Raw genomic sequence first — 144179 nt, 5'->3', positions numbered from 1 at the left:
GATTGGCACCTCAACTCTACTTTTTCTTTTTTTTTATTCCTTGCTCCTTGTTATTACTGCTGACTATAAATATCCGCCTTGATTTTGAAAGCTTCAATTATTCTTCGAGGGAAGAACATTCCAAATCTCTACCATCCTTCCTGTTTCTGCTCCTGAATAGCCTTTTCAGAATTTTAAAACTAGGTCTTTTTCTGCCTCACCAGAAATAATAGAATTACCAAAGCTATGCTAACAAATTGTTTTGACATTAAGAAACCACCATCAGTAGTCCCAGTTCTCAATCACCTGTATTTAAAGGAATATCTGCCAGGTTTGTGATTGTCCCACCATAACTAAACCCTGGCAGATTTTACCTGATGAGATACAGAACGATTGAAGACCAGGTCTTTGATTCAAACCCTCTTTATGTGTTGAGTTGGATTAACTTAAATTGTGGAGCATTTGTGGAAGTACAATTGGTTTTAGCGCAAACTAAGGAGAAAATGTCATCCAAAAGGCCTGCTACTGTTTACTAACTAGCAACTGGTAGAAGATGTGAATGTTAAATGGGCATCTTTAGGAGATTGGAAGATTTAAGAGATTAAAGTGAGAGTTAGGAAAAAATGAGGAACATGTTTTAAGATTTAGTTTGAAGGTTGTTAGTAATAAAAACTTATTACTATTGATTACATGTCATAATAAGGAGTTAGACTCTATTTAGAGCAATTTGATATGGATTGAATTTTAATCTCAATAACAGATAACAGACTACATCATGAACATGTGAATCCTTTTACTTAGAAGCTAGATTTATTGAAGACTATCCTTCTGGGCTATTGATAAACGTCAGCTTGTGCTTTATCAGTCATGTGGCACTAGTCATTTGCACTCAAGATATGACCTCAGGCTTCTTAATCAACTGGTGTCCTGTAATAGCCTGAACATTTCAGAACAAGTGAGGTTTTGTTTTGTACCTCCTGTCATATTAATCAATGTCAAAGAATTATGTGCAAAAGAGATACTCTTTGTTGGACTAACAATTGCTGCTTTTAATCAGGGTTGAAACCAGAGTCTCATGTTTAAACTCCGGCCACATGGAAAAGTGTGAAATTATTTCAAAACATATTCTTAAATCTCATTGAGCCCCCATATTATTTTATTCAAAACTTCCAACTTGTAGCAAATCCTCAATCCAATAGCTATACAAGTCATTGAGCTTACTGCAGCTGAAAGGGGATTTTATCTTTTGCTCAATTCACCCCACCCCCTTCCCTGAACCCTACCTTTGATCAGAAATACCAGACCTAAACTTAAATCTATCATTTATGGCATGGTGTACATGCAAAGAGCCCAAGTTAATTGAAACCTGCTCTCCACCACATTTTACACAGTACTGTCTCCATTTTAAAATTTCATTGACTTGGTGTATTCTTTAGATTTATGGGTTGGAACTGTTTTTCTTCAATGAAACTGAATAAAGCGAATGAGCCAGAAATTAATACTAAATATTAATGCCACATAAAGAAAATGTAATGTGAAGGTCAAGAAAAACTTGCATTTGTGTGGCGCCATTCACAGCCTCAGGAAGACCTGAAATGAAAGAGGAGGGAGGCTTTGGTGTAGAATTGTGTGCTCTCGTGGCCACAATATTATTTATAATTTGCTTATGGCTGTTTTGGAGTAATGGAAGGATTGGTAACCTGATTGTAGGGATTTATTGGGTCTAGGAAAGAAAGTGGATGTCCATACATTTGGCGGTAAGGAAGTCAATTGAACAGGAGGCTGGTATTATCAATGAAACAAGCATATTCATTACCGTCATAAGGGGATAATGGGAATTGAGAGATAAATCGGGATTTAACATTAAGGTTGGACAACTAGGAAAGGTTTGACTCAGTGGTGAAGTAGGAGGGATGAGCAGAAAATAAGCGGCTTGAAATTCCATTGAGTGCTGTGAATTATGTATGTCAAAAGCTCGTAGGTCTCACATAGACAGAGGCAACACTGTATTCAGCTAGCCTGATTCACAAAGATCAGCGAGGTTATTTTTGGATTGTCATTGGCTATGTGACTGGGCCCTAACATTCCATTAAATGCAACATAAAGGCAGGTTTTTTGGCATGCCGAAGTGAACTGGTGCTGGACTTAAATAATTAAAATGCACATCTTTTGAAAGAAGAGAAAATAACTTTATTTATATGGCAGCTTATCTGAAATTTCTCAAAATGCTTCACATGAAATAATTTATGTTGAAATACATTAATTATTGTGACAGAATAATACTAAACATTGCAATATTTTATGTACAACTGAATACATAAGCTCTGATAGAATGAACGTCCAGTTAATTATTTTTCGAGTAATTTGGATAAAGAGTTTTGAGCACAACGATTCCCTATTCTTCTTCAAACAGTGCCTTAAGATCTATGAAAGTTGGCAGATAAGGTCTCTGTGTAAGGTACCATCTGAGGAATAGCATCTAAAATGATGCAACACTGTCTCGGTATGGCAGTGACTGCTAATCTCGTTAATGTGCTCTGGAGTCGGGTGTAACCCATAACCTACTGATTAGGAGGGGAAAGTGCTACCAATTCAGACAAGGTGACATTTTAAATGTGACATGTATTTAACTATTTTGTCAAATCATCATCCTACCCCTCCTTTACTCTGGGTGTGATCAACAGTTCAGCTGTTCCTGGTATTAACATGTCACAGTGTGATAATTTTGTCATAGCACAACTTGAATTGCTGTTCAGAAGCTGAGACTGAGAGCTGATTCTTCTCTGCAGGAAACTGACTTTGTGGAGAAGTTTTGATGCTGTCAATGGTTGAGAGCTTTGGAAATAAGGCCTTACTCTTGACATCCATTTTTGACTGATGCATATTTTGAGGAGCACAAATACACATTAGTTTAAAAAAATCCAGCTGTTGTGCCCTCACAGAATAAACAGGTATCATAAGTTTTCGGATGTTTCTGGTGCTTTTTAATACTTGAGACTCTGTAACTTCAATAACGCTAACTTAAGTAAATCATGGAATACTCTCCTGACTCACCAAGCCTGTCCACAATCTACAAGGCACAGGTCAGGGTTGCAATAGAACACTCTCCACTTGTCTAGATGAGTACAGTTCCAATACTACTCAAGAATTTGACCTAATCCAAGACAGAGCAGCCCACTTGATTGGTACCACATCCACAAGCCTCCATTCCCTCCACCAGTAGCAGAAGTGTGTACTATCTCCAAGATGCATAGCAGCAATTTACCATATACAGTTAATGGCAGGACTCTGCAGAGCATTGATGTACAGAAGGATCTCGGGGTTCTGCATTTTGGAAAATCAAATTAGACCAGGACTTATACACTTAATGGGAAGGTCCTGAGGAGTGTTGCTGAACAAAGAGACCTTGGAGTGCAGGTTCATAGTTCATTGAAAGTAGAGTCACAGGTAAATAGAATAATGAAGGTGTTTGGTAGGCTTTCCTTTATTGGTCAGAGCATTGAGTGTAGGAGTTGGGAGGTCATGTTGCAGCTGTACAGGACATTGGTTAGGCCACATTTGGAATATTGCATGCAATTCTGGTCTCCTTCCTATTGGAAGGATGTTGTGAAACTTGAAAGGGTTCACAAAAGATTTACAAGGATGTTGCCAAGGTTGGAGGATTTATAGGGAGAGGATGAATAGGCTGGGACTGTTGTCCCTAGAGTATCAGAGGCTGAGGGATGACCACATGGAGAATTATAAATCATGAGGGGCATGGATAGGATAAATAGACAATGTATTTTCCCTGGGGTGGGTAAGTCCAGAACTACAGGGTATAGGTTTAAGGTGAGAGGGGAGAGATATAAAAGGTGTCTAAGGGGCAGCTTTTTCACACAGAGGGTGGTGCGTGGATGGAATGAGCTGCCAGAAGAAGTAGTGAAAGCTGGTACAATTACAGCATTTAAAAGGTATCTGGATGGGTATATGAATAGGAAGGTTTTGGAGGGATGTGGGCCAAGTGCTGGCAAATGGGACTAGATTAGTTTAGGATATTTGCTCGGCATGGGTGAGTTGGACCAAAGGTTCTGTTTCCGTACTGTACATCTCTATGACTCTATGACTAAGTCTGTAGCTCCCTGAATGTGGCCATGCAACTAGATAGGGTGGTAAAGAAAGCGTATGGCATGCTTGCCTTTATTGGTCAGGGAATTGAGTACAAGAGTCAGCATGCCATGTTGCAACTTTACAAGACTTTGATTAGACTACACTTAGAATATTGCATTCAATTCTGATCACCATGTTACAGGAAGGATGTGGAGGCTTCTGGAGTGGGTTCAGAAGAGGTTTATCAGGATCCTGCCCGGATTAGAGGGTTTGAGCTATAAGGAGATGCTAGAAAAACTCAGGTTGTTTTCTCTTGAGTGGCAAAGGCTGAGGGAAGTCTTAATAGAAGTATATAAAATTATGTGATGCACAGACAGCATTAATGGTCAGAATCTTTTTCCCAGATTTAAAATGTCTAATACTAGGGACATGCATTTAAGGTGAGGGGGCAAGTTCAAAGAAGACATGAAGGGCAAGTTTTTTACACAGAGAGTGGAAGGGGTCTGGAACATACTGCCAGGGGTGGTGATGGATGCAGATATGATAAGGTCATTTACGGGACTTTTAGAGGGATATGAACCAAGGGCAGACAGAAAGGAATAGTTTCATTTGGCGTCATGTTAGGCACAACATTGTTGGCTGAAAGGCTCATTAATGTGCTATACTTTTCTATGTTCTATCTTAAAATAGCCCCTTCCAAACCGAAGATCGCTACTATCTAGAAGGACAATGGCAGGAGACACATGAGAACACTACTGCCTGCAAGTTACCATCCAAACCACTCAGCATCCTGATGTAGAAATTTCTGACTGTTCCTTCAGTGTCGCTGGGTCAAAATCCTGGAGCTGTCTTCAAATTGCATTGTGTGTGCCCACACCAAATGGACTGCAGTGGTTCAAAACGTAGCTCACCGAGAGCTTCTTGAGGGCAAAAAGGGATGGGCAATACGCATTGGCTGTGCCAGCCAACACCCACAGCTTCTGAGTGAATAAATTAAAAGCTATACTTTTTACACTTGTGCATGCTGGTGCCTTATTTAACAAACAAGACACTTTGCGGCAAATGGGGTTCATTTATGATAATAACCCTGTGTGTAAGTTATAAATTCCTACAGACTTGTTTGTTTTATATCCTCAAGTGGAACTTTTCTCCCTTTGGGATCAGTGGGCAGGTGTTAGCAGGCTGATTATCATCCAGTTGAATTGTGCTCTGGGTGTTCCCCCTGTGACATGAGTCCTGGAGTGGGGCTTTAGCCCAGATATTTCACTTCAGAGGGAGGAGCAATATCCATTGAGTCACATAATCTCCCATCCCCTGCAACCTTACATGCTTGCTCTACTTTTGAAGCATGCAGGATTTGAATTCAGAAGTTGAGCCCGAAAAATGCCGATGCTGAAATATCATTCAGGATATAAAGAAGCTCAGTTTGAGTTTATATTTTGTTTGTGTAAGAGGTTGGTGAAGGCGACCAGCTCTCCTGGTGGCGATTGCCAGTGTTGAGTGTCACAGTTGGGTGGGTACTGCTCATGGAAATGAAAGAATGCAGTGAACACAGAGGTTACACAGAACACAAGATAAAATAGGAATAGCCACAAAAGGCACCAGACCAGATGGAACATAAACTGTCAGCAGGATACTGTTCGGTCTCAGACTGCTGATCCTAGGAATGCAGGGTGTGATTCGATGTGAGATATTGGTTTGTGTGATTAAGCTGACCATAAGATGTCAGTTGGGGAGGGGCGGTTTCTGACTGGCTATGAGTAGGCAGTTAGGCCGATGTATTGTGAAACTGGATGTGAATTGTCAGTTATGGCCACAGTATGAAACAGGGAGTGGATGCAAGTTAGGGGATGCAATGAAATTCTGAGACTGGGTGTACACTGTCAGCTAGGCACGCAATGTGAGATTGGCCTGGGTGTGAGCTGTCAGTTAAGGAAATGCTATTCAAATAGAGACATATGTTGTCAGAGGATACAAAAAGTGATGTTTTTTTTCTTTTTTTCATTCACAGGATGAGGGCGTCGCTGGCTAAGCCAGCAATCATTGCCCATCCCAAATTAAGAGTCAACCACATTGCACAGTATTGATGTATAGAAGGATCTTGGGGTTCAAGTCCGTAGCTCCCTGAAAGTGGCCACGCAAGTAAATAGGGTGGTAAAGAAGGTGTATGGCATGCTTGCCTTTATTGGTTAGGGAATCATATGTAGGCCAGACCAGGTGACGTTGGCAGTTCCTTCCCTAAAGGTCATTAATGAATCAGATGGGTTTTTTCCTGACAATTGACAAATGGATTAATGGCTTTTATTAAACTCTTAATTCCAGTTTTCTTTTTATTGAATTCAAATTCCACCATTTGTTGTGGAAGGATTTGAGCCCAGGTCCTGAGTACATTATCTGGGTCTCTGGAGAAGTAATTCAGTGATAATATCACTAGGCCACGACCTCCCTCAAATATTAACTCAGTTTAGATTAAACCATTATTGTTCCTCACTATCCTTATTAGAGTATAAACACCAGTAAGTTGTTCTAAAACTATACAAAGTATCCATTCTGTCCCAATTGCAGCATTGTTTCCAATACTAAGACACATTAGGAAGGACATCAAGGTTTTTGGGAAAGTATAAAAAGAGATTGACTAGAATAGTTCCAGGGATTTGTGTTATGTGGATAGATTGGAGAAGCTGGGTTGTTCTCCTTCGATAAGACCAAAAAGCAATTTCATATAAGTGCTTAAAATCATAAAGGGGTTAGAATCACAGAAGGGTTGGGGTGCATTTGGCCCATCATGCTTACACCAGTTCATCAAATGACCTAGTGGTAATCTTCTATTTTAACCCCATATCCTTGCGCATTATCTTTATCTGAATAGTGATCCAATGTTCTTGAATGCCTCAATTGAACCTGTCTCCACCACAATTCCAAGCAGTTCATTCCACAACCCAACTACTTGCTGAGTGAAGAAGTTTTTCTGAACTTCACCCGTGCTTCTTTAGCAATTCACTTTAAATCTATGCCCTCTTGGTTTCTTCCTTTCACAAGGGAGAACATTTCACCCAATCTATTCTAAAAGCCGAGTCATAGATTTGAACACTTTGAATGGGTCTCCTTTTAGCCTTCTTCTCTCTAAGAAGAACAATCCCAACTTTTTCAATCTATCGTCATAACTGAAACTCTTCATCCTTGGAATCATTCTTGTAAACCGCTTCTGCACCCTCTCCAAGAATAAATAAAAGGATAAATAAAAAGGAACTAAAGAAAAATAGACTGGAGGAAATATTAATGAGTGAGTAGGATTTGGAATGCACTGCCTGAGAGAGTGGTGGACAAAGTTTTAACAGGCAACTTCAAAGCAAATTTGACAAATACTTTGAAGTAGAAAAAAGTACAGGGATATGGAGAAACGGCAAAGATTGGGACTAACTTGACTGATCTTTGAAAGAATCTGTGCAGGTTAGATGAACTCCTTTTGTACTGTGAAATAATACATTATAAAACTGAATACGTATCAGTTTACCATTTATGGAAATGTTCATACTGCTTTCAAAACTCTTAGGAAGTAGATGATGGCAATGCTTTTGCCCGTGTCTAGTTACTTTCTGAGGGAAGCAATGGTTGGTCTTTTTCTGGAACCACTGTAGTCTTGGCAGTGATGGTTCTCCCACAATGGTGTTTGCCACTGAATTTTAGGCTATTGATCCAGTGATGGCAATGATGAAAAGAACAAAACTTATATTTATACAGCGTTTTTTATATAGTACAATTCCCCAAGGAATATTGGTACACAACGAGGTAAAACAATGACTGCAGATGCTGGAAACCAGATTCTGGATTAGTGGTGCTGGAAGAGCACAGCAGTTCAGGCAGCATCCGAGGAGCAGTAAAATTGACGTTTCGGGCAAAAGCCCTTCATCAGGAATAGAGGCAGAGAGCCTGAAGCGTGGAGAGATAAGCTAGGGGAGGGTGGGGGTGGGGAGAGAGTAGCATAGAGTACAATAGGTCAGTGGGGGAGGAGATGAAGGTGATAGGTCAGGGAGGAGAGGGTGGAGTGGATAGGTGGAAAAGGAGCTAGGCAGGTCGGACAAGTCCGGACAAGTCATGGGGACAGTGCTGAGCTGGAAGTTTGAAACTAGGAGGAGGTGGGGGAAGGGGAAATGAGGAAGCTGTTGAAGTCCACATTGATGCCCTGGGGTTGAAGTGTTCCGAGGCGGAAGATGAGGCGTTCTTCCTCCAGGCGTCTGGTGGTGAGGGAGCGGCGGTGAAGGAGGCCCAGGACCTCCATATCCTCGGCAGAGTCGGAGGGGGAGTTGAAATGTTGGGCCACGGGGCAGTGTGGTTGATTGGTGCGGGTGTCTCGGAGATGTTCCCTAAAGCGCTCTGCTAGGAGGCGCCCAGTCTCCCCAATGTAGAGGAGACCGCATCGGGAGCAACGGATACAATAAATGATATTAGTGGATGTGCAGGTAAAACTTTGATGGATGTGGAAGGCTCCTTTAGGGCCTTGGATAGAGGTGAGGGAGGAGGTGTGGGCACAGGTTTTACAGTTCCTGCGGTGGCAGGGGAAAGTGCCAGGATGGGAGGGTGGGTCGTAGGGGGGCGTGGAGCTGACCAGGTAGTCACGGAGGGAACGGTCTTTGCGGAAGGCGGAAAGGGGTGGGGAGGGAAATATATCCCTGGTGGTGGGGTCTTTTTGGAGGTGGCGGAAATGTCGGCGGATGATTTGATTTATGCGAAGGTTTGTAGGGTGGAAGGTGAGCACCAGGGGCGTTCTGTCCTTGTTACGGTTGGAGGGGTGGGGTCTGAGGGCGGAGGTGCGGGATGTGGACGAGATGCGTTGGAGGGCATCTTTAACCACGTGGGAAGGGAACTTGCGGTCTCTAAAGAAGGAGGCCATCTGGTGTGTTCTATGGTGGAACTGGTCCTCCTGGGAGCAGATACGGCGGAGGCGGAGGAATTGGGAATACGGGATGGCATTTTTGCAAGAGATAGGGTGGGAAGAGGTGTAATCCAGGTAGCTGTGGGAGTCGGTGGGTTTGTAAAAAATGTCAGTGTCAAGTCGGTCGTTACTAATGGAGATGGAGAGATCCAGGAAGGGGAGGGAGGTGTCAGAGATGGTCCAGGTAAATTTAAGGTCAGGGTGGAATGTGTTGGTGAAGTTGATGAATTGCTCAATCTCCTTGCGGGAGCATGAGGTGGCACCAATGCAGTCATCAATGTAGCGGAGGAAGAGGTGAGGAGTGGTGCCGGTGTAACTACGGAAGATCAACTGTTCTACGTAGCCAACAAAGAGACAAGCATAGCTGGGGCCCATACGTGTGCCCATGGCTATCCCTTTGGTCTGGAGGACTGAACTCATCTCTACCTACCTCGACACTGTCCTATCCCCCCTAGTCCAGAAACTCCCCACATACGTTCGAGACACCACCCACGCCCTCCACCTCCTCCAAGGCTTCCATTTCCCCGGCCCCCAACGCCTCATCTTCACCATGGATATCCAATCCCTCTACACCTCCATCCGCCATGACCAGAGCCTCCAAGCCCTCCATTTTTTCCTCTCCAGACATCCCCAACAGTACCCTTCCACCGACACTCTCATTCGTTTGGCCGAACTGGTCCTCACCCTTAACAATTTCTCCTTTGAATCCTCCCACTTCCTCCAGACCAAAGGGGTAGCCATGGGCACACGTATGGACCCCAGCAATGCCTGTCTCTTTGTTGGCTATGTAGAACAGTTGATCTTCCGTAATTACACCGGCACCACTCCTCACCTCTTCCTCCGCTACATTGATGACTGCATTGGCGCCACCTCATGCTCCCGCAAAGAGATTGAGCAATTCATCAACTTCACCAACACATTCCACCCTGACCTTAAATTTACCTGGACCATCTCTGACACCTCCCTCCCCTTCCTGGATCTCTCCATCTTCATTAGTGACGACCGACTTGACACTGACATTTTTTACAAACCCACCGACTCCCACAGCTACCTGGATTACACCTCTTCCCACCCTATCTCTTGCAAAAATGCCATCCCGTATTCCCAATTCCTCCGCCTCCGCCGTATCTGCTCCCAGGAGGACCAGTTCCACCATAGAACACACCAGATGGCCTCCTTCTTTAGAGACCGCAAGTTCCCTTCCCACGTGGTTAAAGATGCCCTCCAACGCATCTCGTCCACATCCCGCACCTCCGCCCTCAGACCCCACCCCTCCAACCGTAACAAGGACAGAACGCCCCTGGTGCTCACCTTCCACCCTACAAACCTTCGCATAAATCAAATCATCCGCCGACATTTCCGCCACCTCCAAAAAGACCCCACCACCAGGGATATATTTCCCTCCCCACCCCTTTCCGCCTTCCGCAAAGACCGTTCCCTCCGTGACTACCTGGTCAGGTCCATGCCCTCCCACAACCTACCCTTCCATCCTGGAACCTCCCCCTGCCACCGCAGGAACTGTAAAACCTGTGCCCACACCTCCTCCCTCACCTCTATCCAACGCCCTAAAGGAGCCTTTCAAAGTTTTACCTGCACATCCACTAATATCATTTATTGTATCCGTTGCTCCCGATGCGGTCTCCTCTACATTGGGGAGACTGGGCGCCTCCTAGCAGAGCGCTTTAGGGAACATCTCCGAGACACCCGCACCAATCAACCACACTGCCCCGTGGCCCAACATTTCAACTCCCCCTCCCACTCTGCCGAGGACATGGAGGTCCTGGGCCTCCTTCACCGCCGCTCCCTCACCACCAGACGCCTGGAGGAAGAACGCCTCATCTTCCGCCTCGGAACACTTCAACCCCAGGGCATCAATGTGGACTTCAACAGCTTCCTCATTTCCCCTTCCCCCACCTCATCCTAGTTTCAAACTTCCAACTCAGCACTGTCCCCATGACTTGTCCGGACTTGTCCGACCTGCCTAGCTCCTTTTTCACCTATTCATTCCACCCTCTCCTCCCTGACCTATCACCTTCATCTCCTTCCACTCGCCCATTATATTCTATGCTACTCTCTCCCCATCCCCACCTCCCCTAGCTTAGCTCTCCACGCTTCAGGCTCACTGCCTTTATTCCTGATGAAGGGCTTTTGCCCGAAACATCGATTTCAAAGCTCCTTGGATGCTGCCTGAACTGCTGTGCTCTTCCAGCACCACTGATCCAGTATTGGTACACAAGCCTTGACATCAAGCTGCATAAGGAGATAATAGGGCATATTTCCAACTACTTAGTTTAAAAAGCTTACGTTTTAAGGGACACCTCTTCAAGTAGGAGAAAGGCAGCAAGGTTTAGCTATGAAATTCCAGCACCTAAACAGACTGCTGCCAACAGTGGAGCACTCAAAATTAGGGATGCTGAAAATACAGAGGAACAGTTGGAAGAGTGCAGATATCTTCCAAAGTTTTGGGAATGGAGGAGGTTACAAATGGAAAGAGACAGACAAGGGTGGGGGAAGACCCCAAAGGTTTTGAAAACAAGGATGAGAATTCTAACATCGATACACTGCTTTAAAGGAGCCAGTGTATATCAGCGAACATAGGGGTGACAGATAAATGGAACTGGTTGTGAATTAGGACAAATAGCTCATTGTTCTCAAGTTTATGGAAGGTCGACTGTGGAAAGCCACCCACTTCCAAAGATCTTTTCTTACAAACTTATAATAAACCAAAACGAGATATTTTTAGTACCTCTGCAATTGTTCTCTTTGGTTATTGGCAGTACTTAGAGACACAAAGATAACTCTGTGAATGTTGCATTCCTAATCAGCAGGCAGTTTATGTCCATGCAACTGTGCATTATCAGGAGATGGCACATTCAGGAAAGAGGGACAAACTGTTGAAGCATGGGATTTGTTTTTTGATGACCCAAAATCTTATTTCAGTATTTCTGTCTGGTACTGATTTACAATGGTCATTGTTTGGGACTATCAGTATTCTGCTGGTCTTAAATACTGACAACATTTGAGATCTGTGACCTTTACCTTTTGCAGAATGTGGTGCAGAATGTGGCACTTATTAGTAACAGATATCCTGCAAGAGTTTGAAGTGAAAATTTATTAGCGCACTTTGAACCTTTTGTTCCTTCAATAACTTGGTTCTCTTGTTGGTGGAATTTGGCCCCTATTAATAACTCATCTGTCGGCATATGCAGAGATTCAATCTTTTGTCATTAAATCAAATGTTCGTGTTCTGCAATTGAATCAAATATGACTTAGGACAAGTATATGTTTATGATTTAACAATAAGCTATTTTGTGTGAATCAATCTCTGTAATTTATGAGGGAGTATTCTCTCAGATCTTTGCAGTGATAGCATAAAGCATTCATAAAGAATGCAATCACTGCTTGATTGCAAACAGCAAGCAGTAGAAACGCTTCAACCGCTGTTCCAACATGTCTGTCTTTCTGCTAGGATTTGCCATTTTTCGACCTATAGCGTCTTGCTTAAATGTACAGGCATAAATGATGACACCGTTATTGGGCAATAATCAGGGTTTGTATGGAACATAAACACTGGTATAAACATGTTGGATTGAATGGCTAGTTTTAAGCATTGACATTTTATGTGGCATTATCTCATATGTTTGTTCTAAGATGTATGGAGTTCCACCTTTGAAGAAGAAGGAAAAGTTATCAGTCAATCACCTGAAGCCTGAATAGGACCTCAATAAGTATTGATTACTATTGAAGCTTAACAAGTGTGAGTCATCTCAGTTCTATTTAAGCAAGGGCCTGTTGAAAGTGCACAATCAATAAGCTACGCACAGTCAGGAGGGAGCGATCACATCCAGAGTGAGACACAACCCGAGTGAGTAGATAGTTTGGGGAGTTTGGAGGAGGCAATTTGGGAATTCAGTGGAATGGAAGAGGTGCTTTTCGCTTGCTTTGTTTGATTCATAGTTTGTAAGGTCTTTTTATAGGATAAATTGAAGCCCAGGATTGGGGGCCCCAGCACAAAAAGGAGAATGACGTTACAGGAAAACAGTAAGTTCATTGTTTGATAATAACTACGAATTTGACTATCAATTATAGACTACTTTCAGATTTAGGTAGAGAAAATACTTACAGGTTACAAACTAAAATAAACTTTTTAAAAAACAAATTAAAAACAAAGAAAATAGAGATGCAGGGCCAGGCAATGTGTTGTACCTGCATAAAATGGGAATTGGTGGACCCCATTCTGATTCCTATCAAGTTTTGCTTGCTTGAAGAACTCTGGCTCAGAGTTGATGAGCACATAAGGGGAGCAAAGGTCAGGGACAGGAGGGTGGGACTATGAGCGAGGCAGATAGAGGGATCCATGAGGTAGTGCTGAAGGGGCCTCAGTCCTTGAGCTTGTACAACAGGTTTGAGATTCATGCTCCCTGTGTGGATGAGAGTGGGGGCTTAAAGGAGGATGAGCAAACTGACCATAGCACCATGATGCAGGGAGTCATTCAAGAGGGGGAGAAAAGAGAAATGTAGTTGTAATTGGCAATGGTACAGTCAGTGGAATAGAATTGTGCTGTCCGGCGCGAAGGCAGTATTGCCTGCCTGGTGCCTGGGTTCAGGATATCTCATCTGAGCTGCACACTCACGTGGAGTGGGAGGGGAAAGATCCAGTGGCCCATGTCCACATAAATAGCAGCATGTACGTAGAAAGAGGAAAGAGATTCTGCTAAGGGAATATGAGCAACTAGGGCCTAGATTAAAAAGCAGAACCAAAAAGATAATAATCTCCAGATTACTATCTGAGTCATGAGCTAATTGGCACAGGATCAACAAGATTAAAGAAATAAAAATGTAGTTCAAAGATTAGTTTGGAAGAAATGGGTTTGACTTCATGGGATATTGGCATCAGTACTGGGGAAGGAGGGAGCTGTTCCAATAAGGCAGGCTCCACCTGAGTCATGCTGGGACCAGAGTCCTGGTGAATGCTAGAACTAGGACTGTAGATAGGATTTTAAACTAAATGCTGGGGGTGGGGGTGGGTTTGAGTAATATTGAGGAACCAACAAGGTAAAAAGAGTTAAGTACAGGCCTCCTAGCCATAGTCAGCATGTGGATAATACAGGAGATTAAAAAAGCACTATTACAATCATCAAGGGGGACCTCATTATGCAGTTGGGCTGGGAAAAATCAGGCTGGTAGTATATCCCAGGAAAAGGAATTTGTGGAATATCTACAAGATGGTTTTTTGAAGTGTTTGTGGCACAGCCCACTAGGGAGCAGGCAATTCTGGATTTGGTGATGTGTAATGAGGCAGACTTGACTAAGGAACTGAAGGTGAAGGAAACCCTAGCGGGCAGTGACCATAACATGATAGAATTAATCCTGCAGTTTGAGAGGGAGAAGCTGAAATCAGACGTAATGGCACAGAAGTTTGCTAAATAAGATAAAGGTCCATGGTGTTAGGAGCAAGGTACTGGCATGGATAGAGAATTGACTGAGAATAGGGATAAAGGCATCTTTTTTAGGATAGTAGGTGATGACTAGTGGAGTTCCGCAGGGGCTAGTATTGGGACTACAATTATTCACCATATATATTAACAATCTGGTTGAAGGAACTGAGGGAATTGTTGCTAAGTTTGCAGATGACACAAAGATATGTGAAGGGGTAGGTAGTGTTGAGGAAATGGGGAGGTTGCAGAAATACTTGGACAGGCTCACAGAGTGGACAAAGAAGTTGCAGATGGAATACAATGTGAGAAAGTGTGAGATTATGCACTTAGGTTGACTATTTTCGAAATGGGGAAAGAGTTTGGAAATCTGAAACACAATATAGCATGTAGGAGTCCTAGTTCAGGACTCTTTTAAGGTTAGCATGTAGGTTCAGTCAGCAGCTAAGAAGGCAAATGCAATTTGAGAGGGCTATAATACAAGAACAGGGATTTACTTCTAAGGCTGTATAAAAAAAGTCAGCTTGGTCAGAGTGCATTTAGATTATTGCGAGCTGGTTTGGGCCCCCTAAGTAAGCATATACTGCCATTGGAGGGAGTCCAGAAGAGGTTTACAAGAATGATCCTGGGGATGAAGGGCTTATCACATCTCTATGACTCTATGACTGAGTAGCAGTTACGGACTCTGGGTCTGTACTCGATGGAGTTTCGAAGGATTAAGGAAGATCTGATTGGAACTTACAGAATACTGAGAGACATGGACAGAGTGAATGTGGAGAAGATATTTCCACTCGTAGGAGAGACTAGGACCCAAGGGCACTGCTAGAGGGTGAAGGGGCAACCTTTTAAAACTGAGATGATGAGGAGTTTCTTCAGCCAGACAGTGGTGAATTTGTGGAATTCATTGGTGCAGAAGGCTGTGGAAATGAAGTCCTTGAGTGCATTTAACACAGAGATAGATAGGTTCTTGATTAGAAAGAGGATAAAGACTTGCAGGGAGAAGGCAGGAAAATGTGGCAGAGAAACATGTCAGCAGATTCAATGGGCCAAATGGCCTAATTCTGCCCCTGGGTCTTATGATCTTATATAACATGTTTGTCAACTCCCAATCACCATCTCTCCCATGTGTCATTGAGTAGTGATGGTGACCAACACATCACCTGGCTATCCAAATCCTATCCACCATCCAGAAAGCACAAGACAAGAATGTGATGGAATATTCTCCACTTGCCTGGAGAACTACAGTTTCAACAACACTTAAGCACCTCAACATCATTCAGGACACCGTAGCCTGTTTGGTTTTGCATCCTAACCATCCCTTTGAATATTCCCTCCTTGCACCACTGGTGAAAATGGGAGCCACGAATGCAGGGTCCATTATCTGCCAAAGTTTGACAACCGCTTCCAAACCTGTGACTTCTACTACCAAGAACAATGACAGCTAGCAAATGGGACTGCTGCCACCCACTTGCTGCCGTAGTTGTGGGTATGTTCGCTGAGCTGGAAAGTTGATTTACAGACATTTTGTCCCCTGACACCTTCAGTGCTTTGGAGCCTCCTGTGAAGTGCTGCTGAATTGTCTCTTCTGGAATTTATTTGGTTCTGTTTCTGCTGATGCTAATTGCCGGTTCCGGTTGTTCATTGTTGTGACCGGTATATTGGCTCCAGGTCAATGTGCTTGTTGATGGAGTCGGTGGATGAGTGCCACGCTTCTAGAAATTCTGTGGCTGTTCTCTGTTCAGTTTATCCTATGATCCTTGTGTGGTTCCAGTTGAATTTGTGGTCCTTGTCATGTGTGAGTGGTTACTAGGGACAACTGATTGTGACATTTAGTGGCTAGTTGGTGTTGGTGAATGCGAACTGCTTTCCCTAGTAACCATACACACAGACGACAAGGACCACAAATTTGACTGGGACAATACAACAATCATAAGACAAGCTGCATAATTTGGATTGAAGGCTCTGTACAATCATCCTCTGTGTCTGAATTCCTCATGTGTGCTCCTCACAACCAAAGCTTCAACTAAAGAATATGCATTTGTGAACTTTACTTTAAAAACTCTAGTCAAGGTTACTTTTCACCTTTCCCTGCCTCGGCTCAGCTAATGATTGAAAAGACAAAGTTACTGACAGTTTCTCTCATCGTGAAACAAACCACAGTGCTAAAACTGTAATATTATCCCCAAGCCCACCCATTGCCTTTGCTGTGTCCTGTGTTGCTCTTGACAAAAGGTGGTAACCACAGAAACCAACTGTATCATCATATAAATAGCGATCCATGCATTCTATTTACCCTTGTTATTGTGTGCTGTATTCCGCACCACCAACCCAGATTGAGGAAGACTGCAGCACTTCACTGTGCATGCCAAAAGGGAGCATATTCGTTAACTGTTGTTTCCTTATCACACTTCATTACTACCATCACCATTTCCTCCCAGCCTCACAAATAAGAAACTTACCCCCTTTCCAAAATACTCCAATCTACCAGAGGACAAAGGAGCTCAGGCACAGACACACGCCCCTGGGTGTGAACTGGCAAAAGGAGTAAGATTCTCATGGTCACCTAGTAACCAGCCTTGTGAGATGCTTTATCAGCTTTGTAAACATAGGTGTGAGAAAAGGTGCTTTCAAACCACTAATTACACCCTGTAGAAGAACAAAGTTCAAATGCAAAACTGACAAACTCCCCAGAAATAAACAGAACTTGTGCCGCAGCATGCTGACTCCTGCTGAGAAATTCAACCCATATCTGACAGGATGCTGTTACAGTGACCAAATGGGCTTAGCAGAATCATAAACAGGATGCATCCATATGTGCAAAATCCTTTGTATCTTGTTCGTCTCTCACCTCAATGTAAATTAAGGCCTCAAAACTCATCCATATGGGTTTTCTCTCTCTCTCTTCCTTCACTGTCCACCGCAGATAGAGAAGGTTCCACCTTGTTTATTTGGCCTTCTATAAGTTAACTACTACTGTTGATCCACTGTATTATTAGACCATGCATTGAGCACAAGGCTGACATTTCAAACTGTTACCAAGCAGCTGCTCTTTGCAATTTTGCTTTGTATTGCCACTGTGTTTAGTCAAGGTGGAGGGGGTGTGAGCTGTTAACCTTTCCATAGCATCAGCCTTTTTTAGCAACTGAGGCTAAGGATCACAATTCATTTGAATTGGAAATTGAGTAATGACAGAGTAGGTCATTATGCTTTTGCAACAACAGAGAAGATACAGCCAAGTCCTATCACAAACATTAAGAGGACAGTGGAATGAGTTTTGGATACCTCCAACTCTGCTGTAAACCAGTTTGGTTTATTGCTATTAACAACAATTGGCTGGATTGCAATTAGGAATAAAAGCCTTGGCTGAATCTCTGCCTGAGAACTGTGCAGTCAATTGCCACATCTCTAGTGCTCCTCTGGCTGAGATTTTACTCATTGACTTGGAACTGAGGATTTGGCTGGTCCCTTATGGCTTAAGAATTCCTTTTAACTGCTTTGACATCAATGTGCCTGCTTTAATTTATTTTAATTTCCTAAAGGTAACATTATTGAAGATGTGTTGAATTTCAAGCTCGGGATTTCTGTGTTCAAATTTTCCAGAACAATGATAACTCCCCTTTAACCTGGCAACCTCTGAGTAGGATTACTGTCATTAGATGTGAGAAAAAGTGAAAGCTGACACTGGTTCCGCTGGTCTCAGCCTCCTGCGTGCTCTGTGATATGGCAGATCAATTTGGCTTGTTTAATTGAAAAATGAATTGCAATGTAACCAGATTAACAGCAATGATGTCTTTTCATACATTAATGCACCCCCATATATAGAAGAATGTCAACTTCATTCAGCTAATATTCCATCTTCAAGCCAAGAAAACACTGCAGGCAGATCTAGTATTACAGACTCAGCACCACAATCACTCCTAATCTTGTTTGCCACATGCGCCATCTGGTACTGTGCGTCACAACATAATGAATTAGAAGCGGATTTCACCAATAGCATCTCACACAAAGAAGACGTTGATGCACGCAATGTTACATGCTATATTCTGAGCATGCATCTTGCACAAAAAAAACTACATTCCTCTCAGTGCTTCACCTCTTTTTGTCCCAGCAGCGAACCTTGTTTAATTCAGAAGGGACATTTAATACAATGCACAAGTGAGTGTTCGGAGCAGATTGCCACATGCAATCCAAGCAGAGCATGTTTTTAAATAATTCATTCTCTGCTTTCGGTTCCATTTTTTAAAATAAAAACGCTGTTGCATTAGGCTGAAGCTTTCTGCACCTGCACTGTGTCAACCTTCACCAGACTGATGTATTTTTACCCAAACAAGAAAGTAACATGACTTATGTTTGTTTCTGTTCATTCAGATACAAACCCCTGTCTGAACTAGTTTAATCTATGTTTGCATAGCACCTGCAAACCGACACGGCAAACTGAATTTACCAGTCGCGAGCATGAGGTTTACTACTTTTTGTCACCGCCTATCGTGAAGGTGCTGACTCAGCAGCCCACGAGTATCTCAACCTCAGTGTGGGTGGGAGCTATTCTTTGTGCATGAGCCAACTTTGTGAGTGGTGGCAAGTTGATCAAAAATAAGGGCACACTTGCTGCAGTCAGACACACATGCATTTTGCAAGAGGGCAGGTAATATGATCAGGTGTAAGAACTCTCCCTGTTGTTTTTCTCTCCAGTCAACTGCAGAGTTGTTCAAGCTGCAAGAAATAATAATACGCACTGTGACTGAGATCAGCAACTGGGACCACCTTTCTTGATGTGAATCAGGTCCACACCAGGCAGTACAGATGGCAAAGGAGCTATCAGGAGCTCCCAGTCTTGTGCTTCCTGTATGAAATTAGCATTCACATAGAGTCATAGAGATGTACAACATGGAAACAGACCCTTCGGTTCAATCCGTCCATGCCGACCAGATATCCCAACTCAATCTATATTCCAACAGTGGCCTAACCAATGTCCTGAACAGCCATGTCATGATTTCAACAATTTGAATATTTGAAAAACTTTTTTTTTGTCCAGAATAAATCTGCACGTTTACTGATGAACAATTACAACTGAGTTCTGAAAATTATGAAGGGGCAGTATGCGTCAATGTTTCAAAATGCTGAGAGTTGAGAGGGAAGATGAAAGACGGTTGCATTTCCATAGCATCTCAAAATATCCCAAAGTGCTACACAATCAATTCATTATTTTTGACATGTTGCCGCTGTTACAATGTAAAAAAAATGCAGGAGCCATTTTGCACGGAGTTTGGTCCCATAAATTGCAATGTGATGATCTGTTTTTAGGGGTATTGGTCGTGGGATAATTATTGTCCAAGCTCTGGGGAAAACGCGCATGCTGTCGTGTGATGAGGTACCTTACATCTAACTGAGCAAGGGTTTAAATGTCTCACCTCCAATAGAGCAGCACTCCCTCAGTACTACACCGTAATATCAGCTGGGCACTCTGCTCCAGACTCTGACAGGAGGTATTGAACTCGTGATGTGCTTGGTTCAATGCTTTTATCATTGACACTGTGAATTTCCAAACTCATTCATCTGAATAGAATAGAATCATTCGGCCCATCAAGTTCACACAGACCCTCTGAAGAGCATCCCACCCAGATCCAACGCCTTACTCTATTCCTGTAACATTTTCCCATGGTTAACCAACCTAACCTACACATCCCTGGACACTATGAGCAATTTGGAACAGCCAATCCACATAATCTGCACATCTTTGGGTGCAAAGATGGCAGAATTGAGCTTGCGCGCGATACTCCACAGGACCTTGCAGGAAGTAACCTGCATTCCTGTCGAAAAACTGGTATAAGGTACATGAAGAACTGGGTAAGGAAAATATATTTTTAAAACTGCAATAAAATAAATGATTTCAGAGCATAGTGTGAACCATGACTGCTCTGGATGCTTTCTGAAATGTCATGAAAAACTGCCAGGGGAACGGTAAAAATGTTCAAAAGCAACAGTGAAAGCTTTTGTTTCAGCTACTGACAAGATGACATATTCATGAATGCACAAATGATGTTACTGCACCTAAAGTTACCATAGATTTTCCACTTGGACATTTCAGTTGCTGGGAGCACTTTAGAGGGAAATAGTGCAGCCGCAATTCTGCATCCATCAGATTTAACGGATGGAAAATCACAGCTTGGAGATTCCCAATTTCCCAAAGTTGAAGAGCCACCGAGCAGAGCAATTTTCGCCCGCAGTTCTCTGTGCAGTATTGTACGGGGTTTAATAAGACATGTAATTTTGATTTTGCTTCCCGCTGGGCAAGTGCATTTTCTGAACCTGCTGCTTTCCGGAACGGGCAGTGTGTGTCACTTCAGTCTATTTGCATTCGTTTCACTCAAACTATTTGCTGAGATTGGAAGGTTAGATTTGCTGCTGTGCTTTGAGCTGATGACTTTCACCTGACAGGTCATACCGTCAAGGTTTATTTACAAAGAAAAGGCAGTTTAAGCAAAGCACTGACCGTCCTTTAACAGTGATCTGCAGAAGGATGAAAATAACAATCAGCTGACAAGTTTCAGTGGGGCGTCCTGCTTGAGTTAATACGGCTCTGCTGCATGAACCATCTCCCTTACTGTGAGCACTAACACATTGTGCACTTCCAATGACCCGACCGACACAAAAGGAGTCAGATTGAAACTGGTCAATCGTTCCCTATTCTGATGTTTAAGCTACTGTATTTGCAATGTAACAGCATGGTTAGATTTATACTCAGTTAGAAATGATCTTTGCATACTGTTAAGATTATCAATAGGATTCATGGACAAAGAATTTTATTTCTCACAAGCTGTTATTAAGGTGAAACTGGTAGTCTTCGAGATGACAATGTCCCCTCAGAATCTATTCACTTTCTGTTGTGTTTCCTGAGAATGGGCAATTCCAAAAAAAAATTCCGAAGCTCGACACTCATCACAGTCAAGATTAGAGTGGTGCTGGCAAAGCATAACAGGTCAGGCAGCATTCGAGGAGCAGGAGAATCGACGTTTCGGGCAGGAACCCGTCATCAGGAATCAATGTCAGTTATCCTTTTTAAAAAATTAAATTGATCAACAGATAAAAGAATTAAATAACACATCTAATTGATGATTAAAACTACAAATGCTTTTGCTCCTAGACCTCCATCACACTGACAATTGATAGCCCCTACAATTAACACTAAATATGCTCTTGATTCCCCAAGACGTTCATGAATTTCTGCACCAAGTCACTTTTCTTGAATCTATATCACTATTCCTTCAATGTCGCTAGGTTTAAAATCCTAAATCCCCCTTCCTAATAGCACTGTGGATGTATCTGGAATCCATACGGTGTGGAAGCGGGCCATTCGGCCCATGGAGTCCACACCAACCTACGCTATCTCTGCATTTCCCATGGCTAATTCACCTCGCCTGCACATGAAGGGCAATTTAAGGTGGTCAATCCACCTAGCCTCTATATCTGTGTGCAGACGTGGGGAAGATGTACAAACTCCACACAGACCATGGCCCCAGGTTGGAATTGAACCCAGGATCCCTGGCACTGTGTGGCAGCTGTACAAACTGTTGAGCTACCATGCCACCCTTGCCAGTGGTACAAGAAGGTGACTCACTGTCAACTTCTCAAGGGGGAACTAATGCCAGTCTTGCTAGGGATGCCAACATCCGCTGAATGAATATTTTAAAATAAAATCCAAAAGCAGAGTTAAGACTTATTTCCAGTTGATGATATTGACACGTGTGAGTGCCTTCCGTGAAGAAAAGCAGTGGCAGAGCCTGCTGCTGGTTCACTGTCTTTCAGTAAACAAAGTGCCTGGTCCTCCCCAAGAGCCCTGAGACTACGAAAGCATTGAGTGCTGAGCCGTGTTCTCAAATGTACAACTTTCCATAAAGGGAGCCAATTTGCGTCAGACTGATTGAGAGGGAGGACTGACAGGAAAGAATAAACTGATATAAAACTGCAATCACTTCAAAAGAAACTTAATTACAGTGAAGTGCAGCAATTAAAGATTCAAGTAAGCAGTCGTGAACATTAAACCTATCCAACGCCCGCCACTTTTTCTCATTATTCCAGGAGTTCTAATTAAAATAATGAGCTCCTGGAAAAGCGTGTCATTTTGCTTTGAAGATGCAAGCTTTTGAAAACAGGAAAGTGTGATCATGTTTATTCAGGTGGAAACTGATCATGCTTGTCCTGGCAGCACCCAAGAAACAATCTTGTTTTAAATCATGACTCGTGAGTCAGGTGGGTGGAAAACTAAGCAAGGAAGAAAGTGTTTGTGTGTCAGCACAGAAGGTGCAAGAACTTGATCTCCACATTGGTCTTCGATCCCCTCAATCATGAGTTACATTCACTTCACTGATGTTCAGTCGTGATCAATAGAAAATTAAAAAGCAATTTAAATTTTAAAAACACATGTATTTATACAAGTTTTGCTTTTCATTTGGTTGTCCATGCAGATTTTGTCACCTTAGATTTTAATATATGCCTATGTACCATCCAGCTTTTAGATTAGATTCCCTACAGTGTGGAAACAGGCCCTTCGGCCCAACCAGTCCACACCGACCCTCCGGAGAGTAACCCGCCCAGACCCATTTCCCTCTGACTAGAGCACCTAACACTACAGGCAATTTAGCATGTCCAATTCACCTAGCCTGCACACCTTTGAACTGTGGGAGGAAACCAGAGCAACCGGAGGAGACCCACGTAGACGCGGGGAGAAAGTGCAAAGTGCACACAGCCAATCGCCCGAGGCCGGAATTGAACCTGGAACCTTGGTGCTGTGAGGCAGCAGTGCTAACCACTGAGTCACCGTGCCACCCCTTTATGGAAGGTACAACTTTATGGAAAGTTGTATATTTGAGTACACGGCTCAGCACTCAATGCTTTCGTAGTCTCAGGGCTCTAGGGGAGGACCAGGCACTTTGTTTACTGAAAGACAGTGAACCAGCAGCAGGCTCTGCCACTGCTTTTCTTTTACTGTCTCATTCTATCTGATCATGTATTCTTACTGACATTTGGGCTGGCCTGCCAAAGCCTTGAAACCTTAATACAGGCTAATGTAAAGACCTAGGGAAAAAGGGATATTGCAGCTTAGTGCCCTTGCTCTCTGTCATTTGCAATTCTTACTGACAGTCTGGGCAGTCCAGAAGAAACCTCATTAGCATATAGATTTGCCAACTTAATTATCTGTGATTATGTACAATTTCTTTCCCCTTAAATCCAGCCTGGCATAGTCCCTCTGCAACAATCTCTTCCAAGGCATACAAGTTAGCTGGGTTTATGGTTTTCTTGCTCACTAATTGCAAACTCATTAACTGGAGTACAGCACTATTAGGGCATTAGAAGGGTTTTTCTTTAAATACACGGATGCATAAGTTTCATTTAAAACGTTTCCAAATTTAATGGGCCTGTAGTGACAGATGTCTGAAACAAATAGACACATGGCTTTCCTCCACATTTATAACAGTTATTGTCCTTCAAATTGTTTGGGTATGACTTTGATAGCCGTGCATTTACTCGCGAGGCATGATTAGATCAGGGTGGAGGGGAGGAGTGTGTTTTGTGTGTGTGTGTGTGTCGACAGCTCTTTTGACAAACACTGTACAGTGCAGATTTGCTTTTAACACGTAATTGCCTGACTAGGGTTTTGATCAACATAATTCATACAAGTTGAATCATCTAGGCTTTTCAAACATAGCTAGGATATTTTCCACCAGCCTCCCATCTCCTTTCCTGAATTTACTTGAGGTAATCTTAATTCCCTTTCCCACTCCCTTTCCAACATGACCATCCTTGACCTCCTCCATTGTTACACCGAACCAAACTGCAATTTGGTGGAACAACATCTCATCTTCCACCTGGGCAGAATAATCTCCTTTCCTATCCCCCGATTACCTTCCCAGCCCCTCCTCCTCCCTTCCATTCTTCCCAGCCATCGACTGGATTCATTCCTCCCATTGACCAACCCTCTGCCTGTCTTCACCTATCCCCACTTCACCACCCTGCCCTCGCCACCCCCTTTGTCTGCAGCTCCCCTTACACCCAATCCCAGTTCTGAAGAAGGGTTACATCTGAAATGTTGACTTCTCCACCTCCTGATGCTGCCTGACTTGCTGTGTTCTTCCAGCCTCCTGCTTGTCTATCAGAGATGTGAAACAAGCTGCTGACCCACTTTGCACTTGCCACAGAAGTTCTTGCTTGAATGAAATTCCACAAATTTGTATGTACTTTGTTAGAACACCCAAGGCCACCATTATTCATGTATGTGTGAGAGAGCATTCTCGATGGACTCAATCCTGATTCCATCTAAATCGACAAACACATGCATATCCAGCAACCTGCCTGCTCTACCCAGCCTAGAGATATTAAAGCTACATTATTCCCTTGTTTCTGTTTCAAACCCTTGGCTTTGCTGGTCTCGAAGACATGGTTAGAGACAAAAAAACTGCAGATGCTGGAATCCAAGGTGGAGAAGCAGGGGGACAGCAAGCCAGGCAGCAGTGGGAGGTGGAGAAGTCAATGTTTCAGGTGTAACCCTTCTTCAGGACTGGGCCTCTAGACATAGCTGCCCAAACAGCTAAACCTGCTGATTTCCAAGCATGTCATTGGGATAAGTGCAATCTTAAAAAAAAATAAGAAGAGAAAAGATTTTGAAATCTCTATCAGATTGCTTTTGGACCTTTGCCTCAGAACTACCTTGGGGCTGAAAAGTTTTGGAGTCATGAATCTTGTGAACAGGATAAGCACAAGAAATGAAGGAATTAAATTGATTGCATCAAAGAAAAACGGCAGAAAAAGAAAGAAAATATATTCAGTGCATGAGACAGCAGAAATTCATGGAATGGGAACACCCTTTCTGTCCACTCAGACAATGGAAACAATCTCAGGGTACAGTTCAAAGAAGAGTTTTGTCAGCGTACAGTGCAAGATTTATCCCTCAACTAATGTCACTAAAACAGATTATCAGGTCATTTATCTCATTCCTACTCATTGGCTATTGTTGTGCACAACATTGGTGGTGGTATTTCCGATATTACAGCAGTAGGAAACACTAATTGACTGAAAAGTGCTTTTGGCAACTGGAGGTCATGAAAGCCTCATTATTTCTCTTGTCAATCCAGCTACGCTGGTACATTTATATCTACTAATGTATCATCATAACTCAGTTCCTCAACCTTACCCCCTTCTTTTCTCCAAATTCTCGCTTGAACCTGAGCTCTTTATTTTAATGAAGCCCTTAGGATCTTTCACTATGTTATTAGATTAGATTACATTACATTACAGTGTGGAAACAGGCCCTTCGGCCCAACAAGTCCACACCGACCCGCCGAAGCGCAACCCACCCATACCCCTACATTTACCCCTTACCTAACACTACGGGCAATTTAGCATGGCCAATTCACCTTACCTGCACATCTTTGGATTGTGGGAGGAAACTGGAGCACCCGGAGGAAACCCACGCAGACACGGGGAGACGTTATGTCAAAGCAAATTACTTCATTTTTGAAACAATTGAAAAGAAGCAATTGTTTATACATTTTCATGTTCGTTAGTTGTGAACCAATCAAGTGTTTGCTGTGTCCTTTCAGTTTTGGGGAAATACATAGACCAGAGTTGTTTAATATATTGATTTCCATGAAGAACTAATGTTTCATGATGATACACATTTTGCTTTATCCTTTCCACTAACATATAATCAGTCAGCCAGATTGAAAGAGTCTCTGTGTTATTGTTAACAATACGCAGGTATCCAGTTTACCATCAAAACAGGACTGACATAGTGTTGGATTTGAACAGAAGACACAATTTAGGAATCCGTACAGTGATCAAGCAGGCAGTTTGGCCCATTAAGTCCATACTGACCCTTCAAAGAGTAGCCCACCCAGATCCACCCCCTTCACCTCTGTATTTCCCATGGTTAAACCACCTAGTCTGCACATTTCTTTACACTACAGACAATTTAGCATGACTAATCCAGCTAACTTGCACATTTTTAGACTGTGGGAGGGAACTGGAGTGTCCGGGAGAAATCCATGCAGACATGGAAACAATCTACAAACTCCACACAGTCACCCGACCCAGGTCCCTGGTGCTGTGAGGCAGCAATGCTAACCACTGAGCCACCATGTAGCTAAGGATCTTTCAATGATAGAGTTAATTTGCATTGGACTACATTTTCCTGTGTTAATTTTATGAAGAAGTAACTATCAACTAAAGGTGGCACAGCATTTGGTAAAGGCATTCTATGTCTCTCATGGATTGACAAACATTAATGAACATTGCAGAATATATTTACTTGTTAAGGTCACGAATGATTAGGTCATTCATCATTCCTCAACAGCTCAGCTAAATTGAAAAGTAAAAACATGATTCCAAACTATGAATTAGTGGGGGAATTCTTTAGCGTTTAAGCACTGATGATGCAAGGAGTTAGGTGGGTAGTGCAACTTAGGGGTTGGATTTGTGCCTGGGAGTATGACGTTATTGTGATCACAGAGACTTGGTTGAAGGAAGGACATGATTAACAACTAAATGTTCTAGGATATAGATGCTTCAGACAGGACAGGGAGAGAAGTAAAAGGCAAGGGAGGAGTTGCATTGCTGGTCAGGGATGATATCATGGCTGGGCTAAAGGAGTTAAAAATCACACAACACCAGGTTATAGTCCAACAGGTTTAATCTGTTAGAATACAGTGATAGTTTCACATGAAAGAAGTGAAACTATCACTGTATTCTAACAGATGAAAGGCTTAACAGACAATCAATTCTTCAATGTATAATTTCAGTTACATCACACTGCAAATTTTTGCTATAAATTCTGTGTTACGATCGAGCCCTCCACAATCACCTGATGAAGGAGTGTCGCTCCGAAAGCTAGTGTGCTTCCAATTAAACCTGTTGGACTATAACCTGGTGTTGTGTGATTTTTAACTTTGTACACCCCAGTCCAACACCGGCATCTCCGAATCAGTGCTAAAGGAGGACACTATGGAGGGCTTGGGTAGTGAGACATCATGGCTAGAGCTGAGAAATAAGAACAGTGCAGTTACATTGTTGGGGCCGCACTACAGGCCACCCAACAGTGAATGTGAGGTAGAAGAACAAATAGGTAAACAGATTATGGAAAGATGTAGAGGCAACAGGGTGGTGGTGATTGGAGATTTTAATTTTCCCAACATTGACTGGGATACACTTAGTGTTAGAGGTCTGGATGAGGCAGAATTTGTAAGGAGCATCCAGGAATGTTTTCCAGAGCAGTATGTCAATAGTCCGGCGAGGGAAGGGGCCATATTTGACCTGGTGTTGGGGAACGAGCCAGGACAGGTGGTAGAAGTTGCAGTGGGGGATTTCTTTGGGAATAGTGACCACAATTCTGTAAGTTTTAGAATACTCGTAGACAAAGATGAGGGTGGTCCTAAGGGAAGAGTACTAAACCGGGCCAAGGCCAATTATATCAAAATTCAGCAGGATCTGGGAAATGTGGATTGGGAGCAGTTATTTGAAGGGAAGTCCACATTTGATGTGTAGAAGGCTTTCAAAGATAGGTTGAAGATAGTGCAGGATAGGCATGTCCTTTGAAAGCAAAGGCTAGGAAAGGCAAGATGTGTGAATTGTGGATGACAGGAGAAATTGTGCAACTAGCCAAGAGGAAAAGGGAAGCGTACATAAGGTCCAGGCAGCTAAGAACAGAATGGGCCCTGGAGGAATATCGGGAATGTAGGACCAATCTTAAACGAGGAATCAAACGGGCTAAGAGGGGTCATGAAATAACTTTAGCAAGCAGAATTAAGGAGAATCCCAAGGTCTTTTATTCATATATAAGAAGCAAGAGGGTAACTAGAGAAAGTCTTGGTCCACTAAAGGGTAAGGAAGGAAGGTTGTGTGTCGAACCTGAGAAAATGGGTGAGATACTCAATAATTTCTTAGATTAGATTACTTACAGTGTGGAAACAGGCCCTTCGGCTCAACAAGTTCAAACCGACCCTCCAAAGAGTAACCCACCCAGACCCATTCCCCTACATTTTACCCCTTCACCTGACACTAACGGGCAATTTAGCATCGCCAATTCACCTAACCTGTGCATCTTTGGACTGTGGGAGGAAACCAGAGCACCTGGAGGAAACCCACACAGACATGGGAAGAATGTACAAACTCCACACAGCCCGAGGCAGGAATTGAATCCAGGTCTCTGGCACTGTGAGGCAGCAGTGCTAACCACTGTGCCACCGTGCTGCCGGTTGCATTGGTGTTCACTGAGGAGAGGGACATAATGAACGTTAAGATTAGATCACATTGACATAAGGAGGGAGGATGTGTTGGGTAGGCTAAAGGATGCTAAGGTGAACAAATCTCCAGGACTGGATGGGATCTATCCCAGGTGGCTGAAGGAGGTGAGAGAGGAAATAGCTGAGGCCCGGTGGCCCAGTGGTTAGCACTGCTGCCTCACAGCGCCTGTAGACCCGGGTTCAATTCCCGACTCAGGCGACTGACTGTGTGGAGTTTGCACATTCTCCCCGTGTCTGCGTGGGTTTCCTCCGGGTGCTCCGGTTTCCTCCCACAGTCCAAAGATGTGCGGGTCAGGTGAATTGGCCATGCTAAATTGCCCGTAGTGTTAGGTTAAAGGGGTAAATGTAGGGGTATGGGTGGGTTGCGCTTCGGCGGGTCGGTGTGGACTTGTTGGGCCGAAGGGCCTGTTTCCACACTGTAAGTAATCTAATCTAATCTAATCTAATATCTTTGTAGCACCCTTAAACACAGGTGAAGTGCCGGAGGACAGGAGGGTTGCTAATGTTGGCCTCCTGTACTAGACATTCCAAGTAACTACAGACCTGTGAGCCTGACGTCACTGGTGGGAAAGTTGCTGGAGAAGATACTGAAGGATAAAATCTATTTTTATTTGGAAATGAATGGGCTTATCAGTGATAGGCAACATGGTTTTCAGCAGGGTAGGTCATGCCTTACCAATTTAATAGATATCTTTGGGGAAGTGACCAAGTTGATAGATGAAGGAAGGGTTGTAGATGTCATATACATGGACTTTAGTAAGGCATTTGATAAGGTTCCCCATGATAAACTAATGGAGAAAGTGAGGTCACATGGTGTGCAGGGTGTTCTAGCTAGGTGGATAAAGAACTGGTTGAGCAACAGGAAAGAGAGAGTAATAGTTGAAGGGAGTTTCTTGAAATGGAGAAAGGTGATGAGTAGTGTTCCACAGGGATCAGTGCGAAAGCCACTGTTGTTTGTGATCTAGAAGAGGGCATTGTTGGTCTGATCAGTAAGTTTGCAGATGAGACGAAGATTGGTGGAGTGGCAGAAAGCATTGGGGACTGTCAGAGAATACAGGAGAATATAGATAGACTGGAGAGCTGGGCGGACAAGTGGCAGACAGAGTTCAATCTAGGCAAATGTGAGGTGATGCTTTTTTGGCAGTCTAATTCTAGAGCGAATTATTCTGTAAATGGAAGAGCCTTGGGAAAAGTTGATGAGCAGAGAAATCTGGGAGTTCAGGTCCATTGTACCCTGAAGGGGCTGCACAGGTGGATAGAGTGGTCAAGAAGACATATGGTATGCTTGCCTTCATCGAACAGGGTATTGAGTATAAGAGCTGGCAGGTCATGTTAAAATTGTACAAGACTTTGGTTCGGCTGCGTTTAGGATACTGTGTACAGTTCTGGTCACCACATTACCAAAAGGATGTGGATGCTTTGGAGAGGGTGCAGAGAAGGTTTACGAGCATGTTGCCTGGTATGGAAGGTGCTAGCTATGAAGAGAGGTTGAGTAGGTTAGGAGTGTTTTCATTAGAAAAAAGGAGATTGAGGGGGGACCTGATTGAGGTCTACAAAACCATGAAGGAGATAAGCTTTTTCCCAGGGTGAAGGATTCAATAAGGAGAGGTCACGTGTTCAAGGTGAGAGGTGAAAAGTTTAAGAGGGATACACGCGGAAAGTACTTTACACAGAGCGTTATAGGAACCTGGAATGCGTTGCCAGCAGACGTAGTAAATGCAGGCATGGTAGATTCATTTAAGGTGCATCTGGGCAGGTGCATGATTAGTTGGGGTGCAGAGGGATACAGATCCTTAGGAATTGGGTGATAAGTTTAGACAGTGGATTTGGATCGGCTGAGTGTTGGAGGGCCGAAGGGCCTGTTCCTGGGCTGTAAATTTTCTTTGTTCTTTGTTCTTATCTTTGATGCAGACCTGGATTGTGGACTTTGAACTGATTTTTTTTTGGGCTTGGACTTTTCAATGTTCAGCCTTGTCCTGAGGGTCATCTGAAAGGAGTTGGGTCTTTTGAACCAAAGGAGTGTGGAAAGTTAACCATTGGCTTTTTCTCAGCTGAAGGCAATTAATGTCTGGTTTCCTTCACCTACAATCTCACATAGGTCATGCAGAAAGCTACGGTTAACTCTTAATGTTAGTTCTGTATATCATTAGAGCCAGTATTCTAATACTGCCCCTTTTCTTCGACACAAGCTAGTTGAGGTAATAGCGTACTGAGTTCTTTTTTTTATAATATATTTTTATTAAGAAAAAATAGATTTTTAAATATGACAACAAATACAAAATAATGCAATTCAAAACAGTATAAAAATAGTACAAAACTAAACCCAAATAATAAAAAAAATTCCCCAACCCACCCACCTATACGAATGTATAAACATATATAGAAAAGTATAAAATTAAAAAAAAACTAAACTAGCTATTTAACTAACTAAATAAATACCTAACAACAAACAAATAAATAGTAATAACGCAGCCCAGCCAAACAAAACACTCATACATTCACAGTTCCTCCTCCCTGGATATTGGACTCATGAAACACAATCGTTACAGCTATATAAAAGCCCTTGTTAGTGTGGCAGATAAACCTGTGTCTAGGTATTTCAAAAAGGGTTGCCATGTCTTGTAAAAATTCTCAGTTTTGTGGTGTACCATATTTGTGAGAAAATCCAGGGGAATATGCTCCATAACAATCTTCTGCCAACCCGACAGGCCTGGGGGGCTTTCTGATATCCAACCTAGCAAGATATTCTTCCTTGCACAGAACGTGAGAATATTGAAAAGTTTTGCCTTATGCGAGTCTGCAGGAAATACAATGGGTAGGCCCAAAAGGAGCGAAATAGGGTCCTTCTCCACCCCTATACCTAAAATCCTCTCCATTGCACCCACCACAGCACTCCAATATGTTTGAAGCCTGTCACAAGACCAAAGACAATAGGTAAGAGTACCCGTACAGACCTTGCACTTGGGACATGCTGAAGATACCCCTGGTTTAAATTTTGACAAACGGTCTGGGGCTAAGTGGACCCTGTGGAGAATCTTCAACTGTAAAGCATGGGTCCTATTGCAAATTGATATCTTCCTTGCATTCTCCCAAATATCCTCCCATGCCTCTGAAGAAACTTCAACACTCAGCTCTCTTTCCCACATCTTGCAGAGTCGATCAGACTCATCTGAGGTGACACCCCCCAATTGGTGATATAGAGTACTGACAGAGAGTGTACTCTTAGCCCTTAATACCCCTCTTTCCATGTCAGATTTGTAGGAATCAGTCAAAAGTGTAGTCCTTTTTGAATAAAATCCCTAATTTGAAAAAAAAAGAAAGAGGTCTCTATTAGGTAACTCGTACTTCCGTACTAACTGATCGAAGGACATCATTACATCTCCCTCAAATAAATCACTCATGCAAGATATACCCCTAGCTGCCCAACGTTTAAATCCTGAATCTATCATACCTGGTTGAAAACTCGGCATACCCACTAAAGGTGTAAACAAAGATGTTTTGCCAATATTACCTTCCCTCTGCTGAATTGCCCTCCATGCTTTAACAGTATTGATGACTATTGGGTTATGGCAATATTCCCTAACTGTCCTCACCTTGTCCAAAAACAGCAAACTGGTAAGGAGACACCTTGCCTGGGAGACTTTGATATCTAGCCATAATGAAAGAGGGTCCCCACAAACCCAATCACTTATGTAGGTCAAAAGCGAGCTTAATTGCTAATTTTTAATGTCCCCCCAATCTGTGAGGTACCTGCAGTTTGGCTAATTTAATGAGGGGCCGTTTACGGTGCCAGATAAAGGAGCTGAACCAACTGTTCAGTCTCCTGAGTGTTTGTTTATTGAAAATCAGGGGGAGCATCCGTATAGGGTATAGCAAACGAGGGAGAATATTCATTTTAATAAGCGCTATTCGACCCAACCATGAGACTGGAAATGCCTCCCATCTTTCAAATAATTGAGTAAAATTGGTTTTGAACAGCCAATCCAGAACTGGAGTAATGAATATGCCCAAATACACAAAAACCTCCTGTGACCACCTAAATGGGAATCTATAGTCACTCTCAAGAGCCAACTCTTTCGTAAGACCACCCATAGGTATAGCCTCTGATTTAGCAAAATTAATCTTATACCCTGAAAAAGCGCCAAATGCGTGAATGCACTGTATCAGGCAAGGCACTGAGACTGCTGGATTTGTCAAGAAAATTAGAACATCATCTGCATACAGTGAGATCTTATGTAATTTTGACCCCACTTCTGGAGTTGATATATTGAGATCCCCACGAATGGCCTCTGCCAACGGTTCAATCACCCACGTAAAAAGTAATGGTGAAAGGGGACAGCCCTGCTGGCTGCCCCTAGAAACATTAAAATCCTTCTGCCGCTTCCTACTTGTGGAATATGAAATAACTAACCCTTTGGCATAAGCTTTAGCAGTTTCCCAGAGAACAGATGAGCTATCAACCGAGTTTTTGTTGATGTCTAGGAATGCCCGAAATTCTTAATGCAACATCCTTAATTTTAACCATGAGGTACACTGGAGCATGATCAGAGATGGCAATATTACCAATCGTACAGGATGCCACCAGATCCAGGGTTACCACAGGGGTCAGAAAAAAATCAATCCTCGTGTGACATCTGTGCGGATTGGAGAAAAACGTGAAATCCCTACCTGTAGGGTGGAGACACCTCCAGACATCCACCAATCCTAATTCCCCACACAAACCCAATAACTGTTTAGTTTGTGCAGAGGGTATCGAGGGACCTTTAGGCAACCTGTCTACTGTGGGGTCCATGAGGCAGTTAAAATCTCCCCCTACAACGATGTGCCGAGACTTGAGACTTATCAGTTTAGAAAAAGCATCGATCAAGAATTTAAGAGGATGAGCTGGGGGACAATAAACATTTAAAATGCCATATTCTTCCCCATTTATCAAGGCTTTAAGAATTACAAACCTCCCGTATGTGTCTTTAACACATTCCAGCAATTTAAATGAGAGATTTTTCCTTACCAATATAGCCACTCCCCTACTGGTATTAAATGATGAAAAATAAACTCAGTCAAAGCCATTCTGCTGTAATTTCAGATGCTCCTTGTCATCCAAATGTGTCTCCTGTAACAAAGCAATGTCCACCTTCTCCTTTCTAAGACTCAAGAGTACCTTCTTCCTCTTAATTGGTGAGTGACTTCCCTTGATATTCCAGGTACACCATTTAATCAAATCATTAGCCATAATCTTCTGCAATTACATTTAAATTCCAGAGAGGAGGAACCCAAACCAAAAATTGCAGAGCCTTAGTGTTGCATGGTCCACCAAATATAAAACTACATAAACTAAAACCACTACATTTAATAAACATACAAAATTATTAAAAATAAAAAACAACAAAAACTAGAAAACAAACCAACATATAAAGCACCAATAGCGCTGAGTAGGGGAACTCACCCCCTGCCCGGAGGGGGCAACTACCCATCCCGAACTGCCCATAAATAGGCATCTAACCATCTCAACCACCTTCACTTCTCCCAGCTGGAACTACATCGCAAGCACAAGCTAAAAAGAATAAACACCCCATAGAATATCAATATGAATAAAACAACATTATTTTATTTAAAAAAAGGAAATAAATACCCCACCCATCTTTTGGTATGTCCTAACTTAGAAATTTAAAATGTACATCTTAACCACCGCCAGACATAGTTTGAACCAAATTATTATCAATAGAGGAAAAAAAAAGGGGAAAAACAAAGCTCCAACTGGATTTCCTCCATTTCTTTTACAGAATGATAAACACATACCCAAGCAACAATATTTATACATACTACAATTGTTTAAATTAGGTTAGTTTGTCCACAAAGTCTCTTGCCTTCTCCGATGTGTCAAAGAGATGCATGGATCCATCTAAGGTGACCTGAAGCACTGCCGGATATCTCAGGGAGTACTGAATCCCAAGCTCCTTCAATCTTCTCTTGACACCATCATACGATTTCTGTTTCTGGATCACCGCCGCTGAAAAGTCCTGAAAAAACATGATCTTAGACCCCTCGTACATTAGGGCCTTTGGATCCTTCCCTTGGAGTCTGGAAGCCTCCATGACTCTCTCCTTATACCGGTAATGATGGAACCGCACCAGGAAAGGACGAGGGCGTTGACCCAGACCCAACCTCCATCCTGCGACCCGGTGAGCCCTCTCTATCTTCAATCCTCTCATGCCAGTCTCCAAGTCAAAGACTTTTGGAAGCCAATCTTCAACAAATTCCGCAGACCGCTCACCTTCCTTACCCTCAGGCAGACTGATGATCCGAATGTTTTTTCTCCAGCCCCTGTTTTCAAGATCATCCACTTGGTCATGCAAATTACGAACCTGCGTCTTCAGGGCTTGGATCTCTTCCTTGAATGAACTGGCATCAGCTTCCACCACTGTGACCCTGTGCTCCACCTCATCCGTCCTCTTCTCCAGGTCTCCCAGCTGCTGCTCATGCTTCTGCAGCATGAGAGAGACTGGAGCCAGCTTCTCTTCAATCTGTTTCCCCAACATCTCGCAAGATTTTGAGAGATGGTTCACCAGGTCCTGGAGAGTAATCTGCTCTGAGGCTGCTGCAGGCTGAGCTGCAGGCCCGGCCTCAGATGTTCCTCCTCCCTTTTTAAGCATTTCTGGACAGCTGAAAATACAGGTAAGTCAATTTTTAAATGTTTCTTGGGGCTCCACAATCTTTCCAACACCCCAAGAAATCCTGATGACTTGGGTTGGGTGGGTTAAAGGACTGTCCTGCTCCTGCTACGATGCAAAGCTCTGCAGTGTGATCTTCTCAGATCGCCGCCATCTTAGATCCCCCTGAGTTCTTTTTTTACAAACATTTGCAAGTATCAATGCAACTACTTGAGTACATATTCTGTGAGTTTCAGGATATTCAATTGCAGAACACCTCTTGGGACAGAACAAGAGGTGACAAGAGAGGAGGAGCAGGATCCTGACATCTAATGTGGTGGCCAGTAGTGATTGTGTTGTGATTAAATCATGTATCTCGGGTACTTCCTAGCACTATCTGATGAGGTAATTGAGTCACCTAAATGAAGGGCTTCCCAGTTCAGCATTCTGTATTGCCTGAGTTAGTTTTTCTTTGTGAGCTAGGAAACAGGAGAAATAGTAAGGATATTTCTCCATAGGCGAGTGGTGCATGGCCTCATTATCAATGCTCATACATCACAGCTAGCATGTACAAATCCTAACTCCAACAAGTATTAGCAGAGACAAGGGTAGAAGAAATGTAAAGGAACTCTTTATGTAAAGCATATAAATCCATAGTAAGTAATAAAAACATGATTTTATTTACTGACTGAAAGTTTAGCATTTTTCATGTTTGGTTTTCAGCGGGTGTAACCTATAACAATAATAGATGCCAGAGAATGATTTAAACTTGGGGCTCATTTGCCAGGCTTATGAGGTTAGCTCAAAACCAGAGAAAAATTCCCATGTTACTTCTCACTGCAAAACACCTATTGCGCTCACTATAATTTGCACTCGTTTTCACAGACCCAGATGAGCTGACTGCAATATCCCACACTGGCAGCGACGTTCAGCTGGATGTACATACTTCCTGTGCTGATCGAAGACAATTCAGCACAGCCAGAGCCATAATCAGAGCGGAGCTGTCCTTTAATTTGGCATATTTATGTGTTGGTGGTTGGGTCTGTGTGTGGGGGTGACCATCAGGAGTGGAGGAGGCAGGGAGGCATTCCACGTGCAAACACATTCACATGCACACATGTGAATCATGACTAACCACACACAAAAACATTTCAAAAATGAGAGAGCGGAGATGAAGAGAGCAAGTCAATTCATGGTTTAAAAACAACCTTGTGAAAGAGGAAGGTAGTTTCTTTAGCCTTGCTACTTGTGATTGTACACAATCACAGCATTTGACCTGAATCTTACAGTTGGCAATGCGGAGGAACCTGGGCAACCACAGAAGATTTGATAGCTATCTCTTGCTGGGAAGTGCAGGGAATACACCTCTACTATTGCCAGGACTAACTTTTTTAAAAATCACAGAGATAAAGTACATTGATGTTTCACCACAAACACAGCAGCAATGTACTGCTTTGCGTTCAGATAGATGCTGAAATAACAGCTGTTGCTTTGGAGCATAGGTGCAACTCATAGCAGCTCAGTGGCAAAGGTGACCAGAAGATGTGAGAATGTTGGCCACATGGGATTTAATTCAACTTAACTTGATAGGAATGTAAGGACTGTGAGAATGGGTTAGGAAGTAGGGAGGAGAACCTTTTAAATCATAGGGGAAATGTGTAGGTGGCAGGGGGTGGGGTGGGAGAGAACGTGGCAGGGTTAGTGGTGAAATACTTGTCATCCTACTCCCACTATTCCATCTTACCAGCAGCAGAGAATGTGGATGCCCCTCCCACATAAAGGACAATGAAAAGCCTCTTTTACACCACTGTCATTTTAAAAGCAGTGGGTAAGACTTCTGACCCACTGGTGATCCCCAAGTGAAAACCTACTGATCAAGTAGGGTGGAGGGGGGTATCTTCCAATCAGGCAGTATATGGTCCACCCACCAACAATGCCTACTTCTGCAGCTGGAGCACTTCTTAGCCTCAGCAACCCCTTTCTCCCTGTCCTTGCCTGATCTGCTGGCCATAGACTTCACTTACTTGGTCAGGGCAGCTCTTCCTTCCGTGGCACCCTCCTTTTCCAGGTGCTGGACCAACAATGGCCACACTCTGAGTAGAAGCTATCCTCTGACTACCTGGCAGCTTCTGGGAGGCGGGGCACCCTGGCAGCAACCCGTTCATTGGCTGCCATTGACAAGGTGAGTGCCTGAGTGCCACAGACTGTGGATGTAGGTGTGTATACTGCAGAGGGACCTCTGCCACGAGGACAAAATTCAGTGAGTTTACTGGGGCGGTGCGGTGGCTCAGTGGTTAGCACTGCTGCCTCACAGCGCCAGGGATCTGGGTTCAATTCCCACCTCAGGCAACTGTCTGTGTGGAGTTTGCACATTTCTCCCTGTATCTGCATGGGTTACCTCCGGGTGTTCCGGTTTCCTCCCACGGTCCAAAGATGCGCAGGTTAGATGAATTGGCCATGCTAAGTTTCCTGTGATGATAGGTGGATTAGTCAGGGGTAAATGTAGGGGAATGGGTCCGGGTGGGTTGCTCTTTGGAGGGTCGGTGTGGACTTGTTGGGCCGAAGGGCCTGTTTCCCCACTGTAGGGAATCCAGTCATCCAATCTTCCCTCATGGTTCAGCAGGTAAATTATGTAATGTGTGTGCAGGCCTCCAGTAGATGCTGTTGGGTACCAATCAAGAGAGGGAACCTTAGCTTATTTCCTCCCTTCCACCACCAACCCCCACATCTGCTCCTACCCCGTGCCCATCTTGACATTGCTTGCAGGATTATTAGGAGTTTCCATTACTGAGATTCCTGGTATATATTCCATATGAGGTGGCATAGTTATATCCAGTAACCATTTGCTGGCAGGGGGCTACTTTAGTTAATCATGTTTCTTACAGGAGGTTTCAGGGGTTTCTGAGAAAATCAGAATCTGAAACAGTCTGAGTGCAATCAAAATTATCTGTGCTATCCTCGGAGTCAGTGAGGTGAAATTCCCCTTGCTTAAAAAAATGTGGAAATGGCTTCTGTTTTTCTTCTTTTTCCAAGTCCCACTACTAAATTGGTAAACATGTAAATAAGGGATAAAAACAGGCATTCATGATGTCTTGTTTCAGCACACAATTGAGTCTTATTCTTGTATCACATGAAGCATAAGTAGGGACATCCCTATAAATATACAGCTGCTCATTACGATAGTGGTTGGTGTGGTGAGTTAGATACAGGCTTTCTCTGTTGAGAATTGAGATCAAGTCTAGCCTGCACTAATAAGACAATACTTGTCTTTATTTGCCAGTAGTACTTATCACCTGTGAAATAGTTACTCAGTTGCAGTCCAGAGGATGACTCACTGGAGAAGTGGGATAAGAGTCACACAGTAATGCAATGTCTGCTCCCCTTAAGGCTGGTTTAGGGCAAGGTAGAGGGAGCAATGCATTCTGGGTTTGTTTATACTATTCCTGGCCCTGGAGCACTCAATACTGGCACCGGGTGTCTCAGAAGTCAAACACATCCTGTAGCCCATCCCTCCATTAAATAGATACTGCTTAATGTTTGAAGAATGAATTGTTGCCCAAGGAAGTAATGTTCATTTTAAATAAACCTCTAATGAGCAGAACTCCCTCTTTACAATCCATTTATTATCTTAGATTTATAAAAGCCCAACTCACTTCCTACTCAGTTCAATATATAACTTCTCACTTTTATACCAAGGACAGCATTGCCCAGCCCATGAGATAATTCCTACAAAGTGCAGTTATGAAACCTTGAGGGTTAAAATTGCACTGTGCAGTACTGGTAGCAAACACAGCGATGAAATGTTTCTGTCTACAATTTAATCAGAGGTGTTAACCTGTTCTAAATAGGCAGGTTGAGCAGGGGACAGTAAATTCTCATACAAATACAATTATCCACTTGTGACTAAATTGAACAAAGGAATTTTAAGTAATTATTGACTGTGCATCCCCAATATTTGTCAAAAATCACTCCAACGGGTCTTTTTTTTTAAATGCTTAATTTACATTTTTACTCAACACAATAGTTTTTATAAAACACAAAAGACAATATCATCTGAATTTTAAAGATGAAGCTTTCAAATATAATAGATGAATAACAACTTTGCACACAGGTGGAGTAGACTCTACACACAATAGTAGCACAGCTGAAGGGTTATTAGAACATTTTAATATTGTCTGCAGCTGAACAATAACAGACTTTAACAGAGTCCTTTAATCAGGCACGATAAACATTCCATGATGCTTTTACAAGTTAATACTTTACTAACTTGTTTGCATTTTATTATATTTTGTGGAGGAGTCTGAAAAATAATGCAACTTGATATTTCTAAAATAATCATTAATAATATTAACCCCAACCCCAATAATAACCTGTTATGTGTCTGTTTTAAAAACATGCCAATTCGTTACGTGTGCATGGAATACTGTTTATCAGTAAAGACTTGATTTTATATAGTATTCAGAACAAAATAGTTCAATGGACATGGTAATCTATGGCAGATTAGGAGAAGTGATCAAAATAGAATCAGAAAGCTAGTTTTCAAATAGATTTTGCACCTGTTTGGCTTTCCACAAGACAAGCCCCCTGATAGGAGAATACAAGTTTGAGGCCCTTAAGTAATCACCAATTCCCCGCTTATGGTCCTCATTTGGCATTGGGGTTGGAAAGCTGCCCGCAAGCCTTCGACACTGGGCTTAATTTGGGATGGAAGTGGAAATGTGAGCGATTGGATGGTTATTTCCCACTCCCTTCTCATGATTTAAATCCCCCACCCCACACTCCCACTAAACTTGCTTCAAGAGAACATTCAATTCCTCCAAATGACAGCAATGAAGAATACAACTTTCAGACAACGAAGACGCAAATAATCACAGATTGTGAGAACTCGTGAGCAAGGGCAGGGAGGCGACATTGTGAAAGAAAGTAGGTAAACTTGGTGCTGAACAGGATGTAAGGTTTGAAACTCAACTCAGGGTCTTTATGTCTCTATTTCCTCATTTTTATGCCTTTATACTCTATGTTTTGGTTTATTTTTCTGTGTTTGAAGATGGCTTAGGAGAGTGGCGACACTATACAACACTTTCACTGTATATTGTAACAAAATACACATGACAATAAATAAATCAAATCAAGGTTGAATTGAATTCTAAATATACTAATTGATACTAAGAGTATGGTAGGGAAGGTTAGTCGTCACAACTGATTTGATAGAAAAGATTTTAATCAGTGCTGATTTGTGGCAGTAATAATTGCAGCACACAAATCAATGTTGCCCTATTATGCAATCCCCATTTCAAGTGTCTCTCTACTGACACAGCAACTTGACATAATAATTTTGTTGGCCAAGGTAGCACTTCAGTTCTGCATTTTCATGTTCTTTTCAGCTCCCATTTGATTAATAACAATGCAGTGAAGTCCCATTATTATAACATCACTCTCAACAACCACATGAGAGACTAAAAAGTTTGTGTAATCTTGCCTGACAAAATTCAATGGGACAAGTTCAGGTAGTAATTGTCATGGGGTTAATTGTAAAGTTCGTAACATTTTCAAATTGGTTCGAAGATGTATCCCTGATCACATTTCAATGATTTGATTGTCGAGATCATAATTGAAATAATTTCTTTGATCTTTTCTTCTTTCTCGGCTTGACACCAAGTAGGAGATAATGGGACATGCCTATACCAACCACTCCACGCTGATCTCTTTTGCACTAGCCTGCTTCCTGCATGCCTCTCACCTGAGGGAAGTTCCTCCTTTCATTGATAATCCTTCAATATCGTGCCTATTTCATCATTCTTCATATGGATGTGTGTTGGCAGCATTTCCAACTATGGGGAATATCACAGCTAAACTTAATCCCCTTGTGACCCAATGTCCACAAGTATACCCTCCTCATGGGGCAGCACGGTGGCTCAGTGGTTAGCACTGCTGCCTCACATCGCCAGAGACCTGGGTTCAGTTCCTGCCTCAGGCAACTGTCTGTGTGGAGTTTGCACATTCTCCCCATGTTTGCGTGGGTTTCCTCCACATGCTCTAGTTCCCTCCCACAGTCCTAAGATGTGCAGGTCAGGTGAATTGGCCATGCTAAATTGCCAATACTCTTAGTTACATTAGTCAGTGGTAATTACATGCGGGGGAATGGGTCTGGGTGGGTTGCTCTTCAGTGGGTTGTTGTGGACTTGCTGGGCCAAAGGGCCTGTTTCCATACTGTTGAGAATCTAATCTAATCATGCTGGAAACTGGCAAATGATCAAGAACAGGATACAAAAAACATTGTTTCTTTCCTTACCCAGGAGCACTGAGGCCAGTTGACCACTCCTGATGCGGTGCCAGCTGAAATGAGTTACAAGAATATATTTTGAACTCATATAGCATCTAAATATGATCAAATATTCCGAGACACTTTGCAGGTGCTGAGTATAACAAGCTATGACTTGCGACGGATCAAAAAAGATGTTAGAGCAAATAACTAAAAGCTTAGTCAAAGAGATGGAATTGAAAGAGCATCTTGAAGGAGGAAAGTGAGCTTGAGAGATGGAGGGCTGTGGAAAGTTGAAGAGAAGGAATTCCAAAGCTTAATGCCAAGGTGGAGGCATTAAGGGGGAGTGATTAGAATTGAGTTGCTCAAAATTCCAGCAATAGAAGAGTGCAGATCTCTCAGGAGATTGTAGGATAGTATGAAGATCATTCTCAATCAAAACATGTAGTTTTAATTACACCCAGACCCCAGGTGAGATTTGCCAATCTGTTACCGTTCCAGATGAGATACTCTAAATCACACAGGAGAGCATCTGCCCCACCTTGGTTAACAAAGTTAATTTGAAAGTTAATTTAAAACTAGATCCTTTTCCCTGTAAACACCTTTTAGCTACATCCAAATGAACCCCTATTGTAAAAGGAGCCAAATTAACCAGTCTTTTCTGAGTTAGTAAAGAGTGAATTTATTATTTACCATATGTGCGAGCACTTAATAATTCAACACAACCAAACACAGATTAGAAATATCAAATGAGTCTAAAATGACAAAACTTTAAAAAGAAAATATGCAGATAAGTCTCTGAATTGTTCATTAGAAGCAGATAGTAGCATTTCACAACTGTTACAAGGAAGTTATTAGTGGTATTGACATTAGTAATTGAACAGTGGATTTTAAGATTGTGAGCTTTTCAGGTTGGTTGAGATGCTGTGGTGGTTATTCCTTTTGACTATGACTGAGTTCCAGCATTCAGGATGAGACAAAGTCCATTTGTTTGTCCTCTTTTCTTTTACCTGACTTACTGGCTTGCTGGCTGCTTGTACTCAGAGTGCAATAATCCCTTTACCCGCAAGACAGGGATGTCTAGGGGATAGTTATAGAATCATAGAGATGTACAGCACAAAACAGACCCTTCGGTCCAACTGACCAGACTAAATCCGGTCCCATTTGCCAACATTTGGCCCATATCCCTCAAAACCCTTCCTCGTCGTATACCCATCCTGACACCTTTTAAATGTTGTAATTGTACCACCTCCACCACTTCCTCTGGCAGCTCATTGCATACATGCACCACCCTCTGTGTGAAAAAAGTTGCCCCTTAGATCCCTTTGAAATCTTTGCCCGCTCATCTTATGCCTATGCCCTCTAGTTTTGGATTCCCCCAACCTGGGAAATAGACCTTGTCTGTTTGCCCTATCCATGTCCCTCCTGATTGAGTAAACCTCGATAAGATCATTCCTCGATAAGATCATCCCTCAGTTTCCGATGCTCCACGGAGAATAGCCCCAGCCTATTCAGCCTGTCCCAATTGCTGGAACCCTCCAACCCTGGCAACATCCTTGTAAATCTTTTCTGAATCCTTTCAAGCTTCATAACACCCTAAAGCAGAATTGCACACAGTATTCCAAAACGTTATTTGACTGTGATTTTCACAGCACGCTGATGCTCGAACCCAGGCTAATACACATGAGTACCTTAGCCAGCTGGCACACACAAGAATGTTCAGTCACAGCAAAGACAAGTTGAATTAAAACTGGCTTTAAAGAAGAGAAAAATACAAAATGTATCTGCACTCTGGGACCATAAATGGCAGGGGATGGTCTGATGTTGTGAAGGCAGTGGTCAGCCCTTTGAGATCTTTATTATCCCAAGAAATCTCGTCTGCTTTGCCCAGGACGTTGGTTAGGCCAATGCATTCAATTCTGGTCTCTCTGCTATAGGAAAGATGTTGTTAAACTTGAAAGGGTACATAAAAGATTTACAAGGTTGTTGCCAGTGTTGGAAGTTGAGCTGTAGGGAGAGGCTGAATAGGCTGAGGCTATTTTCCCTGCACCATTGGAAGCTGACCAGATAGAAGTTTATAAAATCATGAGGGTACAGACACTGTGAATAGCCCAAGGTCTTTTCACGAGGGTAGGGGAGTCCAAAACTAAAGGGCATAGGTTTAAGGAAAGATATAAAAAGGGATGTAAGGGGCATTTTTTCTCGCAGAGGATGATGCATGTATGGAACAAGCTGCCAGAGGAAATGGTGGAGGCTGGTACAATTACAAAACTTAAAAGGCATTTGGATGGGTACCTGAAAGGAAAGGTATAGAGGGATATGGGCAAAATGCTGGCAATGAAACTGGATTAATTTAGGATATTTGGTCGGCATGGACTAGTTGGACCAAAGGCAAAAGTGAGGACTGCAGATGCTGGAGATTAGAGTTGGGAGTGTGGTGCTGGAAAAGCACAGCAGGTCAGACAGACCGAAGGGTCTGCTTCCGTGTTGTACAGCTCTATGAATGAATGACTCATCCCTCTTTGAAGGATTGCTGTTTAAAGCCCCCTTTTGTATCCTGAAATGTGACATGCTCTTTCCAGACAGCAATTTAGTTTAAATCTGCAGCCTCTTTTGAAAAGCATATTTTGGGGTTCTGAGTTGTGATCATAACATTCTTCACTCTTTACGTGCAGTTTTGTAGACTCTGATTTATTAGTTGTTGAATATTAGAGAGGAATAGAAAGGTGTATAGAATTCTGTAAAAGACATATATCACTAGAGTAGGGGATAGTAAATCATTAGGCGAATTCAGGCTAAAGGAGAAAGTAATAAGTAATTGTGTTTGCATGTGCATGTACAGAATGTGATAAATAAGATTGGCAAAACTACAGACACAGATTTCCACATGGAAATATGTTGTAGCTATAACAGCCACCTAGTTCAAAGAAGGGCATGACATAAATATTCTGACATACAACGTGTTCAGAGAAGATAGGAAAGGAAGGAAGGCAGAGTGGCATTGTTGGAAACATTGCAGTGCTGGACACCCAGGATCTCATGGAGGGGTCAAGAGCAGAATCTATTTGGCTAATGCTAAGGAACAAAAAAATAGTGCAATTACATTGGTCAACCATCATGTCAGGCATCACCTCATGGGAAAGAAATAAAGAAACAGATTTCCAAGGTAATTCCAACAAGTGCAAATATTATTGGATAGTAATAAAGAGGGACAGAATAAAGACTGCAATGGTGCTCGTGCAAAAGGCAGAGATAGATAAGAGTTTCTAGAGTGACTTGAGAAAGACTTTCTTCAGCAATATGATTCCAGTTCAATGAGACAGGCACCATCACTGGTCCTTATTCTTGGGAACAAGGTCGGCCAAATGAATGAAGCATTTTTAGGAGAACATTAAAAAAGACAGTGTTCATTGTATCATAACATAATTTTAATCATGGAAATCAATAAATAACAATTCAGGATATGAATGATTAATTAGGGTTAATCAATGTATTAAGATTTGGCTCAGATACATTTGAATCAGAGATTAGCAAGCAAAACTGTAAATGACCAATAGACCTTTAAGAAGACAGAGTTCAGAAATAGTCTAAGTATATTCGCACAAAGAGGAAAAGTAGATCAAAACTAACAATTAAGATGAAGAATAAATACAAAACTTATACAGTAGAGGACCAGACTGAAAATAGTTTCAGAGAGAAATTGGAAAAGTGAATATGAGATTAAATAGAGAATATGAAATGAGACCAGCGGCTAACAGAAAATGGATTATTCAGACACACTGAGACACCAGGACAAATTACTGCTGCTTGGACACTGTGATAGGAACTGTTCCTGCATTTGGACGGTGATCTGAAGTTGGAATGAAGTCCTGGGAAAAATGGTTGACATTGACTCATTTGACTCACTTAATAGGGTGGTGGATTGAGAGATTTTAATCCCAGTCTTATTCTGGAATAAATGTTTGACCGTAAGGAGCAAATTCTGTGCTCCAACAAATGTAATCCAATCTATTTAAAAGAGTTTTCACCTTCTCTTTGCACATGGGCACTGTGAAGAGTAGTGACCATCAGCAATAAAAACGAGATAACATAGAAGTTAAATATCACTAGTCTCTAGTACAGTTCAAAGGGAGTATGTGACAATTAAGTTATTTTAAATTCATAGGTTGGTGCTAACAGACTAGTTTGAAATTCAGCAAGATTTTAAGAATCAATATTCATTTAAAAGGTTGCCAACCTACTGAATAAATTTCTGAAGGAGAAATGGAAGCTAAATTATAATCCTTTTTTTTCTCATTGGAAGATCAGCAATTAAGTTGAACAAGACCAATTAAATAGATGTCATCACACAGAAGAAATTAGACTAAAATCACTTAATACACTATTACTGTCACATAATGAGCACATGATGCAAAAACTAATTTGCTATGAGTCTAAAGTGATAGGTGATGGGGCAGAATGCCATCAGTAGCACACCTGAACTGAAATGGGCCTCATGATGGTAGTCACCAATTCACATAGGACAGCAAAAAACTAGCAAACAGAAGCTTCCCCACTTCAGTGTTGGACTATAAAGAGGAACTAACCACAACATGAGATCTTAAGGAAATGGGAAGTGAATTTGATACAAGCAAAGCTGTTAAACAAGTAAAATAATACTGAAAAAGCTTTCTTTCTGCGAGAGGTTCACTAATTACTTTCAATATTAAACTTTGATACTCTTCAGCTGTTCATCTCATTGAACTAATCTAATTTTTAGAGGCCTTGTGCCTTTAGAGAGTAATTTCCTGTTCTTGTAAAGTGTTCAATTAATTTCCACCCACTTTCATTTTGAAATAAAGATGAATGGGCAGGGTGGGGGTTTCAGGTAACCTTAGACCAAATTGTCTTGAGTACTCCTTTCTGTGAAACACATCATGAATTTCCTAAACTGAGTCAAGTCCTCCCTCAATTAACTGAAGTTTGAAAGCATAATACAAGATTGACATTGCAGCTCTACAAAATGTAAAGGAGGCAACATTTGTACCTCTTAATTCCAAACATTTGCATTTCTTGTGTATTTTACCTTTTCGATAACAAAATGATGTGGTATTTACAAATTGTAGACTATGGGTCAATTATTTTAAGGTCAAAAATACTAGCAACTTTGACTGTTTCAGCTAAGGCTCAATTGGTATAATTCTCTCCTCTCAGTCAGAAGATTGTAGGCTTAAGATCATGCTTTAGGACTTGAGAACTAAAATCAAAGTTGACATCAGAATATAGTACCAGTGCAGCACTGGCAGAGGTGCTATCTCCCAGATATAGATTCAGGATTCTGGATTAGAGGTGCTGGAAAAGCACAGATATAGATTCAGTCCAGTGTGGTTAATCGAGTCCACACCAACCCTCCAAAGAGCATTGCACCCAGATCCACCCTATAACCCTCATTTCCCATGGCTAATCCATCCAGCCGACACATCCCTAGACACTATGGGCATTTAGTATGACCAATCCACTGGGAGCTTAAAACACAGACTTGTCTATGGTTTAGTTTATAATGCACAGGAGTTGACTTTCTGCTGAAAATGATAGTCAACCTCTTATTATCGCCATTACCAGAGGAGATCGCAGTCTAGTTTCTTTTGAATTGCACATTTACCTTTGAAGAGTTGCTGTCTGAAGTTCCCTTGGCATCTCTTCAGGTATGACATTCCATATTTCCTCTCAAGTCTTTGCTAGACAGTCATTAATTTACATTTGCTGTTATATTTTGGCAATATGTCCCCTTTTAAAACTCATTAGAATTTAAAAAAATTAGTATGTCTGTAAGTAAATCCAGCATTATAATCCATGATCACATTGCTGTTTGTGTCACCTGGCTGAAGACAAATTGGCTGCCATGTTTCCTACATCGCAAAAGTGACTAGGCTTCACTTACTGTAAAGCACTTTTGAACATCGTGTAATTGCTATAGTGCTATATACTTGCAGTTTGTCAGTCTTCAATCTGGATAATGTTTGCTCATTTTGCTGATAGAACAATTGGCATTCCTAAGCATAAAGTAATGCATTGGCTGCAGAGGACTGTAAGCCATCTTGTTAATGTGAAAAATATTTGTAAATGCAAGATCCCACTTCAAGCCTGTTATCCCCATTCAACCTGTTCTCCCTCGACATCTACCATCTTACAGTTCCACATGATGTGACTCAATGATCCAGAGCGGGAACTTGCCTGTCTTGCCCTTTTCTAAGCCAATGGCATTGACATTGACGCACCCCAATTGTTATGATCAGCTCAGTCTTCACAGGTCTCGATTTGGAGATGCTGGTGTTGGACTGGGGTGTCCAAAGTTAAAAATCACACAACACCAGGTTATAGTCCAACAGGTTTAATTGGAAGCACACTAGCTTTCGGAGCACTGCTCCTTCATCAGGTGGTTGTGCCACAACCACCTGATGAAGGAGCAGTGCTCCGAAAGCTAGTGTGCTTCCAATTAAACCTGTTGGACTATAACCTGGTGTTGTGTGATTTTTAACTTCACAGGTCTCAGTTTCAAACTGGATGCCGCCATTTTGTGTGGTTCATTCTCCCATTTAGAACTAAACTATTCAAGAAGCCATATATATTAAAATCAAATTATTGTTCCTATGTTAATTAGTATTACTGAGTTGTTTGCTTTTTTAAATCATATGGTCAATATCCAAATAAGTTTGTAATAAGAAGGTTTAATACCAACTGTATTTTGTTTTCCATTAATGTTCTTTATATGGTTGTATCACTAATACCATTTAGTATTACTGGTGAAATGGGCAAAACATTAGCCTACTGTGCACAGTTGTTTTGGAATCATAAGTTATAAGCCTCAGAACACTGTAGCACAAAATGAACATTCAGCCCCCATAAGTATGCCAGCCTAGGTTCAAACCACAAACCAAGTATGTTCAATATTCACTTTTTCCTCATTATACTATTTTAAAGTAAGATCATTGAAATTAGAATCAGACACAAGCATCAATCGTATGTGCAACAGATGATACATGTGGGAGGTGTGCATGCTATAATCAATCGCATATTTTTACTTGACCTTTGACATTTTGAAAATGCTGCAGTTTTCAGTTGTTAACTTGAAAAGGCTGGTGTTTCTGGAGCTCTGACTACACTTTTCAATTCTGACCTTTAGCTGATTAAGGATACGAGGCAGTGAATTTTCTGGCACTCCTAGCCAACAGGTATGAAATAGTTAATGTTGCACTGATGTTTTGTGGCTTGAGTTATTCAAAAGATTCACTGAATTGTCATGATAGTGTGCTAAAATAGATGAAAAATAATTGCCTTTTTATGCTATATTTTAGGAGGAATAGTACAGAGAGGTGTGGAGTAATTCATTTATTATAATTTGTTTGGAAAAAAGATCTTAACATTGAGGGTCAAATTCTTCTGCGGTGAAAAATGAGCACAAATGGATTTGTCCAACCTGTTGTATGTTCTGCCTAATTATTCATTATGTTTTGCAGCCTTTCCACTCCGCCAAGGACATGCAAGTCCTGGGCTCCTCCACCACCAAATTCTAGCCACCCAAAGCATGGAGGAAGAACGCCACATCTTCTGCCTTGGGACACTCCAGCCACACGGCATTAACCTCACTTTCACCAGTTTCCTCATCTCCCCTCCCTCCACCTTATCCCAGATCCAACCTTCCTACTCGGCACCACCCTCTTGAACTGTCCTACTTGTCCATCTTCCTTCCCGCCTATCTGCTCCACCCTCTGCTCTGACCTATCACCATCATGCCCCACCTTCATCTACCTATCACCTTCCAAGCCACCTTCCCCCCAGTCCCTCAACCTCCTATTTATCTCTCAGCCGCCTTTATCCCCTCCACCCCCCACGCTTCTGATGAAGGGTTTATGCCCAAAACGTCATATCGCCTGATCCTCGGATGCTGACCTGCTGTGCTTTTCCAGCGCCACACTTTTCGATTCTGAGATAGATTTGCCAAGCCATTGTCTATCGATTGTGAAGGACTATTGCATTCCTTCTGTTTCCTGGGGCAGTTCTTTCTGCCCCTTGCAGCACAGATTTATACCAAGGGCTATATCTTGCTGGCTATCAGCCACATTTCAGTTGGCCATTTCGCAATGCATGACCATGAACAACAACTTGCATTTGCACAGCATCTTATGCGTCTAAAATGTCTGAAGGCACTTCACGTGACCATTATGAAAAAAAACTAATTGACACCAATCCACATAAGCACAGATCTTGACAGGACGAAAAGCTTGAGGCAGTTTGAAGGCAGAGACAAAAGTAGAGAGGCAGATGGACTGGGGGAAGAGTTCCCATGGCTTATCTGAAGGAATTGGTATCAATGTTGGCACAAATAAAATAATGAATGTCCACAGTCTTTAACTGACATCTAGTTTCTGACAGGTATCTCTGGGCAGCGATTGGGGAAGAGACATTCTGGCTAATTCACATAAATTTTAACCTTGCAAAATACCCTTACCAACATCAGGGGGCTTGTCCAACAGACTGGTCAAGCAACGACCTCACAGTCATATTCACTGAAATATACCATACAGACAATGTCCCCGAACTACTATCACCATCCCTGGATATATTCTGTACTACAGGCAGGATGGATATACCAAAGATCGCAGCACAGTGGAATAGAATCGGGAAGGATTTACCCTGGGACCCCTCGCGTAGACAGCATGAAATCTGATGGCATCAGGCCAAACATAGCCAAGGAAATCTCCTGCTGATTGCTAGGTACTCCTCTCAGCTAATGAATCATTGCTGCCCAATGTTGAATGGAGGAAACTGTAATGGTGGCAAAGGTGTAGAATGTACTCTGAGTGGGGTACTTCAATGTTCATCATCAAGAGTGGTTTGGTATTTCTTCCACTGACTGAGCTGGAGAAATCCAAAGGTACATAGCTGCTGCATTGATCTTGCACAGGTGGTGAGGGAAGCAACAAGAGGGAAAAATCACGGTGACCTCAACTCCACCCCACATTAAGACATGGTCATCTATGACAGTATCAGTAGAAGTCCTTGTGGGAGTGAAGTCACATTTTTATATTGAGAATATCATCTACCAGCTAATTGGGACATATTTTGATCAGATCTAGCAACTCAAAACTAGACACTCGTAAGGTCTTGTGGGTCATCAGCACCGGTCGGATTGTATTCAACCATAATCTGTAATCTCATGGCTCAGCATTTTAATTTTTACTATCAAGCCAGGAGATCAACACTGGTTCTATGGAGAGTGTAGGATGCATGACAGGAGGAGCACCAGGCATACCGAAAAGTGAGGTGTCAACCTGGTAAGTTGTAAAGGGTCCTTGCATGCCAACAGCTTGAATAGACAGATCCAACATTCAATGCTTCGAAACTAAGTTCTGCTGTCCTGTCACATCTAATTATGAATGGTAGTGGACAGCTAAACAACAAGGTAGATATTCTATCAACAGAGGTAGATATTCTATGAATACCTTCATACTCAACAGTACTGAAGATTTGTGCTTCAGAAGTAGCTGCATACCTAGCTATTCTAGTACAGCTATAAAAATGTTGAAACTTGCCCAGCTATGTCCTCTGCATAAAAAAAACGAGATAACTCCAATCAGGCCAACTATTTCCCCATCAGTCTACTGTCGATCATCAGCACAATGAAGGAAGGTGGTGTCATGAAGGCTATTGAGTGGAACTCATACTTGCTCACCAGTGCTTAGTTTGGGTTCCACCAGGGCCACCTGGCTGCTGACCTCATTATAGCCTTGGTTCAAGAAGGAGAAAAGAATTGAATTCAAGCTGTGCAGTAATTGTGACCGCCCTTAACATAAGGGCAGTGTTTGACTGAGTATGACACCCAGAGCCCGAAAATGATTGGAGTGAAATGGAATCAGAGGAATCTCTGCTGATTCAAATCATATCTAACACAAAGGAAAGAGGTCAATCACCTCAGCTTCAAGATGTCACTGTAGGAGTTCCTTAGGGTAGTGTCCTACCATTAACAATATTTAGCTGCTTCATCAACTACCTATCTCCATCATAAGGTCAGAAGCAGGAAGTCCACTAATGACAAACGATGTTCAGCATCATTTCTCATTCCTCAGGTACTTCAGCAGTCCACATGCAATTGCAGCAAGACCCTGGCAAGTTATATTCATGCCACACAAATGTCAGGCAATGGACATCTCCAATAAGAGAAAACATAACACAGCTGAAATAGCTCAGTTGGGAGAGTGTTAGACTGAAGATCTAAAGGTTCCTGTTTCAATCCTGGGCTTTGGCAAAAGCAGCATTGCTTGAATGCTTCCTCCTTTGTTTAGTGGATGTTTCAGTGGTTAGCACTGCTGCCTCACAGTACCAGGGACCTGGGTTCGATTCCCATCTTGGATGACTGTCTGTGTGGAGTTTGCACATTCTCCCTGTGTCTGCATGGGTTTCCTCCCACAATCCAAAGATGCGCAGGTCAGGTGAATTGGCCATGCTAAATTGCCCATAGTGTTAGGTGCATTAGTCAAGGGTAAATATGGGGTAGAGGAGTGGGGCTGGGTGGATTGCTCTTTGGAGGGTCAGTGTGGACTTGTTGGGCCGAAGGGCCTGTTCCCATACTGTAGTGAATCTAATCTAATCAAATAATTATTGGCCCTTGACATTCAATAGCATCACCATTCTTGAAATCCCCATTATGAACATCCTGGGGGGATTACCGTTGGCCAGATTCTGAGCCATACAGTCTGTGGCTAAAAGAATAGATTCGATGTTTAATATTCTGCAGTGCACCTCCTGTGTCTCCAAAACCTGTTGAGCATAGACGAGGGATAGGTCAGGAATGTGATGGAAGACTAAGTGCTGCTCCAACAACACTCAAGAAGCTAGCACTCGTCTATTTGGCTGACATATCATCTGGCACCTTCATCAAACACTCCCTTCACCACCTGCACACAGAAGCAGCTGTGGATACCACCTACAAAGTGCACAGAAATAATTCACAAAGTCGAGTTCAATAGTATCTTCCAAACTCCCATCTAGAAGGACAAGGCCATCAGATGCATGGCAACACCACCCAGTTGCAACTTCCTCACCAAGCCACGCTTCACCTTGATGTGGAATGATGTTGCCTTTCCTTCACTATCACGGAGTCAGAATGGTGGAACTTCCTCCCAAGCAGCATGGTGGGTGTCTCTATACCTGAAGGACCGTGGCAGTTCACGAAAACAGCTCAACACCACCTTCCCCAGGGTAATTAGGGGTGGGTAATAAAGGCTGGCCTAGGTCATGAATGAATTAACAAGAAAGAAAGCTGTGGTGCCCTAACTTTACTCTGACTGAGGTGGGTCAATAACACAGATTGTAGGTCTAACCTGGGAGGTTTCTCGACTGCAATCACCAACCAAGCCATCGGGGAAGCTAAGTGTTGTATTAATAATGAAAGGAAATATGATGAGGTATTAAATATTTGTGCCACTGGGTGTTGTTGGCGCAGTTGCTTTGCTATCGGGACAGTGGGAGCTTATGGTCATTCAAATGGCCTTTCCAAATCTCTCATCAGTCACTTGATGCTGCTGAAATTTTTAAAAAGCCTTAATTAAATGAATATAATAAGTAGTCTGATTCTATCTTTATCATCAGGTATTTGTGTTGTAGAAGGAGGAGTAGGCTCCTGGATTAACTTCTAAAAAAAAAGAACAATAATAAAGCTGTCTGCATACTCTTTCGTCTGTACCTCCACCCTTTTGTTTATACCACTACAAAACAAACTTTGGGTTTAGGTAATAAACAATGTGCCTGGTAGGAAAGGGCTATGCACTTTACACTATCCGCCCCTCCTCTGTTGATGGTTGGCAGAGAGCAGTTTGGGGCCTCACACATACAGAAACCACCCATACCACTTATAATTGGGTTCTTGCCTGTAACACATTCCAGATGCTGTGGCTGTCTACATATCTGCTGTGTCTCCTTAAGTTCTGCTTAATGACATCACCTAGAGTGAGATTTCAGGTTTTGGAAGTTTATGATGCTTTTTCACGTCCCTGTCTCCATTTTTAGTGCTGTCTTCTGGCACTTTTGCAGGGAGTCAGTGGAGCACACACAGTTTGCGTTGCTGCTTGGTTTCTACAAAACCTTTCGTAACTTTCTCAGTCGCAATGTAGACCGTGTAGGATGTGGTAACTGGGTGTGGGCTGCCAGTATTTTATCAGGAGTTTCATAGTGTCTTGTACAGGAAACGGTTGCACCAGTCTGGCCTGAAATGAATAAATTCAGTGACTTTCAGACTTTCGCTTGTGGGGACCCCCTGCACATTCCTAGGGAGACACCCTTATGCAAAAACATTTGAAAATACACAGTCTTAGACAAAAGCTGTACTGCAATCCAACAGACTCCACATCCTAGCAAACTGAAGAATGCAGACACATTTTGAACAGTGTTAGCCATTGGGTAGAAACCTGCAAATTTCACCACCAGCCCTAAAAAAAAAGGGTTCTATATCTACCCACTAGGTTTTTGGAAACCCCACTTGGAAAATCTGTGAATTAAAGACACAGCCTAAAGTCTGTAAGTGGGCACTCCCAAGTAAGCAGCTATACTTGTGGAGAGAGTGAGTCAGGAAGTCAGGTCTAGCAGCCTGTGATTTTCCACCCATTCATTTAACAGGTCGGAAAATCACAGGGTTGCAGGCTCTCAGCTTCCTAACATTGTTTCTGTGCGACTGGGGTTTGTTGCTGGGAGTATAGAATCAGTCTTCCAAACGGTGTACACCAGTTAAAGCAAGCCATCTGATTCCAATAGGAACCAACACACTGAAAGAAAGAAATTGCTGAATTTGTGTGTAAATGTAATTACAAAATATAACCAACAATTACAGTGTGCCAATATATTGAGTGCATGTGTCAGTCTTAGAAATGACCCAACTGGGTATACAATGTGTTGTTATATTTTATAAATAGGTACAAAAAAAAACAAAGTTCACCCACACATATAATTTTGTTGTGGATGCTATTCTGGTTTCTGGGTTGGGAGTGACTGTTTCCATTGATGGTTACCTTTTTATGATATATACCACAACGCAGAGGGTGTTTTTATCTTGCTGTTTTGAATAATAGTAAACATGCTCTTCCTGAAGCCGCCAAAATTATCCAGCTGAGTAGCTGGAAGCTGGTTTCTGAGCTACTACAGAATCAGGACTGCTTTGTGCAATACATTTGTTTCTTTTAAGAAACAGAGCACAGTTGGTAATTAGGGTGTAATTAGCAACCATAGCGCTACCATCAGCGTAAAAGACGTGTCACCAGGCCTACTTTGGACACATAATAACGGTCTGGTCTAGCTGTGTGGATAATGACACTGACTAGACCTTTTACAAATTGATTCAGAAAGAGGAAGTTGCAGGTGCAGAATGTAACATTGTTTGACAGACATCATAAGGTCTTCTGTTGTCCAGAAGCCCGTGTATGCTTCCCCAAGCCATAGTAGTTAAAAATGGTTGTCAATTATTGGTTATTTTATAGTTTTTTTATTGGCCTTTTCATGACCTCAGGACATCTCAAGTTGCTTTGCAGCTAATTAGGTACTTTTGAAGCAGAGTCACTCGTAATGTAAAGAATGCGGCAGCCAATTTACACACAGCAAGGTGCTGCAAGGAGAGATGTGATAATGACCAGATAATCTGGGGAGTTTTGCGATGTTGATTGAAAGATGCATATTAATTAACGAGGTTCTTATTTGAAATAGTAGTTTGATTTACACACCTTTAGTACCTCAGTACAGGAATGGCGTTTTAGCCAAAATTAGATGTACACATTTCATTTCTGATTAACATGGAGGAACTGCCTCTCAAATGCTACTCAGCATCAAAGACTGGGTGAAGTCATACATTTGACTGACAACCACAATAATTAGGCTTTAAAAACATCAAGCAAGTCAATAAGAGATAAATGTGAATTCCCCTCCATTTCATTCCTAAAGAGTCTTTTCTTTGAGTTTGTTTATTTTTTCTGTAGCCAAACATATTGAACAATCAACGGTAATGGAATAACAACAATAATTTGCCTTTAAACAGTGCCTTTAAGGTATGAAAAGCTCTCTTGGAGCTTCACATAGGGTGTAATTTGATGTAAAATTGACACTGAGCCAAGAAGGAAGCATTATGTTAAAAAAAGTCGGTTAAAGAGGGAGATTTTAAGAGGAATCTTAAAGGAGGAGAGAGGGCTGATGTCACAGAGGAATTTAAGAAGGGAATTCCAGACCTGAGGGATGTCATGAATGAAAGCAAGGTGGGGTGATGTTAATGGAGAATGTGTCAGGGTCAGGAGTTATGAAGCCATATTTCTGTAGGGCTGGAATAAGTTATAGAGAGGGGTGAGAATAAGTATTTTAAGTTTGAGACATTAATACACCAAAAAAAAAATACACATGAACTAGCACAGAGTACATGAAGGTTGGAAGACAAGCGGTTAATCAGAGCAATATTGGAATGGTTAAAACTGAAGATAAGAAATGACTGGAAAAGGCTTTCAGCAGCAAATGGAGATGGCAATGTTACAAGGGTAGAAACAGCCTACCTTTCTGATGGAGAGGCCCCAAGGTTGAAAGCTCAGTTCAGATCAGCCAGGAGGCTAAGATGGCACAAAACCTGGATTGTCCCAAAGCACTGAATGGAAAGGAGGACAGAATCAGTGACTGGAGTCAGCGAATGGAGTTGGTGACAGAATATATGCAGCTGTAAATGAACTCGGTTTTGGAAACTGTGAAATTCTATTCATCTGATTAATGGAGAAGTGTGGTAACAAAGTACTTTGTGTGCACAAAACACTTCTTTTGTGATTTTTATGACCAAAAATGAATGTTGCATTTATATAAGACCATTAGACCTTTTGCTGTGTCAGGATGTCCCAAGGCACTCTACTGGTTTACTTTGGTAATGCTTCATTGTTCTGTTGCAAAAGTAGAAATTGAGGAAGCCAAATAAGCAAATGATACAGAAAGGAATAGAAAGATATATTGGTGGGTCAGATGAAGGGGACTGGGAAGAAGCTTATGTGGAACATAAAGGCTAGATAGGACCTGATGGGTTGAACACTCTGTAATATGAAGAGCAAAGTCTTCTAGTCTCTAGACTGGGCATACCCTGACAGACGCACAACGTGGACTCTGTGGACATTGTGACTCACAGACTGTGCGTAATTTGCCCAGGAAGTTACAGCTTTTGATGAGCAATTACCCTGCAACTGGAACTTTAGGGTTGGGGAGGGGGGTTGCGAGGCGCCAACGTACTAAGCAGAATAGTTACACAGGAACAGTTTGAGGAATTAAAACTGGCTCCAACTCATGGGTAATTACAAAACTGGCTTCCTGGCCACATGCACTGACAGCTCACTCAGCTTTCACTCTCTCTCCTCTTCAAATACTCACTAACTTTGTATTAAATCCACCCCCCACCATATACCATCTAAATACCGGACCTAACCCACCCTCTGACTAGTTACCTGATTTCTCTTTTCTATTTATCACCTGCTTCTGGTATCCTACCTCCTTACTGACCAACTTAGCACCCTATTCCCTCACCCATCTGGCACTCCACACCCCACCCAGCTGCTGCCTTACCCCTCACCCACCCACTTGTCCATCAACCACTTCACCCCCACCTCCCACTCTCCACCCTAATCCGCTTATCTTATATACTTACCTTATATACTGCACTTACCTTCTCTCCACAACTGGTCAAAGTGCTCTTAGACTTTTAAACCTGTTTTTGCAGCAGTTACTGCTGTACAAAGTGAGTGTGGTTTGACTTCCAGCATTGGTCCTGTGCGAAACTGGAAGGCTCTCAGATCAGATGCAGTCTACATTTCTCATACTACCTGAATCAGGCATTTCCATTAGAAATGCTGAGAGGGTGCAAAGTACGAAAAATGGAGTGGCAATATCACTGTGATTGACATTCCTCAGAAGATCCAGTACGGAGTGATTTCATTGACCAAGTGAAATGGATGACCAGTTAATTTGTGATTTTTTTTAGTTGTGTTGGTTGAGGGAGGCATGTTGGTCAGTGTACAGCAAGAACATTCTTTTCATCTTTAAGGAGTTCCTGAATCTGGCAAATGGGTGACTGAATTATATATTACATCCGGTGATGGGACCACAATTTAAAGTCCTATCCAAAAGGCTAATGGAATAATCCTGCAGAATAATTTATGTGTTCAAATACACATAGTGGAGCTTAAACTGATGGTCTCTGTCTCAATGATATTTTGTACAGAAGTTCAGTTGTAATTAATTTTAATTCAAAGAATGTAACACTGCCAAATTTGATGTTACTTCCTCATCATCCTGAGCTCAGTTTACGATATGTCCTTTTTTCTGGCACATTTCTGCTTTCCTCTGTACAGTTTTCTTTTGATTTCAACAATGAATACTTTTAGCATTTGTAATAATTACCAATGGATCACTGAGATTACCGTACAATTGATGACACATTACTGACACTATGTGTCTCCCAACAATCATCCTAACTCAGTTACTTTGGCTAATGTTGAAACATGCGACTACTTGCTCTCCAATGAACTGGAATAGCACAATTTTATCATCCAGCAAATGTATTAAATGAAATGTGTGGATTAAATATCACTTTTATCAGCTGATAGAACATTGGCTTTGAAGCAGGCATGCTGCTAAATGTTGCTAGGGCTTTTACTGTACACCTACTTTCTGTGGTTGAAAAATAATTTGATAATAAATGCAGCAGAATGATGTATGTCAGGAAGTGTTTGGACACAGGAAATCTTGGGCACCTAGATGTAAAATCAAAGTGCATTATTAAATAAGTAATTGATGCACATTTGAAATGTCTTGTTGAATCATTCTAATCCCAAATGATCAAAGCTCTTAGTTGATCCTCAATCTACAAATAATATATGTATATTCACATTCAGACTAGTAGTCTTTCATTAGCTTGAAGGGTTTCATTTTCATCTACCCAGCGCATCAGGGAAGAACATTGGTATCTTTGTATAAACCAGACATGCCACTTTAGTCCAGTGTTCTTGCCCGTGTTTGCGTGTGGGTGCTAATGTGCATATGTGTGTGTGCGCGTGAAATTGTGCCTATAACAGCTATTTGGCATTAATGAATAGGATTTATCGGGTTTTAAATCAACAGAAGTAAAGTTAAGTTCAGACAATAGTGCATTCTGAGTTTCGGAATGGTCACAAAGTAACCTTTAGGTTTCCAATTCTATGACTTCAGTTAACAACATGCAAATGTTTAAATTATTTAACTAAAATCCCTCTCATTTTAGTCAAAACATCAGCCTTGCTGTGGTTGAGAGAATTCACATTTTAGGTGAGCATGCTAACCTGTAAAAATTTTATTCTGTGCTGTAATCTCAAAATCCTAGATTTGTGTGTTCAGTGAGTCCCAGTCCATGTGGTTTGAGGCAAACAGATAAGACCAGACGCAGGCTTGATTCACTGCCACCAGTGCTTCAATTGAGTCTCCTATTCCTGATATCTGTTGTTTGTGTATGAAAGTTGGGTGAGGACATAATATATTCTGTCTAGACTCAGTCAAATAGTGAGCTATTATTCCATTGTAAGTTTAGCATGAAACACTACATTATGACTTCTCAGCAATCAGAATGTGCGATATAAAGAATCCATAGGCTGCCAGCCATTGAAGACTGTTCTTGAAAATAAAGTTGTTTGTCATTATTAATTTGCTCTTAGTTATGTTTGAACTTTGCTGCCCATTTAAATCCTGCCAGTATGATGAGAAGATTCCTGTTGAAGATGACTATGGGCTACATCTGAACAGATGTTGGGCGGTCTGCTGTACTTTGGTGACATTCCAGATAAATGCGTTATAGTAGGAGTTGAACAGGGGCACTTTAATTATGGTAACGGCTTTGCAAATTCTGCAAATAGAATTCAAGGCGACTGGATGAGAGCCAAACACCCAAAAGCTATGAAAATTGCAAACACAGACCCACTGTTTTCCATTATTGGATATGCATAGAAACTGTTTAGCCGGGAGGAAAATTGAATGAATAGGGTTTTTATGGGTGGTAAATATAGAATATCAAAAAAGGTCAACTGTAACAGCTATAACATGAGATAAATTTTTACTTTAGTCAAATGTTTCTGTGAAGGAAAAGAAAACGTGACGTTTTAGTTTGACTCAGCTTTTAGTTTTGACTCTTGTCTAATCGTCTCTGAGCTGGTCAATACAAAAATAACACTGGCAGAGCAAAACTCCTTTCAAAGTCTCCTTTATTTCCTGGCACTTCACCTCCACAGCAAATCACTGTTTACACTACATTAATAATCATGTGACTCCACCCAGACTCAACGTTGCTGTGCAAAACAGGTCTGTGACATTTGGAATGTGTCCAGTAAGGCTGGTGATGTACAAGGGTTTGGAAACTCAACTCAACAGGAAGTAAACAAAGGCTATCACCATAGAAATAACTCCCCAAGTCAACGCCAGCTCATTTGTTTCAAGATCTGCGTGCGTCGCCATCAGTAATACGTGGTTTCAAAGGAAGTTCAATGACCACTACTTCGCCAATTTTGATGAACACAAAGGTGGAGTCACTTTCGTTTTTGTATAACATCTTAAATTATACAATTGTAATAGTTTTTCATGGAATCCCAATATCCTGGAACTCCTTCTCTTCTCAAATACTCTTTCATTTCCAGCACAGAACTTGACTATTTAACAAATTGTTCCTGTGTGAGAGTTTCCAATTTTGTCTTCACTGCAGTTTTTCCCACTTACCCCGACAAATTCAATCTCTTCAGCAACACATTCAGTTGCCTTTGAGTTGTTCTTATGGAATCTGTTTGCACAAACCTTTCAGTTGGTGCAGGACTTAACCATCCATTGCATCAATAAATGTTTCTATTTTCAACTCTAGCTCTTTTGATAATTATTTTAAATCTATATTCCAAGGAAACAGTTTGCCCCTACTTTGTTCTGGCAGAACCACTCCTAATTTTCAACACATCTATTAGATTTTTCCTTAGCCTTCTCTGTTGTAAGAACATCTTGAGCTTTTCCAGTCTCTCCTAATAACCAAATAACTAAGACAAGATCTTGAAGTTTTGTTGGCTTGCACACAACAGGGCAGATGCAGACAAATTTCAAAAGGATCAATGATTTGTACTTCAGAAGAAAAGACTAGATTCATCAGTCGCACTCAGAATGAACCTGTGTGGGGGACACAAGAAATGGAAAAAAGGCGCATATTAATGTGAGCAATCAGCATTCACATACAGTCATAGAGTTATAAAGCAGGGAAATGGATACTTCGGTCCAACTCGTCCATGCCAACAAGATATTCTAAATTGATCCAGTCCCATTTGCCAGCATTTGGCCCATATCCCTCTGAATCTTTCCTATTCATGTACCCATCCAGATGCCTTTCTAACATTGTTATTGTACCAGTCTCCTACAATTCCTCTGGCAGCTCGTTCCTTATACTGACCACCATCTACATGAAAAGGTTACTCCTCAGTTCCCTTTTAAATCTTTCCCCTCTCACATTAAACCTATGCCTTCTAGTTTTGGCCTCTCTATCCTGGAAAACAGACTTTGGCAATTCATCCTATCCATGTCCCTCATGATTTTATAAGTGTCTATAAGATCACCCCTCATCTTCCGACGGTCCAGGGAAAATGCCCCCAACCTATTCAGTCTCTCCCGACAGTGCAAAGCTCCAACCTTGGTAACATCATTCACTCACAAATGATGGTTTAGCATATTTCTTCCTTTACAGTAAGATATCGAGCACTCTGACAAGGCGGGCCACAGAATGCCCCTACATAGAACTTTCACAGAGGATCTTCTTCTATTGAATGCAGCACTGGTCATGCCGCAAAGAATCAGTAGAAGATTGTAAGTGCTATATGAATACTGAGACTTAGACCTCCCAGCCCCACCTCAACCACAAAAGGCATCACAGCATTAAAGAATACATTGGCAAATGCTTCCAGTTCAACTTGAGAGGGAATTAGTTCTGTACACCTGGACAGCCTATGAGACCTTACAGTATCTTCCTGCTTTGTGGCCTGCAACTACCATGCTTCAGATCACTCGTGGTTACTTCTGCTTCACAGAGATGACTACCTTCCATGGTGGGTGTGGTGAGTCTGGTATGTGTTGAATGCCATTGTCCTGGATGGAGGCTGCGTGCCCTCTGACGTTGATGCCTGGGATCCACGATGGAAGTTGGGAGAAGCAAGCAATGAGCTGAAGTCACTAGGCAACTATCCCAGGTTTCATGTCTGGAAATGTCACTGTCTATCCAGTGAGTGGGAGAATGGGAAACTACTTATTAACGAGGCAAGATTTGATGATAATGAGATGGTAATATGTGCTAATACTTGCAAATAAGCCTCTTGTCAGTCAGTAGTGAGAATCTTGCATCCCCATTCATGTGGCAAATGGAACTTTATGGTCTCAATATTGAGAGGCTCCTCCCTGGCCATCTCTCATGATTTTTCCAACCTTATTGTCATTACCTATGTCATTCAGGGGCTGGGGAAGATTCTGCCCTTGGATTTTCCTGCATGATTTTTTCTTTCCCTATTCCTCCTGAGCATGTTGCAGCCAGAAATGTTTGGTTCCCATCCCTGCTCATGTTTACACCAAGCCAGTGTCAGAATGACTATCTCAGAATGCATGTGGTAACTTGCACCTGCAGCTAGCAATCTGATTTGTACCATTATGCCCATCAATTTGCATTCTAATATAAGCTTTTTTTTTCATCTTTCTGTAATATTCTTTACTGCTACTTGTTTCTTCTTGTCTCTCTTCTGTTCATGTGTCCTAGTTCATCTTCCCTTGCCAAATTTGTTTTAAGCACTCACCACAGCACAAATTAACTTCCTATGATCTTCAGATTTTTAAAAAAAAACCCAAACTTCTCATCAACTAGCTACCACTTCTCAATTTTTTGCCACTCCCCATTTACTCACGTCAACCTCAATGGCACATAAAGCTGAAATTCTTGACCTTTCACCTTTATTTCTCGACAACAGAAAGACAGGTGTGACCAAATTTGGACATTCAAAATTTTGTTTGATTCTAATTATTTTTAAGTGCTGTGAGATAAAAGCTTGAGTGAATTAATTGGGCTTTTCATTTATTTGATTCCTAGATAGTGAACATTGATTGGCTATTTGACTGCAGGGGATATCACAACTAATCCTGCTCACGTCCAATGACCACACATGCACAGATACCTTTGGCAAATCTCCATCACTTGAGTGTTGTTCTTTCTTGGAGAATCATCCCATTGTGCTAGACAGTCAGGGAGAAAATAAAGTGGAAAATGTAGACAAATAAACATCCCTGAGTCCATTTCGGGGATGGGGTGGGGGTCTTATTTATTATTTTAATTATTAATGACACAATGACTAAGAATTGAAGGGGAAGTCACAGGCTTTCTGCTTAATTTTGTCTAGCTTACTGAGTATGTTTACTTCCTAAAAATAAGCACGTTTGTTCAAAAAGACATGAAAACGTACCCCTCAAAAAAAGCACACCACTTTCATTACAAAATCACAAGACAATTACGGATAAGAAAGACCACTTGGCCTGAGGTTATCCATGCAGAATGATCCTAAATTTCCCCTTTGAGGCCTGCAATTCTTTTTTTTTTCAAATTGTTTTGTAGCAGACCACAAAGAGTAAGCTGAATTTTCCCCATGCAAGATTGAATGTTGCAATATTCGGTCTGATGATCCAATTCAGCTGTTGTGGGTACGTCCATATTGTATTTGCCAAAAACGCTACACAGACCAGGAAGACCCTAAATTCAAGTGTGGTCTGAAATTTCAACCGAAAAGGTGGTGACAGAAACAAAACACCTGTTGAGTGGCAACATTGCGGTACAACCATCCATCATGTGGTGGAAGGTTGTTTTCAGACTGGAGACCTGTGACCGTGGAGTGCCACAAGGACCGGTGCCAAGTCTACTACTTTTCGTCATTTATATAAATGATTTAGATGTGAGCTTAAGAGGTATAGTTAGTAAGTTTGCACATGACACCAAAATTGGAGGTGTAGTGGACAGCGAAGAAGGTTACCTCAGATTACAACAGGATCTTGATTAGATGGGCCAATGGGCTGGGAAGAGGCAGATAGAGTTTAATTCAGATAAGTGTGAGGTGCTGCATTTTGGGAAATCAAATCTTAGCAGGACTTATACACTTAATGGTAAGGTCCTAAGGACTGTTGCTGAACAAAGAGGCCTTGGAGTGTAGGTTCATAGCTCCTTGAAAGTGGAGTTGCAGCTAGATAGGATGGTGAAGAAGGTGTTTGGTATGCTTTCCTTTATTGGTCAAGAGTATTGAGTATAGGAGTAGGGAGATCATGTTGCAGTTGTACAGGACATTGGTTAGGCTGTTGGAATATTGCACGCAATTCTGGTCTCCTTCTTATTGGAAAGATGTCGTGAAACCTGAAAAGGTTCAGAAAAGATCTACAAGGATGTTGCCAGAGTTGGAGGGTTTGCACTATAGGGAGAGGCTGAATAGGCTGGGGTTGTTTTCACTGGAGCGTTGGAGACTTAGGGGTGACCTTATAGAGGTTTATAAAATCATGAGGCGCATGGATTGGATAAATAAACAAAGTCTCTTCCCTGGGGTGTGGGAGTCCAGAACTAGAGGGCATAGGTAGGGTGAGAGGGGAAAGTTATAAAAGAGACCTAAGGGGCAGTTTTTTCACACAGAGGGTGGTATATGAATGGAATGAGCTGCAGAGGAAGTGGTGGAGATTAGTACAATTGCAACATTTAAAAGGAATCTGGATGGGTACATGAATAGGAAGGGTTTGGAGGGATATAGGCCAAGTGCTGGCAGGTGGGGCTAGATTGTGTTGGGATATCTGGTCGGCATGGACGAGTTGGACCGAAGGGTCTGTTTCCGTGCTGTAAATCTCTTTTGATTCGATACGTGTAGAATGTATATTGTTTAGTTTTTATGATTTCATTGTCATGTGTATTTTTCAATGGGAAAAACAGTAAAATACAGTGAAAAGCTTTTCCCCTGTGTTCTCACTAATTCTCAATCCACAGATAATCATTTTCATTTGATTGTAGCAGTGAAACATCTTACATTTTAAAGCAAAGTATGACATTTATAGCACAATACGTGATCAGTTGCCTCAAAGAATCAACAACAATTGTACATGCACACACAAAACACTTTCTGTTTAATTAAACTCACCTTTCTTAAAGGGTGATGGAAATTATAAATTTGATGCCTTATAAACAGAGATGTTTGTTTTCTGGAAAGACAGGACAAATGTTTCTACAGGTTTAAAATGGGATAAATAAATGGTGGTGAAACAAAGTGACAGACAAAGCCATGACAGACAAATAGCCTATGATCTCTGCCCAAAAGGAATCTGTTGAACAGAATTGACTCAATAGGATCAAATTAAATTCTGAAGCAAGGTTAAAATAGGCAATAGTGAACCTGCAATAGCACGCAAGTAAAACACTGTGGATGTTGGGAATTCTGAAATGAAAGTAAAACATGCTGGACACAATCAGCAGGCCAGGCAGCATCTGTGGACTAAAGAACGTAGAACAGTAAAGCACAGGAATAAGCCCTTCAGTTCATCATGTCTGTGCTGACAATGATGCCATTCTGAACCATTCCTATCTACCTGCACATCATCATTTCCCCCTGTTCTCTCCCTGTTCACTGTGTGTTTAAATGCCTCATAAACATTGCTATCATATCTGTTTGTATCACCTGATCTGGCAGCACATTTCAGGCACCTACTATCCTGTGTGTATAAATTTTCCTGCATATCTCCTTTCAACTTCCCATTCTCACCTTTAACCTTTGCCCTTTAGTATTTGATATTTCCACCCTGGGATAAAACATTCTAACTATCCACCCTCTCCATGCCTCTCATAATTACTTCCATTAAGTGGCCCCCACAGCCTCCAATACTCTAAGAAAACAATCCAACCTCTCCTTATAGCTAATGTACTCCAATCCTGGCAACAACCTGGTAAACCTTTCTTGCACCCTCTCCAAAGCCTCCTCATCCTTCCATAGGGGTTATAATCAGAACTGCACACAATACTCCAAGTGTGGCCTAACTAAATTTTGCTAACTTTTATACACAATGCACTGACTATCCACAACTTTGTCAGTTATCTGCAAAGTTACTAATCATACTGTCTCCGTTTTCATCCAAATCATTTACATATGTTATAAACAACAAAGATCCCAGCACTGATCCTTGCGAAGACCACTGGCATAAGCATCAAGTCAGAAAAATACCTCTCCACAGTCTTCAATGACCAAGCCAATTTTGAATCCAACTTGTCAACTCACCATGGATCTCATGTGACTTAATCTTCTGGATCAGCCGACCATAAGGAATTTTGTGAAATGCTTTAGTAAAGTTCATGCAGAAAACATCCATTGCTCTATCATTATCAATCATCTTTGTCACTTCCTCAAAAAAACTCAATCAAATTTGTGAGACAAGACCTTTCCTACATAAAGTCATGCTGACTATCCTTAATAAGTTCATTCTTTGCCAAATGTGTCCCCAAGAAAGTTCTCCAATAATAATTTCCCTACCACTAATATAAGGCCCATAGGCCTGTAATTTCCTGGATTATCCCTTTTGCCCTTCTTAAGCAAAGGAACTATATTCCTATTCTCCAATCTCCTGGGACTTCACCTGTGGCTAAAGAGAATGCAAGTATCTATGTCAAGACCTTGGCAATCTCCTCCCTATCCCCAGTATCCTGGAATAGATCCCATCAGGCCCTGGGAACTTATCTATCTAATTGTCTTCCAGCACACCAACATGTCCTTCTTAATATTGACATGCGCTAGAATATCAACATACCCCTCCCTAACAGAGTTAATGTTTCAGACCAAGATGACATTTCATCAGATTAGGGAATATTTACTCTCTTTAACGGGCCTCTTGATATTCTTTTACCTTAACATTTACAGCTGAGGTGTATCATTTCTCTTTTGCACTGCGCTGACTACCATCTGAGTTTTACTTTCAGGACTTAAATGTGTTTCTGTTTTGTTATTTTATTTGCTTTTGTTTTTAATTCTAACTATTATATTCTAAGATGGCACCCAAGAGTGGTGACTCTGTCCACTTTCCATTGTACTTTATATTCCTGTACTCAGGTACATGTGACAATAAAATCTAATCTGATCAAATATGGGCTCAGAATGGAAGAGAAATTCTCAAAGATGTAAAAAAAAAGACTTCAAGAAATGCTTACATTATATGAGGGTGTCCAAGCTTTTACCTTTTAAAACCATAATGATTCATAAACTTTGCTTTTTAAGCCACAAGAGAAATCTTAATGTTACGAAGCGCCTTTAGCATTGGTACACATCCCAATAGGCTCCACAGGACTGCTATCAGACTTTATCTACACTGGGGCATATACGAGACTAGGAGAATCGACGTTTCGGGCATAAGCCCTTCTTCAGGCTTATGCCCGAAACGTCGATTCTCCTGTTCCCTGGATGCTGCCTGACCTGCTGCGCTTTTCCAGCAACACATTTCCAGCTCTGATCTCCAGCATCTGCAGACCTCACTTTCTCTATATACGAGACTATGAAGGCAGGTGATCAAACGTCTGGCCAAAGGACTGGGTTTAAGGATCACCTTAAAGGAGAAGAGAGAGATAATGAGATGATGGTATTTATGGAAGAGAACTCCTAAGCTTACAGCCTTTGTCCAATTACTTTTGTAAATCAACCTATCCAGAAATGTTACAATACCCTTTTGGAGCAGTGGGACGTACCGCTGTGCTGGAAAAGCTCACATACTCTCTATTATAGCTCTCCTTGCTTCTGCAATTCTAGTGCCCTGGTTAAGAATATATCCTCCAATGAGGCAATTGAGGTTACAAAAAGATCAAACCAGACTCTCAGAAGCACAAAACTTAAACAAAATAAACCAACATATAGGTTTCCTGATTCCGGATGAAGCGCTTTTGCCCGAAACGTCGACTCTCCTGCTCCTCAGGTGCTGCCTGACCTACTGTGCTTTTCCAGCACCACATTCTTGACTCTAATCTCCAGCATCTGCACCTATTTCACCCAACAAATAGGTGATGTGATTGCAAACAGGACTGAACGGCTTGGACTTTAAGAACTGTCTTCCCAGACTTTGAATCTATTTGTAGCATGAGGGTTACAGGTTGGTTACTTTTGTACTTAAATGTTATGGATATGCATGGTCTGTAGATGCTGCAGAATTTGTGTTTGAACACTTGCTACATTTTGGGGTAATTTTCAAATGGAGGAGCTGTGATATGGACAAGTCTCACTCAGGTGATTTCAGAGTGCCAGGAGGACTTGACAGATTGCAAACTAGTAAATTAGAAACAGCTTTTCTTTCCTTGCTTTTGCCACACCATTTTCCCTGTCTCTTCGTGAAACAAGTCACAGCAAATGGTGAAGGTAGCATCACCAACAGGAAGGAGGAACAGATTGCAAAAAGAAACTCTGAATAAAAGTACTGCTTGTGGTCAAACACTTCATTTGTCTCACAAACAAAGGAAAATAATATACTTTCAAAGTGTATGTTTCACCTTCCAAAGATTTTGCATAGAAATGTGTGTAGTGGTTCCAAAACTATCTGGGCACTGTGTATCACAGAATCAGTGTCGCATTCATTCAAAAGCAGTGCTACAGATTAAAATGAATGCATTTGCATCATTACTAACTGCATACATGTAGCATCTCTTTAAAATGTCACATTTGAATATATTGATGCCCACAGTACCTGGAATGATATAACCTCAAAATGCGCTTGAACTGTGTTTGTGACTTTTGAAATATGCAGAATACCTTTGAATCACACACATTTTTTATCAGAGCGATATTTATATTTTTATTGAATAAGGCTTACTTTTTGGAGAACAATAAATAAATGGCAAGATTTTAAGCATTCTTGTATCTCTTTTAAACATGCTATGCTATGATAGACAATTCTTGGGATAACACCTGATCTATGATCATTTTCAGCATTTCATTGTGCGGTTTGCCCCCATTAATCACCTCAAAATCCTCAGTGTGGTGTTAATTGCTGGACCTTCAGAGGTGAGATAAAACCTTGCCAATTACTGCAGTGGACAGATGGTTTAGCATTTTCACAATGTGATGTCTGTTGGCTTTCAAATTGAATTGGCTTAGTTTATATCTTTTAAATTGAGTAGCCAAATTTCTTGGCTTTGCTTGAAATCAAATTACAAACAACCCACATTGTCATCTTATATAATTGCTCTTAACAATGTGGTGTCAGCTTCACTTAAACAAGAAAACGCTCGTATTAGACCTGCACTGCTATAGTTGGGTGAAAAATTGACATCGATGACAGTTGCAATGTTGGTAATGGGTTTCTAGAGGGAGATGGGTATTTAAAACAATAAAGATGAAAACACCTACATTTCTGTTGCGCCTGGTCCAAATGCTGGGGAAGCCAATCTCTTCACAACCACTGAAATACTTTTGAAGTGGTCGTCACTGCTATAATCTGAGCACAGCAGCAACCACTTTGTCCATCACTAGTTCCAAAGAAAAAGGCAAGGAAATAGAGAGCCAGATCAGCTGTTTTAGATGTAGGTGGTCTGGAAACCAGAGGGGAAGTCCTCTGTTCATCTTCAGTTGAAAAATAATTTTAAAATAATGCCATGTGAATTTTTGTATCCACCTAAGAGAAAACTAGGTGAGAAGCTTTGATTTATTATCTAATTTGAAAGGCGGGCAAATGGTGCTCCTGCCAGATGGTGACTGGCATTAGGGGAATTCAGCCCTGTACCAGTTAGCTAGCCACTAGCAGTGAGGCAGCAGAAATTGAAAACTGACCTGTTTCAATCAGAAAGCCACACATTGTACCAGTGAAGCAAAGAGAAATGAACCAGAGACACGTACATTGGTTTCAGTCTTACCATTTTCAAATTGTATCAGAAACCTTCCATATCAAATAGGTCACAATATGTAAAGTGACATTTAAAGCAATTACTTCTCTGCAGTACAGTCACGCTGCAGAGCTTGCTCAGGAATATAGAATGGTGAGTCAGTAACAGGATTTCGTTTTCTGGAATGTTTACGGCATGAAAGCTTAAAATTATAGTCCTTATAATATCAATAAAGCATCAACTCAGAGTGAGTAGAACGGAATCAAATTGTTAAGAAGTTTATGAAGATTCTCATCAACAATCTCATAAGTTAAAATTAAACTGTAATTCGTAAGTAAATGACAAAGCCCAGTCTCCCCAGGCAGCCTTGTAGAATAAGGGACCACTTTGTTCAGTATTGATCTCCATACACCAAGTAAGTTCCAGGTTCAATCAAAAATATCAATAGCTGGAGAAACTCAGCAGGTCTGGCAGCATCTGTGGAGCGAATGTAGAGTCAACATTTCGAGTCCAGTGATCTTTCTTCAGAAGATCTATCTTCCATTGTGAAGAAGGGTCAACTTGACCCGAAACGTTGCCTCTGCTTTCTCTCTACAGATGCTGCCAGATCTGCTGAGTTTCTCCCACTCTTTCTATTTTTGTTTTGGATTTCCAGCATCTGCAGTTCTTTATTCTTGTTTTCGATCTTCAGTGCTTATCTGAGTTGGAAATGGTCGGGCATAATTAGCTTCACTTTGCCTGCAGAAGGGAATATTTACTTATGGCTCCCATTTTCAATTTTTGTCAGAATGATATTTCATGTGAGAATGGAACTTAATTCATCCCATAATTGAAAACATGTTGACACTCAAGCCTGTATTTTCAGATCAGGTAAAAGCACAAGTGGAAATGAGGCAGAATGTATTTTTCTTCTGGTTGATATAATGAACATTGATGCTGTCTTGATTTTTGTGGTCAGCTTTGTTGTAGTATTACAGGTAACCTGCAGATATTGGAACAATACTGAGTGGGAGGATGAGCTGATGCAGAACTGCTTCAGTGTGATTTGCACAAGTTGAGTGAGTGGGCAAATGCATGACAGAAGAAGTACAATGTGGATAAATGAGAGGTTATTTACTTTGGTAGAAAAACAGGAAGGCAGATTACTATTATGAGAATGGCGACAGTTTGGGAAAGGGGAGGTGTAACGAGGTGTGGGTGTCCTTGTACACCAGTCACTGAAAGTAAACATGCAGGTGCAGCAGGCAGTGATGAAGGCAAATGGTATATTGGCCTTCATAATCAGAAGATTTGAATACAGGAACAAGGATGTCTTGTTGCAAATGTACAGGGCATTGGTGAGACCACACCTGGAATATTGTATGCAGTTTTGGTCTCCTTATCTGAGGAAGGATGTTCTGGCTATTGAGGGAGTGCAGTAAAGGTTTACCAGACTGATTCATGCAATGGCAGGACTGATGTATAAAAAGAGATTGGATCAGCTCGGACTATATTCACTGGACTTAAGAAAAATGAGGGGGAAATCACATAAAAACCTATAAAATGTGAATAGGATTAGACAGTGTGAATGCAGGAATGATGTTCCCGATGACACAGGAACCTGGGTTTACAATCTAAAGGTGTGAGGCAGGCTATCTACCCTACACCCTTACACAGAGAGTGGTGAGCCTGTGGAATTCTCTGCCACAGTAAGCAGTTGAGGCCAAAAAGTTGAATGTTTACAAGAAGGAGTTAGATATAGTTCTAAGGGCTAAAAGAATCAATGGGTATGAGGAGAAAGCAAGAACAAGATATTGAGTTGGATGATAAGCCCATGACCATATTGAATGGCAGTGCAGATTTGTAGGGCTAAGTGTTCTCGTCCTGCTCCTTTCTATCTTTTCTACATTTGACAGTGCTGGTATTTTTAAAGGACTGCACTATTTTAGATGGCAATGATCATGTCATTGCTTTTCTAGGAACGATGTTCAGATAAGTCTAGGCCTGTAAAATGGGAGTAAAAATCCTACTATGATCAACGCCACAGTAGAATAATAAATTGTGGGAGTAGAACAAATGTAACACCTTCATTGAAGTCAAATGTTGCTAGACCTCAAAATTAGATTTGAACTACATAAGATAACTACATAAGAAATAAGACGTATTTTAAAAAGTCAAAGAAGTAGGAATAGCTGAAAGGAGGAAAGAAAGGTAGCAAAATGTACATATTAGCTATAGTGGTCTCTGATCAATTTAAGTCAGGAATATTAAAGAGACCAGATTGGAAGAAGTATAGATATTGAGAATATTACAGAAGTAGGGAGGAGTAAGGCCATAAAGGGATAAGAATTTTAAAATTGAGGAATTGCTGGGCCAGGATCTGATTGGTCTGCTGAGAACATGGAGAGGAATAATTATTGGGAATTTGATTCAACTTATGAACTATGCAACAGAGTTTTTTGATGTGCAGGATGAATTGAGTCAAGACAGGTGAGAAGATGGGAGGTCATAATGCAGGATAGCATTTGAATAGAGTAGTCTTGAATAGAGTAGGATTGAAAAAGGGTTTCAGCGACAGATGAAAAGAGGTAGGGCCAATATGGGCAATATTGCTAAGGTGAAAGCAGGTGGTCTTGGTTAGAGTCTGAGATATATTTTTAAATCAGTAAAGGAATCAAAGATGATGGTGAAAAGACAAGGCAGTAGAATTGAGGATTATAAAATCAGTCATAATCTAATTGAGTGGCAGCTCAAATTCAGTGGGCTGAATGGACTACTTTTGCTTCTACACTTTTTGTTTTTATAGTGACGGAATGGATATGTGGTCAGATCTCACCTCAGGGTGAAATACAATGTCTGGGTTGTAAGTGGTCAGGTTGAGACTCAGACAGTGACTAGGGAGGGAGATGAAGTCAATGACTAGATTACAAAGTCAATAATTGGGACCAAAACCAATGCTTCATTTTTCCCAACATGTAGTTTGGAGAAAATTTCTACTCAGATCAATCTATTTAACAAGCAACATGAGAGAAAGAAGGGAATGATTTGGGAAGAGCATGTCAGTTTGATGTCCAGGGCATGACCAGAAGGAGCTTTGCAGTACTGACCTTACTAGGTAAGATAAAGTAAGAATTCCAAGCTCAGTTTGTATGAATGAAACATAGAAATGCACTATATGAACAAGTATGCCATTTATAGTGAGACCCCCTTCACTTTATGAAAGTTCTTCCAATCGATGTGATAACCAGCGCCTTTACACTCTCTGCATTCACCTTGGTGATCTTCACTCATATCCTTAAATACTTTTATTCGACAAGTCATTATAATTGTTTGTGGAATCACACCGATCATCACATCCATTAGGCCCATTAAACTTCTGACTTCTCATCCTTCATTAGTTCTCCAAATTTGAGGAAGGACATAATTAGATTTGGCAGAGATAGGAATTTAGGAAGCAATCTGCAACTGTGCATTTGTGAGTAACACCTGCTTCTCTTCGTTCTTATTTTATGGTGTGTCCGATTAACTGTCAGCAAACCACATCATGAAATTATGACACTCCTTCTCTAAACTACATGCAAATCCTGCTCATCAGGAACTTATCATAATTTTACTTCCTCTTTTTTTTTCTCAAGATGTGACTGACGAAGAACCCAGTCTCAGGACATCTGGCGCACCCAACAGTTTATGCCACAGACCATCACGTGATAAGCATCCCAAACGCTAACTCAGGGCCATCCAACCCTGGGAACTGAGAGAGCAAGACTGATGGGAAAGCACGAGATGATACATGGATAAGAAATTGCAGCTGCTGCTGATGTTCATAGTGAGAGAGCACTGTCTGAATTACGAAGTTGCGTAATGTCTTGGCTGAAGATCAAAATGACTTGGGTCTCATGGGTTTTGTTCCAAGAAGAACAATACTTGAATAGCATCAGTGATTGATGTGGGCATTGAGCACCATCTCTCCCCCCCACCACCCCCCCCAACCCCCGAGACTATGCAGCAATTTTGTTGAAATTGAATATATCCATCAGCAGCAAGTGTACAACAATGCAAATGTTTAAATTGCACTGTACCGAGGAGTAAGTGACGATTCTAGGAGCACTTAGCTCCGTGCATCACAAAAATGGCTCAGTTAGTACAGCATGAGACTCCTAATTATCGGCAGCACAGTGGCTCAGTTGTTAGCACTGCTGTCTCACAGTGCCAGTGATCCAGGTTTGAATCCTGCCTCGGGCGACTGTCTTTGTGGAATTTGCACATTCTCACTGTGTCTGCATGGGTTCCCTCCAGGTGCTCTGGTTTCCTCCCACAATCCAAAGATGTGCAGGGCAGGTGAATTGGCCATGCTAAATTGCCCATAGTGATAAGTGCATTAGCCAGGGGTAAATATTGGTTGTGGGGAATGGGTCTGGGTGGGTTACTCTTCGGAGGGTTGGTGTGGACTTGTGTACCTGTTTCCATACTGTAGGGAATCTACTTTTAAAAAGAAAGTGCTTCCAAAGAAATTTTCCTTTCTCTGTAGATATTTAGACACCTACAATTGAGGTCTGGTGTTCAAGATTGGACAATATTGTCTCTCTGGACTCCAAAATATTAGGGTTGGGCTGCAGTTAAGCATTTGCAGGACTTCACTTATCTCATCCTTGGTTGCCTGCAGATCTGTCAACATTCTGAACCAGTTGAATGGCAAGAATGCACTTAGACGAAGACAATACTGAGTGCCATTCCTACCAACCTGCCTCCCACTTTCCATACTGGCTATGGTAGCAAATTAGTTGTAGAACTAGTCTGTCTCTTCAACAAGAAGCATAGCCAACTGACCATTTCACCAGTTAGCTGTCATAAGATGAGATCTAACTCAATCTTACCAGTTTCTGTTGCAAGACATCAGTGACTACTTCCTACCTACTCCTGCAGTTGCACTGAAGAGAAACATGCTTCATAAACTGGCTGCAAGGGGATGCTCTGTGGTAAGAGATGCTAAGTATGTTCATAACGTGGTTTCTCTTTCAAACTGTTGCTATATTGAAGCTATTGACATTGAAACATTATTCATGCAAAGGTTTGGAACTTATTTTCCATGGATAATGAATTTCTGCATGCGAGAGAATTATCCATAGATGGTGGCACATTTATGAAAGGAGGAGGATGATGGAAACAAGACTATGACAGCAGTGGTTATTCTTGGAGACCAAACTGAATGTTAGGCCTCCGGGTGCCAGTGTGTAGAATCTTCTGATGTTACTACACCCTTATTGGTCCCCTTGATGACCTTTAGGTCTTCTTCCTTTACCTTTATGCAGCATGCAGTGCCTCACCAGCGTGGGAAAATGCACAACTATATTGTATCCAGCCCATGAAGGTGTACCTTCAATAATCCAAAGGCAGGCTCCAGAAAGACTCTGGTGCACAAATGGACTTCAAAGTAAGACTGCTGAGTTGGTATCCTGGAATAATGTGCATGCTGTGAACTATACTCTGCAGAGGATTACCTTAACTTCTCTTGAGACTCAAGCTTGCATTTCTGGATCAAAGAGCATAGGGAAAGTTGTTTGGCTTAAGTATGTAGCATCTCACAGAAATATATTGAGAGAATAGAATATTTTGCTACATCGATGCATGTATTGATTAAGGGAGTGCTTTAACTTGTGTGGGTGCAATCTTAGACTCTTTGGATCAGTGGATCCTGTCACTCTCTAAACTTACTGTGCGCTATCATGTTGCTAATGATTGGTCATATGGGATGTGATGAAATTACTAGCTCCAGTAAACAATTCTTCTGTGATTGCATAATACATCAGTGTGTAGCTGAACAAATGATATTTGTGACATCAAGTGACAACCTGCAATGACTTCATTGCATAAACATTCAGGTACGTTGAAATCTTAAGTCACTGAAGATGAGTTGTGGTCACTTGTAGCATCTGTCTTTACCCAATAATGGCTTCTTAGGTGAACTGAAGACTTGGGTGATATTTGTGCCTCTGCCAATATTTTATTTTAGTGAGATACTAACATCTTAGCTACGCTGGACTAGACGGGCTACTTTCTGTTTTTCATTTCTCTCTTCCAAAACACAAGTATACATGGAAAATCCATTCTTCGTGTCTGAAATACTTGGAGAAGATGTGATGGCAACATTCCCAGAAATGCAAACAAAGGCAAAGTGATAAGAAAACATGTTGCCAATGATGCTGAGCTCCCATCGAGTAACCCTGAATGTCATTTTGGTGAGACGCTGAGTGGAATCATACAGGAATCTGAATGATGTGAGCTATGGTAAAAAATTTGGCAGAATCTTGCAAGAAGTTCAGCAAGGTCTGTCTTGATGTCAGGGATAATTTGTAGCATCTTTAAACTATGGTCTGGGTGTTAAGACAAGGTTTTGGCGAAGCAGCAGTGAGTTGCCTATTGATGGAAAGTATTGCTTGTCAACGGCCTTCTCAGCTTCCTGTCTAGCCTCATGAATACTCTGTTTCTTAACCTACTCACTGATCATATTCTCATCAGAGCAGATACCTGTTGATATCAGCTTGCCATTTGCTCCAAAGAACCTCCATGTTGGACACCAGGCACAAATATCTCAGGGCAAGCTCCATGCGCACAGGCTACACTTCCACAGATATTGGCATTTGACATATGCCAGCATCATGGTGCATCTCTAATTGAGTTACAGCACTTCAATGCTGCACCTTGGGGAACATTGGCAGCTATCATTGTAATGCTGCACCAAGGACATTGTGCACTTAGGGACTCACACTCAGCAGATGAACTGGAGAGACTTTATACATAGCCTTCTTGCTTGCTCTCTCAGTCTCATTCACCTGTGAGGCTACCTTGGTGCTCATAACATCCCTCCTTTGCCATACCTTTTTGCACCTTGACCCTCAGCCTTATATACCAAGCTCACAGCAATATTGGGAGTAAGTGAGGACTGCAGATGTTGGAGATCAGAGAAGAAAAGTGCGGTGTTGGAAATACACAGCAGGTCAGGCAGCAATCTGAGGAGCAGGAGAATCAACATCTTGGGTGTAAGCCCTTCATCATTCATCACCTGCTGTGCTTTTCCAGCACCACACTTTTCTCCTCACAGTAATACTGTACTGACTTGCAACTTAGCACAGTCATAAAGCCAGGAAGCTTGACATGGTTGTTAGTCCTGAGTAACTTTAAGTGAAATACTCTTTGGTCTGGGAGCACTGGCATAGTAAGTGAGTAAGAAACAGCCTCCAATACCAGTCCAGGGTCTGAACACAGTAGGTCAGCTGCCTGGGGCACTCAGAGCTGGGATGCTGTCCTCATAAGCAGTGAGGAGCAGAATGTTAGGCAGCCCACCACCCATCTTAATTCTTTGTGCCCTCTTGGAATGGGGGATAGACAAGTATTAAGGAAGATGAAAGTGGGGGACACAGTTGTTACTGTTGGTGGAACTGAGAAGGCAGAAAGATGTGCAGCATTAGTAGTGGCAGGCGTATGAGTGGGTAACAGCAAGTGAAGGAATATGTTGCAAGCAATAGTGAAAGTGGTAGAGCATGAACCTTGGGGAAGTGGGTACTTCTGAGCAGAGATGGAGCAGATGTGAGGTATTGGAGGGTGGCACTTACTTTGGCGGAGTGAAGATGCTTGTTAACATTCTTCCTACATTGCTGGGCATTCCTCCAGATAGCTGAGACTGCACTGGCCCAGGTGGCAATTTTGAACCAGCTGACATGGTTTGGTCTCATGGCTTCCATTGCTGTCCTGGGGGTAGTGGATGTCCCAGCTCTGCATCACCCTGTCTAACAGGATTGTCCGGTCATTGGCCACAAAGCAGAGTGCCAATTTTCCTTTCTCTGCCACGTTCAGGGCAAATATCAGGAACTTGCATGGCACCTCTAGACTAACATTGCTTGCATAGGTGCAGAAAGATCTTTGAAAGTTAACACAGGTGCCAAGAATGCCAGTTCATTCTAGGACATATTGTTGCGAGTTGTTCCATTTATAGCAATGGGTAGAATGGAGCAAGAATCAGACGAGAGTGGCGCCATGGTGGCTGGGGAGGGGAAGTTAATGAAACGAGTTTGGTAAGATTTCACCAGGACTTGCAAAAAGAAACCTTTCAGGAAACTTGTGAAACTGGCTTTTGGCCAAAAAAAGTAGCTCATTGTTATTTGTCAGGCTTAAATTCAGATCCCATTTTGGTAAAAAAACATTGGACAAGGAAACAAAACTCTTGCCTTAAATGGAGAAGAACTGCAAAAAAGCTGCAATGCAAAGGGACTTGGGAATACTTGTGTATCAAACACAGAAAGCCAGTGCACAGGTTCAGCCAGTAATCAGGAAGGCTCATGGAATTAAGCCCTTATTTAAAGGGGGTTGGAGAATACATTTGGGGACGTCTTGCTGCAACTGTACCAGATGCTGGTGAGACCACATCTCGAGTACTGTGAGCAGTTTAGGTTCCTTTGGTCAAGGAAAGATATTATTTCACTGGAGGTAATTCAGAGTAGGTTCACTTGAATGATCAAAGGTCAAACAGGTTGGGATTTTATTCACTGAAGTTTAGAAGAGTGAGAGGTGTGATCTCATTGAAACATATAGGATTCTTAAGGGGCTTGATTGGATGAATGCTGGGAGTATGTTTCCCCTCATGGGACAGTGTGGGGCTAGATGAATCATCTTAGAATAAAGGGGCACCCATTTAAGACTGAGATGAGGAAGAATTTTCTTTTCTGAGAGGGCTGCGAGTCTTTGGAAGTCCTTGCCACAGAGAGCTGTGGGGGCAGTGTCCTTGTGTATATTTAAGGCTGAGATAGGTCAATTCTTGACCATTAGTAGATTCAAAGGAAAATGCAGAAAAGTGGATATGAGGAAAGTCAGATTGGCAGTGGTCCTCTTGAATGGTGGAGCAAGCTTGAGGGGCCAAATGGCCTTAGTTCTGTTCCTATTCCTTTTGGTCTCCAGTATTGTAAGATACAGCAGTTACCACACACTTTATTCAGACTATGTATGCACATTAACATTCAATGTAAGAAATAGCTGATGTCATCTTGAGATCAACTTGAAGACATAGCATTGATGACATTACCTTAATTTTCTTAATATAATTCTCATTGATCCCTATCTCACCAACTACTTAAACTTTAGGAATAATTTAAACTTAGAAGTCTTTTACATTAACATTATGCTTTTACCAATGATAAAGAGTTTACGATTCTGTCAGCATTCTATAAATGGCAGTGTGTACATCATTGCATAAAGCAAGACCATTTCTAGACTCCCAAGAAATATGTTTTTGCATTTACTCTGTTTTCAACAATGCTATGCTATTTTTGCAACACTAGTCAGTCTCAAATTTTCTCTTGAAAGTGGGGGTCAGTTACCTCAGTTAGCTGGCTAGTTGTGATGCGGAGCGATGCCAATAGTGAGGATTCAATTCCTGGTGAGCTGAGGTTACCACAAAGGACTCTCTTTCTCAACTCTCCCTTGGGGTGTGGTGACCCTCAGGTTAAACAACCACGCAATTGTCTCTCTGTAATGTTCCGGTAAGACAATGGTGACTTTAGTTTACCTTTTACCTTATAAAGGGGCATGGAGAATCCAGCAGGTGATTCAGGCTGCAACGCAAAAGTGGGCAGAGTTTTATGGGATGTCCACTGTTTGTGTTGGAAGCAGGTGACATTTTGGTCTGTTGCTTTGAAAATTGGCATATCAGCTGAGCCTGACTTTGGAAAGGTTTTTCAAGAATTAGGTAGTCAATTTATATCCCAACATCTCTGGTAGTTAAAGGTTCACCAGTTTCAAAAGCTGATCCAAGCATTTGATTTAACAAATATGTGTAAGAATTTCAAAACCTCCTCCAACTCCATCTAACTTTACAAGGATGTGGGCAGGTGAGTGATTCAAACAATTTGTTCTTCTCTCTTCTAAAAATACCATCAACACTTCACTAGATGTTCCAGGATTAGCAATACATTTCCTCAAATAATTTATTTTTTTACTTAAAATAGTGGCACTTGAGAGTTAAATATATATAAATTGATTAAGTATATACAAAAAGAAAGTAAAACTCAAGTGACATAATTAATCTTGTTATATTTTGATAATGAGTTCCAGCCAATATGGAAACTGTATTTCACACATGTTCAAACCTAATCAGGAATTTTTAAAAATACACCGTGAATTTTGATTACGTGCTGCACATTTGAACTTTATTAGTCATTCATTAGAATTTTGTTGAGGAGAACAGCTCATTTCGGTGTCAGTATTTGGAGATCAATTTCATTTGTCAGGTATCAGGTTTAGTGTTAAGTTGACATGCGTTGAATTGTTTGAATGTCATCACCAACAAGAAAACAATTATTTAAGATATCTAAGGTATCTGAGCAGAACATTTCTGCTCCTCCCACTACACATTTGGTCAAGTATATTTGAAAAACGTAACTGCTCCCGACACTGGTCCATCTAAGGACCTATGAAGACATGATTTTTCAGGTGTGAACTCTAGTTTCGGACATGGAGATTTGCAGCCTTTATCACTGTGGTGGGTTATATATTTCTGGTTTGTAATTAAATAGTACTCTTCTTAAATATTGTTCAATAAGTTTCTTCTCCATTCAGGGTACACCATTTTAGGTAACAAAATAGATTAACTGAGGAAACATAACATGAATCCTGTAACATCTAGTCAAATATTGACAGTATTTTCATACAAGAACAAGAACTGTTGGCTTAGGAGATTGTTTTAAGTGCCTGAATTTCCAAGTTATTCAGCCACCATCACTTTAACTCAAGTCTGTTTTAAGACACACACAATAATGGGGACAAAAGTAATGAAAATTACTTGGGATTTCCCTTCAGCCTAGCAGGTGCCCAAGTGGTTTTAGTTACACTCATCCGTCCTACCTCCTGGAAGGAATTTTTTGTCACAAGTCAAAATATTATACATAAAATCCCAATGTCTGTATGCCAAAATGAGGAAATGGTTATTTTTGTTAAAAGTAACATTTCCTCCCTCTGAATTTCACAGTGTTTGGGAAATACTGTAATGCACAAAGCACCTAATATGTTTTAGATTGGTTAATTTTCTCTCATGTAACACATAGGTCAATACTTTTATTCTGACGTAACAGTAATGATTTAATTCTGAACACATTGCTTGAAATTCCTCTATGTACTGCTTTTAGCAAACTGGGAATCACATTTGCATCAAACCTGTGATCTTTACAAAGTTATTTGCTAGTTTGAAATGAGAAAAAGTAGAGAAACAGACTAATAGTTTCACATCTTTTTGGTTGAGATAGTGTTAACTAAAGTTATAAATAGAGACTCAGCTATGACACTTTCTTTCTAAAATAATATTTTAAGTGAATGATCAAACGTAACACATATTAAATGCTTTATTTATGATGTGCCAGGGTTGGAGAATTTGAGCTATAGGGAGCGGCTGAACAGGCTGGGACTGTTTTCCCTGGAGCGTCGGAGGCTGAGGGGTGACCTTATAGAGGTTTACAAAATTATGAGGGACATGGATAGGATAAATAGACAAAGTCTTTACCCTGGGGTGGGGGAGTCCAGAACGAGAGTGCATAGGCTTAAGGTGAGAGGGGAATGATATAAAAGAGACCTAAGGGGCAATGTTTTCATGCAGAGGATGGTACGTGTATGGAATGAGCTACCAGAGGAAGTGGTGGAGGCTAGTACGATTGCAACATTTAAAAGGCATTTAGATGGGTCTATGAAGAGGAAGGGTTTAGAAGGATATGGGCCGGGTGCTGGCAGGTGGGACTAGATTGATTTGGGATATCTGGTCGGCATGGACGGGTTGGACCGAAGGGTCTGTTTCCATGCTGTACATCTCTATGACTCTATAACTCGAATGTGCTGAAATGCAGATTGTCATAGCACTTGGATTTAAGCTAATTAATGCCAGTGAGGCGTGGTCATCTGTGGGGAGATATGAGTACACAACAAAAGCAGCTCAGTAGGTCTGGCAGCATCTGTAGAGAATGAAACAAAATTAACGTTTTAAATGTAAGAACAGCATTTCCAACCCTTCCCATTTTTATAACACTGTGGAGACTAGTGCTAATTGATGTGACAAAACAAAGTCTGCAGCTTGCCTGAATGGTCGCCAAGATGTGAGAAATCTTTCCTTTCAATTGGCACAAGCACAAGTGTATTACAAAATAAAATGAGTACAGATTGTATTTTATGAAGCTAGTTATGTGCGAAACCACTCACAGAAGTGAGTGCACAGCAGCAACATGGATCTTTGACCACAGGTGTCATAGAGCCATAAGGTCATAGAGATGTCCAGCATGGAAACAGACCCTTCGGTCCAACCCGTCTATGCTGGCCAGTTATCCCAATCCAATCTAGTCCCACCTGCTAGCACCCAGCCCATATCCCTCAAACCCTTCCTATTCATATACCCATCCAAATGCCTGTTAAATGTTGCAATTGTACCAGCCTCCACCACTTTTGCTAGTGCTTGCTGGCATTCTGCTGACACAACTACAGATGGACATCTCAACGTTGTCGCTCATCATCAATCATTATCATTATCATGGTGTGCTGCTGGCTCATTTTGGGCATGGTACTTGTAGTTCGGTAAATGAGCTAGTAGACTTTATGTGAGTAGAGTGGGTATGAATGAGGAATTCAACCATTTGTCAGCCCTGCAAAGCAGTAGCCATTAATTATATTGCGATGAGGACAGATTTGGTCTAGTGGACTGGACAGGAAGACTAAAAGGTAGGATAGTTGATGAGCAGTGGCAGATGTTTAAGGAGATATTGAATTCCTCCCAACTAAACTATATTCCAGAGAGGAAGAAAGATTGTAAGTGGAGAGAGAAAACATCCATGACTAAGCAAGGAAGTTAAAGATACCATGAAGACAAAAATGATGGTATATCATTTTGCAAAGGTAAATGACAATCTTTTAAAGATCAACAAAGATTTAATAAAAAGTAATTAAAATAGCAAAGGTAAACTACGAGAGAAAACATGTGTAAAATATAAAATGGATAACAAAAGCTTCTGTAACTATATATAAGGGATGAGAGTGGCTAAAGTGAATTGTCGCTTGGAGGATGAGACTGGGGAGTTAATGGTCAGGAAATACAGAAATAACAGAGACAGTGTATCAATATTTTGCCTTGCTTTTCATGGTAAAGGTCACTAGTATAATCTCAATCATGTAGGGTTAGGGATAATTTATTGGTTTGGATAGAGGAAAGGCTAACCAACAGAAGAAAGACAGTCAGGATAAATGGATCTTTTTTCTCATTGGCAAGATGTAAGTAGTGAGATGCCACAGGGTTTGGTCCTCAGTCCCCAACTATTTACAATTTATATCAATGACTTGGATACAGGGATTGAAAGTACTGTAGCCAAATTTGCAGATGACACTAAAATAGGTGGGAAAAGTAATAAATAAGTGATTTGTTGCGTGAATGGGAAAAATTTGGCAGAGAGAGTTTAACATGGATACAGGTTATCTATTTTAGTCGGAGTAATATAAAGGCAACTTATTATCTAAATGGAGAGAAACTTCAGAGTGTTTCAGTTCAGAGAAATCTGGGTGGCTTCATGCTTGAATTGCAAAAAACTAGTGTACAGATATACCAGGTAATAAGGAAGACAAATGAAATTTTGGCATTTATTGCTAAAGGAATAGATTATAAAAACCGGGACTTGTTGCTGAAACTGATAAGGCATTAGTGAGGCTGCACATGGGGTATTGCATACAGTTTTGTTCCCCTAACCTGGAGAGGGATGTAGTTCAGGTGGCAGTTCAGGGGAATTTCACTGGTTCGATTTCAGAGATGTGAGGTTTGTCTTATGAAGAGAGATTTAACCATTTAGGCCTTACTCTCTAGAGTTAAGAAAAACGAGAAGACATCCAATTGAAGTACTGTAGATACTCGTGAAAACGTCGATCTCGTGTACAAGCTGACCTTGGCCAAAAAGTCTTGTGTTTTCCACATATCTCATGTAAAGGTCGACCCTACTATGTCGCATTATAAACCTCTTACAAAGGAAACTGCGTGTTCCCATTAACCCACTTAAACGAAATTGTATTCATTCATTCAAACTGATAACTCTACTTAACACACTTTGTTTACTGTATTGCGTCTCTATTCATTCACCACTCTACTTAGCCCACTTGGTTTATTACAGCACGATTTGATTCATTCATTCAGACCGGCACTAAGTCTATTGGTACTTACCGCACTTTGTTCACTATGCATCCAAAAGTTAATATCGTTCAAAAGTTAACCATTTTAATTGTGCCATTATATCTGAATAAAAGTGAGATATATTAACTACATGTATCTTTAGTTCTTTGACAAAATTGCAAATGTTGCTGAGGTTCATAACATACAATAGTAAATGGGAGGGAAACTGAAGAATTTGGCAAGAAAGTTCAAGATGCTTACATAATCAGAATTTAATAAATGTTTCATTTTAAGTTTGCTGTTAAACCAGGCCATGACAATGTTGAACAGCTTATTTTTGCAGGATTGCAATGAATCGTTGACATGTTGAATTTTCGTACCGGTATGTATAAATAAAATTTCCTACCAGTAACTCATTTTTGTTTCTCTTGCTTTTATCCAGTAATTACCTTCACCATAATTCATTGTGTTTTTCTTTCTTACCTGGGATTAATCGTGCGATCAAATTGACTTCTAATAAAATGGTGTTTCGACCTGCAGCATGAATTTCAGCCCCTCAAAACTAGTGCCTGTGTATTAGATGACTACAAATTGAACCTTTAAAAGTAGTCTAAAAAATTTGACTTTTATGTGAGTATGTACGGTATAGATGATGATAAAGAACATTGACATAGTAGACGTAGACAGGAGGTTTCCTCATGTGGGCAATCTAGAATGAGAGGTTATGGTTTAGAGAAAAGGAGTAGTGGGTTTAAAGCAGTGAAGAGGAGAAATTACTTCTCTCAAGTGCTCATGATTGTATGGAATTCACAACCTCAGAGTGTGGTGGATGTTGGGACATTGAGTAATTTTAAGAAAGAGAGAGACAAATTTTTAATTTGTAATAGGTTGAGGGTTATGGACAGTAGTTAGGAAAATGGAGTTGAGACCAATATAAGGTCAGTCATGATCTATTGAATGGCAGAACAGGTTTAGGGAGCTGAATTGTTTCTTCCTCTTCCTAGTTCTTACCTACTCAACTATAGGCGTATTCATAAAGGAGCAGGAACGATTTCTGTCAGGACTTTACAACTTGTATAAACTTTGTGAGCAATTGAACTATTTTCAATCTTTCCAAACTGAAAAGGACAATAGTATTTTGTATCAAATATACGCCACTTTATAACTACAAATATCCTTTTTCTTTCAAGAAGATAACATGATGAATATGTAGCAAAAACAGAAATTGCTGGTGAATAACTCCACAGAGGCCAATATCCCATCAACAAGTCACCCTTTATTTACACTTAAAGAGTCCTTGACACTGATCCTACTCCCTCAGAGCCAGCTCACAGAGTGAACAGGATGCCTGACACTCCTGTTTTTATCTGTAGTCCAGGGCTCCCTGATTGGACCCAATTAACAGTCGCAATCAGGGAGCTCATATTCTATGGGTCCACCTTGCTGAGCTTGTTTTAATCACTACAGCTGAAAAAAACTCAGCAGATCTGACAACATCTGTGGAGAGAAATCAGAATTAATGTGAGTCCAGGAACCCTTCTTCAGAACTAAAGTTTTGAAGAAGGGTCACTGGACCCAAAATGTTAACTCTGATTTCTCACCAAAGATGTTGCCTGACCTGCTGAGCTTTTCCAGCAATTTCTGTTTTTGTTTCTGCAAAGCAGCATCCACAGATCTTTCATTGTTTCTATACATGTAGCAAGTCAGTCAGCATCTGTAATGACAGGTTAATGACCATGTTATATTAACCTGTCCTTCTATGTAGTGACAAACTTACTGTGCTTTTCCAACAATTTCTACTTTATCCTTGTACAAAACTTAATTTGAAAGCTTTCTGTTCACTATACTTTTTTTGGTAAAACTGAACACAATATTTTAAACATATTACGTTTTAATATTTCGCTGCCAATATATTTTCTCCATAATGCCAACATACAAAGTCTTTTGTTGGTAAATCATTTGGACATTTGAATCATAAGGCTATGATGCATTAAAAATATGAGTAGAGGAAGGGTAATCGACAATGTGTAATATGTTGTATTTCATTGATGAGGGCAGTGATTAATTGAGAAAGCCAGATGGAAACTGTGTAAGCAAAACTTAGCAGTTGAATACATAATCAGAGCCAGGGTAACAAGGAGTGGCAATGGAAAAGATCTGTTTCAGCATTACATCAAAGAAAATTATTTCCTTTGTGGCATGTTAATGGAATTCAGTTGGCTTAGGGATAAAGTTTATTGCAATGCAAGCCTTTTTACTGTTAAGCAAAATAAATTCCATTTCCTCCCTTATTATCTGAGAGCAACTCCCAACAGACTTATATGCAAAGATTGCAATGAAGGATCATAAGAATCAATGCAGAAACAAGGCAAAAAAAATCTAATGGTGCTTTATTTTACATTGTTATATCCAGGAATTATCATATTATGAACTTTTAGCCATATACCTTTAAAGTTTGGGCACTGTTAAGATGGCTATCATAAACCATGTGAATTTTGGCTTTTGAGCTACAAACAGTATTGAATCACATTCATAGAGTCATAGAGATGTACAGCATGGAAACAGACCATTCGGTCCAACCTGTCCATGCCGACCAGATAGCCCAACCCAATCTAGTCACACCTGCCAGCACCCGGCCCATATCCCTCCAAACCCTTCTTATTCATATACCCATCCAAATGCCTCTTAAAATGTTGCAATTGTACCAGCCTCCACCACATCCCCTGGCAGCTCATTCTATACATGTACCACCCTTTGCGTGAAAAAGTTGCCCCTTAGGTCTCTTTTATATCTTTCCCCTCTCACCCTAAACCTATGCCCTGTAGTTCTGGACTCCCCGACCCCAGGAAAAAGACTTTGTCTATTTATCCTATCCATGCCCCTCATAATTTTGTAAACCTCTCTAAGGTCACCCCTCAGCCTCCAACGCTCCAGGGAAAACAGCCCCAGCATGTTCAGCCTCTCCCTGTAACTCAAATCCTCCAACCCTTGCAACATCCTTCAAATACCTCATTAAAAATAGACATAGGTCAAGTTATTACAGAGGGCATCTGTGGAATTCATATTGTGAATTGTGCAAAGATAGACCAATATGTACAGGCTGTGAAGTTTTCAGACTGTATGGCTCTATATATACAGGTCATTCTGCGATAATGAGCATTTTGTTAATGCAAATTCACTATAATATGATTGACAATGTTTCTGTAGGGTGAGCTTATAAAGCGTGTATTGGTTATAATGCAATTTCATCCCCATTAGTTTAAATGGTACTGCTACTATATGGTTTTCTCATAACACGGGATTGCATGAGAATGGAACTATCGTGTTATAGAAAAACTGACTAAATGAAAGATCAAATCTCAATGGCCACTATCAGTTTTACCTTGAGCACAACAGCCTCTTCAATCCAAACTAGAGTGGGAGGGCCACAAAAGTGTTCACCCAGCAATCATCTGAGTAAACTGGGTATGTCAACTACACACTTATTACCCCAGGCTCCATCAGAATCATCAGTCATTAACCAGACTCTGAAACTAGCAACAAGTCATCAAGCAGGCACACACTTAACCTGGTTCCACTTTCAAAATTCACCTGAGGACCCAAGTCTAGTTATTAGACTACAAGAAGCCTCACAACTTGCTGTGCGCCTTAAATTATAGGTCTTACATTGGTCTGCATCTCCTGTCAAATTATTTTCATTGCAAATTCCTATGCTCAAATTAATCATGTACACCTATGGTTCTGTAGATATTTTGTTCCGTTTGTGGAGATGCAACAGCACCAACAGTGGCAGGATAGTGTAATATCAATGTAATACAATTAACAACGTAGTTTCTATCATGTTAAAAACCACACAACACCAGGTTATAGTCCAACAGGTCTATTTGGAAGTACGAGCTTTCGGACCGCTGCTCCTTCGTCAGGTGGCTGTGGAATGCACATAGTTCCACAACCGTGTGATGAAGGAGCAGCGCTCTGAAAGCTAGTGCTTCCAAATCAACTTGTTGGACTATAACCTGGTGTTGTGTGGTTTGTAACTTTGTACATCTGGCACCTCCACATCGTTTCTATTATGATTATGGATATAGGAATTTGAAATTTAAAAAAAGTAAAATAAAAAAGAACTTAATGGAATTATATGTGTATTCCTGTCCTTCAGCACCTGGAGATCACATTTGCTTATAACTTCCTATGTGCAGCGTGACAGGAAATTGATTGCTAAAATTTGGTTTGGTACAGTTGTTTATTAGATATTTTGATTTTACCATTGGGAACAAGAGCCATATTGAACTGGAAATGTTAATTCCGTTTCTCTCTCCACAAATGCTGCCAGATTTACTGAATTTCTCCAGCACTTTATATGTTTGGTCAACTTTACCACAGAGGCCTCTCATTTTCAAACCTCTCCTGATTCTGGCCTTTGGCTGATAACAACATCAAGGCCTTTGTTAATTACTTGCATACTGTCTTATCTCGTTGCTCTAACGCCGTTCTCCCAATAATCACAGATATTCTCCCACCACTGCTGCTTCCCAGAACATAAAGGTCTATAGTCTCAAATGTTATTCAATTGGTCAGCAACTGACTTGAATGTTCTGGCAATGCCTTGACTTTAAAGTTCTCGTCCGTATCTAAATATTCCTCCTTTAGCCTTGCTCCCTTCCTTCCTCTGTAACCTCCTTTAACCCGAACCTTCCAGTATCTCTGAACTCTGTCCTTCATGTGTGCCTGCTTTTATGTTTTTCCAACTTTGTCATCAATAACTTCAACTGCTTCGGCCTGAAATTTGAGAATTCTCTTGCTAAATTCCATTGTTCCCTTCTCTTCCTTTCAGGTGTGTTTTAATGCCTGACCATCACTTTGTTACCTGTTCTAATGTTTCATTATTTTGCTTGGCATCAAATTTTTCCTTTGAAAGACTTTTGGAGTGCTTTACAATATTGAAAGAGCTATAGAAAAAGAATGGAAGTTGTTAGCATCAACTATGTATTGACCAAAGCATCTCTTAATTTTAGTTAGTTAAATACTCAGACTATCCTAACACCACCTTGGAGAAATGGAACAGCTTCACACTCTTCCACATTAAGTATATATGTGACTCCATTAGCATTATTTGCTCCGTAATAAGCTGCTTAGTAGCATTCAATTTGGGTTCTAACAGGGTTACTCAGCTCCTGACATTATTGCAGCTTTGATCCAAAAATGGACAGAAGAGGTGAAATCCAGAAATGCAGTGAGAGTGACTGTTCATGAAAACAAAATAACATTTGACCAAGTATAGCATCAAGGATTCCTATCAAAACTAGAGTCACCAAGAATCAGGGAAATCTCCCCACTGGTTGGCGTTATTCCTGATACAAAGGAAGATGGTTGTGGTTATTGGAGCTCAATTGTCCCAGGACACATTGTAGAAATTCTTCTGGGTAGTGCCCTAGGCTGAAACATCTTCAGCAACAACCTTCCCTCCATCACAATATAAGAAGTGGTGTGCTTGCTAATGATTGCATGAATGTCCAGCACTATTCATGACTCCTCAGATACTGAAGCAGCCTGTGTCTATATGCAAAAGAGCTGGACAACATCCAGGCTTTGAATGATAAGTATCAAGTAACATTCTTGTTACACAAGTGCCAGGAAATAACCATTTCCAACAAAAGGAGATGTAACCATTGCTCCTAGTTATTCAATGGTCTTACCCACTATAACCTTCAATAATGACCAGAATGTGCATCAGACATTTAAACACAATGGCTGCAAGAACAAGTCAGAGGCTAATAGTTCTGCAGCTCACTTCCTGTCTCTTCAGTGTTTTATTCACCTCCAGAGTGTGATGGAATACTTTCCACTTGGCTTGCAGTTCCAACAACAAACAGGAGGCTCAACTCCATCCAGAACAAAGCAGGAAGCTTAACACCATCCAGAACAATACCATCCAGCCTGCTTTACTGGCAGCCCATCCACCAATATCAACAAGTGTTTCATTCACTATTAATGTACAATGGCAACAGTGTGTAACATCTGCAAGATTCTCCACAGCAACTCACCAAGACTCCTTCAACAGCACCTTCTAAACCCTCAATCTCTAACTCCTAGAAGAACAGGGTAGCGGATGCATATGGATTCTGCAAACCACAATCCATGCTGACTTGGAATTATCTCACAGTTCCTTCACTGTTGTAAAGTTCTAACAACAGTGGATAAAGCTACACCTTATGGATTACAATGGTTCAAGAAGGCAGCTCAATAACATTTACTTCAGGGCATTTGACAATGCCAGCCTCACTGGTAATGCCACGAATAAAAAAAAATTATTAGCAATCAATTTAGTGACATATTTACTCTCTGAGTCAATGAACAATTAAAGTTATTCAAAGGCTTTTTTTGAAGGGCTGAACTTTTAGATCTTATCAACTGTACTGAATGCCAGCATTCTATGAAAAATATACGGATAAATGTTTTTTGTTGATTACCATATAGCTGTCACCATAGGTCATGTCAAAATATGCTCATGAAACTTCAGTGATGAAATGAATATTCAAAATTGCGCTATAGTGAAATGCACAGAATGTTATGAATTCAAAAATGTAATCACGGAAGTTCTAGGTTTTATTTTCTGATTACATTGAGCTTACAGCCCAGGAGACTTGTCTATAAATCCTCCCTGGGTTAGGGACGGGAAGAATTAGTATCCTTGTTTGAACTGTACACATGTGATTCACAAATTTGGCTGGTATCTGTAAGTTGTGTCATAAGGAAATAGCATCATTTTAATTCTCACTGGCCATCAGAGCACAATTCATCATCTGTTACCAGAATAAAAAATTTTAATGACAACTTGCCTTTCCCAAGGTATATTTTAAAATGGAGGTGTGTCCCAAGCAGGTCTGGAGAGAAACATTAAATGGTTGAAAGCTTCATTGAGGTAAAAGATTTTTGAAAGTTTTTTTTATAATCGACATAGCAAGGTTTGGCAAGTGATCGTCAATGTGCAGAGGTGATGTTGCTGAAAACTGTGGAGAAAAGGGCAAATATATTGTAGATCTCAGATGGTGAGCAAAAATAGAGCTTTAAAGGAATTTGGCATGGTGGGACAAAATGGATCCATGGAGAATATCTAACAGGGGATGGGGATTTTGGAATCGGTATAATGAGCATGGAGACATGAGAGGGTGGTAAGGACGGTCATGGGCAAGCAGAGCTTCTTGTCGGACAGAAAGGAAGCAGCATTCTAGATGAGTTGGCATTCAAATACAATGGAGGTCAGGAGACTGGTATGGCAAGCAATGGAGAAATTGAGCCAGGAAATGACAGAAGTGTAGATGAGACTTTTGGTGAGATGATAAATTGCTGTGTCACCAAAGTCTTACCAGACCATAGGGGCCACTGTCTTATTAGAGAGAAACAACTGAAGTTAATTTAACCTGAGGACCACGAGACCTCAGGCATGGGGTTGAGAAGGAGAGCCCTTCATGGTAACCTCAAACCGGAGATGGGAATTGAACCCACACTGTTAGCATTACACTGCTCTGTAAACCAACAATCCAGTGAACTGAGCTAAACCAATTCCCAGAGATGATCAATATGGACTGGTTGCCATGATGGGATTTGAGGGTCTGCTGAAGAAGAAACAGGACAATAAGATAATGAATCAATACCTGGGTAAGAAATGGAGAGGGTATGTGAAAGTAAATCAAAACCTCAAGTGCAATAGCTGAAGCAAAACACAATAGGCCAGACATTGTTTTCAACAATTTAATAATGGCTTTCATTATTCATCCTGCATTTAGTTGCTATTGACTATTTCTTTTCCAAGAAAAGTCACAAATGTTAATTTTATTCTGAGAGAATAAGACTCCAAACTCATAATTTTTGTTGAGGGCTAGAGAGGTTATTCAATAGTAATAATTTTTCATAGCATTACATGAAACATACAAAAGCATCAGGCAATTTGATCCAACCAGTTCATGCTGGTATTTAAGTGCCACTCACACCTCCTTCCACCTTTTTTAATCTAACTGAATCAATATTGCTCATATACTTATTTAGACTTATCTTAAATGCATCTCGACTACACACTTCAAGCACTTAGTGTGCATTCTCACTATTCTCTGAGTAACAAATTTCTTCTGAATTCTCTATTTTACTTCTTGCTCACTGCCTTATATCAATGGCCTCTAGTTTACCCCTTCCCTGTTCTTCACCTTTATTTTCTGATTTGCAGGCTTGCTTGGGCCTGGTGTGTTCAGTGGAAACTGACCTACTGCTCTCATCATCAAGAAAGTTCAGTGGATCACAAGGCAATCAGTTTGTTAAGAGCTGACCGATGAGCTTTGTATTGTCTCACAAGCATGAATAGCAGAGATCCACATTGCCAGGAGCTCCCTGTCAATCAGAAGCTAAGTGGTTTTCTTATGCTTCTGCATTAGGGTCACAGGCATGTAATCAGGAGGATTGGGAGCAATGGCATGGGAGTGGCTTTCAGAAATAACCTTTACCCACCCATCTGCGGCTTTAGCCTGAGGCAGATGAAGACCCACCCCCCCAACCCCCACCCCCTACAAACCACCTCCCCCCACCCCACCCCTTGAACCTAGCTGGCAAGTCGTCCTGGTTTCCCCGTTGGGAAAGTAGCCTTTTTTCTCACCTGATGGGGAGGCAGTTTTATTTTATTTTATCAAATGGTACAAAATACAAACAAACAGTTAATAGTGAACAATATGCAGCAGTTTACAAGAAACAACAATTTACAGGGGAAAGGGGCAGCAGGTCAAACCGCAAACCCTACCATAAAACCAGTGCACAGGGAAATGAGGAGCCACCTCACATCCCACCTTAGATTATCAAAAAGGAAACAGTAAATGCACACGTACACAAAACAGTCTGATAAACCGCACAATAAAACACTGCATACATCACTGACACGCCTGACAACTCAGCAGTCCAGCCGTCCCCCCCCACCCCATGCCACCTCCGACTCTCGTTCCACCCCTTGCTCCTTCTGGGTTCAATTCTGTCTCCCTGCTATAGGAAAGATGTTGTGAAACTTGAAAGGTGTCAGAAAAGATTTACAAGGATGTTGCCAGGGTTGGAGGATTTGAGCCACAGGGAGAAGCTGAATCGGCTGAGGCTGTTTTCCCAGGAGCACCGGAGGCTGAAATGTGACTTTATAGAGATTTATAAAATCATGAGGGGCATGGATAGGATAAATAGACAAGATTTTTTCCAAGGATGGGGGAATCCAAAACTAGAGAGCATAGGTTTAGGACTGGGGGGAAAGATTTAAAAAGGATCTGAGGGTCAACTTTTTCACACAGAGGGTAGTATGTGTGGAACAAGCTGCCAAAGGAAGTAGTGGAGGCTGGTACAATTACAGCATTTAAAAGACATCTGGATGGGTATGTGAATAGGAAGGGTTTGGAGGGATATGGGACAAATTCTGGCAAATGGGACTAGATTAATTTAGGATATCTGGTCAACATGGACGAGTTGGACCGAAAGGTCTGTTCCTGTGCTGTACATCTCTATGACTCTATTCAGCACCCTCCTTTACAAAGTATACTACTTGAGAGAGAGAGAAACTCTTTTGTAAATTAAATGAGCTATTAATTAATGTCTGCTTATAATTTGTTGCGCTCCTTTTCAATGTTGACTATACTTTTCAATTAGATGTTTCGTCTCAAATCTAGAAATTGTGTCTTTAATGCCAAAATCTAAATTGGAAATATGAATTGGACTAACACTCATACTTATAGGACCCTACTTCCCCCACCACTCTGCACATTTCCCCTACCCCTTAGTAGCTTTTTACTTATTGTGCTGTTGAAATCTCAATACTCCTAGTTGCAAACACACTAACCTTTTCAGTTGGAATTATTGTAGGAGCACTGATTAAGTGCCTAAAACTTATATCATTACAGTGATTTCAGTGCCAACCCTATTAGCAAGTCCTGCAATAGCAACGCCTATGCAAGAGCAAGGTATAAGAACATAAGAACCAGGAGCAGGAGTAGGCAGTCCGGCCCTTCGAACCTGCTCCACTCTTCAATAAGATCATGGCTGCCACCCAGGTTGATAGGGCTGTTAAGAAGGCATACAGTGTGTTAGGTTTCATTGGTAGAGGGATTGCATTCCAGAGCTGCAAATTCATGCTGCAACTAACCAAAAGGCTAGTGCGACCACACTTGGAATATTGTGTACTGTTCTGGTCGTCATATTTTGGGAAGGATGTGGAAGCATTGGAAAAGGTGTAGAGGTGATTTACCAGGATGTTGCCTGATCTGGAGGGAAGGTCTTCTGAGGAAAGGCTGAGAGACTTGGGTCTGTTCTCATTGTAAAGAAGAAGGCTAAGAGGGGATTTGATAGAGACATATAAGTTGATCAGAAGATTAGATAGGGTAGACAGTGAAAGTCTTTTTCCGAGGATGATAACGTCAACTTGTACGAGGGGGCATAACTACAAATTGAGGGGTGATAGATTTAAGACAGATGTCAGAGGCAGGTTCTTTACTCAGAGAGTGGTAAGGACGTGGAATACCCTACCTGCCAACTCAGCCACATCAGGTAGAGTTAAACAATCCTTGGATAAGCACATGGATGATGATGGGATAGTGTAGGGGGATGAGCTGAGGATAGTTCACGGGTCGGCGCAACATCGAGAGCCAAAGGGCCTGTTCTGCGCTGTAATGTTCTATGTTCTATGTTCTATGATCTTTTTGTGGACTCAGCTCCACTTACCTGCCTTCTCACCGTATCCCTTAATTCCTTTATTGTTCAAAAGAAATTGACCTTAGCTTTAAAAATGTGTACTGAAATACCTTCAAATACTTCACTGGGCAAGGAATTCCATAGATCTACAACCCTCTGAGTGAAGAAGTTCCTTCTCAATTCAGTCCTAAATCTCCTCCCTCTAATCTTGAGGCTATGCCATCTTGTCCTAGCATCACCTGCCAGTGGAAACATCCCTCTTACTTCTATTTTATCCATTCCCTTCATAATTTTATGTTTCTATAAGATTCCCTCTCATTCTTCTGAATTCCAATGAACATAATCCCAATCTACTCAGCCTCTCCTCATAAACCAAACCCCTCAACTCTGGAATTAACCTAGTGAACTTCCGCTGCATCCCCTCCAGTGCCAGTACATCCTTTCTTAAGTAAGGGGACCAAAACTGCACACAGTACTCCAGGTGTTGCCTCACCAGTACCTTGTACAGCTGCAACATTACCTCTCTGCTTTTAAACTCAAACCCTTTAGTAATGAAGGACAAAATTCCATTTGCCTTCCTAAATTACTTGTTGTACCTGCAGACCAACCTTCTGTGACTCACACACAAGGACTCCCAGGTCCCTCTGTATAGCAGTATTTTGCAACTTTTTACCATTCAAGTAACAATCTTTTTTACTGATACTCCTAACAAAATGTAAAACTTCACATTAATTAACATTGTATTCCATCTGCCAGACCATTGCCCACTCATTCAATGTATCTAGGTTCCTCTGCAAAGTTTCACAGTCCTCTGCACAATTTGCTCTTCCACTCATCTTAGTGTGATCTGCAAATTTTGGCACCCTACCCGTGGTCCCCAACTCCAGATCATCTATATAAATTGAAAAATAATTGTGGTCCCAACACCGATCCCTGAGGCACACCACTAGTCACTGATTACCAGCCAAAAAAAGCTCTAATTTATCTACTCTTAGCTTGCTGTTAGTCAACCAATCCTCTATCCATGCTAATACTTTACCCATAACACCATGCATCCTTATCTTATGCAGCAGCCTCTTGTGCGGCACCTTGACGAAGGCCTTTTGGAAATCTAGGTACACCACATCCACTGGGTCCCTGTTGTCCACCTTGTTCATAATGTCTTCATAGAATTCCAATGAACCCATGCTGGATCTGTCCAATGGAACAATTTATTTCGAGATGCCCTGCTATTTCTTCCTTGATAATAAACTTAAGAATCTTCCCCTCAGAGGTTAAGCCATTTTTTGTCTACCTGCCTTTTTAAACAGTGGCATCACATTTGCTGTTTTCCGATCTGTATGCCCGATTGGATTTCCAGTTTAACTGTGCTTTTGCTAGGGCTAGAGGTTGCAGACTTTCTCCTGTAATAATGGCTAGCATTAATAATATTGTTGCTTTTATTGTTTTAGCATAATCTTACCCTTAACCTTGGTCTTGTCAATGTCAACTGAGTTTTAAGGGGGAGAAAGTGAGGACTTCAGATGCTGGAGATCACAGTCAAAAAGTGTGGTGCTGGAAAAGCACAGCCGGTCAGGCAGCACCCGAGAAGCAGGAGAGTCGATGTTTCGAGCATAAGCTCTCATTCTTGATGAAGGACTGATGCTCGAAATGTCGACTCTCCTGCTCCTCGGATGCTGCCTGACCGGCTGTGCTTTTCCAGCGCCACACCTTTTGACAATCGAGTTTTAACTCAAGCACAACTTGGCATTGGATAAAAATAAAAGCACAGAAACAGTCATGGAATGAATTGAAGTGATGATGAAATAAAACTGGGTATTGAGAACATAAATTTGGAATCAGGTCCACTGATAATGCCATCAGGTGATAGCACTTGGACATGTCCCCAACAATACATGGCACTTTAGGGGCAATTTCTGCACCAGCCTGAACCAGATTCTTTGCCGATTGAGCATACATTTTGCAGCAGGTTTATCCAGTTTCTGAATTGGCTTTGCATACTTTTGTTGCAAGGAAGAAATTACAACAACAAGTCATATCATACTGCTGCTATGCATTATGATTCAGGACTTAAATGCACCTTTCTCTTCTTTCTCATTCCAAATAATGTTGCAGGTTTCTATGGGTCCGGCTACTAAGTGTACTTTGAATGAACGTATGAGCTAACATGTGCCGTACGCACATACAAACGGCTTCTGGGATTCCACTGTTGCTGGGTCCAGGACGATTGACAGTCAAACACACCAACCAGTCTTAAAACAAATCCCATGAGTTTAAACCAAGCCATGTTGAGAGAAGGGAATTTGATCTATAAACTTGCAGCAGTAGAAATGAATAGACCAATGTGGCAAAGTAGGAAGTGAAGGTCCCAGAGCAGATGAGGAAACAGAGACCTGGAGCATTCAGCCAACTACCAGATGCTGGATGGGCAGGCCTCAACAGCAGTAGCTTTCGGTGGCCTAACACCAGATGCTGAGAATACAGTTGCAGCCAAACAAAAGGAGGAGAGGGGTATGGGAAGGGTGCCCAGGTTATGGACATGAGAACAACAGAATCATTGTCAAGATGAATAGACATATCAGAATCCTATGCAGGAGAGGCAGTATCACAATCAAGAGTGGAGGAAGTATAAGAATTAACAATAGGAAATGTGCAAACGTTCACTAACAGAGGAAATACAGTTGGGCTTTATAACAAACGTCTAAATTCAGAATTGTTGAGGAATTGAGCATAAAGACTTCTTTATAAGCCTGAGCTTTACTCTGAAGGCTCACTATCTTTGTTGTTCACTATTCCATTTCTCCCATTCCTGATTTTTATCCTGTCCTGGTCAGATACATTCTGCAGCAATCTCTGCTTTGCAGAAGCACAGTGTGCAAGCAGATGATCAATACAAGTTGACCGAGGCTGAAAGATTTGGCGGGGTGTGTGTGTTTGGGTGTGTTTATGTATGTGTTATTGGAGTGGGCGTTATCTGAGACAACACTCAAAATACACAAGCCCACAAGTTGCCCTCAAACATTCACTCCCAAAGGGCCAGGAGCTGTTCATCCAATAACAGGTTTGATCTCTCTTGCACTTGCTAATCTGGATTGGCTCAGAGTGAACCTATCAGCAAATATGGGGGAGAGCTGCCTGTGATTGGATATACAATAAGATGGTGAGTGTAGGTGGAGTCATAAGAGATAGACTGCAGAAAAAAAGCCCTTTAATCCACTGCATCTGTGCAGGTCAAGAACAATCACCTTACTATTCCAGTTTCCAGCACTTGGGCCAGGGTCTTGTATGTCTCAGCATCATAAGTGCAGACCTAAATATTTCTTCAATGTGATGAGGGTTTCTGCCTTTCTCACCCTTACAGACAGTAACTTCCAGATTCGCTACCACCCCTTGGGTGAAAACAATTTCCTCACATCTCCTCTAAACATTTTGCCTCTTACCTGAAATCTCTACCCCCTGGTCATTGATCCCTCCATCAAGGGGAAAGATTTCCTCCTACCTACCTTGTCTATGCCCTCATAATTCAAGACATCTCAATGACATCCCCTCTCAATCTCTCTCATTCTAGGAAAAGAACTCCAGTCTATTCCAATCTCTCCTCATATCCGAAACTGTCCAAACCAGGCAACATCCTGGTAAATCACCTCTGTATGCTCTCCAGCGCTATCACTTCCTTCCTATATTATGGATTCTAAAGCTGCATATAACACTAGCTGTGGCCTAACCGACATTTTATACAGCTCCAGTGAAACTTTACTGCTCTTAAATTCAATGCCTTGTCTCATAGAGTCAGGCATACCACATTTCTTATATTATTCACTCATGGGAAGTGGGCATCACTGGCTAGGCCAGTATTTATTGCCCATCCTCAATTGCCCAGAGGACATTTAAGATTCAACCACATTGCAGTGGGTCTGGAGTCACATGTAGGCCAGACCAATTTGCTTCCTTAGAGGACATTAGTAAACCAGATGGGTTTTTCCAACAATTGACAATAGTTTCATGATCATCATTAGACCTTTCATTCCAGTTTTTTTAAAGTAAATTTAAATTTGAACTCAGGTCCCCAAAATATTACCTGGGTCTCTGGATTAATAATCTAACAATAATACCATTAGGCCTCCTCAGTCTGAAGAAGGGTCTCTGGATGTGAAATGTTAACTCTGCTTTCTCTGTATTGATGTTGCCAGACCTGCTGAGCTTTTCAAGCTAGTCTGTTTTTTTAAAGTTCTGATTATCAGTAGCTGCAGTCCTTTGTTCTTTTGGGTCATGATTACAGAGGGTGGAAACTGAGCTAAAGGGGTCTGGGTTGAGAGGAATGGACATGGAATTGAGTGGCATTGGTGTCCCAAATCATATACTCATCTTGACTAACACACCAATGATTAATGGTGGCATCCACAAAACTAATCCTGTGCAAAAACGGCTGCAATTCTGCATTGTTCTTCACAAACCAGTTCGATTAGTTTTTGTAGAGGGACAGCATTTTCCAGAATGTGTCACTTCCACTGGCTCTGCATTTCATTGCTCAGACACTACTCTGTCTATGACAGTGCTGTGAAATTGCACAGGCAGCTGGCTCTGAGTCAGTGCTGCAACTGCTAGCTGGTGATCACTTGGCCACACATTACTTTCTTGCTATCTAGTGACATGTCTGTTGAGTCAGTTTCTTAGTCTGCAAAAAGGCCTTCCCTGTGAGGGAACATCCTTTTCACTCCAGGTTCTCAGACAACAATGGGGTGGATCACCTGAGTTGCAGTCTGGGAGCTGACACCCTCTCAATCCCTTAATGTCCAGACAATCCCATGAATAACATTCTAATTAGGGGAGAAAGGTATTCCTCAACCCAGGAACAGGTCTCTTAGGTTCCCCAGTGGCTAGCACTGCTGCCTCACAGCACCAGGGACTTGGGTTCAATTCCCACCTTGGGCAACTGTCTGTGTGGAGTTTGCACATTCTCCTCATGTCTGCGTGGGTGTCTTGCGGTGCTCCAGTTTCCTCCCACAATCCAAAAGATGTGCGGGTCAGGTGACTTGGACATGCTAAATTGCTCATAGTGTTAGGTGCATTAGTCAGAAGTAAATATAGGATCGGGGAATGGATCTGGGTGGGTTGCTCTTCGGAGGGTCAGTGTGGACTTGGGCTGAAGGGCCAACAAGTCTAATCTAATAAACATAGGGAGAAAGAGAGCACTGGAAATCAGAATCAAAAAGTGTGGTATTGGAAAAGCCTGATGAAGAGCTTATGCTCGAAATGTCGACTCTTCTGCTCCTGGGATGCTGCCTGATGGCTGCACCACACTTTTTGACTTACCTGCTCACAGACATGAGTATTTAAGTTTCCTTTATTTTTCTATGTCTGGCTTAACAAGGCAATGCTGCTGACCAAGGTGGCACAATGCCCTCATTTGTAATGCCTTCCCCCCCTGCATGTTGTTCTACGTTAAACTGCACATCCGCTGCAGAGATTTCAAGCCCGTAACTAAACAGCTAGCAGACGTCACCGAAAAGCAGTCGTCTTCATGTAAACAGTGCAACAGTATTATAATGTGAAAAATGTGTTCCTGTGTGAGGCATCACTGCCAGTAAAAGGAACGCCTTCTTCGCTCAATTCATTCCCCAAAGTGCTGACTTTAAAATGACAGTAACTGTGAGTCACAGAGAAAGTTATTTTGACCAACTCTGAGACAAATTATTAATGTACTGTTTTGAGAGCATCAATTGAGTGAGCATGAAAATGATTCCAGCGCCTTGCTGGAATATATTATGTAAATGAGAGATGATTCAATAAATATGTTTGTCACAGGATAAAGCTAATAAGCTTATTGATCTGTACTCCCATATGAACCTCCGTTCGATTTTGGAATAGAACACTGAATACATTTTTGGCCATCAGAATTGCAGAAAGCCACTGACGTCCAACCAATATTAATTATGTTATTGCAAAAGCAGGATAATAAGGTGAAAACGTGTCATATACCGCCACTATTTAATTGGAATTGACTTTTTTTTGGCTTGGAAATATATACTTCATGACGAACGCCACTAATGCGTTACCAATGTACCAGGTCTGACTGATGTTGACTAGAAACTGTTTGTTATGACACCACCTAACCACGTAATCGCGTAACTATGTTCTGAGCTGAGAGCGTGCAAAGTGCGCCCTATAGGTGTCCCTTCTCGCCAACTCCAGCCAGTCTAGCCTGTATGGGCAGTCTCTACAGCTGCTCGTCCCCTTCGCCCTTCTATCCGCAGGAGGCGAGACTTTCAAAACTTTTGTGTGACTGAGCTGAAGCCGTGCGGTCCCTCAGGAAATGCCTGAGTTCGGTGAGTTCTCAAACTGAAACATTGATGGTTGCTCTTCCTGGTGATGTCAGCGGGATGTTTTGGCTCCGCCTGAGTTGCTGATCTCTGCCACAGTTCCTGCATTTTCAGACTCCCACCACACCCGGGCGTCGGCGTCACGTCTAACTCTTTAAATATCAAGACAAATTCCGGGCCAAGGACTTAAAGCAGCAACGCCAGGGAGGAAAGCGATCTGCTCGACCTTAAAGGGATTTACAATTTATGCTCCTAACTAAAGGAACCCATTTATGAAGTGAGGACGCTGCTAAGAATAAGCGCGACTGAATTAAAACTGGTAAGTAATTAGATTGACACACTAGCAGTGCTGATATAGATAACTAGTGGCATGAATTTAAAAATAAATTACACTGAGGAAATTGACACCTCTATTAAAACTGTACACTCTATAAGTTTCACTGCATAAATATAAATGGTCGAAATGTTATCGGTCCTGTAAACATCCTGTATTCAGAAAAGCTGATTTGTTCGTTTATTGGGCAAAACAACATAAATTACTGAGTTTACAATGAGAAGGTTGTGTGGAATAGCTGGCCTCTCGTTGCTTTGTTTCCACTACAAGGTTAACACTTGTTCTGAGTGAGCCCCGACCGTACTATTTTATTAGCCCAACTCTTGTCTGGCTCCGCGAACGATTGCTTCTTTCGGTATCGAAATGTTTGGAAGTATTGACATTTGATCAAGTCGTTCAGTAACATCCTATCAATCATCGTTTGTTTCAGTGAAGTAGTACCACAGATTGTCAGGAGGTCGCGCTGTTGCTTGTGGACTGAGAGTTAGTGGCATTTCTGCTGAAGCTCTATTCCACCCCCAACCCTTGAGCTCAGGGTCACTGCTAAACTACGTAGGTTTTCACCATTACCTTTATCGAACTGACCATTTCTAGGTACATTGTACGAATTACGAGAAGGCTTCTAGTTCTGCCTTTTAGTACAAACCATAGTCACTGCAAAGCTATCCACAAAGCAGAAAGTCTCTCAACAAGGAGCATTCCGGCTGTTTAATGGTTAACGACAGGAGTGGACTAGCATTTAAATAAAGCGAGTTCAAACTCAGTCGGCTACATTGAATAAAGTCCAATTTATATTCAGCCTTTTTCCCTGAAATCATTCGCGCCAGCAACATTGGGAACAGCTCCAGATTTTGCAAAATATTTAACTCGGGCTTTCTTCATGCAGTGGTGTGAGCTGATTGAGGAATAACAAATGTTTGTTATTTCTCTTGTCGAACGTTGTCAATGCCGGTGAAAACTGCTTGCTTTAAGTTTTTGATGCTGAAGCATTTCGCCTATGAGTGCATTTGCTTGTTTCCTTCAGGGGGTGGGGTGTGCTGCTTGAGGGCACGTTTGATTCATTCTTAAATATGATGCGTGGTCTTGATTTTTGACAGGGGTGGGTTTCAATCAATGGAAAATCGAGATTTGAAACAGTATGTATCCGATTCCAATCTGTGGGGAAAGGAGGTGGGCATCTTAAATATTGCTGGCTCCTGGTGTGTGTGTGGGGGTGGGTATATGAGTGTGCATATAGTAGTGGCGGTGTAGGCTGAAGGGATAGAGGGGGTTGGTGTCGTGGGGTATAGTGTGTGGGGAGGGGAGGAGAAAGTGTTTTTTTTATTGTTCCCCTTTTTGCCGGCAGTTCTAAACGATCAGAATGAAACGCTAACATCAAGTTTGCGCTTTGTTTTGCCGGTTCATTGCGAATTTCAATTCGGGTAGTGTGTGTGGGAAAGAGAGAGTGTGTTTCTTTTTGCCAGGAGTTCAAAAGGAATTGGAATTGAACGCTTGCAGCTCTCCGAACATCAAGTTGTCGCTTTGTTTGTCGATTCATTGCGAATTTCAATTCAGGTACTCTGTGTGTGGAGGGGGTGGGTGGGGGGGGGGTGCAGACTGGGGGGTTGGGGAGAGAGAAAGGCTGCTGTCACGTGGCAGGCGTCGCAGTCTTTTGTGAATGGCTGAAACTGACGAGTGGGCGGCCGCCCCGTCTGTGGCGTCACAATTGAACCGGCGGGCGATTGGCTGGTGCCGAGGAAACAGGTGGATACATGGGGGGAGCCGGCCAAGGCGCTGATTGGCTGACTCTGTGTTTTCTTTGTTGCAGACGTTCTATGAGGATTATTCTCCCGGGGATCGCGGCGGAGTCAGCAGAGTAAGGCTCGTAGGCACTCGGCAGGGCTGGGAGAGACAGAGAAAGAGAGAGACACACATACAGACAGGACAGACAGAGAGAGAGAAGGGGGCACGGTTCAGAGGCTCCGAGCAAATCACCTGTGCTTTCCTTCTTAGCCCTTTTATCCGAGAAACCTTTAGAAGACAAAAGGAAACCTCTCACGGTGGAACCCAAACACACAAGAATCGCACCCCGTTGGTTAATCTTTCAACTGAGAGCGCCGGGATTTTTTTTCTCCCTCTCGCCCGTATTCTCCAGCACGCACACACAACAGACACACACAAGCCAACACAATATTGCATGATTCCTTTAAGCGTCTGAGAGACTTTGTTGTGACTCAAGACCGATCAAAGGTAATCGAATGGACCATACAAGCACCAGGAGCTGCAGCCGAGCCCCAACTTGCGAGGCCCATCAAAACGAGCCTTCAATGCGTGTAGTCATCAATACGACGACCGGAGCCCAGTATGATCTTTCTGTTCCAGTAGACGAGACAGTAGAAGGACTCAAAAGGAGGTTATCACAGCGTTTGAAGGTTGCCAAGGAGCGTCTAGTCCTCTTGCACAAAGAAACGTACGTACTCCCCTTTGTTCTGAAGCAAAGCCACGGAAGCCCCGATCCGAGAATCTCCACGACGGCTTTATGCGTCGATCAGTCTTTCATTCATAATCCTGTGTTACATGTTAATGGTAGTAAGCAACATAAAGTTTTCATCATTAGTGTTGTATGTACTTTACAACTCATTCGTGTAACTTGTGCCATTTTGATGTGCTAATGCATTTAAACGATAATTAATTATGTGATTTTTTTTTGAGCTTTAGATTATATCCAATGCTTTGGAACTTTTTTTTCAGGCGTTTAAATTCCGGAAAGCTACAGGACCACGGTATAACAGAAGGAAGCAAGCTAACCCTTGTCCCGACTGTAGAGGCTGGTCTCATGGTAAGACCGGCGTCTGACCAGATTTATCGAGTATCATTCAGTGTCGGCTTGGGGAGGTTTGTGCTCTAACTATTTTTTTTATTTGTCTCCTCAAGTCTCAAGCTTCGCGCCCGGAGCAATCAGTAATGCAAGCTTTGGAAAGCTTAACGGAAACTCAGGTAAGGCTTAAAGATTTAATTTTAACTGCAACAAGATGATCGATACCCAGTTGATGGCTACGTCCGCCTCATTATAAATGTGTTAAATTGCTGGTGAATCGGAAACTTGTTATGGTGCCGAAGTTACTTTTTTTTTGTATGTTGCATTGCATTGGTAACTTGCATATGTGAATGTACTACCCAATGCAATTTCATAAAATAATAATGTAAGAAACAGTTTTGGCCGCTCCTTATGAGGGTACAGTGTTTAAAATCAATCTAGATTGTTTTTCCCCCTCTTATTGTTGAAATGTGTGAGGCTCTGTCGGGTTCCAACCCCAGCGGCCTAATATATATTTCGCGACGCCGGTCATCAAAAAGTCCGGAGCTCTCTTTCCTCCTCCCTCCTCCCCCACCCCAAGTCGCTTGTCCCTTTGTATTGTTCAGGGCGTGCGTGTTTCGAGCAACACTTGGGAGTTCCTTGGCGACAGCTCAGTGTTTAATCTACACAAGTATTGTTCAAACCCAAAGCCCTCCCCTTAGTGACGACATGAAGACCTCCCACTGCAGCCTGAGCCGATTGTGAAAAGCCCTTTTTTTTAAAAATGAGCGAGTTTTTTTTATTCTGAAACCGTAGAATTCACCCCTGATCTCCTAAATTCACCAGCTCAGTACACTTGGTTTTTGTTTGAAACATAATTATTCACTGTTTTTCAAAAGGTTTTGACTCCAACTGCTCAGTGAGTCGCCCAGTCTCAGTTATAGTGGTGTGAGATTTTATTTTTGAACCTTCTGACGGATTAATCTGCAGAACTTTTCTTTCCCACTCCGTGATCGGGAAGGTTTTTAAACTTGACTGTATGTAGGGTAACACTGGATTAAATACAGCACTTAACCGTGTGGCGCCGCTGTGCCTTTAAGGCACCCCGCTGGGCTTGGGTTGACGTTAATGCATTTCCTTTGAAGTCATGTATGATTTAAATGGACAAATGCTTTTTTTTTAAATCCGTGCGGGGGGAGGGGAGGCGAGGTGAGGTCGTGACGCTGACAACTTGCTGTCAGAAAGCGTCTGCGACATTTCCCAGTGCTTAAACTGCTCCTTTGTTCCACGTTGGTAAAAGGCCGGATCTTCAACCCAATGGACGAGCGAAGCTCGCAAACGCTGCACGGCTTAAATAAATCTTCACCGGCAAACTGGGTAGCAACCTTTTTAACGTCTCTCAATTCGGTGCAACAAAAAGAGACCGATTTCACTCCCCAGACTGGGCAGACGATTCATATATTGTAGATTAACGTGGCACTGGGAGCCTATTGTAGATTAACGTGGCACTGGGAGCCTTTCAACTCTGCACTGCTTTCGGTTTTCATGCAATTGTTTGGTGTCCGAATTAGCGATGTCTGGCAGTACGTGGCAACACACTTGGAGGCGCACAGGAGCATTTTTCTAACGTGCAGAGGAGCTTGTTTGAATTTAATTGAAGTATACTTCTTTCAGATCAGACGAAAGCACCAGCAAGAACTTTCTAAATTTTCTGATTTAGTTGTAATGCTGTATTTGTGAAGGCAAAGGAGGACCCTGGGTCTAATTGACAACTATGCAAATGCGCTAGTAGAATAAATTTAATTTTTTGCAACCCACGGCATTAACTAGATTTAGGGTGTAGGTTTGCTCGCTGAGCTGTAGGTTTGATATCCAGACGTTTCATTACCTGGCTAGGTAACATCATCAGTGGCGACCTCCAAGTGAAGCGAAGCTGTTGTCTCCTGCTTTCTATTTATATATTTATATCAACTCTTTTTTTGCGAGGAACTTATTGAGCACAATTTCCGCAGTTTTGCCATTCGAGCTTGACAGCATTTATTAGATAAAATCTTTTAAAAATTCGTCATTCATTATTCTTATCAATATAATGAGCTCAGCCCCACTTTGCTCTGCTCAGCGCAGTCTACCATTATAGATAAGCATACTTCCTGGGAAGTGTCTTTTTCTACACTGGAAATCCTGCGCTCATTGTGATTGGCTAGGGCATGCTGTTGGAGTGACAAGTGGAGGAAGCAGTTTTTTTTTGTCAAAACTTAGCAATAGCTTAATAATGGCATGAATAATACCCACTCAAACTGGGCTCCTGTGGTACAGTGGTAGTGACCTACATCTGAGACAGAGGACCTGGTATCAAATCCCACCTGCTCCAGAGGTGTCATAGCATCCCTGAAAAGATTTGATTTTTTAAAAAAAGTCAACCTAACCCAAACAGTACTATTCTATGGGTGTCTAACTTAAATTAACCTCTCTTGATAAATGATAAATATTGCCTAAACCTTGACTGGGGTTGTTATTCCTCCTTGGTCATGATCCTCATTTAATCAAATTCTTGTGCCGTAGCTGCCCACTGCCTGCTACTTCTGATATCCCTGTTTGCTCGGAGTCAAAAAAATTACATTCCAGTTCGAATTAATTTGTTGCAAGCTGATGATTCCTCCCTCCCACTTATTCGCCGCCTCCTCTCCCTTAGGAAAGGACAGACGTCCTGGAAATTGTAATCCAGAATAGCAGTGACATAACAATGACGTAGGTTATAGCTGCGTCACAGTTGCCAAAACATAGTATTGTTAAACATATTTATATGTGGAATAAGATAGCAAGTGAACCTATTTTAAAACTGAATGGAAAAATCTCATAAAGGGATGATAGAGTGTCTTGCAACAGTATTATTTGCTTGTTACAGCATTTGCCAATAAACATTCAGATTTTTCACTAGCTCTAAATATAACTTCTCTTAATGTTTGCTTTTGCTTGGCCAAATTAAGGTATCTTGTAATGTAGATGGAATTTGGGTAGTTTTTGAGCTGCCATGTGAAGCAGTATGATCGAGTAGGAGTCCAACACTCTCTACTGAATAAATTAGCTCTCTCTCAAATGAAATCAGTCCAATTGCGGTTGATGAAATGTTCAGTGATCAATCATTTCATTCATTCAAGTTCAGTCACATTTCAATGCTTTTGACTGGGGGACATAAAATTTAAAACCTTTTTAGTAATTTTGAAGGTTGGTATAAATAGCACAGCATTTAAAAATCTAGTAAAGTACCCAATTACACACCATCTTTTTCATCTACAATTTTGTAAGTACAAAGGTCCGGTTCGTTTAATGTAGTCCTTGACGTTTTAACACATGGCTGGTCTGGAGCACTTTTTTCTGTAACTTAAAACATTTTTTTTTAAATAAACAAATTCTGTAAAGCTGTATTGTGAACAAATCTGTTGCCTGACTAAACTCAATCCATTCCTCTTTCGTTTTCCCCCAATCCCCTCCCCCAAATCACTATCGCTAGTTGTTTGTTTTTTCATTTCCACTTCTTCCTGTGAAATGCAGTTGACGGGGGCTATTCTGCTGAGTGTTAGGCTATTTTTAATCCCTAATCAAACAAAGCTTCCACTGCAGATACTGGCCAGTACACTATGTAACAGCACAAACTGTGTTAGTGTAATATAATGGATGGATGGTTACTACTTTTTAAAAAAAATTATTGAAGCATTTTATTATGATTTCTTTAAAAATAGCTTCCATTATTTGGCTCAAGCAGAGAATGTTGTTTACATCTTTTATGGAAGGTGTATTTATGATCCCATGAATAGGGTAGATCCCCTTAAACATTCCTCGATCTTCAGTTATGCCAGACCTGATCTGTACATTAACTTCATTTGCCACCTTGACTTCATATCCTTTGCTATTACATAGATGCATATAAAAGGAAGTTAGACAAGCAAGTCAGGTGAGAAGGCAAATTGCAGATTTTAGCTGAGACAAGATGGGAGGAGGTGTGAGTGAAGCAGAAATGTTGGTATGGACAGGTTGGGCTGAATAGTCTGCTGCTATGTTGATATCATTTTAGTCACTATTGAGATGTTGTATCGCCCATTCCTAAAATAAACAAATTGTAGGGTATCCTCAATACAAAGGTTTTGCACCATTTGTTTGGGAATGATTGTGTAGTTGACTGTCAATTTCATATAGATGTGATCACAACTATTTCCCCCAGCACTATAATCTCTCTAGTATCCAATTAGGTTAGGTCAGTCCTCATTTCATAAGTCCTCCAGCTCTATACACCTCACTGTGCATCTTCTGAATATCTTGAATATCTCAGTTCCTCGTTGTTCCACCATTGATCGCCTCACCAACTGTCCAAGCCCTTAAGGTGCCCCCTTTCCCTTGCCCCACCCCACCCAAACTACTCCAATTGCCATTGTACCAAGCTTCACTAGAATAATATTTCCTTACATCCTCTGAGTCATGTTTAGTTTCCTAACATTTCTGAGAGGTGGGTTGGGACATTTTACAGTCTTTAAGGTGTTTATGAATACAAGGTGTTGTACAAACGACTAATTTAACATTTTTTTTCTTGGAGAGAACATCATTCTAAATGACCATGTTTTAGAAAATATTTCCCTTTTTTTTTAAATTATAGCTCTGGTTAAGGCATTGCTACTGCAGTTTAATCATGGAATATTTTTATCCTGTAGGAAGATGCATTGTGCAGAGAACATTCATTTAATTAGGCTCCGGATATGATTTTTATATCCAGTCTCTGTGGCCTTTTCAAGTAATACAAGATTTCTTTTTTGTCTTCCCTGTTTGTGTCCATGTAAGGGTTATTTTTAGCAGACAGAGTATGAATGAAAAATGAGTTTGTGCTGGTACGTGGGCTGCAGTTCTTTCCTTTTCTTCAGCTAATGATGGCCAGGGAATAGAGCACTCCACTGAATCATAGCATTTAAGAGATGCTGCATTTTAAATTGCTCACTCTGATGCAAGGTTAAAAGAGACAAACGTGCATATATGCAAAATAAGTGAGGGGTTTTGGTGATGTTTCTTTTTATGATGCTTTTAAATACAAAGGATGTTTTAAACTCCATCCTGAAGCCCTGACCTAATTAACATTGTCAAAGTGAGAGCGCTGTAAAAATGAAGACATACCCACTGTCATAGTGGTGTTCTTTTCTGCAGGGACCTTAGTTTGCTTCTGATCTTCCAGCTAAGGCTAGGTCACAGGAACTGTTGCCTTTCGGTTCAATTGCTAATTAGTATGCTCTATAGAATGATTTAAATTTTGAGCATCTTTTGTTCTTTTGATATTATTCACTCCACCTTGCACACTATTGCACATGCAAACCATGCATTTTAATGCACTGTGAATGCTATAAATTTTAATTGAACTGACATCAATGAGTGAATGGGATCTTGCAGGAGCCATTGAAATGGTGGCATTGTATCTAGGCAGCTGAAGGACCTTTTGTGGCAATACATTTCTGGACCTTAAGGTATCTATATATGGTAGTGAGAGGTGCATGTGAGATTCTTTTGTTATCATGCGGGGGCGAGTCTACATGCCTGATGGGTTTACATCTGAGGCGGATGGAGAATCTGTAATCGTGATGTCTGAAAGTTTGATACTGTGCCTTTTTTTGAGTGAAGTGGGTTGAGTCGTGACTGATTAGATTGCAGGGGACCACCTTCGAGATCCAGTTAGCACTGGCCTGTGGTTGTGGTTTTTATTTTAATGCAGCTGGAAACAATGAATGGGTTCAATATATGAATTCCAAGAAAATATTTTGAAAGGAGAACAGCCTTCCATCAATTGAGATTAGGAAAATAGCTCTTTAAATCACCCCAAAAGGTGTTTTAAAAAAAATACCATTATGACCTAGCCCTTTCTTTTAGGCATTTTATTTTAATGCAGGTGCTACAAAGGTGTACAACTCGTAATTAATGTTGAGCTTGCTGGAGAAATTTTTAAAAAGCTGCTATGCTTTGCAGTTCCTCAGCAAACTGAAGAAAAATACATTATTTGGAGTTACAATGTTCTTGTATGTTGAGTGGTTGCATACTGACAAATGCTGCATTACAGTGGCTGCAAATGAGTTTCTGTGAACTGTGGGGCCCTCTATAAATGGATCTGTCAGTAGCAAATTTTCAGAAGGCTGTAGTTTAGCAGTAACATCGTTTTGTGACTGCAAATATATGCTTTTCTTGCAATTTGATTACTACTCGAGCAATTTGCAGTCAAAATAGAATGAAGCCAGGACTACAGTGGCAATTTCCTACCAGGAATTCTCTCTCGAACATATTATTTTGCTTCTTAGTGGTTACTGTGGCAAATGCTTTGTTGAAAAATGAAATGCTTCTCCTGACATCACTCATTGTAGAAATAGTGATGTGCATTCTGGTGTATCTTCGGCAAAGTGTTTGTGCATTTGGAATGACGTCTGGACAAAAAACTTAGGTGTCAAAAAGGCTTTGCTCCCAATGGTATGTGTAAGCTTTCACTGACTGTGCTTGAATAAGGAAAAGAAGCTTTAGAGTCTGCCTGCTACCAATTAAGAGCTGATTGGTGGCTTAACTAACCTGGTAGCTAATGGCTGCATCATGACTGCAGCTACGTATGGTGCATTTTTGTTTTTGTTTCTGGTTGGCTTTTTCTCTTTTTTAAAAAAGGAAAGGCACAGGAGGGTCAAAGTCTGCATCTTAAATTTCAAAGAACCTGCAGTTTGTCTTTGGCAGCTGGTAGGTTGAAAAAGCCAAGATGACTTTCAAAGATGCAGAGGGAGGTTATGCTGCGTTCCTTATCAGCCGGCATTATACTGTTCTGGGATTTGTATAGGTCTACATTACTTAATCAATATGTTCCTGCATTCTTAAGTTAGCAGCATGCTTAGAATTCTAAATAAGCTTCATCCCCTACTGGGAGTGGGGGAAGGGAAGAGAGAAAGAGGCCAAGGGCTGCAAATTCCAGAGGCCTTTCCATAGAGCAGATGGGATGAGATTTTATGATTTGATTTGCAGGGACTGGATGAGTGATGAGGTTGTAGCAAATCTCTATACCCTGCATGTTTAGTTAAGGTCAGGCCACTTGGGTTCTCCAGCTCATCACAAACCTAGAAGTGGAATTAAATATTCTGAATGGCAAATGGAGACATTTCCACTTCAATTAGTGCTGTTGAGCAATGCAGAAAGAACTTGAGTATTACACCCCTCTTTCTCTCACCCCCAAAATAAGATGAAAGCTGATCTCTAAACCAAGATTGGTTTGAATGCCAATGAGAAAACAATAAATCACACTTCACTTCTAGATTTTATTAAGCATGTTTCATACAAATAACTTGGTTTAAAATCTAATGTTTGGATTTAAGAAAACGTCCAGACAATTACAATAATAATACTTGCCAAAAGCATTTCCAAAGTCCAAAGCGAGATGCCAATGAGTTATTTTAGTTTTGTTCTCCTTGCTTACCAAAGATTTTAACTTCTAAATAAAGAGAAGAGATCTGTATAGCATAGGGTCAACTTGACTAATGTGATTTTTATTTGATATTAGAGATAATGTCATTGCACTAGAGCGTCAGTAGGTGGTGAATCAGTTTAAACTCAGACAAACTTTATACCTGGTCAGGAGGCATTCGAACACTTTCTGTAGTATTACTATTTGAAATAAGTTCACTTGCAGCAATTAAACCAAAAACTGAATTTGGGGGCATAAATTATTGCTTGTTTTCACTTCATTCACAAATGAGCCAGGAAAGTGTACTTTTTCTGCAAAAGTTAAAGATATTTGTAATTTCCTCCTTCAATCCCTTGACACATCATTTACTAAGTAAATCATTGTTTAACAAATTGGGTGGGGGCTGGGACAGCATTGAGGGGAAAAAAGACAATCTTTTTTGTGTTGGCTAGGATTAAAACCAGTCATTCTTTGTGCTGTCTTAATCTGTCCCCAGGCTCCTAACTCTGCTTGCAAAGACTAACCCCACCCCCACCTCATCTAAATTCTAACTGAGCTCAAGTGCTGGGGTTTAATCATCCATTCGATGTCTCTGGGGTGGATGTCTTGAAATGACATTGCTCATTCCAGTAAGTCTGAGTACAAGGAGTGTTCAACTCTTGCTTATTTTGATGGGTTGACCATTTTAGCTTTTTGAATGCTTGGCTGTTTTATATTGCTTTTAGAAATGTAAAGCCAACCCTGTGGGATTTTAGATTCTCACCTTTTTATTATGCATTTTTCACTTTTTTAAAAAAAAATATATCTTCCTGGTTGCTGCTGTACTCAAAGCCCTCAGTCCAGCTAGGTTGTTCCCACAGAAGCATTGAGCATTTTTCATTGGTGTGCCATTGTCACTAATTCTAATATTGGAAGCATCACTCAAGGATCCCAGTTGATACATATTTAGGAGAGCTCACTGCATAATCATTTTTATAGTTTTGGACTGCTTGAATCACTGCCCAGCCTGGGAAGCATAGGCCAGGTGATGAACTGAAATCCTCACTACATTATGAAGTGTTTTTATGCAACTCAGCAATGTCAGACTTTGTCCTCTAGGGTTGCAGTTGAACTGAAGGTCGTGCAAAGGTGGGGCCTGTGTTTCCTCTGACCTTGTGCTGTATATTTAAACAGTTTTTCCTTGATTATAAACAGTACCACATGGAATTTTCCCCCCCCCTCCCCCAAAGAGAATTCCAACAAAAAGGGTTTTGTTGTTGACCACTGTGATGCTTATTGGATGGCTTTTATTGAATTATATCACCATGAATTAGCATTTCCAGTTATGTTAAAGTAATGGAAAAAAGCTGTATACAAACCATTATTTGGCTTATTTATTGCTTAGAAACTAAAGTTATTTTGATAAATTGTTTTCCTCCTTGCAGTGTAAAGAAACAAATATGTATGCCACTGACTTGAATGTGCACTGCTGGAAGGAATACAGACAGGATGAAACCACTAGGCTTGAATTTACTTTAAACTAGGTTTAAGCAGTAGTTGCCCTCGAATGCGAACCGCAATTTTTAGGTCAAAGTTTACTTGTATATATTGGTGAATAGGTAGTATGAGATACAATTATGTAAATGACTGGTGTTGAGTTCGGAGTAAAAGCACCTATTTGCTTTTACTGTGAATGTATGCCCATCAGTCCACATGTACCCTCCAAGCATCCTACCCAGACCCAGGCCCCCTAAACTATCCATGTAACCCTGCATTCCCCATGGCTAATCTATCTAGCTTGCACTGTTCTGAGCAGTGTGGCCATGCTAAATTGCCCAATCTACCTACCCTGCGCACCTTTAGATTGTGGGAGAAAACCCACACAGACACTGGGAGAATGTCACCTGAGGCTGGAATCGAACTTGAGCCTGTGAGACAGCATTGCTAACCAGTGAGCCACCCTGATGAATGTTTTTGAGAAACAACTAATCAGGTAGTAAGTCAAATTTTTACAAATCACATGGCTTTAAATCTCCAGAGCAAAAATTCTGCTATTAATGAAAGAAATAATTGTTGATTTCCTAGAATTGAGATAATGTGCAATAAATGATCTGGTTCTGAGAACTTTTTATTTTTGCAGCCTCCTTTTTAAAATTTCTGCTAACTGAGAAAATGCTGTAAATAGTTGAGTATATGGTTCTTAGCTGTGAGCCAAGCCCATCTGCCTTTTTATAAATAGTTGTCTGAAAATGTTTTATTATTTGCCCAAGAAAATTTCCTCCTTCTTTGTATAGATAAAGTTTTTGAATGATTAGTGGATTTAGCTCTTGAAAGCAGAGACCACAGCAACCAGAAAAGTAGAATCAGCAAATAAGAGTTGCTGCAGGGCTGTTCAGATTCATTGAGGAGGTTGAATCCATCACCATATATGGTTAAGGCAGTGTATGTGTGTATATATGTGCAGTCTGTTTTAGAGACCCACCAGACTGTGACAGCATTATCGCTCCCTATTGCTAGTGTATGACTTGTTGCAGCATGTTTTTATGAAAGGGTAATGTGAGCAATTGCACTAGAATTGTAGGAGCAACGCATTGTCAAATGCTGGAGTAATTGTGAATCCTGAATAAAACCTATTAACTTGATTTGTCAATTTTGCTTTTATGTCAAGAGGATATGATAAATATTTATTGCATACTTTTATTCAAATAAGATGACTTTTTTTTAAAAAAAAGCCTCAAAAGTAACTGAAAAATTAGTGCCAGGCTTTGTACAAAAGGCTTGTTTTATTAGACTGTTCAGAAGACCTATTTCTGAATAAAGATTAAATCTTTGATATCAGTTTCTGCAACTTCACTCTCTCAATAAAATCAATATTTCAGAATAAATGTCTTCCAGAGATTGCTCCATTTCCAAATATTTGAAAACAGGCCTTCAATTCACCTCTGTCTCTATTCACAAAGGATGTAAAGAATGTGCCACAAGGTTGCTTTGAAACGTTGCTTCACCTCTGGTAGTTGCCAGTGTGCACCTGCGATGGGCCTCACTGTCTCAAATGTCCGTGTGTGACAGACGTTGCTCTGTCAAAGCGGATTAAGTTTCCGATCTTTAGCCACCTGGTTTCCCTAACAATCAGCTGCTTGGGTTCTGGAGTCAGAGATGTATTGCCATTCTTTAGATTACCTGCTAGTTTGTTAGCTATGAAGTTTTAAACTACAACCACATTGGTGTGCAGCGTTGTGGGACACTGGAAACAGCACAAATTTATAAATTTGTTTAGTGTTGTGAAGAACGTGGAGGATTTGATTGCTTTTAGAGATGTCACTATTAATGATACTTAAGAACTAATTTGTACAGAAACCTATTTTGTGGCATTTGTTGGCTTTCACCAATGCTTTAGTGCGCAGACTATATTGAAGACCGCACAGAATAAATAGCTAATACTGTTGTTAGCCCCACTCCACCCTTTTTTTGGTCAATTAAATATGATCAGGAGGAGGCCATTCAGCCTCTCCATTCTATTCCACTGTTCAGTGAAACGATGATTGATCTGTGGCCTTGCTCCATATATCTGCCTCTGGCCTGTATCCCTTAAATGTTTGCTCAGCAAAAGGTATTATCTATCTCTAGTTTAAAATTAACAACTGATCTTGCATTCACTTTTGTTTTATGGGAGAGTGTTCCAAACAACCAGCGTTCTTTTGTGTATAGAAGTGTTTAATAACATCTCTTCTGAATGGGAAAGCACTCATTGTCAAAACTGTGCCCCCTAGTTATACCTTGAACAGATCGCCCCTTGACTTTACGAATTCTAGAGAAAACAGGCCTGGTTTGTGCAATCTCTTCATAGCTTAATTCCTGAAGTCCAGTTCTCAAATGCGTGTGACTATGATTCTAATCATGCAAGTAAGAAATGTAAATGTACATTATGGGTAAAAACAAATTCCAAATGCATATAAAATCAAAATGGGTATCATCTGACTCTCCGTGATGCAGTGTTGAGCCTCTACGAGCTTACTGCAGCCAGGCGTTGGGTAATTTTAACTAGACGAGTTACAGATGTATATAACAATGTGCTCGTATTAACTCCCTAGAGTGCAGGCTACAGGGGCTAGGCAGCACCAAGCAGGTGAATTTTCACATTAAAGCGTACAGAATTAATTACAATCAAAAATGTTGATAAACACTGAAGGACAGAAAGCCTTTGTCTCACACTGATTCATATAGTTGCATCCCTCGAGCAGAAAATTAAACCAAGATAAGCTTTCTTTGTTGGTAGTTGATGGCAGAGATTCTCATCAGCTTTGATCGCATTTTATTTTGAAAATGAGTGATGTGTCTACCTCAAGGAAAATTCCAATAACTGCCTGATATGGGCCCAAATTAGGTGGTTTCTGTTATATTGCTGATAGGGGTATTGCAGTGGATGGTAGCACTTTCTTCTCTCCTCCCCCCCCCCCCCCCATGTGAGGGAAGAGAGTGGGTGAACCAACATGATCCATCTGCTTGCTGTGTAGTGATTTCTGTTTTAGTAAAGCTCTAGCGTGGACATCAGGTGAAGGCAGTATCCAGTTGAGTTGTAATTCTTTTTCCCCTTTTATGGCCTACCAGGCTGATCAAACAGCAAGGTGTTGGTAACCACAGATCTAAAACCTGGACTTCAGTTGCCACCTTTTCATGGAAGCCAGGAAAGGGTCACCTGCTTAAAACAAGGCATTTCTTAGAAATTGTTCAAGAATTATAATTCTAATAGCCCTCAACATTACATTCAGCAAGCAGCAATAATTCTCAAGTGCAGCTAAAATTACTGTTAATAATAATCTCTTTTTTTGAAAAGTATTCTGCCATGTGCAGTAGATTAAATGGTTAAAACGGGAATAAGCATCTTTAATATTAAATAGCTGTATCCCAAACCTTGGTTTCTATGAACTCTGTCAGAAATTGAAAGTAGAGTGCATAAATATTTAAGGCTTCCCTGTCATCTTTGACTGTTACATAAAAAAGATGCAAAGTAATTAATTCCCTGCACTGAACCGTGAACTATGCTTTGCCAACTAAGTAAAAGTTTACCACTAAAGTCTCCTTGAGATTATACAGTAGGATTCATTCCTCTAACATTTTTAGTATTGTCCTGATGCTTTGTACTGCTGTATCATTAGGACTAATCTTAGTTGTACCTTTTCCTGTTGTGAATTGACATAAGTTTTTACTTTTGTGCGGCATCTGCACAGAATTTGTTATACTTTAATTGTTCAGTTTCATTTTTAAAACGAGAGTTCTCCTGAATAATTTTGTTAAGGATGTTTCCACTTTTGGAGCAATTAAGCTAATTCAAATTTGGATCATCTGATTTGAAGCCATGTGATAGAACTTAACCTAGAATTGATGTCTTTCAGCTAAGCCTGCAACACTCTAACCCTTTCAGAGATGAAAGGAAATGTATCTTGAGTCAGTTCAAAGCATTAAGCATGTTTTTTTTTACCATTTCAGGTCAATGACTTTCTGTCAGGACGGTCACCTTTGACACTTGCCTTGCGGGTTGGAGATCATATGATGTTTGTTCAGCTCCAGTTGGCAGCTCAGCAGGCTGGCAGCCAGCTCCAGCACAGGCATGTGATAGCCAGTCGGGAGAGCAGCAGTGGGGCAGCGGCACCCAGCTTTACGAATGCTCAAGGACTTCACAGGCAAACTGTGGGAGCCTCAAACTGTAACCACATATCGGCCTGCCAGCAAACAATGGCAAGCCCAGGCCCTGCAGCTGCGGCAACCTGCTTTAGCACAGCACGCCCACCCTCAGTCACTGCTGGATCGTTCAGGTCACATGGAGCCACCACATCAACAAGCAGCCACAACGTTGCTTCTCCATCATGCACTGAGGTATGACGGATCATGGAGTCTCCATTCTGCATGTAGGCTGTGTAGTTCTGCCCACTACAAAACAGGCATGGCTTAAAGCTTGTTATCCCTTTTGGTTTTGTGCGGTTGCAATGGTTTTCACCCCAAAGTTTGACTCGTAACTTCCTGAGCTGGGAGTGTTGAAAATAATTTCCCTACTTTAAGGGTCAAAGAGGGTTGAATCTGTTCCAGGTCCTCATTGCTGTCTGTTAAATGCTCCTGGAAATTCCCATGGGGGCTTTGATGCTGCCTAATCCCATGATGTCCCCTGGGGTCAATAGAATACAGGCACTCTTGCATGTAGATAACTTATGGATCTGCATTGCAGCATCAGTTTAAACTTTTGAGGAGAGATTAGGAATGTAGATGCTGGTAGACAGGGGTTGGAGAATTGGTCCTTTCTCTTTTGTGAAAGGAACAAGTTGATTATAACACACATCCCTAGTTCCTTGGCGGGTGGGAGCGAGGGTGGAAAATTTTACTTAAATATTATTTCTCTCATCTCCTCTTCCCACCCTTCAGTGATCTGTCCAGCAATGTTTGTTCCTTTTGCTGGTCTTTGTTTGAACTTCTGCATGAAATAAATTGATTGTAACATATGGGTCTTGCACACTTCTAGTGCTTAAGATTGATGTTGCATTTAAGAACTTTAAGGTGCCTGATTAAAAATGTAATAACTGGCCTACTAGGGTCCCCTTTGCTTCAAAACATAAAAAGGATGGCTGAATGCTTTATTAATGTCTCCATCACTGGGAACCTGAGTGTCAGCAGTGATTATCTTCAGGGAATAATCTGCTGTCTTTAGGCTTTGCCTGCCAAAAGCATTAACTGAGTTGAAATTAAATAGTCTATTATAGTACTCCTGATCTGTCACTTTTATTAGCTATAATGACCACCTTAGATCCATGAGAATGTGGTTTCTGAACTGGTGGTGATGTTTTGCATTGGCATGGGTCTGCCCTTTTTTGTTTGGCCAGATTAACAGTTGAATACTTCAGACTGTGTTTAAAAAACAGTTGTGGGAAAAGGTGCCAGATTGAGTGCAGCAACGCAATTAGTCATGCTGTAACCAAGGCAGGAAACTCCCTTCCATTGGAAGAAGGGACACGTACCATTCCTCGCTTATCTCTACATCTTCGGTTCTTCCAGTTCTGAATTTGGCATTCTGTTGAAGAATGGCATACAAAGTGTTACCCACAAATAAAGCCTTAATGGGTTGTACAGAGCAAGCTGGTGCTTTGTAGATGAAAAACTGCTACTTTTTGATCCTTAACTATGATCCCCAGAGTGTGACTTCCAGTTATCATTCATTTTCTGTGCATTAATTAGTAAAGATGTCAGTTCAGCAAACATTATTGGGAAAGGGAAAAAAATGGAAAAATTGAAAGATGGAATTAATTTACATTCTGAACATGTATCTGTGTAGTTCTCTCTTTCTGTCTTGCCAATTGAAGTGGCATTAAATAATTACTGCTTTTTTTTTCCAGGGTGACTGCAGTACGAGAAGCAGTAGTCCAACAGCTCCAAGCAAGTCTCGAAAGCCAGGTGCCATCATTGAGAGCTTTGTCAACCATGCCCCTGGGGTTTTCTCAGGAACCTTCTCAGGTAATTCAAAATATATCTGTTTTTTCCAAATTCTTTTAATGAGAAAGATAGGTACAAGTTGGTAGAGGAGTGGGGGATGGGGTGCAATTGGAAAATAACTAGATCTTTGTTCCTTGCATCAGAACAGCTTTTTGGCTTTAACTCCTCCTGACAGGATTTGTTTTTTTTTGTTCTGATAAATTTCCTATAACAAGTTGCAGTTTTTTTTCTTATCATAATGAGGCCTTTTTTTTTTGCCACATGGAATCTGGAGAGAAAATTTCCCTGTTCCCTTTGTCTGTTTGTGGCAGTCGAAATTATTTAATTAGTTGTTCTGCAGGAACAGAAGGAAATGCTCTTGTTTTTTTCTTGCTTTCTGGTGGGTTGTGGCTTAATTGTGGTTTGTCAATATTCATTCTCAATTTTTTGTTGTCTTACTTCTCAAACCAGGCACGTTGCATCCAAACTGCCAGGATAGCACTGGAAGACCCCGTCGTGACATCACCACAATCCTGCAAATCCTGAACGACCTGCTAAGTGCAACCCGTCACTACCAGGGGATGCCACAGTCCCTCACACAGCTGCGTTGTCAGACGCAGTGCGCCACCAACACGCCGTCACCTTCGCCACCTTCCCCCGGCTGCTCAAACAAAACTACCTCCGAAGACACAATGCAGCAACCACTGCATTCCCTCGTCCAGTGTCAGAGTCAGATCAGGATGTGCAAGTCAAGTGGTGAGTCATCAGCCAGTGCTAAGGAATCTGAGCTTAATCTTCTGGAAAAATCCAATTGCTCCAAGTGGGGATCTGATTCATGAAACCTTTCACTAATTTCACTTCAATTTGGATGGAATGAACCAATGAAATATTCACATTGCAAGTACTTTCTTTTGAATAAACCTTTCATGATTTCTTTCTTGACCACAAAACATTGTAAAGTGCCAAGGAAGCAGTTCAGAAGTGTCCTGTTTACTGTTAGTAATTGAAGAAATATGGTAGCAAGTTTGTAGAGCAGTGAATTTGTTTTGCAACTTGGACAGTTCTTCTCTCCCAAGTTGCAGTCTCATCCTCAAAGCATTGACTTCTGGTCAAATTGCATTCTTGATGCACACCGTGATTACTTTTCCCACCGAGCCCTTTGTTCAGTTTGTGTTGGGTTATTACACACCGGCGGGAGCAAGTGGCTCTTGAACCTGGGTCTCCTGGCTCAAAGGTAGGCCACTACCACCGCATCACAAGAGTCCTTACCCCCTCTTGCTAATGGCTGATGTATAAGCATGTTGCCAGCTGAGATCAATGTAGTCCAATCCTGTGGAAGTGGCTGTGTGGCATTCTTGTTAGTACCTCCGGCTGAGGCCAGTTTTAGCTGGAAACAGTGGTAGTGCCCCTACCCTGGGACTGGGGAGGCCCAGGTTAAAGTCCTAGCTGCACCAGTGAAATGTAATATCTCTGTTTATGTTGATTAGAAAACTAGGTTAAGTTGTTATCAAAAGACTGCTTTTTGTAGTAGGTCTCAAGGAGTGCAGTGGTAATTTTACGTACCTCTGGACTGGAAGGCCCATGTTAAAGTCTCTCCTGTTCAAGAGCTGTTTTATCATCTCAGAATGGGCTGGATAGAAAATACGTAGGAGCTTCTAATTCCAGTCACTCATTGGATAAATATGATGTCATTGGGAGTGCAGGAAAATCCAGAACAATATTCAGATTCTTAAATTTCTTGCAGGCATGTAAATATAGTTTGCATAAAATATAAAAACGTGGCATACCTCTGAACTATGTAAAAAGAGATTTGAGTTTATCTGTATTCAGTGCTTCATTGGTTAATGTCAGCATCCCTTTCCTACAAAGTAATGAAGTTGGTTACAGTGTTTATTTCTGACTGCAATGCCACTGGCCTTTCTGCAGGTTTATACATGCAGACTGTGAGAAATGCCTGGCCTTGCTCACAACTATATCAATTTCTACAACAGCTGCATGTGAAAAGCAAGTTGCTGGTTAAGGTACTGAAGTTACCAATTCTCAGGTTGAATTGGTAACTTCAGGGAGGAGTGAAAGATTGAATGGAGGGGAGGGACTCAGTTGCTGCTCAGAGAGGAAACTTGTTGAAACAGTACTGACTAAATTGCTTGAACATGCTTTTAGATGCTTGGGGCAGGATGTTCCTCAATGTTCTGTGCTTAGCAGTTTTTATTCCAATATATTCTTACCAAAGGCTGCTTTAGGCAGAGAATACTAGTCAGTAATGATAGCATGTGCTTTTCTTGTGATGCAGCAGCTGTTGATGCATTCAAACCAGAAAGAACAAATGTCACTTGGGAGCCTGAAGAATTAGTGAGAATGGGTACCACGGGAAAACAGCAGCGTTAAAGAATGGTCATTAACAGGGTTTGTCTGTACCTGGTTTTCTTTTTTTTTCCCCCCCCCCCTCCCTCTCTGAAACTTCAGCTTCTGAAGGTTCCTAGGCTCCATAGCTATAATTATCAGGATTCTTGAACCATCTGTCACTTGAAGTGAGAGGAAGACGTCTTAATGTGTCTGTGACTTTATGCTGAAAGTACATCATTCAGTGTATTGCCACTGGTAGTAAATAAGAAATTATGAAAGGGAATTTGTTGTTTCTTTTCCTTCTTGTAGAAAGCATGGAGTCTTTTGTAGTTTGTATTTACTATAGAACGGTCCAAACAAGGCAACACTATTCAGACAAATGTGGAAATGGCTGACACTGTAGTAGAAGAGGTCAGCAGTTTGGAATGGAATGAGGAAATTGGAGGAAAGGCCATTGACTGCAACATGTACAGCCATGAATAATTTAAACCCTCTTGAAAGATTTTTACAATGATGCTTTTACAGTCAAAGTAACAGCACAGTCACAACCACAGTTTTTTTTTCTATATTTATAGAATGAGTTCTGAACCCAATTGTTTATTGCTATCAATCGGAGTATTCACTGGTTATACTGTAGCCTAAATCTAAACTAAGGTCATGTGCTCTTCTCTTCCCATTTCTATTAATGCTAAGTCTGAGCTTTGTATTTTGTCTGAATTGTTTGCATATGGCCCAGCTGGTGACACTTCTGTGATGCCATTCTCTAATTTTGGTCACTCCATTCTTAGACCTCCTGTCAATCAACATTCCCCATCTTTGATCTCCAAATAGAAATCTAGTTTTCCAACATTACCTTTTGCTACTTTCAAAAATTTAGGATTTTATTTTTCACTTAATGCTTTATTCCTTTTCAGCGACTCATCACTTGTTAGAAATCTTAAGTTGGGTCAAGAATTAATACTTCAGGAATGTCTGTCTGTCAGTCATATTTTATAGGCTAGTGGTAAAAGCTTGTGATCAAATGTATGAGGATCTACACTTCAGCTTAAACCCCCTCTCACCTTGTAATCTGTCTTGCCTTGCTCTTTAGAAAAATTCCTGTGATCATTGCACCTCCATTCTAATATGTACCGCTCTCCCTACGTTCCAATTACAGTAAACGCCAGACACTTACAAAGTCTCCTATTCCAACCCCAAACATTTTGTCTTGTTTTTCTTCACTTCTATGGTTTTTAGCCTTCTAAAAGGAGCAAATACAAACCCTTGCATGTCATCTAATCACTGTTCCCTGATCTAACTTCAACCATGTCCACTCAATGAGCCAGGATTCTTTTAAATCTGTTTTTCAGTGGAACAAAAGCCTTTTGGAAGTTGCTTTGCTGTTTTTGGACAAATCAGCCAGCAATGTTTCCCCTCACATTTTTGCTGTTCACCTGGCTGCACCACTTCTGTTAAAACCTTTTGCATGGCTGCGCATGTTATCATAAATGGGATTGTTTCAGGGTTGCTGTGTGTTTATTCTGGTATGAACATTCAATTTTTGAAACTGCTCCAATATTATTGCACTTAGTATGATATACAACTACAAGTTCGTAGGTTCTTTCCAGCTCATGTAAATAGAATTAACCTAACCCTCCCCTCCTAGTATATTTACTTGTAGTTCCTGCCTGTGGTAAGAGTAGACCATGAGGCTATGTTTATATCCTGAACACAACAGATGAGTGATTTAGACTATATAATGGTGGGGAATCATCTGCCCATGCTACATACATAGGTCAACATGAGAATTAAGGCTCTACTAACACTTTTTTTAAGATACTAAAACAATTGTGCATCTGTAGATTGAGTCTTGCAGCTCAGATGTATGCCAAGGTTCCTTTAAATGGAAATTATAGAGTCTGCAGAAGTGGTCTTGAAAGCAATTCAATGCCTTGGATCTAAAGGGGCTGCACTGTTGAGAATTGCTTTGTTAGTAGAAATGCTTTTGCTCATATTTGCAAAACTGCAATAATAGAATAAGGAAGAGAAAGTAGCTCCTTTTGCAGCAAAAAAGCTAAGTTCCCAGTCTTGATGATTTGCCTAAAAAATGTATTCCATAGAAAAATAATGACTTAGCAGTTGAAATGCAGCTAATTTGGTCCCAAATTTGCATTTCTTATGCCAGCCTCTAATGTGTCTGTGCGTGCACTGAAGGCATGTCGAGATGGGAACCGTAAATGAAGGGGAACAATGGAGCATTTTTTTAAAACTTTTTTTTTGTTTTGGCAGATGTAGGGGAGCCTGCAGGGAATAGCTTCTCGGTATTTGCATTCTATCCACCCACACAGAGGCAGTAGCAGTTGTTAAAGGAAGGTGGTTTGCACAGACAGGGTGTGGGGGAAGTGTGGGTGGAGGAGGAGGGCAGTTGGGACAGGAAGACGGAGGAGAGCACAAGCTCTGCGTTTGGTTTAGCTGTGCTATACCTTGTGGTTTCCACCTTGTGCTTTTGTACTAAAGAATGTAGTTGTGTTCAACCCGTTAAATGGTGAAGTTAAATGGTTTCACAGTGTACAGTAATTGGGCTTATTTCTTGCCTGAGTACAAATGCACTTAACAGGACAAAAGTACAATAAAGTCATAAATCAAATGACTGATTCCTTCCCTTTCGCCTTCTACCACCATCCATATATTCATGGACTTGCACATTGTGCAGTTAGGTCACATGGAGAGCTCTGACTTATTTAGTTTACTCCTCTGCCTGCAGACAATGAACTTGTTGTTGAGAACCAGTTGGACCTTGGCCTTTTAGGCAATACTGGAGAATATTCTAGTCTTCCTCTGATTCCTGGTGGGTCAGAGGGTTTTTTGTTAATTTGTCATCAGGTGTTGGCTTAGTTATGCGTTATCAGAGGTTGCCAGGTATTTTTAAACCCACAGCAGCCAAACAGGAAATGGCTTTTTTAGCAACAGCTGAATGTAAGCACTGGGGTTTAATTGATGTTTTTTGTTCTGACAGGAGTTGCAGCAGCTGTAGTGGTTTGTAACCGTAAGGAAGTTGCCATTATATATAATTAAGGATTTTTTTTTTGTAAAGTAGTTCCCATAGCCTAAGGTGGAAGATGCAATAGTCTGCACCACTTGAGTGGTTTGGCTGAGGGATTCTCTTGTAAAAGCTCTGTTAATTTGGATAATATATCAACATGGTCAAGATCAGCCAATTAATTAGAGTAGACATTGACTCTGACTTTGCTTTGTATGAGGCTTAGTCACACAATGCACAATAGCAGCTACTGTAGTTTGCATGTTTTGAACCAAGATCCTATTTACCATACAGATAAATGTGAGTGATCATGTGAAATGCAAGGAATGGACTGGGTGCTTTGAACTGTAATTTTTCTCATGAGCAACGCCACCAATCGTGAATAATTCAATCCAGTCATTCATTTGGCTCTTGCTGTGTGGAGATTGGTTGCTGCATTTGGCAATGAAATAGTGACTGCAAGTCAAAGATAATTCACTGGTTATAAATGTCAGATCAGGTGCTGTATAAATCTCTGCCATTAGCTGAGCAATGTTCATTGTCAATAAGTTCATGTATTAGAGTTATTATTTGGTGAGATAAACTGGGATTTGTCATTATGATTTGTTCTCTCTTAAAAAGAGTGTAAAATAATATTACTATTTGGAAATAGGTAGGAGGTTTTGGGAGTTTTCAGGGCAATGGGGAAAGCTGATGCTAGATTTTTCCCAACTGTCACTGGACTTCCTGTGGTCAGTATAGATTGTTGTGACAGCAGCAAACTCTCTGCAGCTGTGTGCAGGGTTTCATGGTGGGGGACACAAGCTCTCTAGTACTATGCATGTTCAATAACCTAAAATACGCAACAGTTCCTAGGGTGCTCTGAGTAATTACTCTATTTCAGCATCTCCTTCAACTGGCTATTAGATATGTGAGCTCTGACAGAAAACCTCAGACTATTTATAACCATTTGGTTAGCATTGTAGCTCAATTTTGGCTTTGCTTTATAATTACAAATGCAATGCTTGAGAAGCACTCATTTGGGTTTTGCTCAAGAGCAGGAAAGTTGGTTGGCCATCTCTTAATTATATAGTGATTGTAGCATTTCAACAACTGGGATCAGCAAGATCAATTACTCTTGGGACCAGCGTAGACTCAACGGGCTGAAGACCTCCTGTGCTACTGTGACTCTCTAAACTAGCAAAGGTACTGACTGATGGAGTTAGAAATTTAGATGTTAGTAATCCCATGAAAGAGGTATTTGCATTGCTTTTGTTTTGGTAAGTGCTTCTTAATTTTATCCTGTTTTCTTGAAGGTAATTGAAAACTGTTGTGTTCCCAAATTTTAATAAGTTGGAATTAGCTACTCATGCATTTCTGGATCTCTCTGCACAGAAAGCTAAAAGCACATTTAGTGGAGTTGAGACATTGGGAGTCCTAGTTTGGTTGTTTTGAATTTCCATTAACTGTGTGTTCTGTTAAAGAAAGATCTATAGGGATAACTGTTAGCTCTCTGTTCCCATGGTAATGAATGAATGTACTGGCACTGATGTTTAATCAATACAATTCCCATCAGTCTCAAAGACAGGATTGATCTCCTGTTACGTCCTGGCATTATTTAATTTCATTCAATGGGGTGAAACCAGAGCTTTAAACTGTCTTGGTCTGCAGTGATGAATGCACCCTCATTTAGTGACTGGCTTTTTAACTCTCTTCCTGGGCTAGTTAGTTGTAAGAAATCCTATTGTTTTCCACCATAACCTTTAGTCTCAATCTCAATGTGCAGTTAAAGGCAACAAGTGAGCAAATTCAAGAGTTCAAAGGTTGTGAATTAATAACAAAAACTTGTAAAATTTAATTTGTAGATCCAGAATAAAGTCAACAGAATGACTTTAAATTATGGCAACTTTAGTCTTTGTGGATTCATGTGCTTGTGTAGAAGTATTTGTAAGTGACCAGGGTAATTTGCTTAACCTTTTGAATTGTTGTGCATGGATAATCAATCAAAATATCAAGAGATTTTCTTTCTCGTGGATTGACCCCACGAAATAAGTTTAGTCCATTTTAGAATGGACAGGGATTTGAACACCTTCCCATTCATTTGTAAAGTGACTGATTTTTCTCAGTGTCAAAACTTGAAATTTGCTAAGTTGTTTTTTTGTTTCTGTTGCAGGTGACAGACTGAGACAGACGGAAAACCGTGCAACCCGCTGCAAAGTTGAGCGTCTGCAGCTATTGATGCAGCAGAAGAGGATGCGCAGGAAGGCCCGGCGCGATGCCAGGGCACCGTACCAGTGGCTGCCCAATCGCAAGTCCAGCCGGACGAATAGCAACAGCAGCGTATCTAGTGATGGCAGTCTAGACTTAGACTTTGAGGACTCTGTATGGAAGCCTGAAGTCAAAGCTGACATAAAGTCTGAATTTGTTGTGGCATAGACCTACCTGGCAAGGGAGGGTAACGTGCAGGACTTCACTTTTGATTTCCGAGACCCAATGTACTCTGAGCAAGCTTGCGGAGATTTGCAGGTGGAGTATAGGAAAGATGAAGAGGGGGGAGAGCGAGCGAGCACGAGGTCTCCTGAAATCAGGACTGTACACCTGAAAAACTTTTTAATTCCCACAAAAAACAAAGAATGCAGTGTGTAGCTCAAGATGGAAAGAAGTCACAGGATTAAGTGGATCTGACAAACGGCAGTTGATGTGTCTGCAGTATGAGTAAATGGCTGCATTGCGAAATGGTCAATTATGATGGAGACTATGGAAGACTTGACATGCCTGGACATGAGCATGCCTTTCCTCATGGTGGTGACAGCTGCACTATAAAGCAGCTTGTTGCCATGGTTGCACTGTTCTTCCCGCGAAGGTAGCAGGAGAGCTGCAATCACAAAAAATCTTCTTTGCTTCATTTGAAGGCCAATGGGGGTACTACACTTTTATCGGATGGAAAAGAAATGAAGTCTTTTTTTTGTCAAAAAAAACTATGTAGCATTGTTCACCGACACACTCAAAGCATTCAGTTACTGAAATTTTGCACAATTTTTAAAGTGTGACAGCAGGTAGCTTTCATTTTTGAGCAAGTTTGTCCAATGGTGACTGCATGTGTACATGGCAATGTGTGTGTCAGCCCTGATGAAGCTCTGGATTTTGCAGAAGAGGCTAAAGGGTGCGCTGCATCACATTAATGGTGGCCAGTGTCAGACAGAAAAGGCTTAAATCATTGGCACAAGTAGAGCTGTTCTGTGGGAAGTGTGGTGTTAAATTGTCACTTTTTAAACCCTGCTTTGGGGAGAGGGAAGGGGTGGATCTATCCAAGGCGAGGCCCAATAATGCCCTTTTTTTTTTTGTCATTTTATTTACACAACTGAGCCAGGTCATTTGAGGTACACTTGTAGTACAGTACTAGCTGGTGTAGACTGTAGATAAATTGCAAGATCCATCATTCAATTTGTCTCTCTTTATTGTATTTTACATACCACATTTTGGCTTGCGGGCAGATGTAAGCCATGTTGGTCCAACTTTCAGTGAAGTCCAGGCAATGGGCAGTGAATTAGGCGTGGGAGCAAAGGTAAATCTTATCATCTGGACCTTGGTTTGCACAAAACCTCATACTTGTTTGTTCTACACAATACAAGTGTTATCTATTAAGTCCAATGGTACAAGTTTTAATTTTGAGGCAATAGCCAGAGTTTCCCTTTTTTTTTATATAGCAAATTTGTATTTTGGCATGTGTGCTTTAGGGGATATTAAGTCAAATGCTGCAAAAGCCTACATGCTCTTTATTAAATTCAGAACTTGATATTGGCTGTTGTCACCAAATGGCTCCATACACTCAGCTGCATGTGTTAGCTAGTAACTCTTATTGAAGCCCAGTTTGGAACAAACTTTTTAAGTGTGGATTGCTAAACAGAGCAAAATGTAGTGTGTGCAGAGCATGTACCTAATTTTCTTTTATATAATTGGGTTTATGTGGCATTGGAACCACAACTGCAATTGAAGTCAGAACATGAGGAATCCAAGGTCCTACCATTGCAATACTGTGATGACCTAATATTACACAACCCAGTCTCTTCCTTATCAGTACACAAGTGCCTTTTTGTTCCCAAGTCTACTTCTGTGTCCTTGGCCTGACCAGCTGGGATATTTCTTCACATCTTCCACCTGTGCTCTTATGGTCTGTGGAAAGGCCAATTTTCTTTTTTCTTTCCCTGTCTTCCTTTTGTCACTGCATTCCTTGTCTTTGTCTCGGAACTGAAACCTGTTTATGCTCGCTACTGTACAAAAAGATGTCGGAACACTTCTCCAAGCTAACTCCATTCTTTCATCCAGATGTCTTGGGATTTGCCATCCGGATCCCTGTTTTGTCCTGTACCGTTGTGACTAGGCACACACTGTAACATCCACTTCTTCTGTTTGTGAACCTCCTGCTCGTATTTACTGTAGGTTTTTTATATATATACATATATATTTAACTGACTTTGTATTGTGTGCTATCCATTGTGCCCCTATCCTGGTTTTAAAAGAAAAACGTCAAGATGCATTAATTCACCAATTTGGTGGGGATTAAATGTATGAACACCTCATTTAAATATTCTGTATTCTTGTAGCCAATTTAAAAAAAATACAATGTTCTAGCTAGGCTGGTGTAGCACAAATGTGACTGTATTAATTTATAAACCAAAATGGTGACTGTGAACTAGGTATTTATTTGTGCATTTGAAAGTTTGGGGGAAAAACAACATCACAGCTTGAACATGGCCAGGGTTGATGCAATTTCCTCCATGGAATCTGTACCGGTTTCCAATATCCTAAGCAATACATTTCAATGTGACTTGGAACAGGCCTTGTAGTTCGTTTGGGATGGGATTAGTTAAGTGCAACCAAACTATTATTGTCACTTGGGATTTTGCATTTACCTCTGCCTTACACACTTTGTAAGACAAAAGGGTTGGCACACTGTCACCCTGAGCATTGGAATGAAGCAGAAAACAGTAAATTATAATGTATTGGTATGTAGATAAACTTACATGCATGTATCATTAGGACTTGACAATGGTTTGTGGGACATACAGTAATTGGTTGTTATGTGGTAATCTGAACATGTACAAACTTGTATTAGATTTTTGTATAGCATTGGAAAAAAAACGACTCCACAGGTATAAATAATAATAAAAGACCAAATGTTGGTGATAATCATATGTCTTGTTCTTTGTTTTGTATTTTTTTTAATTACACATTCTTTATTCTCCAATTTTATTTCCCTGGTGCTTGAAGACACTGACTGCCGGTTAGTCTCTCTTCATTATGAGCCAAGGTAGTGTTGAGAGACTACATTATCATGCAGTTTGTCACAGTTAGACTCTTTACTTGATAGTCTCGTGTATGTACTTTCCAAAAGACATGTTGGACTGGAATTGGAAAGGAAATTGCTGGGTATAAAATCTTTGCTTTTATATTCTTAGTGGTTACTCAGCAGAAACCTGGAATCTTCTGGCTCAGTAAATCTTTCCTCTAATATGAAACTTGTAGTTTTAGGAAGTCTTACCTTTAGAGACTGTGCACTCCTTCATTCACCCCTACACAAACTCAAGCCCAGTCTCCACTCATTGTGAAAAATTCATAACCATCTTTTGATGAAAAGGTTGACTGCACCTGAAACTACTTCCGTTCAATAAAAGATACTGACAGAGACCAAGGTAAACTAACACCTAACTGTTTGTTTGCTTAACAATTTGGCTTTGATCTTAGTAATATTTTAATGAAAAGGCTTTATGGGCTGACTGTTTACCTCACCAAAGCATTGATTTCAAAAAGACAGAACCTTTTACTCCTCTCTGCCTTCAGCAGACACCTATCTACTCTTCAAGAGAAGTGGATTGGGAACTGAAAAATTTGGGGAGCAGAAAAGACTGACCAAATTGCAGGCATAATGATTTATCATGAGGGAAATAATGGGTATTCAACTCTCTTTCTGTATCAAGATTGGGTGTCCGTGAAGAGTTTTATTACTCCTGGATGCTTGCGTACCTGAAGCAGGATGGTGGGAATCTGGAATGCACTGGGAGAGTAGCAGAGGCAGGAACTTTGCAACCTTTTCAAAATACATGGATGAACACTTGGAAATGCCAGCATTTAAGGCTGTGGGCCAAATGCTGGAAAATGGAATTAATGTAGATGGTCTGCATAAATGGGCAACTTCTGTGCTGTATGACTCCAGCACTTCAGTGCTTTCAACTTTGCAAAACATAAGGAAGTTGATCACCTCAACCATTTGATCTTTAGTTCCCATGGGAATCCTAAATCAGTGATGGTAAGTCTCTTTAGACCTGGAACCAGAATGGGTTATCAGAAGAGCCTTTGGGTAAGCAAGGTGCTGCTCTATCCAATAGGGAGAGTTGTGAAAAATCTTTGGCTTTGTCTTGCTAGCCAACCCCATCCTGTAATTTTGGAGTCCAGTCAGAATCTCTCAATTTGAGTGGTCTCATTGGAATTTTAGCCCATTTAGATTAACCAGGTCTGTAATGAAATGCAATGCTTTATTCAAGTTGCAAAAGATCATCTTTGGAATTTTGAAATCTGTCACTGAGAGGCTAATTAATAGCTGCTTGTAATGTTTTGGCACCAATACTCCAATCAATTGATAAATAGCCATGAGGATCCCAATTTGCCTGTTGAGAGCAGTAACTATTCGGATGTAGAACACGTTACCAACAAACTAAAAATAATGCTCCACATCACAGGTTACTCATAAGAATGCCATACATTACAATTCCACTTCTTGAACAATAAAGTGAAAAATTTAATTAGCACTAACGCAACTGATGCTTAAATCATTGTTTATTTGTAATTTTAACAATTTTTATATGGAGGAATTGTTTTGCCTGTCTTTCAGTTAATCGTGGACTTTTCAAATATAACCACACTTCCTTTTTGGAGAGGCAAGTAGAAGATGATGCTTGATTAGCTGGGAATGTTGGCTGCCTATTCTTGGCGTTCTTTACCAGTCTCTCTCCCAGATGGGAAATGGACCAGCAGAATTTTAGTTGTGTATAAGTTTAAAATACCTGGGGTAGAAATTAGTAATTCACACTTGCTCTTTCCTTCCAGCTCCAATCAACTAAAGCTAACAATTGGAAATGCAGTGGATGTGGAGTACATAGATTTCCAGAAAGCCAATTATATTGAATCATGCAGGAAATTATTGGTGAAGAATAAGAGTTTGGAGGAAGTACAAAATTGTTTAAAAAAAATTAGTTAGAAAGAAGCTGGGGAAGTGTTAAGGTTTGTTTTAAGCATGCTTAGAAATAGATATTGTGTCCCAGAGAATCCTGTTTTGGTGCTGATTCAATGACTTGGATATTAGGGTGATGACTGCCCAATTTTTCATTGATATTAAAATTGTTAGTTTGTAACTTTTTGGTGTTTAACATTATTTCATAAGATGGTGGAATAAGCACAAAGCAGTTGATTTAATGTTTAAATTGTTTAGAGGCTGTGGGCATTGGCTGGCAAAGCCAGTAATTGCTGAACTTGAACTGAGTGCTACGTTGAGCCATTTCAAAGGACAGTTGAGTCAGTAATATTGCTATGCAGGTCTGGAGTCACAGGTTAACCAGACCAGGCAAAATGGCAGGCTTCCTTCTCTACAGTGCATTTTGTCAATCAAATAGAATTTTTAAAATGACAATTGATTTTTATTGCCATCATTGCTAGCTTTTAATTCCAAAAGCATTAAAATAGTGGCTCCAACAGCTTCCAAAGTAGGATTTGAACCTGTGCGCCAGAGTATTAGTCTAAACTTCTGGATTACTAGCCAGTGACTATTGACGACATGCCACCATTTTTCCAAATAGAATTTGTTGAAGGTTTATCTCATGAAAATGGGAAAGAGCTGAGCTCTATGAAGAGTAGAGGGATTTCTGATTTAGTTACCAAATCTCTGAAGGCATCTCAACTATTTAACGCCACAGAGTATGCTAACAAAATACTAAACTTTAGAGTAAAAAGAATGCAATGCGAATGCTCAAATCTTGTGAAGAACTTGAAAATATTAAGATTTTTAAATTCACTTGTGGGAATTGGATGTTGCTGGCTGTCCAGCATTGTTTTATTGCCCATTCTTAGTTGCATTTGAGAAGGGAATGGTGAACTGCCTCTTGAATTGCTGCAGTCCATATGCTGTAAGTTGACTCTCCATGCTCTTCAGGAGGGAATTCCAAGGTTTTGATCCAGTGATAGTGAAGGAACAGCGACATACTTCCAAATCAGAATGGTGAGTGATTTGGAGGTAGTTGTGTTCACATATATTGGCTTCCTTTATCCTTCTAGATGGAAGTAGTTGTGGGCTTGGAAGGTGCTGTCTAAGGATCTTTGGTGAATGTCCATGGTGCATCTTGCAGAGTACACACTGCTGCTACTGAGTGGCAGTGATGGAGTGAGTGGATGCTTGTGGATGTGGTGCCAATCAAGTGGGTTGTTTTGTCCTCAATTGTATCAAGTTGCTTGAATGTTGTTGGAGATGCATTTATCCAGACAAGTGAGGTGTATTTCATCGCACTCCTGACTTGCCTTGTAGTTGGTGGACAAACTTTGGGAAGTCAGAAAGAGAGCTATTCAATGCAGCATTTCTAGTCTCTAACCTCCTCTTGTTTATGTGATGAGTCCAGTTGAGTTTATGGTCAATGGCAACTTCAAGGAAGTTGACAGTGGGGGAATGCAGTAATGGTAGTATCATTGAATGTCAAGGAGCAGTGATTAGAAAGCCTCTTATTGGAGTTGTCATTGCCTGGCATCTGTGTGATGCGAATGTTTCTTGCCACTTGTCAGGCCAAGCCTGGATACTGTTGAAATCTTGTTGCATTTGAACATGAATCAAAAATGTAATCATCAGGGAGCAACCCCACTTCTGACTTTATGATAGCGGGAAGGTCATTGATGAAGCAGCTGAAAATGGTTGGGCCGAGGACACCACCCTGGAACTCCTGCAGAGATGTCCTGGAGCTGAAATGACTGATCTCTGACAACCACAGCCCTCTTGCTATGTGCCAGGCATGATTGTAATCCCTGATACTCATTGATTATGGTTTTGCTGGGGCTCCTTGATGCCACATTCAGTTGAAAGTGGCTTAGAAATCAAGGACTGTCACAGAAGGATTTTAAAAATTGGAGTTCCTTTTATTAGAGGAAAGGATATCAAGGAGTGGTTTGAGAGATGCTCTAAATAATACTGGGACAGAATGGATTGTTTACAGTGACCTGAGGAGTTTGAGAACCAGGGAATATATTTGATGTAAGAGCTGTAGGATATTGAGCAGGAAAAGGGGTTTCATGATACATTGTGAGGCTGTGGAACGCACTCCTGGTGTTGATCAGTGAAGCAGCAAATATGTCAACATTTAAGAGTAGGTTAGATGGATGAAAAGAGGAAAAAGATATAATAGGAAGAGTGTTATGTAGCATAAATACTACATCTTAGTAGGATGAACCCTCTGTGTGGAATCACTTTATTCATACTTTCATAGATTGTGGGTGTTGCTGAGAGGTTATCATTTATTGCTCATCTCTAACTGCCACTTAAAAGATGGCATTGAGCTGCCCACCTCAACCTGTATGTGGAGTTGATAAACCCAAAGTATTTTGTGGGAGAGAGTTCCAGGATTTTCACCCAACAACAATGAAAGAATGGCAGTTAAGAGTTTGAAGTAAACATAGTATATAACTTGATGAGCTTGCAAGCGCTGGTGTTCCTGTGCATGTGATGCCCTTCTACTTTAGGCGGTAGAGATTGTAGGTTGAAAGAGTGCTTTCAAAGCAAACTTAGTGAATTGCTGCAATGAAGATGGTAATCACCTCCCCTGTATATTTGTAGTGGAGGAAGTGATGAATAGGATGCCAAATTAACATGCTGCTGTATCCTGAATGCAGTTGAACTTCTTGAGTGTTGTTGGAATGCACTCAGACAGCCAAATGATGAGTTTACAATTGCATTCCTGATTTATGACTTGTTGGTGGACAAACTTTATGGAGTCAGAAGATGGGTCACTCACCACAGAATTCGCAGCCTCTGATCTACTCCCGTGGCCACGATTAGATTACTTAGTGTGGAAACAGGCCCATCGGCCCAACAAGTCCACACCGACCCGCTGAAGCGCAACCCACCCAGACCCGTTTACCCTTTCACCTAACACTACGGGCAATTTAGCATAGCCAATTCACCTGGCCTGCACATCTTTATCTCTAAATCCTTCCTATTCATGTACTGATCGAGGTACCTTTTTAAATGTTGTAATTGTACCAGTCTCCACCACTTCCTCTGGTATCTCATTCCACACATGCACCACCATTTGCGTGAAAATGTTGCCCCTTAGATCCCTTATAAATTTTTCCCCTCTCACCCGAAACCTATGCCCTCTAGTTCTGAACTCCCCCCAACCCAGGGAAAAGAAACCTTGTCTATTCACCCTTCCCATGCCCCTCATGATTTTATAAACATCTGTAAGGTCACCCCTCAGCTTCTCACTCCAGGGAAAACAGCACATATCAAGTTTCCAATCTAAAATTTGCTGGTCTTTTCAGCTTAGTTGTGCACTTAATGGCTCTAACCTGCCTGAGGAGGGGGCCACCTTTTAGTTTTTATTTTGTTTTGCTCTTTTTCTGTCTGTTCCTTGTTTGCAAGTTTTGAGATTATGGTTTCAAAGACATTGGCACGCTTTAGATCTGTCCTTGCTGCTGATCATAATGCTCAAGTCCAGACCAATGTTAGCAAAATCTTGTTTACTAAGGTATTAGAGGTGAGCCAGTTTTATCCTGACCTGAAACTGATATGTATGTTCAGCTATTACAGGTTGCTGGATGAGGAATAGGAATAGGGACCTTGTCTAGCCCAGAAGTGCAGAGTAATCCAAAGTAATGCTGCCATTAGTCCTGCTGAAATCAACATGTCAATGGCCAAATCTACTCACTCGCTTAACTGTCTTGGGAGCTGTAAGCCTGACTCTTGTGAGGAGGAGAAATTCTTGAAGAAATATCATTTTCCTGATGTATATCAATGATCTAGGTCTTGGTGTGCAGGGGACACCATTCGGGCAGCACGGTGGCACAGTGGTTAGCACTGCTGCCTCACAGCGCCAGAGACCCGGGTTCAATTCCCGACTCAGGCGACTGACTGTGTGGAGTTTGCACATTCTCCCCGTGTCTGCGTGGGTTTCCTCCGGGTGCTCCGGTTTCCTCCCACAGTCCAAAGATGTGCGGGTCAGGTGAATTGGCCATGCTAAATTGCCCGTAGTGTTAGGTTAAAGGGTAAATGTAGGGGTATGGGTGGGTTGTGCTTCGGCGGGTCGGTGTGGACTTGTTGGGCCGAAGGGCCTGTTTCCACACTGTAAGTAATCTAATCTAATCTAACCAAAAGAGCCAAAATGGTGCTGAACATGGTGCAATCATCAGCAAACATCCCCTCTTCTGACGTTATGTGGAGAGAAGGCCATTGATGAAGCAGCTGGAGATGGTTGGGCCTAGGATACTACCCTCAGGAACTCCTGCAGAGATATCCTGGAGCTGTGATGACTGACCTCCAACAACCACAACCATTTTCTGATGTGTCAGGGATGACTCCAACCAGCGGAGAGTTTGCCCCCTGATACCCATTGATTCCAGTTTTGCTAGGGCTCCTTGATGTCAAGGGCTGTCACTCTCCCCTCGCCTCTGGAAATCAGCTATTTTGTCCATGTTTCAACCAAGGCTGTAATGAGGTCAGGAGCTGAGTGACCCTAGTGGAATCCAAACTGGGTGTCACTGAGTAAGTTATGGATGAGCAGATGCAGCTGGATAGCAACTCTTGATGACACTTTCTATCACTGAATTGATAATGGAGTGTAGACTGATGGGCTGGTAATTGCCTGGGTTGGATTTGAGCTGCTTTTTATGTACAGGATACATGTGGGCAATTTATTATATTGTCAGGTAGATGCCCGTGTTGTAACTGAACTGGAACAGCCTGGCTAGGGGTGAGGTGAAGCAATTTCGTACAGAGAATATAGACAAACAATACAAAATAGTGAGATACAATGCTTAAAATGTGGTCTGGATATATGAGCATTAATCACTGAAGGTGACAAGGCAGGAAGAGGGAGCAGTTAATAAAGCATAACATTTCCTGGGCTTTATAAATAGGCCTTGGAGTACCAGAGCAAAGAGGTTGTACTGAACTTATGAAAAAAACACTCGTTAGACCTCAGTTGGAGTATTGTGTCTAGTTCTGGATATCTGACTACAAAGGATGTGAATGCATTGCAGAAGTACCAGAGAAATTTACAAAAATAGTTCCAGGAATGACAAACTTCAGATATGAGGATTGATTGAAGAATTTGAACCTATTCCATTTGGACAGGGGAAGGCTAAGAGCAGGTTTAGAAGAAGTCAAAATCTTGAGAGGTTTAGATGAAGTGTAGAATCCCAACAGTGCAGCAAGAGGCTATTTGGCCCATTGAATCTGCACCAATTCTTTGAAGAGCATCCCACCCAGACCGAATCCCCTAGCCTCACTTTTACCATGCCTAGTTCATCTGGCCTACACATCCCTGGACATTATGAGGCAATTTAGCATAGCCAATCCACCTAACCTGCATATCTTAGTACTGTGGGAAGAAATCAGAGCATCTGGAGGCATCCACACAGCCACAGAGAACATGCAAACTCCAAACAGATGGTCAGCTAAGGGTGCAATTCAACCTGAATCCATGGCTGTGTGAGGCAGTGCTAACCACTGTGCTACCACAAAGAGACTGCAAGGATCGCAAACAAGAGGGTACATTTAAAATAATTTCCTGAAGAAGGAAATGTAATGGAGAAAAAATACATTTTCATGCCATGGATGATTTAGGTTTGGAAATATTATCTGGAAGTCTGATTGAGACAGGTTCAATTGAGGCATTCAAAATAGCAAAAATTATTATTCCATTAATCATTCAATATACAGGGATACGCCGAGAATACAGGAAAATGGCATTAAGTTGTAATGCACCTGGGAGAACTAGTGGGCTGAATGGCCTTCCTCTGCACCATTACACTCCTCTGATTTGGTTTCTTCTGTGATTTCTTTGTTATTCCTGGGTTCAAACCCTGGAATTTCCAAATAAGTGTATTGTAGGAGCAACCTGTATCACTTGGACTGGAGTGTAGGAAGTTGAGAGATGTCCTTTATAAAGGTTTATAAAATCACGAAGTATAGAGATCGGGTAAATGGTAGGTTTTTTTTCTTTTATTTAATCTTTTTTTTTATTTTTTTTCCTTTCGCCCACACTACCGCCTAACTGTGGTAGTGCTTATTTTTCCCCAGCACCCATGGTGTGTGTGTGCAGGTGTGAGACACAGTGAAAGACACAAGGTGCACGAATCTTTATTCAAACTTCCACCACCAGGAAGAAAGGAAACACCCAAGTGGCCAGTGACAAGCAGTGCCCTTCACATCGAAGGGCAATGCTGTGTGATGAAACAGTGAACGGGAGGGCAGGGATTAAAAGAGTTGGACAGGGAAATAATACACTCCACTCCCTGAGATGCCCACCTCTCCCTGAATAGCTCAAGCATGTTGGTGGAGACCGCATGCTCCTTTTCCAGAGACACCCGGGCCCTAACGTAACCGCGGAAGAGGGGCAGGCAGTCAGCCCTAACGACCCCCTCCATGGCCTGCTGTCTGGACCTGTTTATGGCCAGTTTGGCCAGGCCCAGGAGCAGACCCACGAGGAGGTCCTCAGACCTACCCTCCCTCCTCCGCACCGGGTCCTGAAGATCAGGAACGTGGGACTGAAGTGCAATCAAAAGCAGAGGAGGAGGTTTTTGAGAAAATCAAAAAGGGAGTGCAAATGCCCACACCCAATATATACGTGGTCCATGGACTCCACAGCACCACAGCACAAGCAGTTGGGCTGGGAGTCCATGAACTACCGCAATCTGTGGTTGCAGGGGACCGCTGCGTGCAGCACCCTCCACCCCAGATCCTCAAGAGAAAGGGGAAGACTCCTGTGTAGAGAGCCCTCCACTGGGGATCCCCACCGCCAGATGGCAAATGGGCATGCCAAGGCGTGTCCGGATGGTGGATGAGGGAGAAGAGGTGGACGGTGTGCAGCAGCAGTCGATACAGGGCCCGCTTTTTTACGTCCTTAAGAGAGACAAAACTAAAATTCCGTGGGGCGGCTCAAGTTGTGGGGCACAGGTTCCAGAGAGAGGTACGGGACCTTGGAGCCAATGTGGAACTCAGTCCGGGCAGGGGAGAGCATGGACGCATGGTAGGTTCTTTACCCAGGAGGCGGGATTTCAAGACCAGGGCATATTTTTAAGTTGAGAGGAGAGAGGAGAAGATTTAATAAAGACATAAGTAGCAAAGATTTTCCACAGAGGCTCTGCCATGATCTTGAATAATAGACCAAATGGTCTCTTTTGCTCTTATGTCTTATCGGCTAACAATGCCAGATTAGGATGAAAGATATTTTAAAAATTTGACTGTTTCTAAGTAATGGACTAATTCTTTTATAACCTTATGATAATTTCATTCCTTTCCAATTAGTAAATATAGCAATTAAAAACCAAAACTGACAAATGTTTATGTAACAGTTGTTCAGAGATCTCCTTGCCAAACAACTCCCTTCACACGAGACATTCACAGCTCTGCTTCTGATTTCCGACTGCAAGTTTCAGCAATCAGTGTCACAGTGGATTCCAACATAACTAAACAGCAGCAAATGCCTCACAAATTTGCAATGCGCAACACCATAAAGCATTGATTGCAGACAGGGACAACAGGTTATGAAACGTTCACAAATGATTTGAAAGCTCACCACTTTAACATCAATTTAGAAGACTAAGGAAGCAGTTTACATAATTAAATATGCAGGTCTGGAGTAACTTGAAGTAAATATTGAGAAACGAGAGATCACTTTTTATTTCCAACTTAAACTTTTATTTTGTGAAGTGGACTTCATTTTCTTTACTTTGATGAGCTCCAAAGGTGAAGGACAGGTTGCTTATCGGTGCATCAGACATCAAATGGAAAAGCTTAACATCAAAACAGGAGGAACAAAAATATTGGGAATGAATGGAACAACCAGGTTTGAAGCAGCAAGCAAAATGATTGCTGCACTTAATGTTGTGGGGAGACCTAATATGGAAGACTTTAAGACTGAAAACCCACATGCGATTGCAAAGTTAGAATAATTGCTAAACATGTGGATAGTCACAAAGATTAACTCAGAGCACACTGGGATCTTGATTAGATGGGTCAATGGGCCGAAGAGTGGCAGATAGTGTTGAATTTAGATAAATGTGAAGTGCTGCATTTTGGAACGACAAATCAGGGCAGGACTTATAAACTTAATGGTAGGATTGTGGGGAGTGTTGCTGAAGAAGGAGAGTTTGGAATGCAGGTTCATAGTTTCCTGAAAGTGGAGTTGCAGGTAGACAGGGTGGTGAAGAAAGTGTTTGGTACACTTGCCTTTATTGGTCAGTACACTGAGTATAGGAGTTGGGATGTTAAGTTTCAGATGGACAGGACTTTGGTGAGGCCACTTTTGGAATATTGAGTTCAGTTTTGGTCTGTCTGCCATAGGAAAGATGTTGCTAAACTTGAAAGAGTTCAGAAAAGATTTACAAGGATGTTGCTGGGGTTGGAGGATTTGAGCTATTGGCAGAGGCTGAATAGGCTGGGCTAATTTCCCTTTGGCTTCGGAGACTGAGGGGTGATCATGAAGGGCATGGATCAGGTGAATAGCCAAAGTCTTTTTCCCAAGGTAGAGGAGTCCAGAACTAGAGTGCATAGGTTTAAGGTGAAGGGGGAAAGATTTAAAAGAGACCTAAGGGGCAACTTTTTCATGCAGAAGATGGTTCATGTATGGAATGAACTGGTGAAGACTAGTTCAATTGTAACATTGAAAAGGCACCTGTATAGGTACATGATTAGGAAGGGTTTAGAGGGTTATGGGCCAAATGCTGGCAAATGGGCCTAGATTGATTTAGGATATCTGTTTGGCATGGACAAGTTGGATCAAAGGGTCTGTTTGTGTTGTGTCCAGCATTCCCTGACTCTAACCAAGGATCCCTTGACTAGATACACACAGCAAGCATGGGCTGTCTTTCACCTTCTACTGACTTTGTTTGATGGCCGAGAGTACACAACTGATATTAATTTGGCAGACAGAGACAGAAATGTTCGCAAGGTGTAGCCATGTAGTTTGATCCTCATTGACACATATTTTGAGGTCCTGAACAATTAAGTGCATTTTTGAGCACTCAACTCATAATATTCAGTCATCTATTGGCCTATATATTAGTATAAATACTGGGCACAATTGAAAAACTGTCATCAAACATTTCCGGATACTTCAGGAGGAAACTCAAGCAAGTTAAATGTTAGTGATTTGTCCTCATCAATCCAAACTGGTTTTCCTAAATTGGTTTGTATTTGCCCAAGTAGTTCTTCATGTTGCTCTGGATTATCACTTCGAACAACCTCCTCAGCATTGGAATTAAATTGACTGACAAATTTAATGGTGGGTATACCTACATCATGTAGATGCCCTTGTTCAAGGAGGCAGCTGACTAGCACCTTCCCAATAACAATTAAGGATGGACAATCAATGGTGCCTTTGCTAATTATGGCCGTAACCCATGAACTAAATCAAAAAATTGAATGGGCTGCTAAATGGGAGATAATTTAAGAGACTTCACTCAGTATTTCCAGTAGTTATGCCCTAATGAAATGAAAGACATTTCTACTCATTTCTACAGCTGGTTAGAGCAATGCTTTTCAAACTTTTCTGTTTAGGGAATTGTTGTAAATCTTGACACTCTTGGCTATTCTGAGTAACATTAACTCACTATGGAGGCTTTCATGATAATATTGACATACATTTGAGGAGATATATCCCAATTTCTGAAGTAGGTCCCAAAAATTAAATAACTATCATCGTTACAGATTTCTTCCTTGTCAATAGTGTTGATCTCTTCTGACAGACTTCAAGTATAATCTGGTCTGTGGAGCGCGGATGAGATGTCTTTTTGTTTTTGTTGTTAAGGCCACAGTTGCATGGTCCCATAGAGTAAATTGCCTGAACAGGTAAATCCAAACAATGGTACTGACTCTGAAGCTCCTGAAGCCAATCAAATAAAAGCAGAATAAATAAATAAAAGTAAAAAAGACTCCTCTGGTGTACTGTCCCTACCTCTGAGCTAGATGTCCCAGGTTCAACTCCTGCCTACTCTCTACCTGTGTAACAGCAACTCTGAACAGGTTGATTAGAATATATCTTCAAATAAAAGCAAAACACTGGAATTGCTGCAGAACTGAAATAAAAACAGAGTGCTGAAGGATTTCTAAAGGATTAGCAGCATCTTTGGAGAGAGAAATAGAGTTAATATTGTGTCCAAATACTTTAGAGCTATTCTTCTGAAGAAGTCATTTTGGACATGAAATGTTAACTCTGTCTGCCTCTGCCCGGATATTGCCAGACCTGCTCATTTTCTCCAGCACCTTCTTTTTGTGTTGTAAAGGACAAATGTACTTTCTTGCAAATTTCTGACTTCAGATTGTGAAAACCCAACATGAAATGACTAACTTTTTGCTTAAGAATCATGGTGAAATATGACAGATTTTTTAAAAAATTAGAAATAACATATAGGATTACCTTTCTTGCAAATTGACACTAAAATGGGATATCCTTCGGTGATCAACTGAACAGGTTTTCAAACTGTGAAAAGTTAGAAGGTCCTTTACCACGTTAGTGGCACTGGGTGCTGGGCATGAGTGGGTGCTATCTGCATCAGATCACAAAGAATGTGTTGGCTGAATGTGTTTGTCATTTAAATGTCCCTTCAATACGCCAGTTTGTATACTGGCAGAGGTGTTAAAATGTCACTCAGCAGATCGTGGGTGGACTTGCAAAAGTGTGTAACTGTGTCTCATTTTCCATCCCAGTTACTGCTGGAGGACAGCATCCATTCACATGCTCCTAGATTGTTGGTGTGTGTGTCTTTCCTTCTAAGTTAGAGTGACCGGAAATAGCAGTTTGATAAATGAATATCTTGACTGGTTCCAAAGAGGAGGACTATTTGACTCAAAACATTGGTTCTGCTTCCCTCTCCACAGACACTCTGTTATGAAATGGGGCAAACCATGCGGCCCCCCCACCCCGCTAATTTAAACCAGCAACACAGAAAAGATTTACCCCGTGCGGTAATCTGTGAAAATTCGAGAGGCAAAGAACTATCCCAAAAGTCACTATTTAAAGTAAAAATTAACAACTTTTTAAAAGTCTATCAGAGAATATTAACTAACAAATATTTACAACTCATCTATCTAAACCTATCTATCACCTTCCCCTCTACAATTCTGGTCCAATAAAAAATCCTGATGACGATTTATCAAAAAAAAATCACATTTCAAAACCAGTCAGCTTGCTGAGTGTCCTCTGTATTTTCCTCTGCCTTCATGTCTTCCTCTGAGGGATTCTGTTGCACATTGATTGATAAAGGTACCTTTAAGAGAGCTGTTCTGCGGGCAGTCTGTACATGTTGATGGTTTGGCAGTTCTCCCTCAACTTTTCAAATTTTTCCCAGTTTTATAACTCAAAGCATCAGATCTTGACATTGGTTTTAATATTCTTAAAATACTAAATTCAAACTTGAATGGAGTTTGGTATCTTGGGGCATAATTTAGACTGATTGACCGAATTTGAATTTGTTTTAGATCCAGGCAACTCAGCTAATCTAGCTGTTCGACCTAATGTTACTTTTTAAATTTTCCAGTACTCTGTGTGCTTCTTTAAATCCTTGCTAGCTTTTCCATTCTCTTAAAGGTACAGTACACCTTACGGCTTCATAGCACCTCCCTCCTTAAGAAAAAAAGAACCACCATAATGAAAAGATGGCTTCATTTTATTTTCTATTCTTTAACCACATTATCAAAACATACAGATAATTTTAAGTTCATCTTAACTTCTTTCCATATATGGATAGATGTATCTTATCTATACTTTATCAGTTAATGCGTGATAAAGCATCTGCAATTACATTCTTACGACCCACAAAACGTATAACTTTTAAATTAAAAGTCTGTAACATAAGACCCTAATGTAAGAGTCTCATATTCTTGTCTTTAAAGTGTTCTAAGTATGTAAGAGGATTGTGATCCGTCTCTGATACATTGTTCGTGACATAGAGTCATAGAGTCATCGAGATCTACAGCATGGAAACAGATCTTTTGGTCCAATTTGAACATTCCGAACAGATATCCCAACCTAATTTAGTCCCACCTGCCAGCACCCGGCCCATTTTCCTCCAGACCCTTCCTGTTCATATACCCATCCAGGTCCTTTTTAAATGTTATAATTGTACCAGCCTCCACCACTTCCTCTGGCAGCTCATTCCATACACGTACAATCTTCTGTGTCTCTTTTATATCTTTCCCTCTTACCCTACACCGATGCCCTCTAGTTCTGGACTCCCCGACCCCAGGGCAGTCCTACTTACCCTATTCATGCCCCTCATAATTTTGTAAACATCTATAAGGTCAACCCTCAGCCTCCGACACTCTGGGGAAAACAGCCCCAGCCTATTCAATCTCGTAGTTCAAATCCTCCAACCCTGGCAACATCCTTGTAAATCTTTTCTGAACCCTTTCAAGTTTCACAACAGCCTTCCGATAAGGAGGAGACCAGAATTGCATGCAATATTCCAATAATGGCCTAACCAATGTCCTATACAGCCACAATATGACCTCGCCACTCCTGCACTCAATACTCTGACCAATAAAGGAAAGCATATCAAATGCCTTCTTCACTATCCTATCTATTTGTGACTCTACTTTCAAGGAGCTATGAATCTGCACTCCAAGGTCTCTTTGTTCAGCAACACTCCCGAGGACCTTACCATTAAGTGTATAAGTCCTGCTCTGATTTGCTTTCCCAAAATGCAGCTCCTTGCATTTATCTGAATTAAACTCCATCTGCCACTTCTCAGCCCATTGGCCCATCTGATCAAGATCCCGTTGTAATCTGAGATAAGCTTCTTTGCTGTCCACTACACCTCCAATTTTGGTGTCATCTGCAAACTT

General features: G+C 41.2%; 1 protein-coding gene and 1 long non-coding RNA gene across 2 annotated transcripts; one reads left to right on the top strand and one right to left on the bottom strand.

Annotated features, from left to right (window-relative positions):
- Nucleotides 1–35327: 35327 nt before the first annotated feature.
- LOC148142503 (uncharacterized) lies at nt 35328–56323 on the bottom strand. Its single transcript, XR_015751903.1, has 3 exons — nt 56195–56323; nt 41667–41710; nt 35328–35387 (listed from the first exon to the last, which is right to left on the bottom strand). It is a non-coding gene; the product is annotated as an uncharacterized LOC148142503 (long non-coding RNA).
- Nucleotides 56324–100631: 44308 nt separating this feature from the next.
- On the top strand, nt 100632–129274 carry midn (midnolin). The gene is made up of 8 exons (XM_087976022.1): nt 100632–101056; nt 102879–103520; nt 103802–103889; nt 103985–104047; nt 116773–117159; nt 118665–118782; nt 119212–119496; nt 126258–129274. Exons 2-8 carry the CDS (start codon nt 103309–103311, stop codon nt 126518–126520), a joined length of 1416 nt encoding a protein of 471 aa, XP_087832148.1. The 5' UTR covers nt 100632–101056; nt 102879–103308; the 3' UTR covers nt 126521–129274.
- Nucleotides 129275–144179: the final 14905 nt, after the last annotated feature.

Source organism: Chiloscyllium plagiosum, unplaced genomic scaffold (assembly GCF_037043375.1).
Source record: "Chiloscyllium plagiosum isolate Xiang-an unplaced genomic scaffold, Cpla_swu_hap1 HiC_scaffold_28, whole genome shotgun sequence".
Taxonomy (NCBI): Eukaryota; Metazoa; Chordata; class Chondrichthyes; order Orectolobiformes; family Hemiscylliidae; genus Chiloscyllium; species Chiloscyllium plagiosum.
The sequence above is the reverse complement of the archived record's forward strand: the minus strand, read 5'-3'. Positions and strand labels throughout refer to the sequence as shown.

Bases quoted from the DNA above. Each gene is read 5' to 3' on its own strand.
- midn (XM_087976022.1), top strand. From the start codon at position 103,309: ATGGACCATACAAGCACCAGGAGCTGCAGCCGAGCCCCAACTTGCGAG. The intron at 103,521-103,801 runs GTACGTACTCCC...CTTTTTTTTCAG, and splicing joins GTCCTCTTGCACAAAGAAAC to GCGTTTAAATTCCGGAAAGC. The intron at 117,160-118,664 runs GTATGACGGATC...TTTTTTTTCCAG, and splicing joins CTTCTCCATCATGCACTGAG to GGTGACTGCAGTACGAGAAG.